General features: G+C 45.9%; 3 protein-coding genes across 5 annotated transcripts in view; 2 read left to right on the top strand and 1 right to left on the bottom strand.

Moving 5' to 3' along the window:
* Window positions 1–33,175: 33,175 nt before the first annotated feature.
* On the bottom strand, window positions 33,176–100,401 carry CHMP7 (charged multivesicular body protein 7). 2 transcript variants are annotated; one of them, XM_073588891.1, is made up of 12 exons: window positions 100,202–100,401; window positions 88,846–89,122; window positions 84,856–85,024; window positions 71,844–72,029; window positions 68,671–68,804; window positions 52,252–52,300; window positions 51,553–51,672; window positions 49,398–49,496; window positions 49,181–49,241; window positions 48,631–48,768; window positions 44,392–44,490; window positions 33,176–34,914 (listed from the first exon to the last, which is right to left on the bottom strand). In XM_073588891.1, exons 2-12 carry the CDS (start codon window positions 89,094–89,096, stop codon window positions 34,877–34,879), a joined length of 1,344 nt encoding a protein of 447 aa, XP_073444992.1. In that variant the 5' UTR covers window positions 89,097–89,122; window positions 100,202–100,401; the 3' UTR covers window positions 33,176–34,876. The 2 variants fall into 2 exon arrangements, with proteins under 2 accessions (XP_073444992.1, XP_073444993.1); XM_073588892.1 differs by lacking the exons at window positions 33,176–34,914; window positions 44,392–44,490 and adding an exon at window positions 47,178–47,927.
* Window positions 100,335–111,915, top strand: GINS4 (GINS complex subunit 4). Of its 2 annotated transcripts, XM_073588893.1 has the most exons (8): window positions 100,335–100,473; window positions 103,060–103,173; window positions 103,939–104,025; window positions 104,101–104,214; window positions 110,288–110,385; window positions 110,488–110,576; window positions 110,814–110,904; window positions 111,386–111,915. In XM_073588893.1, the coding sequence occupies exons 2-8, from the start codon at window positions 103,081–103,083 to the stop codon at window positions 111,480–111,482; spliced, it is 669 nt and encodes a 222-aa protein (XP_073444994.1). In that variant the 5' UTR covers window positions 100,335–100,473; window positions 103,060–103,080; the 3' UTR covers window positions 111,483–111,915. The 2 variants fall into 2 exon arrangements, with proteins under 2 accessions (XP_073444994.1, XP_073444995.1); XM_073588894.1 differs by lacking the exon at window positions 104,101–104,214.
* Window positions 111,916–143,917: 32,002 nt separating this feature from the next.
* The window catches only part of LOC141100406 (protein phosphatase 1 regulatory subunit 3C-like), a 2,388-nt gene continuing 2,126 nt past the window's right edge, over window positions 143,918–144,179 (top strand). Inside the window, exon 1 of the mRNA XM_073588890.1 lies at window positions 143,918–144,141. The gene's annotated coding sequence lies outside the window, so the exon portion shown is untranslated. The remainder of the gene's footprint in view (window positions 144,142–144,179) is intronic.

Below are 144,179 nucleotides of genomic sequence, written 5' to 3'. Positions count from 1 at the left end.
AGAGCCCGGCGTTGCCCGGGCATAGTAACCAACTGTGGTTAGTCACAACAAATTATAATGATTACATTGCACATAACATTTCACATCATATATTCAACACTACAGATTTGCAACACAAATTAACTAAATGTTTACCCAAGTATCCTCTCCTGTGTGATACTTTCTGCTGAGCTGTGTATCTAATCCTATTGTGTTACTGACTGCTCAGCCGTGTATCTAATCCTATCCTGTATGATACTGACTGCTCAGCTGTGTATCTAATCCTATCCTGTGTGATACTGACTGCTGAGCCATGTGTCTAATCCTATCGTGTGTTACTGACTGCTCAGCCATGCATCTAATCCTATCCTGTATGATACTGACTGCTCAGCCTTGTATCTAATCCTATCCTATATGATACTGACTGCTCAGCCGTGTATCTAATCCTATCCTGTGTGTTACTGACTGCTGAGCTGTGTATCTAATCCTATTCTGTGTGATACCGTCTGCTGAGCTGTGTATCTAACCCTATCCTGTGTGATACTGACAGCTGAGCTGTGTATTTAATCCTATCCTGTGTGATACTGACTGCTGAGCCATGTATCTAATCCTTGGTGTATGTGTGGTGCAATGTGTGCAGACTGAGGGAGGTATATGTGTTGAAGCACGTGGTAGTGTGTGGCGCATTTTGTGTGTGTGTTCATATCCCCGTGTGTGGTGAGTATCCCATGTCAGGGCCCCACCTTAGCAACTGTACGGTATATACTCTTTGGCGCCATCGCTCTCATTCTTTAAGTCCCCCTTATTCACATCTGGCAGCGGTCAATTTGCCTCCAACACTTTTCCTTTCACTTTTTCCCCATTATGTAGATAGGGGCAAAATTGTTTGGTGAATTGGAATGCGCGGGGTTAAAATTTTGCCTCACAACATAGCCTATGACGCTCTCGGGGTCCAGACGTTTGACTGTGCAAAATTTTGTGGCTGTAACTGCGACGGTGCGGATGCCAATCCCGGACATACACACATACATACATACACACATACATACACACACACTGTGAGAATCATGTGGGAATAGTGGATGAGGGCAGGTATATCTCGCCCAGATTCCTTTCCTATGTGGCCTAGTCTGGTCAGTATCGCACCTGCTTGCTAATGAATAATGGGAGGTGGATATAAAAGGATGCCAGGTGGTTGTGTGAGTGTCTCAGCCTGGGAACACAGAGAGCCTGTCTGTGTGAGAGACACACGTGAGTGAAAGCAGTGCCCACTGTAACTGTGGTTTGGCTGGATGGGAGAAGCCGGCCAGTTGGTAGTTAGGTTGTACCTTGTTTAGTTAGTGCCGGACAGGCAAGGATTTGTTTTATGTTTTATTTCCTTTATGCATTGCTTTCACCGTTAATAAACCTGACCCAGTGTCAGGTATACCCGAATCCCATCTCTGCGCTTGAGTTTCATGCTGAACGCACGTGACCTTTGACCCCAGCAAAGGTGATCCCGGAGTGTTTTATCACATTGTGGTGGAGAATGCGGGCATCACGTTGCAAGCATGAGCATGGAGAACGCGGGCATCACGTTGCAAGCATGAGCATGTAGGACGTGGTGAAAGCGCTGGTACAGTCCACCGCCGTCCAGCAAGAAGCTAATCGGGTGATGATGGCCCAGCTGAAGGAGTTGGTGGACATGACAGTTACCGATCGTTCGCTTCTCCAGCAGGTGGCGCAGCGCTTGGCAAGCTTACCTGAGGTTAACCTGGAAGCCGAGTCGAGAGTGATTCACGTGAGTCGGTACTGGCAGAAGATGACGACCGAAGATGACGTCGAGGCATACCTGACCATGTTTGAACGGACGGCGGTGCGAGAAAAATGGCCGAAGGCACGATGGGCCGGCCTGATTGCCCCGTTTCTTTCCGGTGAGGCCCAAAAGGCTTATTATGACTTAGAGCCTGAAGCTGCGCAGGACTATGACAAACTGAAAGCCGAGATCTTGGCCCGGCTGGGAGTGACGACCGCTGTCCGTGCATAGAGAGTGCATCAATGGACTTATCAGCCGGATAAACCACCGCGGTCACAGATGTTCGACCTGATCCACGTGACGAAGAAGTGGCTACAACCCGAGGTGTTGACAGCGCCAGAGATAATCCAGAGAGTCGTCATGGACAAGTACCTGAGAGCTCTACCGCCAGCCCTGAGGAAGTGGGTAAGCCATATAAATCCTACGACGGCAGATCAACTGGTGGACCTGGTTGAACGTTACTCCGTGGCGGAAGACTCCGAGACGACGCTACCCCACCTCGTTCTTCATCATCTCCACGTGGAACCGGTATGACTGTTCCAGGGAGTAGGGGAGAAGGAAAAATCCCTAAGACAGTGGGGGAGGAAAACGGGACTGTCTGCACTGCGAGGTCGAGAGTAACGAACTATGGTCTAAGCAAGGGGCCCGTTAGGTGTTTCCGCTGCCAAGAGATGGGACATATTGCTGCGAACTGTCCGGTCACTACTGAACCCATGCAGTGCGACGTCACAGACTCTAAAAACCGCATGTCTATGGTTGCACGGGTAGTGAGTGTGAATGCCGGTCAAAAAAAAATGTGGTGGCATTGTTAGACTCGGGAAGTGTGGTGACTCTGGTGAAGGCTAGTCTGGTGTCAGCCCCGACTGGACCATCAGACAAATTTTCTGTAACGTGTGTGCATGGAGACACCTGTTCGTACCTCACCATGGTCATATGCATTACTACTTCCTATGGGTCTGTGCAACATAAAGTGGGACTCGTCCCGGCGTGATTGCATGATGTTATCCTGGGCCGGGATTTTCCCCAGTTCTGGCAATCGTGGGAGAATCAGTTGATACCCCAGGGTAATAGTGTACATGATTCTTCTCCCAGGGCGCGTGTGGGTCCCGAACCCCTGGAAGAGGTCTCCCCGGAAGACTCAGGGGAAGAGTCTGCTGGAAATGACCTGCAGTTCCCGGTTTCAGTCATGGCGGGTGATACGGAGGAGATCAGGGTAGAGGAGGAGGCCGACAGCCGTCCACCTCCCCGTTTGCCGGATTTGGAAGTTCAGAAAGATGACTTCCAAAGCGAGCAAATAAAGGATCCTACCCTTTCTCAGGCTAGGACAAATGTAAAAGTGATAAATGGGGTACCCTTAGAACCTGGCTCTAGGCTGGCATATCCTTACATGGTCCTGGAGAATGAATTACTATATCAGATAGAGAACAAGGGGGAAGACAAGGTGCAACTATTAGTCGTGCCAAAACCCTACCGGCGGCAGGTGCTGGACCTGGCCCACGGACATGTGATGGGAGGTCACCTGGGAGTCCAGAAAACCACTGAAAGGATATTACACTGTTTTGTTTGGCCAGGCATGCACCACGATATTCGTGTATATTGTGAGTCTTGTCCTGACTGCCAAGCCTCTGCACCTAAGCCCCGGTTCTGTAGCCCTTTGGCACCCCTACCTATTATTGAAGTCCCGTTTGAGAGGATTGGGATGGATTTAGTTGGGCCCCTTCCACGGTCTGCACGTGGACACCAACATATCCTGGTCATCTTGGATTATGCCACTCGTTACCCGGAGGCCATCCCTTTGCGTAACACGGCCATCAAGACGATTGCCAAGGAACTGGTGCATGTGTTTAGTTGGGTCGGTATACCAAAACAGATACTCACCGCCCAGGGGACCCCCTTTATGTCCAGGGTAATGAAGGAGCTCTGCAGATTGTTACAAATCGAACCGTTACGCACCTCCGTGTATCACCCTCAAACAGACGGGTTGGTCGAACGGTTCAATAAACCTCTGAAGCAGATGCTGAGAAAGGTGATAGACAAGGATGGGAAGAACTGGGACTATTTACTTCCGTATTTGCTTTTTGCCATCAGGGAAGTACCCCAGTCTTCCACGGGATTCTCGCCTTTCGACTTATTGTACGCCCGACGTCCTCGCGGACTGTTAGACGTTGCAAAAGAAACCTGGGAGGGTCAGGTCACTCCGTTTAAAACCGTGATAGATCACGTCACACAAATGCAGGACCGTATTGCGGCTGTTAGGCCTATCGTCAAAGAACACATGATGCAGGCTCAAGGAGCCCAAAAAAGAATCTATGATAGGGGCGCCAAGATCCGTACGTTTGCACCCGGAGATAGGGTGTTGATCCTGGTCCCCACGGTGGACAGTAAGTTCCTGGCAAAGTGGCAGGGCCCCTTTGAGATTAAGGAAAGAGTTGGTGAAGTAAACTACAAAGTATACCAGGCAGGTAAACGGAAACCTGAACAGATTTATCATGTAAATCTGATAAAACCCTGGAAAGATCAGTCTGCCTTGTCAGCGGAGCTGGCCCGTCCCGTCTGCTCGCATACCGTACCGCAGGTACGGGTTGCAGAGACTCTCTCGGAGCGGCAAAAGAATGAGGTCAGGCAGATTCTACTTCATAACCAAAAGTTTTTCCTCAGAAAAACCGGGGCAGACTATGCTAATGAAACATGACATCGTAACGGAACCTGGTGTCACAGTTCACGTAAAGCCCTACCGAATCCCGGAAGCGCGCCGTGAAGCCGTTTCCCGAGAAGTGAAGGCAATGTTAGAGTTAGGTGTCATTGAGGAATCGCACAGTGCTTGGTCCAGCCCGATTGTGCTAATTCCTAAACCGGAAGGCACCATCCGGTTCTGCAATGACTTCAGAAAACTGAATGCGGTCTCAAAATTTGATGCCTACCCTATTCCCCGGGTCGACGAGTTAATAGATCGGTTAGGAAAAGCCCGGTATATTACGACCCTAGACCTAACAAAGGGGTATTGGCAGATCCCTCTGGCGGAGGCTGCCAGAGAAAAGACGGCATTTGCTACTCCGGAAGGTCTATTTCAGTATGTGTATATGCCGTATGGACTGCACGGAGCACCGGCGACCTTCCAGAGACTGATGGATCGAGTCCTGAGGCCACATAGGCAGTACGCTTCGGCCTATTTGGACGACATTGTCATTTACAGCTTGGACTGGGAGACTCACCTCCAGAAAGTACAAGCTGTGATTGACGACCTGTGGGAGGCAGGTCTAACCGCGAACCCCAAGAAATGTCACATCGGGCTAGAAGAAGCCCGGTATTTGGGGTATGTAATTGGGGGGGTGTTGTTAAACCCCAGGTTGATAAGATTCAGGCGGTTCAACAACCTGTCAACAAGAAGCAGGTGAGCGCCTTCCTGGGGATCGCCGGCTATTATCGCCGGTTCATACCCAATTTTGCAGCCATCGCTACCCCCTGACGGATCTTACAAAAGGGAAAGACTCCATCATGATTAAATGGAGTTTAGCGGCTGAAGAAGCCTTCCATAGCCCAAAACGGGCACTTTGCTCTCAGCCCGTACTGGTGACTCCGGACTTCCGCAGCGAGTTTGTGGTACAAACGGATGCCTCTGATACCGGTATCGGGGCCGTACTCACACAAGTGAGGGACGGAGTGGAACACCCAGTCCTCTATCTCAGCAGGAAGCTGAATAAACACGAGCAAAGGTATGCAGTCGTAGAAAAAGAGTGCCTAGCCATTAAGTGGGCTCTAGAGGCCCTCAAATATTACCTGGTGGGCCGAAAGTTCAGGCTGATCACTGACCATGCCCCTCTCAAGTGGATGCACTTAAACAAGGAACGGAATAGTCGGGTGACCCGGTGGTTCCTTGCCTTGCAGGCATACACTTTTACGTGGAGCACCGCCCAGGGGTACAGATGGGGAATGCAGATGCCCTGTCCCGAGTGCACTGTTTGGCGGGTGTCATTGCTCGATCGGAGTGGTCTGAGCAGAGGGGGGGGATATGTGAGAATCATGTGGGAATAGTGGATGAGGGCAGGTATATCTCGCCCAGATTCCTTTCCTATGTGGCCTAGTCTGGTCAGTATCACACCTGCTTGCTAATGAATAATGGGAGGTGGATATAAAAGGATGCCAGGTGGTTGTGTAAGTGTCTCAGCCTGGGAACACAGAGAGCCTGTCTGTGTGAGAGACACACGTGAGTGAAAGCAGTGCCCACTGCAACTGTGGTTTGGCTGGACGGGAGAAGCCCGCCAGTTGGTAGTTAGGTTGTACCTTGTTTAGTTAGTGCCGGACAGGCAAGGATTTGTTTTATGTTTTATTTCCTTTATGCATTGCTTTCACCATTAATAAACCTGACCCAGTGTCAGTTATACCCGAATCCCAGTTCTGCGCCTGAGTTTCATGCTGAACGCACGTGACCTTTGACCCCAGCAAAGGCGATCCCGGAGTGTTTTATCACAACACATACACACCCACATTGAGCTTTATATATTAGATACCTAAAATTTCCATCCTCCTATAAACGCTATACAACACCTTGTATACAGTCATGGCCAAAAGTTTTGAGAATGACACAAATATTATATTTTCACATGATCTGCTGCCCTCTGCTTTTTATGTGTGTTTGTCAGATGTTTTTATCACATACAGAAATATAATTGCAATCATATTATGAGTAACAAAAGGTTATATTCACAGTGAGAATGAGTTAATGCAGCAAGTCAATATTTGCAGTGTTGACCCTTCTTCTTCAGGACCTCAGCAATTCTCCCTGGCATGCTCTCAATCAACTTCTGGATCAAATCCTGACTGATAGCAGTCCATTCTTGCAAAATCAATGCTTTTATTTTGTCTGAATTTGAAAGTTTTTGTTTGTCCACCCGTCTCTTGATGATTGACCACAAGTTCTCAATGGGATTAAGATCTGGGGAGTTTCCAGGCCATGGTCCCAAAATCTCTATGTTTTGTTCCCTGAGCCATTTAGTTATTACCTTTGCTTTATGGCAAGGTGCTCCATCATGTTGCAAAAGGCATTGTTGATAGCCAAACTGCTCTTGGACGGTTGGGAGAAGTTGCTCTTGGAGGACATTCTGGTACCATTCTTTATTCATGGCTGTGTTTTTAGGCAAGACTGAGAGAGAGCCCATTCCCTTGGCTGAGAAGCCACCCCACACATGAATGGTTTCAGGATGCTTGACAGTTGGCATGAGACAAGACTGGTGGTAGCGCTCACCTGGTCTTCTCCGAATAAGCCGTTTTCCAGATGTCCCAATCGAAAAGGGGATTCATCAGAGAACATGACTTTACCCCAGTCTTCAGCAGTCCACTCCCTGTACCTCTTGCAGAATATCAGTCTGTCCATGATGTTTTTCCTGGAGAGAAGTGGCTTCTTTGCTGCCCTCCTTGAGACCAGGCCTTGCTCCAAGAGTCTCCGCCTCACAGTGCGTGCAGATGCACTCACAGCTGCCTGCTGCCATTCCTGAGCAAGCTCTGCACTGCTGGTAGCCCGATCCGCAGCTGAAACACTTTTAAGAGACGGTCCTGGTGCTTGCTGGTCTTTCTTGGACGCCCTGGAGCCTTTTTGGCAACAAGGGAACCTCTCTCCTTGAAGTTTTTGATGATGCGATAGATTGTTGACTGAGGTGCAATCTTTCTAGCTGCGATACTCTTCCCTGTTAGGCCATTTTTGTGCAGTGCAGTGATGACTGCACGTGTTTCTTTAGAGATAACCATGGTTAACAGAATAGAAACAATGATGCCAAGCACCAGCCTCCTTTTAAAGTGTCCAGTGGTGTCATTCTTACTTAATCATGACAGATTGATCTCCAGCCCTGTCCTCATCAACACCCACACCTGTGTTAATGGAGAAAACACTGAAACGATGTTAGCTGGTCCTTTTAAGGCAGGGCTGCAATGATGTTGAAATGTGTTTTGGGGGATAAAGTTAATTTTCTAGGCAAATATTGACTTTGCAAGTAATTGCTGTTAAGCTGATCACTCTTTATAACATTCTGGAGTATATGCAAATTGCCATTAGAAAAAATGAAGCAGTAGACTTTGTAAAAATTAATATTTGTGTCATTTTCAAAACTTTTGGCCATGACTGTAGTATAGCAGATTTTTTTTATATGTCTATATTCTAAAATACATAGTTGTTAAGTTTAAAAAAGCAATAGGTCCATCAAGCCATACCTTCAGGTGTGGGTGTGAGTTGTATGATATCTGTTTGGAGTCTGTAACTTCTCCCAGTGGTCGTGCAAGTATCTTCCTACACTCCATAAAATATACTAATAAGTAACGTGCAATTTACATTGTGAGCCTCAAATGGTGTTAGGACTAATGCAAGTGACGACTGTCTCTGTACAGCGCTTCTGAACATGTTAGCACTATAAAGAGAAATATATTGCACATATATTTTTGTATAGATATAAGCATTTTAGAGATATATGGAGATTAAATGTATAGGGTCTTAAAGGGAATCTGTCACCTATTTTTTCGTATACACTATGTTCCAAATTATTATGGAAATGATATTTTTCTCTGATTTTCCTAAGTGGCCGGTGCCAGTGACAGTCAGTCTAATAAAAGTCATCACCTGTTAGAGTATACATCGAATTTTATTGAAGAAACCTCCCAATGATAACAGTATAATCTCCAAAATGAATAAAAACTCAAATTGCACTGTTCCAAATTATTAGGCACAGTAGAATTACTAAACATTTGATATGTTTTAAAGAACTGAAAATGCTCATTTGTGGAATTTGCAGCATTAGGAGGTCAGATTCACTGAACAAAAAATTCTTGCATCCATTGAACTTTTGAGTTTTTGGAGAGTTTCTGCTTGTATTTCTTTGCATGAAGTCAGAATAGCCTCCCAGAGCTGCTGTTTTGATGTGAGCTGCCTCCCACCCTCATAGATCTTTTGCTTGGTGATACTCCAAAGGTTCTCTATAGGGTTGAGGTCAGGGGAAAATGGTGGCCACACCATGAGTTTATCTCCTTTTATGCCCATAGCAGTCAATGACTCAGAGGTAGTGTTGTGCATTCCGATACTGCAAATATCGGGTATCGGCCGATATTCGCTGTATCGGAATTCCGATACCGAGTACGGATATTTTTTCAATATCGGATATCGGAAGTTCTCATAATGCAAAGAGCCACTGCTGTGGCTCTGATTGGCTGCCGAAATGACGTCATCATGATGCGCAGTCTGTGCGCATCATGATGCGCCGTCAGTTCGAGCCTTCCGGGGGGGGTCTATGCCGACTTCCCGGGGTTCTGTACCGGCCTGCCGGGGGTCTGTGCCAACTGCCCGGGGGTTCGTACCGGCCTCCCGGTGGTCCGTGCCGGCCTCCCGGTGGTCCGTGCCGACTGCCCGGGGTTTGTGCGGACTGCCGTGGGTCTGTACTGGCCTGCCGGGGATCTGAGCGGCCTGCCGGGGGTCTGTACCGACTGCCGGGGGTCTGTGCAGGCTGCGGGGGTCTGTGCAGGATCGTCCAATGGGACTACAAGTCCCATCGGGCGATGCCTGCTACCATGACGGTGATTGACACATTAGCCAATGATGGGACAGTAGTAGTCCCATCAAACGGCCTATGTGTTGAATGTAAAAAAAAAATAAATACATACTACATACATGCTACATACATGCTACATACATACTACATGCATGCAACATACATACATACTACATATATACCACATGCATGCAACATGCATACTACATATATACCACATATATACTACATGCATGCAACATACATATATACTACATGCAACATGCATACTACATATATACTACATGCATGCAACATACATACTACATATATACCACATGCATGCAACATGCATACTATATATACTACTATATATACTACATACAATACATTCATACAATACATACATATAGACATACAGTACATATAACAGAGTACATGCTCACCATCACTTGTCACTTTGATCCCCGAAGCCATTGTCATCTATGGAATAAATATTAAAATAACAAAGCACGAATATACTCACCCCTGATCCGCAGAAGTCCACGGGTGTCCCACAACGATCTTGCGTGGAGAACAGCAGCATCAGCTGATGCTACCGTTCTCTACGGGCTCCAGGAAACCAGTGTCGGGAGGTAGGTATCCTTCCTCCCTGTATTCCTCCGCCACTGTAAAGAAAAAAAAAAGTCCCTAGTCTCATTTTATGGCATTGCTGTGTGAAAAATTTCCCATGCAGCTTTTGCCATAAAGTGAGACTAGGGACTTTTTTTTTTTTTTTTTTACACACTGGCGGAGGAATACAAGGCGGAAGGATACCTACCTCCGACACTGGTTTCCTGGGCCCCGAAGAGAACGGTAGCATCTGCTGATGCTGCAGTTCTCCACGCAAGATCGTCGTGGGACTCTCGTGGATTTCTGCGGATCAGGGAGTATATTGTTTGTTATTTTAATATTTATTCCAAAAATGACAATGGCTTCGGGGATCAAAGTGACAAGTGCTGGTGAGTATGTACTCTATGTTATATGTACTGTATGTCTATATGTATGTATTGTATGAATGTATTGTATGTAGTATATATGTATGTTGCATGCATGTAGTATATATGTAGTATGCATGTTGCATGTGGTATATATGTATGTTGCATGCATGTAGTATATATGTGGTATATATGTATGTTGCATGCATGTGGTATATATGTAGTATATATGTAGTATGCATGTTGCATGCATGTGGTATATATGTAGTATGTATGTTGCATGTAGTATATATGTATTATATATATGTTGCATGCATGTAGTATATATGTGGTATATATATAGTATGCATGTTGTATGCATGTGGTATATATATGTAGTATGTATGTATGTTGCATGCATGTAGTATATATGTGGTATATATATAGTATGCATGTTGTATGCATGTGGTATATATGTAGTATGTATGTTGCATGTAGTATATATGTATTATATATATGTTGCATGCATGTAGTATATATGTGGTATATATATAGTATGCATGTTGTATGCATGTGGTATATATATGTAGTATGTATGTATGTTGCATGCATGTAGTATATATGTGGTATATATATAGTATGCATGTTGCATGCATGTGGTATATATGTAGTATGTATGTTGCATGCATGTAGTATGCATGTTGCATGTAGTATATATGTATGTTGCATGCATGTAGTATATATGTGGTATATATGTAGTATGCATGTTGCATGCATGTAGTATATATGTATGTTGCATGCATGTAGTATATATGTGGTATATATGTAGTATGTATGTATATTGCATGCATGTAGTATATATGTGGTATATATGTAGAAAAAAGAGGGGGAGAAGCCAGCGCTGCTTGTGGTCAGAACGTAATACAAGAAGTGTGAAAACACACATAGGTTTCAATCTGTATTCAAAAATGAGACATTTAGCAAAAAATTGATCAATTGTTTGAGCTACCCCGCCACGTCAAGGCAGTCTCGTATGGGGAGTCCTACTCTACGTTTTTTATATTCGCTGTGCCATTACGGCCTCCTAAATGTATAAAAGCAAGACCTCATTACATGCACACTGTACCTCAAGCATTTCAGAATCGCTCCTATGGCACCAGAGAGGACAAGCGCAGATAAAGATTAGCCAGGTCCATGCAGACATTTCAGGTCCAACCTCCACACTGCCTGTCCAGCACCACATGATAAAGGACGATCCAGGCCCAGATACAGGTGCGTAATCAAATAAAGCCTAGGGCAGGGCAGGGCTGCCGTTTAATGTGAACAGCAGCCTAGATCAATCACTGAGAAAACAGAAAGAATGGCGTACATGACCCAGCGCGCACGGCTACAGTGGTGGTCAGCCACAAAACCAATATCAAGAAAAAAGAGGGGGAGAAGCCAGCGCTGCTTGTGGTCAGAACGTAATACAAGAAGTGTGAAAACACACATAGGTTTCAATCTGTATTCAAAAATGAGACATTTAGCAAAAAATTGATCAATTGTTTGAGCTACCCCGCCACGTCAAGGCAGTCTCGTATGGGGAGTCCTACTCTACGTTTTTTATATTCGCTGTGCCATTACGGCCTCCTAAATGTATAAAAGCAAGACCTCATTACATGCACACTGTACCTCAAGCATTTCAGAATCGCTCCTATGGCACCAGAGAGGACAAGCGCAGATAAAGATTAGCCAGGTCCATGCAGACATTTCAGGTCCAACCTCCACACTACCTGACCAGCACCACATGATAAAGGACGATCCAGGCCCAGATACAGGTGCGTAATCAAATAAAGCCTAGGGCAGGGCAGGGCTGCCGTTTAATGTGAACAGCAGCCTAGATCAATCACTGAGAAAACAGAAAGAATGGCGTACATGACCCAGCGCGCACGGCTACAGTGGTGGTCAGCCACAAAACCAATATCAAGAAAAAAAAGGCGGAGAAGCCAGCGCTGCTTGTGGTCAGAACGTAATACAAGAAGTGTGAAAACACACATAGGTTTCAATCTGTATTCAAAAATGAGACATTTAGCAAAAAATTGATCAATTGTTTGAGCTACCCCGCCACGTCAAGGCAGTCTCGTATGGGGAGTCCTACTCTACGTTTTTTATATTCGCTGTGCCATTACGGCCTCCTAAATGTATAAAAGCAAGACCTCATTACATGCACACTGTACCTCAAGCATTTCAGAATCGCTCCTATGGCACCAGAGAGGACAAGCGCAGATAAAGATTAGCCAGGTCCATGCAGACATTTCAGGTCCAACCTCCACACTGCCTGTCCAGCACCACATGATAAAGGACGATCCAGGCCCAGATACAGGTGCGTAATCAAATAAAGCCTAGGGCAGGGCAGGGCTGCCGTTTAATGTGAACAGCAGCCTAGATCAATCACTGAGAAAACAGAAAGAATGGCATACATGACCCAGCGCGCACGGCTACAGTGGTGGTCATGTAATGAGGTCTTGCTTTTATACATTTAGGAGGCCGCAATGGCACAGCGAACATAAAAAACGTAGAGTAGGACTCCCCATACGAGACTGCCTTGACGTGGCGGGGTAGCTCAAACAATTGATCAATTTTTTGCTAAATGTCTCATTTTTGAATACAGATAGAAACCAATGTGTGTTTTCACACTTTATGTATTACGTTCTGACCACAAGCAGCGCTGGCTTCTCCCCCTCTTTTTTCTTGATATTGGTTTTGTGGCTGACCACCACTGTAGCCGTGCGCGCTGGGTCATGTACGCTATTCTTTCTGTTTTCTTAGTGATTGATCTAGGCTGCTGTTCACATTAACAGCGGCCCTGCCCTGCCCTAGGCTTTATTTGATTACGCACCTGTATCTGGGCCTGGATCGTCCTTTATCATGTGGTGCTGGACAGGCAGTGTGGAGGTTGGACCTGAAATGTCTGCATGGACCTGGCTAACCTTTATCTGCGCTTGTCCTCTGGTGCCATAGGAACGATTTTGAAATGCTTGAGGTACAGTGTGCATGTAATGAGGTCTTGCTTTTATACATTTAGGAGGCCGCAATGGCACAGCGAACATAAAAAACGTAGAGTAGGACTCCCCATACGAGACTGCCTTGACGTGGCGGGGTAGCTCAAACAATTGATCAATTTTTTGCTAAATGTCTCATTTTTGAATACAGATAGAAACCAATGTGTGTTTTCACACTTTATGTATTACGTTCTGACCACAAGCAGCGCTGGCTTCTCCCCCTCTTTTTTCGTGGTATATATGTAGTATGCATGTTGTATGCATGTAGTATATATGTAGTATATATGTATGTTGCATGCATGTAGTATATATGTAGTATGCATGTTGCATGTAGTATATATGTATGTTGCATGTATGTAGTATATATGTGGTATATATGTAGTATGCATGTTGCATGCATGTAGTATATATGTATGTTGCATGTATGTAGTATATATGTGGTATATATGTAGTATGCATGTTGCATGCATGTAGTATATATGTATGTTGCATGTATGTAGTATATATGTGGTATATATGTATGTTGCATGCATGTAGTATATATGTGGTATATATGTAGTATGCATGTTGCATGCATGTAGTATATATGTATGTTGCATGTATGTAGTATATATGTGGTATATATGTATGTTGCATGCATGTAGTATATATGTGGTATATATGTAGTATGCATGTAGTATATATGTATGTTGCATGCATGTATATATGTAGTATGTATGTATGTTGCATGCATGTAGTATGCATGTTGCATGTAGTATATATGTATGTTGCATGCATGTAGTATATATGTAGTATTTATGTTGCATGTAGTATATATGTAGTATATTTGTATGTTGCATGCATGTAGTATATATGTGGTATATATGTAGTATGCATGTTGCATGCATATGGTATATATGTAGTATGTATGTAATATGTATGTAGCATGTATTTTTTTTTTTTTTTTTTGTACATTCAACACATTAGCCGGATGATGGGACTACTACTGTCCCATCATTGGCTAATGTGTCAATCACCGTCATGGTAGCAGGCATCGCCCGATGGGACTTGTAGTCCCATCGGACGATCCTGCACAGACCCCCGCAGCCTGCACAGACCCCCGGGCAGTCGGTACAGACCACCGGCAGGCCGGCACAACCCCCCGCAGCCTGCACAGACACCCGGGCAGTCGGTACAGACCACCGGTAGTCCGCACAGACCCCCGGAAGGTCCGTACACCCCCCCGAGAGGCTGTATTAGGAGAGAAAAGGGTTTTTCTTATTCCGATACCGGAAGTCCCATAGACTTGAATGGGACTTCCGGTATCGGAATCGGCGATACCCGATACTTTTTTCGTATCGGGCCGATACCATCCGATACGATATTTTAGGGTATCGGATGGTATCGCTCAACACTACTCAGAGGTATTCTTTGCAGCATGAGATGGTGCATTGTCATGCATGAAGAAGATTATTTTGCTCCTGAAGGCACGTTTCTGCTTTTTATACCATGGAAGAAATTTGTCAGTCAGAAACTCTATATACTTTGCAGAGGTCATTTTCACACCTTCAGGAACCTTAATGGGCCCTACCAGCTGTTTCCCCATGATTCTGGCCCAAAACATGACTGCTCCACCTCCTTGCTGACGTCGCAGCCTTGTTGTGACATGGTGACCATCCACTACTCCATCCAGGGTTGCTCGACCCTCATCAGTAAGCAAGACTGTTTGAAAATTAGTCTTCATGTATGTCTGGGCCCACTGCAACCATTTCTGCTTGTGAACACTATTTAGGGGAGGCCGAACAGTAGGTTTATGCACCACAGCAAGCCTTTGAAGGATCCTACACCTTGAGGTTTGAGGGACTCCAAAGGCACCAGCAGCTTCAAATATCTGTTTGCTGGTTTGTAATGACTTTTTAGCAGCTGCTCTCTTAATCCGATGAACTTGTCTGGCAGAAACCTTCCTCATTCTGCCTTTATCAGCACGAAGACGTCTGTGCTCAGAATCAGCCACAAATCTCTTAACAGTACGGTGATCACGCTTAAGTTTTTGGGAAATATCTAATGTTTTCATCCCTTGACCGAGGCATTGCACTATTTGATGCTTTTCGGCAGTAGAGAGATCCTTTTTCTTTCCCATGTTACTTGAAAACTGTTGCCTGCTCAATAGTGTGGAACATCGTTTTCCTTTTATTTGGCTTACATGGCAAACTAATTATCACAGGTATCTGAGATTGATTTCAGTGATCCAAAGAACCCTGAGACACAATACCATTAATGGGTTTCATTAAAAAAAACAAAAAAAATGCTACGACACTTAAAAACAATTTGCATAATAATTTGGAACATAGTGTATAAGATGCGGCCACCACCATCAGGGGCTTATTTACAGCATTCTGTGATGCTGTAGATAAGCCTCCGATGTAACCTGAAAGATAAGAAAAACGAGTTAGACTATACTTACCCGGGGGTTCGGGTCCGGAGGGTGTGGCGGTCCGGTCCGGCACCTCCCATCTTCTAGCGATGACGTCCTCTTCTTTACTTCCCGTCGCGGCTCCAGCGCAGAGGGAACTGCTCTGCCCTGTTGAGGGCAGAGTACTGCAGTGCGCAGGCGCCAGACCTCTTCCGGCGTCTGCGCACTGCAGTACTCTGCTCTGCCCTCAACAGGGCAGAGCAGTGCGCCTGCGCCGGAGCCGCTACGCAAAGCAAAGCAAAGACGAGGACGTCATCGCTAGAAGATGGGAGGTGCCGGACCGGACCGCGACACCCTCCGGACCCCCGGGTGAGTATAGTCTAACTAGTTTTTCATATCTTTCAGGTTACATCGGGGGCTTATCTACAGCATTACAGAATGCTGTAGATAAGCCCCTAATGGTGGTGGTCCGCATCTTAAATACGAAAAAATAGGCGACAGATTCCCTTTAAAGATTATGGCCACAGAGGGTGCGACCTGGCCTGAAGGAGGAGAGGGCCTGTCCGAATCTCTTGGACAGCACCACTTTCAATTGCAGTTGAAAATTATGGTGATTGACGCTCTGCCCCACCACTTACTCGGATAAGGCGTGGGCTGCTTTAACCTTGTGGCCTGGCAGAGGTTGTAATTAGAGCTGGGAGGTTTTGAAAAAAAAAAAAAAATTTTGATTATTATTTTTTTCTTTTTAAGTTCTTGACGATTTTGATTTTAGTCTCGCTTTATTTGAGCTACATTTAGTCCAAATAAGTTTAATTAAAAAAAAACCCTTCCTGCAGTGCTTCCTTATGATCTCTGTGTCCTGTCTGTCAGCAATTACATGCTATCACATCCGATTAAAAAGACTTGGAAGAAGTGCAAAAGTCTCAAACTAAAGGCAGCAATAACTGTAAAAAAAAAAAAAAAAAAAAAAAATACAATAAACCGACCATACAACAGTCAAAAATTAACGTAGAATAACTTCAGCATAACCTGCATTCTCCCGGCAGGGGATAGAAAACCGCAGTGTCACTTTATACAGAAGGTGACATAACACAGTACTGATTAAGGCCAGGACAGAGAGACCGGCAGGGGGACAAAAAAAACAAAAACACGCACACCAAAATCTGTCGACTTGGTGCTGATTTCCAAGGAGTTTTTTTTTTTTAATCTCTAGGACAGTGATGGCGAACCCTTTAGAGACCGAGTGTCCATACTGCAATCCAAAACCCACTTATTTTTCACAAAGTGCCCTGAATACTGAGGTTTTAGATTAGAAAGACAACTCGTACTTTTGCGCGCTATAGTCGATATCAAAGAGCTTGTAAGCGCTGCACTCCAAGCCTAAGATACTAGTCACCAATTGTAGCGAAGGTCTGTTCTTGAGAATAGAGAGGATTTTTAATCAAAAGTAAAATTACAAAGTTGTTTGTTTTTACAACCTCTTTGCAATTGTAACCCTTTATCATGATGAGAAAAAGAACCCTGTAAGGCAGGGATATCAAACGCAAATACACAGAGGGCCAAAGTTAAAAGCTTGCAGAAAGTCGCAGGCCAACCTTGATATTTACTAAAAAAAATTAAAAAAAATGTCTACAATTGAGGAAGTTTTTTCTTATCAAATAAAACGATTAACTTCTGAAATTATAGTGCAATAATATAATGTGCTATGTAACAGCAGTAAAAAGCATATTGCCCAATGGCCTAATTTACATGTGTAATAACAAAAATAAAATAACTTGAATTAAACAGATAAAATATGATACTAACAAAAGTGCTCCCAAACACAGCATGATACCCCCAGCATGAACTCCTCCACAGTACGACGACCCTACTGTAACCCCTCCTTCAGTTCCCCCAACAAAGAATGGTGACCCCATCACAGTAGGATTCTCCAACTGTAATCACCACACAGCCCTCCAGACAGTATAACGGGCACATAAAGTCCTCCATACAGTACAATGGCTCCACATAGATCTCCGTAACGCATAATGGCTCCACATAGCTCTGCATAAAGTGTAATGGCCCCCACATAGTGCTCCATACTGTATAATGGCCTCACACGATGCTCCATATTGTATAATGGCCCCACATAGTATTTCATACTGTATAATGTGCTCAGATAGTGCTCCATATAGTATAATGGCCTCACATATAAAAAAAAAAATGTAAAAAAAAACCATATATACTTGTGTATAAACTGACCCAAGTATAAGCTGAGGCACATAATTTTGACACGAAAAACTGTGAAAACTTATTGACTCAAGTATAAGCCGGGTATGCATTGTCCCCTAACCCTTACTCTGTTATGCATGGATCCTCATCCCCATCCTGATCTGCATGGCTTTTCATCCTTGTCCTGGTAAGCATGACTCCTCATCCCCATCCTTGTCTGCTTGGCTCCTCATCCTTATATGCATGGCACCTTATCCCCATCCTTATCTGCATGGCTTCTCATCCCCATCCTTGTCTGCATGGCTCCTCATCCCCATCCTTGTCTGCATGGCTCCTCATCCCCATCCTTGTCTGCATGGCTCCTCATCCCCATCCTTGTCTGCATGGCTCCTCATCCTCATCTGCATGGCTCCTCACCTCCATCCTTGCATGCATGGCTTCTCATCCCCATCCTTGCATGCATGGCTTCTCATCCCCATCCTTGCATGCATGGCTTCTCATCCCCATCCTTGCATGCATGGCTTCTCATCCCCATCCTTGCATGCATGGCTCTTCATCCCCATCCTTGCATGCATGGCTCGTCATCCCCTTCCCTGTCTGCATGGCTCCTCATTCCTGTCCTTGTATGCATGGCTCCTAATCCCCACCATCCTTTTATGCATGGTTCCTCTTCCCTATCCTTGTATGTATGGCCCTCATAAGAAAAGCATTAAAAAAAAACAAACATCCTACTTACCTTCCCTGCGCGCCATCGCAGCATCTTGTTCCTGTACCAGCAGCATCTGCAGCTGAGCGATCTAATGCAGCGTTATTATATTGATAGATGATAAGCATTTTCATTTTTCTATTTTCTCATAAATTGTAAGCTCTTGCGAGCAGGGCCCTCACTCCTCTAGGTCCTGAATTACGTGTGATCCTGTAATGTTTGATATTGTCTGTACAAGTGCCCTCTGACCTGTAAAGTGCTGTGGTATAAAGTATGTTGAGTTGGCGTATAGCAGTAATATTATTCAATCACTATGTGGCGGTAATCTGTTGCCATGGTGTGGCAGCATTATTTGACCCGAATATAATGGTATTAGTAGTAATATTACCCTTAATACATTGAGGATTTTGTTCATATCAGTGCCACAGGGACCTGCACATCTGAGTAACAAGCTGTTGGGGGTGGGCAGTCCCAAAATATTTCCCGGGGGCCCATGAGGCTTTGTTACGCCCCCATGTAAATGGTGTTGGCCCCAGTAACTACAGGACATCCTCAGAGTTGAGCTCCTAACTCAGTTGGTCAGAGAGGTTTTAGGGCACAAGAGTGGGCAGGTGGGGGTCTACACAATATTAGGCAGGTGGTTTTTAACAGGTGACAAAAGAGCCAAGACCCCAATATATCAGAAACAAGTAACTTTAATTACATACAGAAAAAAAAATCCAAGATTTCAGTCTGATTAATTATGGATAGTGTTGAGCATTCCGATACCGCAAGTATCGGGTATCGGCCGATATCAGCGGTATCGGAATTCCGATACTTAATTCCGATACTTTTTTCATATCGGATTCCGGGATCGGAATCGGAATAGGAAGTTCCCATCATGCTATGAGCCTGCTTGCTTTGATTAAGCCAATGGGAATCCTCCGAAGTGTGGGCACATCCTGTTAGGCATGTAGGCATGTTAACTATTGGCATGGCTGTGATTGGCTGCCGAAATGATGTCATGATGCACTATAAAAGCCACCGCAGCCGCCATTTCTGGTCACTCTGCTGTGAATTCAGTTAGGGACAGGCTGCTGTAGAAGACTGTGAGGGACAGTTAGAAATAGCGATTCTAAAAACAATATTGTGCTTTATCCAGGCTACATAAACCACCACTGTAGCCTTCTTTGCCCTAGCAGCAGTGTTCACAGCTGTCTGCAAGGGCTGTGTGAGTGCAGCTCACGCTGTGGAGTGGGTCCTGCAGCCACGTCAGGCTGTAGGCCACCCAGTGTGATCACTGCTGCCTCATACATCTTTTATTTTTTGAGCTGCATTTTTTAAATAATTTCAATCTAGTGTGCTTCCATCCGTATCCATATACGTTGGTTGCAAACACTAGTAGTAGACAGCGGAGCCTTTCTGCAGCCTTTCAGTGCTAGTGTCCACTTTGCTGCACTGTTCACGGCTGTCTGAGAGGTCTCTGACTGTGTGTGAGTGCAGCTCATGCTGAGTAGTGTGTCCTGCAGCTACGTCTGGCTGTAGGACGCTCAGCGTGCGTCACTGCCTCACACATATTTTTATTTGAGTGCAGCTCATTTTTTCTTCTATTAGTGTGCATCCATCCGTCTCCATCTACGGTGGTTGCAAACACTATATAGGAGTACACAGCGGAGCCTTTCTGCAGCCTGTCAGTGCCAGTGCCCACTTAGCTGCACTGTTGACGGCTGTCTGAGAGGTCTCTGACTGTGTGTGAGTGCAGCTCACGCTGAGTAGAGTGTCCTGCAGCTACGTCTGGTTGTAGGACGCTCAACGTGCGTCACTGCCTCACACATATTTGTCTCTGAGTGCAGCTCATTTTTTCTTCTCCTATTAGTGTGCATCCATCCGTATCCATCAACATTGGTTGGTTGCAAACACTATATAGGAGTAGATAGAGGAGCCTTTTTTTCTGGCTTGTGCCCTGCCGGCGCAGCCAGATTAGTATTACCCAATTTTTTTGGAGCCTCATCTTTTGCATTGTAGGTTACCTGCCTGCATTGTAATAGCTCCAAAAAGTTGGTGATACTATCAGTTTCAATTCTTTGTTCTCATACTTTGAGTTTGTTTCAAACAAAGAAACCACATAAAAAGTTCACCAAACACTACATTTTGAACTTGTGTAGGCCACATCAGCTCCTATTAAAGTCTAGTCCACACACACACACTTCATAAAATTAGTGTTTCTTGTACCTGTAACCAGCTGTTCAGGAATAAGCACACTAAGGCCCCCCTTTGTCCTTTTTTGCCTATCTTAAGCAGTCTTGCAAGATGAAGAAGGCAGGGAGTAAGGCGCGGGGGCGTGGGCGTGGGCGTGGAGTTTCAGCAGGGAGAGGACGTGGGGATTCTGCAGGGAGAGGACGTGGGGATTCTACAGGTAGAGGACGTGGGGATTCTGGGCCTGCTGCGGGCACCAGTGGATCAGCATCCCCCAGTTTTAGCAGGCAACAGTCCTTTATGCGCAGCTTTGTAGGACCTCAACGTACCCCACTGCTGCGGGAGGAACAAATTGAAGCCGTTGTCGGATGGATGGCAGCTAACGCATCGACTTCAATTACTTCCGCATCCTCTCAGGGTCAGAGCACCGAAGAGCAACCATCTGTCTCTTCACCACCTGCCAAAGTGCCCAGGCAGTCAGAGAGACATGGACAGGAGCCATCACAATCTCTACTTCTGTTCTCGGAATCTGTTGGCTTGGAAAGAGGGGGCCAGCCAAGCAGCATTCCTGAATGTGAAGAAGAGGGAGTATGCAGTGATGCGCAACTTCTTTGTCCCTCTGAATCTGAAGAGGCGAGTGGGCCAGTGCCTATGGTCAGCACACCTCAGTACGCATCAGATGATGACGAGACTCAGTTGCCACTTTCTGGTGCGTACGGTGCTGGCGAGACAACCCCGGAGAAGCAGCTGTTTGAAGAGGGGAGGGAAGATGATGAGGTCCTTGACCCATCATGGCGTGAGCAACAGGAAGGTGGTGGGAGCAGCTCGGAGGAAGAGATTCCCCTACCGGCCAAAACAGGAGGCAGAGGGAGGGGGAAGACTTGGTTGCCTGTACCCTCCACTTCGGCACCCGTTAGGAGCATTCCTCCTTCCAAAGGCAAACCGGGCGCTCACAAGAGTTGCAGTGCGTGGTCCTTTTTTGACACAGTTGCAGATGACATTTGCTTTGTCAAATGCAAGCTGTGTCATCAGAGAGTCAAAAGAGGGAGAAATGTCAGCAACCTCAATACCACAAATATGTGGAAACATGTGCGCACCAAGCACGAGTTGGAGTTGCATAGACACCCTCAAGACGTAGGCCAACGTACAGCACCACCTACCACCTCTTCAGTTCGTGTTGGGCCCTCTTCCTCCAGCTCACACACTGCTGGTTCGGCTTCCTCACAGGATCGCCAAGGAAGAACCTCTGCCACTGTTGTCCGGAGACCCTGTCAGATTCCACCCATAACAGCACGTTCCCATCCATCACAGCCATCGGTAGCACAGGCATGGGATAAAAGGCGCCCTTACTCGGCAAACCATCCCCGAGCACAGTCTCTGAATGCTGGCATTGCCAAACTTCTGGCAGTTGAAATGCTGTCATTCAGGCTGGTGGACACTGACACCTTCCGGGACTTAATGGCATTGGCAGTCCCCCAATACAACGTGCCCAGCCGCTTTTATTTCAGCAGGCGAGCCGTCCCTGCCCTGCAGAAACATGTTGAGGGCAAAATAAAACATGCGCTACTAAACGCCGTTAGTAGCAAGGTCCACCTGACCACCGATGCGTGGACCAGTAACCATGGACAGGGACGATACCTTTCCCTCACTGCCCACTGGGTCAATGTTGTGGAGCCGGGTACGGATCTGGAGAGTGGCGCTGTACGTGTTCTTCCAACGCCACGGATTGCAGGACTCCAGTCTGTACACATAGACTCCTCCTCCTACTCAAGTTCCTCAGAAACAGCAGAGCAGGAGCCTGTTACGACCGATATGAGCACAGCCGTGGCCAAACGTCAACAGGCTGTACTCAAATTAATTTCTTTGGGGAATCGAAGCCACACAGCGCAGGAGCTCTGGAATGCTATCAAGCTGGAGAGCGATGTGTGGTTTGGGCCAGCGAATCTCCAGCCGGGCTTGGTAGTGTGTGACAATGGCCGAAATCTGGTGGCAGCTCTTGGCCTAGGCAACCTCACACACATCCCATGTCTGGCACATGTTCTTAACTTGGTCGTGCAGAGCTTTCTGAGGGACTATCCGGATCTTGATGCACTGTTGCACAAGGTCCGCATAGAGTGCGCTCACTTGCGACGTTCCAGCACGGCAAGATCGCGCCTCGCTGCTCTGCAGCGACGATTTGGCCTTCCAGAACATCGCATCATATGTGACCTACCCACCCGGTGGAATTCAACGTTACATATGTTGGAGCGGTTGTGTGAGCAGCAGGCAGCAGTCATGGAGTACCAGCTGCATCAGGCGCAAACAAGTCGCACTGTGCGCCGTTCACACTTCAGCACCATTGAGTGGGCCTCTATGAAGGACATCTGCCTCGTTTTGCGTGCCTTCGATGAATCCACGCGGATGGCGAGTGCAGATGATGCACTAGTCAGCATGACTGTCCCCCTTATCTGCCTGCTTCAACAAACACTGCAAGCACTAAGGGATGAGGTTTCAGAAGAGGTGGAGGATGAGGAGTCCCAAATGCCATCTGCTTCTGGACAGTCTGCGCTACGTGTTTCCTCACAAAGGCCTAGGCAGGGGACACTTTGTGAGGAGGATGAGGAGGAGTCGATGGAGGAGGAAGACATCTCTCCAGAGGAGGGAGGTACACAAACCTCTACTCAGTATGTACAGCGAGGGTGGGGTGATGCAGAGCAGGTCGAGGTCACGCCTCAAACAGGGGACAGCGGTTCTTTGGCAGTTGGGAGTCTGCAGCACATGGTTGATTTCATGCTGCAGTGCCTGAGAAACGACCGCCGCATCGCCCACATTCTCGTCTCGGCTGATTATTGGGTGTACACCCTCCTAGATCCTCGCTACCGGGACAGCGTACAAAGGCTCATACCAACGTTGAACCGGGAGCGTAAAATGCGGGAGTACGAAGAGTCACTGGTGCAGTCCATAATGTTTTCCATTCCACCCGACAGCATTGTTGCAAGTGCTTTACAAAGCAGCTCTGTGCGTCGAGGCAGTGGAGGAAACTCTGCACAAAGAGGGAGCAGAGGCAGTGCCGCAGCACAAGGCAAGACCACTATGGCCCAAATGTGGCAAAGTTTTGTGTGTCCACCACAATTGTCTACACCATCAGCGACGCCTCGAGTCAGCAGGAGGCAACGCTTCCGTCAGATGGTGTCAGACTACATGTCTTGCCCTGTCGCTGTACTCCCAGATGGCTCTTCCCCCTTCAAGTTTTGGGTCTCTAAGCTGGATACATGGCCAGAGCTTAGCCAGTATGCATTGGAGGTGCTGGCTTGCCCTGCTGCCAGTGTATTATCGGAACGTGTCTTTAGTGCCGCAGGTGGTGTACTAACAGACCGTCGCACGCGACTATCTTCCGATAATGTTGACCGGCTGACTTTTCTGAAAATGAACAAGGCCTGGATCTCCAAAGACTTTGCCATTCCTCTTACAGACTAAATTAGTGGTTGGCAACTGTATCCAGGTCTGCTGGTGTGTTCATTTTTCTACCACCTGAACTATAATCCCTGTGCTTCAACACAGCCAGTTGTCGCTCAGATGTGTCGTCTGCACAGAGAAACACACTAGCTCCTGTGTTACTGGGGTTCAGTAATGCCAGCTGATCCCCTGCTGTGTGGACGGCAGAGTCACCAGCTCCATCAACATTCAAACCACTACTGATTTTTAACCGTGCCCAACTTAGGTCTCTGGCTCCACTGTCTCTACTATTTCCCCTGACCTCCAACCCCGCCATCTACATCTCTGAAGTGGCGTCAGCACAATCTACACTTGTTCCTGTGTTCCTGTGGCTCAGTCCCATCAGTTTATCCCCTGATGTGTGTCCGGCAAGGTCTCCTGCTCTGTCCACATTCCCATAACCAGTAGTGGGAATGAGGACAGAGCTGGCGAACTTGCCGGACAAACATCAGGGGATCAACTGATGGGACTGAGCACCAGTAACACAGGAACAAGTGTAGATTGTGCTGACGCCACTTCAGAGATGTAGCTGGCGGGGTTGGAGGCCAGGGTAAATAGTAGAGACAGTGGAGCCAGAGGCCTAAGTGGAGCATGGTTAGAATCAGTAGTAGTCCACAACCTCCATAAAAACCGCTGCCCATTGGCCTCTGCATGCGGCATGCGTAATCCTGGGCACCAACAGCGTCAGCTGGTGTTCAGAAGTGTCGTCTCCACAGAGCCAAACACATTCGTTCAAGTGTTAGTGGGGTTCAGCACTGCCAGCTGTTCCCCTGCTGTGGAGATGGCAAGTCTCCTGCTGCCTTCACCTGCCCAAATCCAGTAGGCCCCAGCCTGCTCCTCGCCTAATCCTGGGCTCCAACAGCGTCAGTTGGTGTTCAGAAGTGTCGTCTCCACAGAGCCAAACACATTCGTTCAAGTGTTAGTGGGGTTCAGCACTGCCAGCTGTTCCCCTGCTGTGGAGATGGCAAGTCTCCTGCTGCATTCACCTGCCAAAATCCAGTAGGCCCCAGCCTGCTCCTCGCCTAATCCTGGGCTCCAACAGCGTCAGTTGGTGTTCAGAAGTGTCGTCTCCACAGAGCCAAACACGTTCGTTCAAGTGTTAGTGGGGTTCAGCACTGCCAGCTGTTCCCCTGCTGTGGAGATGGCAAGTCTCCTGCTGCCTTCACCTGCCAAAATCCAGTAGGCCCCAGCCTGCTCCTCGCCTAATCCTGGGCTCCAACAGCGTCAGTTGGTGTTCAGAAGTGTCGTCTCCACAGAACCAAACACATTCGTTCAAGTGTTAGTGGGGTTCAGCACTGCCAGCTGTTCCCCTGCTGTGGAGATGGCAAGTCTCCTGCTGCCTTCACCTGCCAAAATCCAGTAGGCCCCAGCCTGCTCCTCGCCTAATCCTGGGCTCCAACAGCGTCAGTTGGTGTTCAGAAGTGTCGTCTCCACAGAGCCAAACACATTCGTTCAAGTGTTAGTGGGGTTCAGCACTGCCAGCTGTTCCCCTGCTGTGGAGATGGCAAGTCTCCTGCTGCCTTCACCTGCCAAAATCCAGTAGGCCCCAGCCTGCTCCTCGCCTAATCCTGGGCTCCAACAGCGTCAGTTGGTGTTCAGAAGTGTCGTCTCCACAGAGCCAAACACATTCGTTCAAGTGTTAGTGGGGTTCAGCACTGCCAGCTGTTCCCCTGCTGTGGAGATGGCAAGTCTCCTGCTGCCTTCACCTGCCAAAATCCAGTAGGCCCCAGCCTGCTCCTCGCCTAATCCTGGGCTCCAACAGCGTCAGTTGGTGTTCAGAAGTGTCGTCTCCACAGAGCCAAACACATTCGTTCAAGTGTTAGTGGGGTTCAGCACTGCCAGCTGTTCCCCTGCTGTGGAGATGGCAAGTCTCCTGCTGCCTTCACCTGCCAAAATCCAGTAGGCCCCAGCCTGCTCCTCGCCTAATCCTGGGCTCCAACAGCGTCAGTTGGTGTTCAGAAGTGTCGTCTCCACAGAGCCAAACACGTTCGTTCAAGTGTTAGTGGGGTTCAGCACTGCCAGCTGTTCCCCTGCTGTGGAGATGGCAAGTCTCCTGCTGCATTCACCTGCCAAAATCCAGTAGGCCCCAGCCTGCTCCTCGCCTAATCCTGGGCTCCAACAGCGTCAGTTGGTGTTCAGAAGTGTCGTCTCCACAGAGCCAAACACGTTCGTTCAAGTGTTAGTGGGGTTCAGCACTGCCAGCTGTTCCCCTGCTGTGGAGATGGCAAGTCTCCTGCTGCCTTCACCTGCCAAAATCCAGTAGGCCCCAGCCTGCTCCTCGCCTAATCCTGGGCTCCAACAGCGTCAGTTGGTGTTCAGAAGTGTCGTCTCCACAGAGCCAAACACATTCGTTCAAGTGTTAGTGGGGTTCAGCACTGCCAGCTGTTCCCCTGCTGTGGAGATGGCAGTCTCTCCTGCTGTCTCCGCATTACAAAGACAGTAGGCCTCTGCCTACACCCTCCTATTTCCTGGGCTTCAACACAGCCAGTTGTAGTTCGGAAGTGCCGTCCACACGGAAAGAGATACTTGCTCCCGTGTCTCAGTGGGGTTCAGTAACGTCAGCTGATCCCCTGCTGTGTGGATGGCAGTCTCTCCTGCTGTAAACTCATTCAAAATACAGTAGGCCTCTGCCTACACCCTCCTATTTCCTGGGCTTCAACACAGCCAGTTGTAGTTCGGAAGTGCCGTCCACACGGAAAGAGATACTTGCTCCCGTGTCTCAGTGGGGTTCAGTAACGTCAGCTGATCCCCTGCTGTGTGGATGGCAGTCTCTCCTGCTGTCACCTCATTCAAAATTCAGTAGGCCTCTGCCTACACCCTCCTATTTCCTGGGCTTCAACACAGCCAGTTGTAGTTCGGAAGTGCCGTCCACACGGAAAGAGATACTTGCTCCCGTGTCTCAGTGGGGTTCAGTAACGTCAGCTGATCCCCTGCTGTGTGGATGGCAGTCTCTCCTGCTGTAAACTCATTCAAAATACAGTAGGCCTCTGCCTACACCCTCCTATTTCCTGGGCTTCAACACAGCCAGTTGTAGTTCGGAAGTGCCGTCCACACGGAAAGAGATACTTGCTCCCGTGTCTCAGTGGGGTTCAGTAACGTCAGCTGATCCCCTGCTGTGTGGATGGCAGTCTCTCCTGCTGTCACCTCATTCAAAATTCAGTAGGCCTCTGCCTACACCCTCCTATTTCCTGGGCTTCAACACAGCCAGTTGTAGTTCGGAAGTGCCGTCCACACGGAAAGAGATACTTGCTCCCGTGTCTCAGTGGGGTTCAGTAACGTCAGCTGATCCCCTGCTGTGTGGATGGCAGTCTCTCCTGCTGTCACCTCATTCAAAATTCAGTAGGCCTCTGCCTACACCCTCCTATTTCCTGGGCTTCAACACAGCCAGTTGTAGTTCGGAAGTGCCGTCCACACGGAAAGAGATACTTGCTCCCGTGTCTCAGTGGGGTTCAGTAACGTCAGCTGATCCCCTGCTGTGTGGATGGCAGTCTCTCCTGCTGTAAACTCATTCAAAATACAGTAGGCCTCTGCCTACACCCTCCTATTTCCTGGGCTTCAACACAGCCAGTTGTAGTTCGGAAGTGCCGTCCACACGGAAAGAGACACTTGCTCCCGTGTCTCAGTGGGGTTCAGTAACGTCAGCTGATCCCCTGCTGTGTGGATGGCAGTCTCTCCTGCTGTAAACTCATTCAAAATACAGTAGGCCTCTGCCTACACCCTCCTATTTCCTGGGCTTCAACACAGCCAGTTGTAGTTCGGAAGTGCCGTCCACACGGAAAGAGATACTTGCTCCCGTGTCTCAGTGGGGTTCAGTAACGTCAGCTGATCCCCTGCTGTGTGGATGGCAGTCTCTCCTGCTGTCACCTCATTCAAAATTCAGTAGGCCTCTGCCTACACCCTCCTATTTCCTGGGCTTCAACACAGCCAGTTGTAGTTCGGAAGTGCCGTCCACACGGAAAGAGATACTTGCTCCCGTGTCTCAGTGGGGTTCAGTAACGTCAGCTGATCCCCTGCTGTGTGGATGGCAGTCTCTCCTGCTGTCACCTCATTCAAAATTCAGTAGGCCTCTGCCTACACCCTCCTATTTCCTGGGCTTCAACACAGCCAGTTGTAGTTCGGAAGTGCCGTCCACACGGAAAGAGACACTTGCTCCCGTGTCTCAGTGGGGTTCAGTAACGTCAGCTGATCCCCTGCTGTGTGGATGGCAGTCTCTCCTGCTGTCACCTCATTCAAAATTCAGTAGGCCTCTGCCTACACCCTCCTATTTCCTGGGCTTCAACACAGCCAGTTGTAGTTCGGAAGTGCCGTCCACACGGAAAGAGATACTTGCTCCCGTGTCTCAGTGGGGTTCAGTAACGTCAGCTGATCCCCTGCTGTGTGGATGGCAGTCTCTCCTGCTGTAAACTCATTCAAAATACAGTAGGCCTCTGCCTACACCCTCCTATTTCCTGGGCTTCAACACAGCCAGTTGTAGTTCGGAAGTGCCGTCCACACGGAAAGAGACACTTGCTCCCGTGTCTCAGTGGGGTTCAGTAACGTCAGCTGATCCCCTGCTGTGTGGATGGCAGTCTCTCCTGCTGTAAACTCATTCAAAATACAGTAGGCCTCTGCCTACACCCTCCTATTTCCTGGGCTTCAACACAGCCAGTTGTAGTTCGGAAGTGCCGTCCACACGGAAAGAGATACTTGCTCCCGTGTCTCAGTGGGGTTCAGTAACGTCAGCTGATCCCCTGCTGTGTGGATGGCAGTCTCTCCTGCTGTCACCTCATTCAAAATTCAGTAGGCCTCTGCCTACACCCTCCTATTTCCTGGGCTTCAACACAGCCAGTTGTAGTTCGGAAGTGCCGTCCACACGGAAAGAGATACTTGCTCCCGTGTCTCAGTGGGGTTCAGTAACGTCAGCTGATCCCCTGCTGTGTGGATGGCAGTCTCTCCTGCTGTCACCTCATTCAAAATTCAGTAGGCCTCTGCCTACACCCTCCTATTTCCTGGGCTTCAACACAGCCAGTTGTAGTTCGGAAGTGCCGTCCACACGGAAAGAGACACTTGCTCCCGTGTCTCAGTGGGGTTCAGTAACGTCAGCTGATCCCCTGCTGTGTGGATGGCAGTCTCTCCTGCTGTCACCTCATTCAAAATTCAGTAGGCCTCTGCCTACACCCTCCTATTTCCTGGGCTTCAACACAGCCAGTTGTAGTTCGGAAGTGCCGTCCACACGGAAAGAGATACTTGCTCCCGTGTCTCAGTGGGGTTCAGTAACGTCAGCTGATCCCCTGCTGTGTGGATGGCAGTCTCTCCTGCTGTAAACTCATTCAAAATACAGTAGGCCTCTGCCTACACCCTCCTATTTCCTGGGCTTCAACACAGCCAGTTGTAGTTCGGAAGTGCCGTCCACACGGAAAGAGATACTTGCTCCCGTGTCTCAGTGGGGTTCAGTAACGTCAGCTGATCCCCTGCTGTGTGGATGGCAGTCTCTCCTGCTGTAAACTCATTCAAAATACAGTAGGCCTCTGCCTACACCCTCCTATTTCCTGGGCTTCAACACAGCCAGTTGTAGTTCGGAAGTGCCGTCCACACGGAAAGAGATACTTGCTCCCGTGTCTCAGTGGGGTTCAGTAACGTCAGCTGATCCCCTGCTGTGTGGATGGCAGTCTCTCCTGCTGTAAACTCATTCAAAATACAGTAGGCCTCTGCCTACACCCTCCTATTTCCTGGGCTTCAACACAGCCAGTTGTAGTTCGGAAGTGCCGTCCACACGGAAAGAGATACTTGCTCCCGTGTCTCAGTGGGGTTCAGTAATGTCAGCTGATCCCCTGCTGTGTGGATGGCAAAGTCTCCTGCTGCCTACACAGTCGTACCACTACTGATTTTTAACCGTGCTCCAATTAGGCCTGTGGCTCCACTGTCTCTCGTATTTCCCCTGTCCTCCAACCCTGCCAGTTACAGCTCCGAAGTGGCGTCTGCACAATCCACACTTGTTCCTGTGTTACAGGTGTTCAGTCCGATCAGTTAATCCCCTGATGTGTGTCCGGCAATGTCGCCTGCTCTGTCCACATTCCCATTATCGGAATGTGGACAGAGCAGGCGACATTGCCGGACACACATCAGGGGATTAACTGACCGGACTGAACACCTGTAACACAGGAACAAGTGTGGATTGTGCAGACGCCACTTCGGAGCTGTAACTGGCGGGGTTGGAGGACAGGGGAAATACGAAAATCAGTGAATCCACAGGCCTAAGTGGAGCTTGGTTCAAATTAGTAGTCTACAACCGATCTTAAAATTTCTTCAATGCAGCCTAAGCCTGCTCCGTGCTTGTCCCTGGGCTTCAACACAGCCAGTTGTTGCTCGGAAGTGCCGTCTTCACAGAGTAAAACACTAGCTCCTGTGTTTGTGGGGTTCAGTAACGTCAGCTGTTCCCCTGCTGTTTTGATGGCAATCTGTCCTGCTGCCTCCCAATTGACAGCACATCAGGCCTCAGCCTGCTAAGTGCTTGTCCTGGGCTCCAACATCGCCAGTTGCTGCTCATAACTGACTTTGGCACGGGTACTCCCTCCTGCCCAGCTTGGTTCCAGCCCTGCCTGCTGTTTCCGGGAAGTGTCAATGTCAGTTTGCCACCCCAAGTTGCCATGTCGTGTTGCGGTTGGGTTAGCCGAGGCTAGGGTGCCAGCAGTTTAGGTGCTTCCTATGTGGACTGCGGGTTCTGGTAAGAAAGGTTTGTTCCATAGTGCCAGTAGGACAAGCACCCCCTGTAGGACTGTGTGATTCGGTAACTGCGGCCAGCTTGCGGCATGCCAACTTTGCTTTTCAGGGGTAACTTCTGATACCCCTCCGGGTTCCAGCACCGTCAGCTGGTTCTCATCAGAGCCTTTGGCCTAGGTGCCTCCATCTCGGTATCCGAGTTCCAGCAACGTCTGCTGGTCCTTGGTAGTGCTTTGTAGCACAGGTACCTCCTGCTTAGTAACCGGGTTCCAGCACCGTCAGCTGGTCCTCGGTTGTGCCATTGGCTCTTATTCCTTCTGCTGCCCCTCCGGGTGCCAGCACTGTCAGCTGGTCCTCGCTATTTCCATTTGCTCTTGCAGCTTATGCTACCCCTCCGGGTTCCAGCACCGTCAGCTGGTTCTCGTCAGAGCCTTTGGCCTAGGTGCCTCCATCTCGGTATCCGAGTTCCGGCAACGTCTGCTGGTCCTTGGTAGTGCTTTGTAGCACAGGTACCTCCTGCTTAGTAACCGGGTTCCAGCACCGTCAGCTGGTCCTCGGTTGTGCCATTGGCTCTTATTCCTTCTGCTGCCCCTCCGGGTGCCAGCACTGTCAGCTGGTCCTCGCTATTTCCATTTGCTCTTGCAGCTTATGCTACCCCTCCGGGTTCCAGCACCGTCAGCTGGTTCTCGTCAGAGCCTTTGGCCTAGGTGCCTCCATCTCGGTATCCGAGTTCCGGCAACGTCTGCTGGTCCTTGGTAGTGCTTTGTAGCACAGGTACCTCCTGCTTAGTAACCGGGTTCCAGCACCGTCAGCTGGTCCTCGGTAGTGCCATTGGCTCTTGTTCCTTCTGCTGCCCCTCCGGGTGCCAGTACCGTCAGCTGGTTCAAGAGGACAAAGAACAGGAAGACAACCACCAAGATGCAGAACAACAAGAGAGAGAAGACAAAGAAGCATAAAAAAAACAAAGCAGAAGAACATTAAGCATAAGACTAATACTCTGAGCAAATGATATTATCTTATTTATAAGCAGAAGAAGACTAAGCAGTGTATGGGGGTGAGTCCGTTCCTCCTCGTGGTGCCCCTGGAAAAGGCCTGCTTCTGCAGGCCAAACTGAACGCGGACAAATCCTGTTGTAAATCTTTTGTGACAGGCAGAACGGAAGGTGTAAACTTCTAACTTTTCTAGATAACAACTACAGGAATGCCTGACACAAACAAGAATATGATGAAGAAGAATAGGAAGAAGATGAAGAAGCTGAATATGTAGAATAATAATTGTTGAATAAGAAGAATATGAAGAATGTAAGAAAAGGAAGAAGAAGAAGAAGAAGAAGAAGAAGAAGAAGAAGAAGAAGAAGAAGAAGAAGAAGAATGTAAAAAAAGGAAGTAGAAGAAGAAGAAGAAGAATGTAAAAAAAGGAATAAGAAGAAGAATGTAAAAAAAGGAAGTAGAAGAAGAAGAAGAAGAATGTAAAAAAAGGAAGTAGAAGAAGAAGAATGTAAAAAAAGGAAGTTGAAGAAGAAGACATACATGTCTGGCAAAATATAAATGAGGCTAACATAGTCAATATCTTTGTAACTCCTAACATCTTTAAAAAAAAAAGTTTAATTCCTGCTATTCCATTTGATTGGGCTAAACCTCTATGGCTTTAATGTCTCCTCCACCTCCCACAATACATTCTACATTATTCTTAGTTGTTTTTCTTCATGTAGAATTAACCTACAAGGAAAGAAAGGTTTTTTTTTAATTCCGATATTTTGGCCCCATTGACTTGCATTGGTTCCCGGTATCGGAATCGGCGATACCGATACTTTTTTTTTAAGATCGGCCGATCCATTCCGATCCGATATTTTCAAGTATCGGCTGGTATCGCTCAACTCTAATTATGGATGGTTGATGAAGCGCTTTATCTGTATATTGTAGAATAGAAGATGATACGGATCTAGGTTACAGCAAAGAAAATGAGCAGAACGGGAACCAATCCTTTCACACATAACCGTGTCACTGCCACTTCTCCTCCAGTCCCATAAACAGCATTTAGGGTCTTGATAGCTTTTATATAATTTGTGCCGCCAATATATTTCAGCCACTGGAAGCCCCCATATATGATGTCATAAAATGCCGTCATTCAGGCGTCCATTAGATTTTCATCCATTTTTGATTTGTGTGTATATTTATCATCAGCGGGACAAGCTGCTCCTACCCATTCAGACGGAGCTCAGATGACCTCCGAGTGCTGTCCGTTTTTTTTTTTTGTCTTCATGGATTTAATGATTTGAACTAGCGAGCTTGAGTTGCGACTAGGATCAAAAACTGGCATGTTTCTGAACAAACCATCTACAAAAAAAATTTACAAGAAAAGTCGGCCCCGTAAGGTATAATGGATGAAAAACATGGAGACAAAAATGCACGTCTGAACGAGGGCTCAATAACGAGCTTATTTGGGTAATGGAACAACCTGTGAGCTACATATCGTCCATGTTCAGCTTCACGGCTGGGTTCACGCGTTACGACCATTGAGCGGCTTTGTCAAAATTGGAGCTTTACTTAGACTTCGGAAGAAAAAAAAAATCTCTGCAAAAAAAGGGTCATGGCCGAAACACGTGAAGCCAGCCACACTGCAGGCTATCACAAAGCCCATGACCAGGGTTCAAGAAAATCTTTCAAGCACTGGAGATCAACAGAAAAGCCATGTAGAAGTGTGAAAAGGTCACCCATTGGGGCCGTTACTGCACTTATGACCGGAGAATACACCGAAGCAATGCGTCATTACAACAACACAGGATAGAACAATTATGTCCACCTTTCCAAATCCAAAACTTTTCTGGGCCAATGCATCTAGAATGTGTCTTCATAATAACCGCCAACAAACAAAACCCTGGGAGGTCTAATTCTGCAGCCATATTTCCTTCCGCGATGTCTATAATTAAAGTACATTTGGTGGTTTATCAGGCTGTAAAGGACAGATAGAAGGCAGTATGACTACAAGGTTTGTTTGTAGTCTGTTACCATGGAGACAAATAGGTCTGTACAGGAGCTGCAGAAACAAAACGGCAGAGATTTTGTATTTACATTTCAAAGTTGCTTCATTTTTTTTTTTTTTTACTCTAGTTGCACCGGGACAAACAAAAATACTTAAGTTTGACTTCGGGACCGATAGTCACACTTACTTATTATACATACATACTTTTGTAAGGATCCATGTTGCTCTGCACATCTGCAGCTAACGGCTGAAATTACATTCCCTATAAAAAGTTCCCAGTCGGGGATAAAAATTCCCCATTCTGCCGCTGGGTGCATACCCCATTGTTAAGACCCCCATAAGTCATCACCTATCTTGTGGATAGAAGATAGAGGGGTTGTCCTTTGAAAACAAGTAAATTGTCACTGAGGCATGTTAAGTTTTGCTCAACAGAGTTGCCGGTGTTAAGACCACCACCAATGGCTTAGTCAAGCCAAGCTCTCCGCACATGACATGGCATGATGACAGACTCCATAATAAGTCTGAGCTTTGTTTCAGCAATAGTAGGAGGTTCTACAGCAGGAAACCCAACAATCACAACTTCTGCCATGTCTCTATGATACATCAGCAGTTTTTGGAAAGGGTGGCTACTTTTTAAATGACTCCATTTTAACTGGAATTGAGCAAAACCATTTGTACGACCCTGGTCCAGTGGCCACATGAGCACCGAGCAAACCTCCTTTTACCTGCTAAGAAAGGGGTCTGCATGGCCTTCGTCCGAATGTCACAAACTACTGATGCGACCACTGGACCAGGGTCGGGTGAACCTTTATCCTCTTTAATTTTTTAACAAATTATGACACTTTTCAAAACACTTCAGTAAGAAATACTAGCTCTTTGATCTTCATTGGCGCATAAACAGTCACATATCCCTTCAAATGACAAAGCCTTTGTTTTGCAAAACTTTCCCCGTGTTTCAAGATCATTGAAGAAGCGCATGATGGAACTGTGGATCAGCCTCTGGAGAGCAAAACAGGACAAAAAGATTTAGGATATTAATTTGACCAAGAACAGATTTTTAGCAAATTTTAACTTTCAAAGCTTGGTCCTCCTTTATTAAGCTTTCTATAATATAGCGCCAACATATTCCACAGCACAGTACATGTAGGATGTATTCAGTCATATTAGTCCTGACCTTACACCAAACTTTCCATCCGCAGGCAGAGATCTCTTCTGCATGGCAAGTTTGTGGTCGGCATCATAGGATGTCAATAATATCTATAATATGCGAAGGGATAGTTTATGGTGTAATGCAGGATGGGGTATAAGGATCCCTTTTCACCGATGAGGATACTATGTATACTGTAACAATGCTACTCACTTGGGAGTGAGAGGAGGTATCACAGGAACTTCTGCCAGTTTCTATTTAAAAGTTCACCTGGTTTATTTCAGTCCTCATAAATCGCATCACAGGAAACTCAAATAAAGCCCTTGGTCCAGCACAAAGTGGAACATAAAGTAAACACTCCATACAATAGCGCAGGTTCGCCGGCTGGAGCTAGAGTGCAGCTTCTTAGTCCTCTAGCAAAAGGCACTCAATCCTGGAGGTTTGCACACCTCCACACACAGACAGTTGTGAGACAAACTGGCTTCATTTTCCAACGCAAACCACATCCAGGGGTGGAGATATGGTGATCTTGCCCTAACTCTTCAGATGCTCACAATAAGACCTGACACTAACTTGGCCAATTAACCCCTCAGTACTATGTGTACTAGAGCATTATTCCAGGATTATTTCACAGAGGACATCCACCTCTGTGATACATATCTCCCATCCACTATGCGTCCCGCAGCCAGCTTAGAATACCTTACAAGTCGTCTTTCCTAATGTTATGTTATTTTAGTGGCAAAATTTGCACGCATGTGTTACAAATGATTAGGAAACAGACAAGACTTGGCAATCGGCTGATCTCTGCACCTCAGACTTAATAAATCCCTGGCAATCAGTTTTTATGGTCATTGCATGTGGCGATAAGTTTTCCCTATAGCAGCCACTACAGGGCACTAAAAGCATTTCATGCTTGTTGTTTAAATTAATAAGCAACCATTTAATATACAGTATGTATGGGCCCAGTCTGCAAAAGAACAAGCGCGTCTCATTAAGGGCGTAGTTAGACAGCCGTATAAAGAGACTGAAACGCAATGCTTGGTCTGGCTGTTTGGTCTCCTGACTCGAGCGTGACAGCTTCATATATTTTTCTGCAGCTGTCGCACTCTGTTTGGTGAGCCGCCTTCCAGTCCGCGCATTGTGGTCTGATTTATACGGCCATCTGACTACGCCCCAAAAGTAATTCTATGTCCTGCTTATCATACGTTCCCCTACAACTTCTATACGCCTCAAGTGGGAATAAAGATGGCGGCTGTCTTCATGAGGCAACGCCTTTAAAAAAAAAAATATGACAAGCATGTTAGGAACAACTAGTAAATGTAAGTGGTTTTCGAATGGGAGTCTGATGTAATATCTGTACCACACCAGGGGCCATTACAGATTTATTAAATATGTATAGCTCATTTTAGTTTTGATAATTATTTTATTATTTATAATTTCATTTTTTAAAATTCATTTAATTTCTTTCATTTTTTTTTAAATAATAATATTGATCCTAATGCATCTTTGGCCATCAGTAAAATAGTGTCAGTGTAATGCTAGGACTAACAGGAAGGTGTTGATGGAAATCTTGTGGTGTCTCAGTTAGGCTCTCATTTGCCATAAAAAAACAAAGGCAGAAACATAATAATTAAATACCCTGCAGTAAATAAATAGCATAGTGCATGAAAATAATATACGGTCCAAAGTTAACATGTTGTTTGAACAAAAAAAATGCGAAAGCCATTCCACCACTCCACGGTGACCGTAATTGGGACGTCCCCATTATGTTCACCGTAGAGTGGTGGAATGGCTTTCGCATTTTTTTGATCAAAAAACATTTTAAACTATGGACCGTATATTACTTTCATGTACTATGCTATTTATTTACTGCAGGGTATTTAATCATTATGTTTATGCCTTTGTTTTTTCTGTTTAGTGGCCAAGTGTCAACGTGTGCTTATACGCTGCATGCACACCAGTTTTTATCCCAGTTCATACCTTTGGGTTGATCTCATTTGCCATAGTAGAAAAAATACAAACCAATGGGACACTAGTGTCGAAATAGGTATGTATAGATAAACGGTTAAAGCGGATTGGTCACTAGATCTCAATGAGGCTTACTATGAAAATCCATATCAATGGCTATATAATCCAGAGCTTAAAACGAGTATTTTCTGAGTTTGGCTTGATCTGCTCTCATAAGCGGCTAATTACTCACAAGGAATATATAGCCATTCTGACAAGGATTATTAAAATAAAATATGCCAGTCTCATCAGGCCCAAGATCTATAGAATAATGTATGTACAGTGTGAAATCTGGGGACAACTCCACCTTTAACTCTTTACCGACAAAGGGCACACAATACGCCCTACATCGGGTGCGGCTGTATTTTATATAGCTGGCCATGGTCTCTAACGACCACGACCAGAGTGATGCTGTTGTCGATCTCTGTCCATCTTGGTGCTCCCATTAAACCAAGCCTGTGGCTGGGGAATGTTAATTTCATCATAAACTGAACATTACTGCAGTTTCATGAACCTTAGCAGAACAGAAATAAAAAAAAGTTATGGCTCTCTTGGAAAGAAGAAGAAAAAATAAAAGCATAAAATCTATAGAAACAAAAACAAAAAAAACTGTCCACGTCATCATTTAAATTTATCTCAGGGTTTTAAATATCTAGCTAATGATTTATAGCGTCTCTGATTCATATACTAAGGTGTTTATGAACACGTAACTGTGTTTATATAATTTTTTTAGGGGAAAACACATTTTGCATTACTGTTAATATGACTCACTTTGTTTTTCTTTGAGTCTGTTTTTATTTGCACACCTGTTTCGCTACGAGATTTAACTACAAATGTAATATTGCACGCTAGATCTGAAAGAAAAATGATATCTCGATTTTGAATCCACATTTTATTTAGTACACAATGTGTAACCTTCCAAAATCATTAATTTATACATTAATTTGCAAACGGTTTAGGCAGGTGTAGAACAAAATTATCAAAAGCAAAAATAAACGAAGTGATTACATTTTATTTATCGAGAAAAATAAGTTAAGTGAATGAACAAAAATAAAAGAAAATATAAAATCACATCGACATTTTTGGTGCGGCTGCCCTTTTGTTTTCAAAACAGCATCAACTCTTTAGTCACTTACACAAATTCAGGCCCTACATTTTGTGTATAAGCAACCCATTTTCCGAAATAGGTGTTCATGATCATCATTTTCATATGTAGGTTGAAACACAGTCATTTACTGAAACAGAAACAGCTGTGTAGGAGGCTTATAACTGGATGAGGAACAGCCAAACTCTGCTACACAGGTCATACACCATACATACAAGACTGAGCACAGGAATAAGACACCAGGTAGTTATACTGCATCAGAAAGGTGTCCTTCAGGCAAAGGTTTCAAAGCAGGCTGGAGTTTCAAGATATTTTGTTCAATCTCTTTTGAAGAAGCACGAAGAAATGGGCAACACTAAGGACCATAGACGTTGTGGTTGCAAAGGGAAATATAGTGCAGTAGATGAAAGACTCATCATACCTATATATTATTGTTATTTAACGGCTTTCAGCTCTATCTCAAACCATGGCAACTTGAAGATAGATGTTTTGCAAGCCTAGATAGGTCCACCAGGGTCTTCTCCACCATTATCTTCACTGTATCAAGCCACTGGGTGGCTGGTCTTCCTCTTCTCCTTGTTCCTTTTATTCTTCAGACCATGAGGTCCTTCTCCAGTGATTGCTCTTTTTGTATGTGTCTGTCCAAAGTAGGCAAGTCATAGCTTGATGATCCTTCCTTTGAGTGACATGTCTGGCTTGATTTTTTCTAAAATTGATTTGTTTGTTCTTCTTGCCAGCCATGGTATTGATAACATTCTTACGAAGCACCACGTTACGAAGGTGTTGAGTCTTCTTCTGTCTTGTTTCTTTATTGTCCAGGTTTAACATCCATATTACTACAGAAAATACCAGATTATGTAAGAGTTGTGTCATAATCGCCAGTGAAATGTTACTCGATTTGAAAACCTTGTCCAGTGAACTTCATTGTCTATTTGCCCATAGCTATTCTCCTATGGACATCTAGTGTCATCTCTGCATCTTGAGTGATCATTGATCAGAGTAGGTTGAAGTCCTTTCCAAGTTCCAGTTTGTCACATCCATCTCAAATGTGTTAATAACTGTTGATTATTTTGACATGTAGGGGTGTAGACACCTTTAGATATCATGCTATTGTAGTATGAGGTATCGTCTCTGTTAGCAGGGTATCTTGCCAAGGAACAATAGGGACCGTCTACCTTCTATTTAGATGTATAGATAATTATCTACCCTGATGCCGTGCTGGCAATTTATGTAGGGATTTGTTATTGAGTCCTTTTCTTTTTAAAATATTAGTAAAAGTTAATTTTTTAGGGTCCTACTTTGGTTCTCTAGTTGTAAAGTTGATGTTAAGATTCTTAATGAGGCAGGTCACATGGTTCAACATACTCATATCCTTCATGGTATTCCAAAGCTTCTAGTGATCTACACAGTCGAAAGCTTTGCTGTAGTCGATGAAGCAAAAATAGATCTCCTAGCTGTATTCTTTGGCCTTTTTCATTATCCATCTAATGTAAGCAATTGCATCTCTTGTTCCTCTGGTAGCTCTTTGTCAAAGTAAGGCTGTAGCCATCTTTGTAGGATCTTCAGTTGTATTTTTTTGGCATGAAATATGAGCACAATAGTCCGATAGTTTCCACAGTCGGCAGCATCTCCCTTCTTCAGAATAGGAACACCGATCGTGTCAAGTCCTTGGGCCATTTACCAGATGTAGTGTACCAGAAAGCACCAAGGGAAGAACCCCTAAAATATAACTTTTAACTCAATGATTAAAAAGACACATACATGTGAAATCACTAAATACCAGGGAGTCCAACATCAATCAAACATCGAACATAATCCTTTTTCAGAATCTGTATATATCAGAGGGGCAATAGGCTATAATTCCCTAATACACGCCAATACAGCCCTTCCTGACTGCGGAGGTTGGCACCCTAGTAGTAGACGACATGGTGCACCCGCTCAACGTCGGCGTCCCTAATAACGCCCTAGACCACCCTGCGTATACAAAAAAGGACACAAAAAAGAAACCACTCACACCTATGATACCGAAAAAACAATTAAAAAAGTGCTATAATGCTGTAAACTTATCTCGTAGCATGAGTACCCAAAAGGTAGAATCTTATCTCGGAGTCAATCAGGGGTATAAAAATGCAGCTTAATAAGACTTATCTCGTAGTCAAAAAATACTGACAGCTGCTAATATGAATATAAAGGGTAAATACCCTATCCAAAAAAACGTCTTACAGAGAAACATAGAGAAAGAACAATTAATTATCTCATAATATAAATACCCCCATAATAGAATCTTATCTTGAAGTCAAAATAAGGGTATATAACAAAATGCAGCTTAATGACACTTATCTCATAGTTAAAACAAATAGTGAAGGCTGCTACTCAGTAAGTCAATAGGTATATACCCCAAGAAAAATTGAATATAATAATCAGCACCTATAGACAGTGTCCAAAGATTCAGGACACCCTATAGAAACACAATGCACATAGATTGACGGACAGAAAAAATTCCACGTGGTATACAGTATATGACATAAAATGAAGATGAAGGAGCAATACTCGCGTAGCACGAGCCTATATCCACCTCGCCAGATGATGACTGGCACAAAAATTGCTCACAGAGGTTACATAAAATATACACTCCCCCATGTACCACATTTCTCAATAGAATGCCATCTGGTAGCGAGGGTTCATCAGGGGTCAAGAGATCGGCCGCATATTGCATTTTCCTCTTGGCCAGGGGGTAATTGGACCCCGATCTCTTGATTCCTGATGAACCCTCGCTACCTGAGAGGGGGAAACGCGTCGGGTTTTGCCGTCATCAATGGCTGATAAGTATTCTTCTTTTACACACTGCACGTGACAGACCACGATTGAGCCTGATTTGAGAAACTTGGGCAGCCTTATGAGATGGCATTCTATTGAAAATTAAACGTGGTAAATGGGGGAGTGTATATTTTATGTAACCTCTGTACACATCGGGTAACTAAGTGACGCGCGCCGCTTAGTAACCCGATATTTACCTTAGAGACCAGCGTCCTCGCTGGTGCTGATCGCTGGTGAAGCTGCCTGTTTATAGGAAGGAGAAACAGCAAAAGGATACAAATTCAATTATATAAAGAGTCAAAATTTAAAGAAAATAACTGCAGTATTCTGAATATTATAATATGCCCAACAATATGCTTAGTATTTATTGATTGGATACATTTTTAATAAAACTATAGAAAATTGCATGCAAAAAAACCTGCATAGGTGTGAAAAAAATTTACTACCTTAATGTGAATAGAATCTAACACATAATTCACACCATTGAATGACTATTCACTAATCAGCTGTTGCTGCTGCTACACCACCATAGCCTTACACATATGTGGATTCTAATTACCCACAATATGCAATATATGCAGCAATTGCTGCTACAGCACTACCACAGCCTCTCACCTCTCGTGTATGCAGGTTAAAATGACCCAAAGCATGAAAATAAATGTGAGGAATGCATCGCCAAATACATATTACCTAAGCAGTGTGCACAGTGGAGTTAGGTATAGAGTAGGATGCTGCTTCCCCGCACCCCAACGCACGTTTCGCCCCTGCTTCTTCCCCCAGAATATTGCATATTGTGGGTAATTAGAATCCACATATGTGTAAGGCTATGGTGGTGTAGCAGCAGCAACAGCTGATTAATGAATAGTTATTCAAAGGTGTGAATTATGTGTTAGATTCTATTCACATTAAGGTAGTACATTTTTTTCACACCTATGCAGGTTTTTTTGCATGCAATTTTCTATAGTTTTATTAAAAATGTATCCAATCAATAAATACTATGCATATTGTTGGGCATATTATAATATTCAGGATACTGCAGTCATTTTCTTTAAATTTTGACTCTTTATATAATTGAATTTGTATCCTTTTGCTGTTTCTCCTTCCTATAAGTGTTGGTTTGAGGCAATGGTTTTATGGTTGTATGTCAATTAATGTTTAATAAAATATGTATTTTATGAAATGAGTGACACTCTTGGTTATTGGGTCACCTTACAGTGACATAACCTTTGTGATATAGCCAATAAAAACTGCAAAAGTCATTATCTCAGTAAATTAGAATACTTTATAACACCAGCTTGAAAACAGATTTTAAAATCTGAAATGTTGGCCTACTGAAATGTATGTTCAGTAAATGCCCTCAATACTTGGTCAGGGCTCCTTTTGCATCAATTACTGCATCAATGCGGCGTGGCATGGAGGCGATCAGCCTGTGGCACTGCTAAGGGGTTATGGAAGCCCAGGTTGCTTTGATAGCAGCCTTCAGCTCGTCTGCATTGTTGGGTCTGGTGTCTCTCATCTTCCTCTTGACAATGCTCCATAGATTCTCTATAGGGTTAAGGTCAGGCGAGTTTGCTGCCAATCAAGCACAGTGATACTGTTGTGTGTAAACCAGGTATTGGTACTTTTGGCAGTGTGGACAGGCGCCAAGTCCTGCTGGAGAATGACATTTCCAACTTCAAAAAGCTTGTCAGAACAGGGAAGCATGAAGTGCTCTAAAATTTCCTTGTACATGGCTGTGCTGACTTTGGTCTTGATAAAACACAGTGGACCTACACCAGCAGATGACATGGCTCCCCAAACCATCACTGATTGTGGAAACTTCACCCTAGACCTCCAGCAGCTTGGATTGTGGCCTCTCCACTCTTCCTCCAGACTCTGGGACCTTGATTTCCAAGTTATCTACAATCAATCAATGACCCCGAGACGGCCATACATACATTGTATGTCCCGACTGCTGTATATACATAACATTAGGATACATTGAGACTCTGCTGCATTTGCCTGGGAATCTGCACAAGGGCAGAAGGAAATTACATTTATTGCCCACCATGAGCTGGAGATTCGGCATTTTGCCAAGCGACTCAACTACGCAAGAAAACATAGGAACTGTGGTGCAGAAAAATGGCAGCAGCTGATCTGGGCTAATCAGTAAAACTGTGAAATATTTGTTAAAAAAGGCAGTTGGTTCACCAAAGGTCTGGAGATTGGTACAATAATAAGTGTTTGCAGGAACAGTGATGCATGATGGAGAGTCCTGCAAGTTTAGAGCTGCATTTCAGCAAACTGAGTTCGGTATTTGGTAAATATAAATGGTGTCCTCCATGCGCAATGACCCCAAACATCCAGTCAAAATTAATAAGAACTTCAGGGTAAAGAACAACGAGTTCTGAAAGTGATGAATTGACCCCAAAGAGTCCTGATCTCAACATCACCAGTCTGTGTGTGATTACATGAAGAGACATAAGAATTTACACAAGCAACATCCACAAAAGATCTGTGGTTAGTTCTCCAAGATGTTGGGAGCAATCTCCCTGCCGAGTTCCTTCAAAACTGCGTACAAGTATACCTGGAAGAATTGATGCTTTGATACTGTTATGAAGGCTATGGGTGGTCACACCAAATATTTATAGGATTCAGATTTTTCTTTTGTTCCCTCACTTTATATTTTGTCAAATGATAAAAATAAAACTTTGAACACTTATTTTGTACCATCTTTTCACAGACTTACCAAACACTTTTGCACAGTACTGTATATTCCTGAGTTGCCAATATTGCAGAATCACTGATATTCAAGCACCTATTAAAGTGTATATACACGTTGGCAGTCTTTTTTATGCGATGTTCATTTTTTGTAATCTAAACACTAAAAAAAAAACTCAATGAAAACAATTATCGTTAAATATATAGATTAAACATCAAACTACTTTTTAAATGACGCTTCAATCAAGATCTATATGTGCCGAGCTGATGCAGCTGCTGTTCTGTGGTTAAAGCCTGCAAACATGGATCATAGGGAAGACCCACTGAGCTCCGAACCTGCAGCTCCACATACAGAAATGGCAGAGGACATAATGCACTTTGAACGTAGAGTTTCTTGAGGGTGTCATCTAGTTCTGCAAGTCTTATTAGGGCAGCAACAGTGGCCGGGTGGTCAACGGTAGCATCTGCATGGACACTGTATACTCTCGCCATGTGAAACTGGTCCTAGCGTGTGTCTGGGGTCAAGAACTAATGTAAATGGTGACAATCTTTGTACAGCTCTATGGAATACATTGGTGCTATATAAACAACATAAATAACGTAAGTAATCATTAGCTTATACTTCAGTCTAGTCTGCAATTTTAGGCATAATGCAGTTTTATTACTAAAGGATCACAGTCCTGTCTATAGAAAACCTCACCTCGAGTACTCAGTCCCACTGCGGGATGTGCTGAATGACCAGTGACGGGACCACTGGGGACATCTGGAAGGGCAGAAAGCATCCCACTCATGTCCAGAGCTAGAAGGAAAGGAGACGTTTAGGAGACAGTGCAGAGTAATGAAGTACAGAAATATCACGTGGCCGTGATAACGGGACCCAATCGCTTGACCTCTGTGGTCACCAGATTTTTTTCATTAAAAAAATATATTCAAAATGCACATTGGCACTGACCATTCAGTTACATAATATGCATTAAAATTATGTAAAAAAAATAAATAAAAAAATTGCACATAGTTGGAACACCTGCCATGACCTAGAACATTAAAAGACATGGACATTTTTTTTTTTATATACGGTACTTAATGAATTAGACATCTTCATTTCTTCATGTGGATTGAACATCGGATAAGTTACATGGAGTTGCACACTAAGTGAGTGGCTATTCTATATGCTATTAATTTATTAGCGATCTACATAGTAAATACTATACATTACTGAAAAATGAAACTTTCAGAAAAAAATCTGATAAAAATAATGAAGGGAAAAAAAAAAAGTAAAATGAAATATAATTTATAATAAATTAATTTGTTTAATATAGGAATGTAAAAATGATGATCTAATAAATGTTATCCACTTTGCAAATATTTTGTTCGTTCCCATCGAGAGAACCAGTGTACTTATGTGAAATGGGAAAATATATAAATTTGTAAATAATTTCTATATATTTTTGTTCAGATGGGGAACTGTAAATTGTATATGGTTACAGGTTTTGGACTGTAAGTTTTTTTTTATATGTTAATTCTGATGATGTTACTTCCTTGGTGTTACCCTATATAATACACCACTAAAATTTTGTTCCATTATTGACAAAATCCTGGGATGCGCTGAAATGCCTCCGACTGGATTTCTATGCAAGCACTGGATTAAATACCATTTCATTAAACACGTGAGTGCAAGGACCTCTTTATTTCGTGGTAACTTCCCTCTCCGAGCACCACAGCTAAACGGAGTGCCGACCTACCTTTCTCTATTCATTGGATCATTGAGGTAGGAGCACACGTCACACCGATGAGGAAGAATCCGTGAGGATTATTGCTCGACCCACCATATCGATGGGTTTCTTTAGAATTCCTACAGGTGACTCTGACAAAACGGGATTCCGAGAAGGAATCTATGAGATTGATCTCGTAATGAGCTACATGCCGTGACTTTTACTGAAAATTATCGGGAGAAAAAAAAATACAGACCGGATTGAGAGCGAGTTTACATCCCTCCCTTTTTTCTGATGACTCGGGTCTTTTGTGTTGATTTTGAACATTATTTTAAATAAGTTTTCGTTAGATCCAATTTTATTGACAATCGATTGTTTACAAAAAGCTATTTTAGATCTTACAAACGCAAGTTAACAACACTGAATAATAACTGAATTCCTGTTTGAAACCAGAGGAATTCACTGCTTTTCAAAGAATCTACTAATGTCCTTCTGTGAAACCATGGTATAGAGTTGCAAGAAAGAAAGCGACAGCCCTCCAATGAGACAGACTACCCCCCCTTTGTCAAAAGGTTTTGGATAGAATAGCCGACATCCGCAGGATTCAGCACGTCAGCCTTATTGAATGCGAGTTTGGACAGATTTGAGACCATCTGGGCTCCCTGGGACTATTTTAGGGCCCAAAATAACAGTTTGGAGCATTTTGGTTTCTGAACAAGTTTCTTCTTCTCTTTCCTTTGTGTATGTTTCGTCTTATTTATATTATGGCTTTATAAGAATTGTAATACGAGTATGGGTATGCTGTTGGACTTTCTGTCTTTTTCTGGTCTATTGCACAATATCTTTTGATGCTGTTAGGTGGAAACGTCTTCCAAGAGTTCATTCTAACTGTACGCCATTCTTTCTGATCCTGTAATTAGTAAGCCAAGTTGTGATTGTTTTGTCTCAGTTCTGATTGTAAAAGGTTATAAAATTTAATAAAAATTACAGTTCTTTAATTAAAAAAAAGAAAAAAAAAGCGAAAGAAATATACTTGTGATTCGACTTTCGGGCGTGGGACTGGCTCTAGACAATATTTTGGGAGTGGCTTTCATTTCTCAGATTCCAGCAGTGACCTTTACAGGCTCATGGAGCAATGAGGATCCTTTTTCCCGGAGAGGAAGAGGACTTCTCCCCGCAAAGAAGACGAGGTGAGCCGGCCGCCACCAATGACGTAACAGTACCTTCGATGCTCACGAGGTCACGGGTATAGAGGATTCTCTTGGCATCAATATTTCCTCTAGGACGCCAACATCAGTACAAATACAAGTGTTACAGAAAGCACTTTCATTTCAGCATTAGGTCTACATTAGACACTTTTTAACTTGATATGGCCATGCAAAGATTTAAAACCACATTTTTCGACTGTGACTGCGTCTCCACCTATCATATCTAAAAGTGGAACCTGATTGTTTAAAATTAACATATTTGGGTTTAAAGCAAAAAGGTTCTTCTGTTCCCCCCATAACATCTACCACCCAGTAGAGACATACACCAGTTTTGTGTTGAAGGAAATAGAAGATCTAATCAACAGTACACGACGTAGTAATTTTATCCCAAGAAGCAATTTAACTCCTGAGGAAAAGAAAACATCAACGTCATTATTTAATGATGATTCCATCGAAATAAAACCTCCAGATAAAAGGTGGTTTGATTGTCATTATGGACCAATGTAAAAATGAAATATTGAAACAATCGTCAGATTGGATAAATTACATGGAGTTGCACACTTAGCGAGGGGATATTCATTAGAATATAAATTTATTAGCGATCTACATAGTAATTACAAAATTTCGATACATTATTGAGATACAATAATAAATTATATTGTGATACCGTGTTAGCCAGAAAAATCGATGTGAATACTTTTGTCATCATTGGGCGGAAAAGTATTCACATCGATATACATTATTGAAAAATGAAACTTTCAGAAAAAAAAATGTGATAAAAATAATGAAGGAAAAATGTAAAAAAGTAAAATGAAATATAGTTTATAATAAGTCTATTTGATCATTATAATAATGTAAAAATCATCTAATAAATTGTATTCACTTTGCAAATATTTTGTTCGTTCCCATCGAGAGAACTAGTGTACTTTTGTGTAATGGGACATATATAATTTGTCTTAGCCACCTCAATCAAGGCAGGAGGGTCGGCGTATGCTGGGTCAGAGGAAGCGATGAGAACAGACCAGCGACACCCATCGGACCGAACCGATCAGCATACAGCAATCGAGGATTATAAAAGGTACTTCACAGATATGGAGGGGAGCTGGCACTTATGAACAGGCTGATATTCAAGGTGACTTAAAAGGTAGTGGACTTTATATAGGAAAAACCTGGTTCCCTTTAAGTAACAAAAAAAATTGAAAATTGCCCCCGAAAGGGATCCAAATCCAAATCCATTGATATGTCATTCACCAATCAGTGGATGATATTTATCTCAAGATGTTCTGTTTTTTGTTTTTTTTTGGTCATCCAACCGCCTAAAAAATGGAATGAAAAGAGATCAAAAACATAGTATGTATCCTAAAACGACATTGATAAAAAAATTAAACTCATTCACCAATACCCTGACCCCAAAAAACCACTTTACTGAAACAATTCTGGCAAAAGAAAAGTTTGTATATTGGCTAACAAATCATCTTTTATATAGGTAATTAAATCATCGTTGTTGGCAGCACATTTACCTCCTTTGTAAACAGGGGGATGCGTTTCTGACAACATGCACACAGAATAATCATATAATGCAAGTCGATCAATACTGGTTTATGTCCAGTCTAAATGATCCCCTCAAGCCGCATTGACACTGCAAGATAATCATGAACGTGTGTCAAAAAACTCTCGTTTCACGATTACCTTTCTGTGTAAACAGGCTGCTGATCACTCGATAATGAGCAAAACGCTCTTTTTATTTGGCAAAACGCTCTTTTGTACAGAACACGCATCGTTCTCGGCAACTAATTGTCCCGTGTAAACAGGACTCAGGCTGCCATAGCTCTCGCCAGCACAAGTGAACTGATCTAGTATAGATCGCTCAGCTCCCATCGTTTACTTGGTCTTCCTGTGTAAAAGGGCTATGGAATGGCTGCCGGTTGGTAGAACTTTACCGATTGGTCGTTGTATCGTGCCACCAGTAGCGCTATATATACAGACCCTTAGTCTATAGAAATGGTAACATTTGCTCACCTCTGTCATCAGCAAGAGGATTAAGAGGAGGGCGCTGTGGAGAAGTGATAAATGGGCCGGTGGGAACATCAGGAAGGTCCACTACTTCCTTCTGAAGAATCTCATCCAGCTCTCTCTCCAACTCATCTGTGTCCACATCTGGGGTGTAAGAAGAAGTACAATTATATCGCAGGATCATTGCCGCTATGACCGGCGGCACAACCATACCGCATGTACAAATATACACTAGGTGCCATTATCCTGCGTGCAGCCCCCCCCAAAAAAAATCAGTAGTTATGGGAGCTAAAGGGGCAGAAATGTCCGGGTACGTGTTCTGGCAGGCACCTGTCTATGTAAAGTAATCAGTGCCGCTCACCTCCTGATGCAGAAGTGTGCGACACCAAAGAAACCCTTTAAGAGTGTCTGAAAAAAAATCAATATATCAACTAAGCTCACCTGGGGGGGGGGAGCGTCTACAGGCAGAAAATATTTTAATCCCCAAAATATAAGAAAAACACCAAAAACCAATCACAGTACCAATGCAATTTTGCTAAGACATGCCCGTACTTACCGATATCGCTGGGCGCTGCTCCTGCCAGGGTCTGGTTGATGTCGTCCTGTAGGTCACAGAACTGCAAGACAATGAATGATAGCCTCATGTATCCAGGAAGGACTCACAGCTTAAGTTATACATCATCAAAAATAAAAAGTGAAAACCTCAGACATCAAGGATCTCAAGTAACTTCTATACGGGTGGATCCCATTACCAGGACCCATAAACATATTACCTCCTGGATCTGTTCTACTAAGCTTTCCGTCTTCTCCAGATTGACATCCTTCAGTGCTGATCGCAGAGCAGAGACCCCCATCTGGTACGCGGACACCACCTAAAAGGCAGAAATGGTGACAATGGTGTACAAATAAAGTATAGTTTGGATAATTTGCATAGGGAACAAAAAAAATGCAAATCCTCCTTTTCCCGGCTGCCCAGACTGAACAGTCCTATAAAGACAGAGGTTGGTGACGACAGCGCTCGGTGCAGAGGACAGCTAGGAGGGCTAGAAAGAAGACGTCGCACCCAACCGGACCTCTCAGCAATCATGACATGTCCAGTCTAGTATATATTTGTATTTTCCATGAAATAACAATGCTGCACATCCTTTATTATTACTGCTACTACTCCTGAAATTATATGAATAAATTGACAACTGGGTGTTACCATTCCTCTAGAAAATGGACCACAGTCTCCAATTAAACCTAGACCGTATCAGACTACTTAGGTAGAAACCCTATTCCCAAAAGATTGGTGTCACCCAGACATTAATTTTGACAAATCAAATTTTCAAAAGGAACAACAGAGAAAAAAAAAATACAATTATTTAAATATAAAATGCAACTATTTCCGTAATCCGTCAGCAGAGCTAAGTGATTGTATTTTCAGCCTTCCATGTGTTACTTGTAGCAGTTGTGAGGCAGTGACCACTGTTAAAGCTAGGGGGCGCTGTTTGTGCTCCTCAGGATATGCGTGGAGGCGCAACTGTGATGGTGAGACAGGGACCGGCATTATTGTAAGGCTGTGTGCCCACGTTGCATTTTTTTAAGCGTTTCCGCAGCGTTTGAGCCAGATCAGACGCTGCAGAAACGCTTAAAAGAAGCTTCCCATTAAATTTAATGCATTTTTGGCTTTGTGTGTCAATGCATGTGTTTTTTTCCGCTCAGGAAATGCTTAGCGGCTAAAAACGTAGCATGCTCATTAATTTCTGCATTGCTCTGTGTTTTTAGCTGTTTCCAATGTTCCCAGAAAGCGCGTGGAAAAAAACGCATCAAAAACGCATGCTTTTTGTGCAAAAATTGCGCAAAAACCGAGCGGAAATAAACCGCGCGTTTTCTGGGAAGAAGTCCGGTTTCCTGAGCATTTAAAAACGCTAACGTAGCCACATAGCCTTAATGGCCGGTATGTGTTGCAGAGGAAGTCTGCGCTATAAGCCCGAAATGCTGTGCTCTGGGACTTGTAGTTCCACAAGTGTTGGTTTAGTTTATAAGGGGAGCTTACAGGGTTAGTCGGAGAGCAGGGCGGGACTGACTAACCCACACATACACCGCCTACCTATGGGGTGGTTACAGCTACATAATGTGACCATGGTTTGGGTCACATGTTCAGAGGGTATGGACCTGAATGGTCAGAGTGTAAGGTCCTGAATGGCCTGCGTTGGAAGATCCAGGGAGTAGGATTGGATTCCTGAAAAGCACATGATGAGGCCATGGACCTGAAGGCCTGTGTGTTGGAAGGTCCAAGGAGTGGATTTCCTGAAGAGCACATGGAGAGGCCGTATGTGCAGAGTCTGTGACGGCACTGCGTCGGGAAGCTACCATTCTTCTGAGGGTCTGGACTGTCGGGAGTGCCCTGGTCACAAGGACAGTGATCCCAATAAGACAGCTTCCCCAGGAGAGAGGACTGACAAGGAGTCAGCGTGTGGAGCAGGAGCTCCTGTAAGGTAACTCCAGATAAGGGGGTTATGGGCAGACAAGTAACTGCATTTGGATCAGTCTGTTGGTGCTTGTTATGTTCCATGGATGACAATGAACTGTGCGGTCACCCACGGTAACTGGACGAAGTGAAGTCCGGCGAGTTTAGAGACTGCGTATTAAAGTCGTGTACTAAGAAGTGTTATGGACTATGTGTTAAGCCTGTGATATATAACATGACATCAAGTTGTTTATGATGTCTAAATAAACCAAATAGATTGTTTTTGCGAGGAAACCGTGCCTGTGTGCCTTCATCCTGTTGCCAAGCGAGTGTCCCCCAACACACGCAGTAAGCGCTGTCTTACACAGTATTACTACTTGAGGTATAACCATGCGTGTGGACCCCCATTTTTGGTTTATCATTTTTGTTGCAGTAGCAGTGCCATCTCCCCCAGTGTGTCATCATTAATCTGTCACCTTGCGATCAGTCTCGGCCATTGATATCCTCTCCAGGATGCTCTGTATTGTGTCCAACTTGCCCTGCAGCGTACATATCCGTTTTTCGGCAAGTTTCCTACGACGAAGACATCGCAGTGCCTATTAAGTAAAAAAAATATGACGAGGAAGGGGCAAAACCAGTAAATAGAAGCCAGTGACTCAGCTATCACATTTCTGCACAGCTGGGGGATAAAATTTGGTCGCCATTGCTCTTCCCATAGGATTACATAACCATTTCCCTGCGTAAATAGGAAAAGGATACTATTCTTAAACCTTTCCCGCCACAGCAAATTTTAGATTTTAAAATTTCAGTCTTTTCTCCCCTTCTTCCAAAAACTTGTTTTTTCCCGCTGACATAGCCATGCGAGGGCTTGGCTTCTGTTGGAGTTGTAGCTTTGAATGACACTATTCATATTATCATATACTGTAATGTAAAAAAAATCCAAATCCTCACATATACATGCGTGTGTGGGATATAGCTTTTAACCTTTGTTGAAAGCTATCACAATCTGAGACCGATTCCACACGTCCAACATTCACTGTCCAGAGTACGGACTGCGATGTCTGGACCCGAACTCTACAGCCCTCGTATTTGCCTTGTAGATAGCTGATTTTGGGTCTGTACTCGCACTAACTAAAGTTTTGTTGACGTGCGACAGAGAAATAATAAGGACTCACTTGAGGCTTATTCCCGGCCGCATTAAAGCTTTTTGCCTCTTCCGTCAGCCTGCAAGAAAAAAAGAATATGGCAATGTTTAATATAGAAGGAAACCATCAGCCTAGTGCCAAGTACAGGTAGCTACTCTGTATATCTGAACGAAAAGGTGTACTATTAGTTTAGAAAACTTCTGGCATCTCATAAGTTTGGATTGTTGGGGGTCCAGGAGCAGAAGCCCTTATTGATCACTAAAGCAAAGTCGCAGAAGCACTCCAGTAACAGTGTGTCCAGGCAAAACAAAAAGGGGTACGGTGCCCAGCATCAGGCTTCTGCCATTCAGTTTAGTGGTTGGTGGGGTCTCAATCCTTGGAGAATCAGCTCTCAATACTTCCGACAAGTCTCTGACACATCAGAACTTTTCTAAAATGATAACTTTTAAACCATTCCTAAGAAACAGTGCATCATCATACAGTGACAGATCAGAAAGAGGGATTTTTGGGGTTCTTACCGTAAAATCTCTTTCTCTGAGCCTTCATTGGGGGACATAGATTACCATGGGTGTATGCTGCTGCTGCTGCTAGGAGGCTGACACTATGCAAAAAAAGGAAAATTAGCTCCTCCCCGGCAGTATACACACACCGACAGTAACAAAGTACCTCAGTTGGTGAGAAAGCGGTAGGAGAAGCAACCGAAAAACTCTTAACATATGTACCAACCCAACAAGGGACTCGAAGACCCAACACGGTACAACTTAAACAGGGAGGGTGCTGTGTCCCCCAATGAAGGCTCCAAGAAAGAGATTTTACGGTAAGAACCCAAAAAATCCCTCTTTCTTTATCGCTTCATTGGGGGACACAGATTACCATGGGACGTTTCAAAGCAGTCCCGAGGGTGGGAACAGCAATAAAGGAACGAGAAGGAAGGATTTAGGTCGGCCGATGTGCTACCGCCGCCTGCAGAACCTTCCTACCAAAAGCTGCATCAGACGAGGCCTGGGTATGAACCCTGTAGAACCTCGCAAACGTGTACAAAGATGACCAGGTCGCAGCCCTGCAAAGTTGTAAAGCCGAAGCCTGGTGTCGAACAGCCCAAGAAGCCCCTACCGCCCGGGTGGAGTGGGCTCTCACTCCCGGAGGGGGCCGTTTCCCTGTGAAGGCGGTAAGCTTCCAGAATGGTAGAACGAATCCAGCGAGCGATTGTGGATTTGGATGCCGGAAGCCCTTTACGACGACCTTCAGGGATGACAAGCAGGGAATCGGATTGACGAAGAGAAGCGGTCGTGGCAAGACAGACACGCAAGGCTCTCACTACATCCAGATTGTGGAGCGACTTTTCCAGAGGGTGAGCAGGCGCAGGGCAAAAAGAGGGAAGGACGATATCCTCATTAATGTGGAACGGGGATACCACTTTTGGAAGGAAGGAGGGAACTGGCCTGAGAACGACCTTATCCTGATGGAGTATTAGGTACGAGGAACGACAGGATAAGGCTGCCAGCTCAGAAACTCTCCTAATGGATGTGAAGGCGATCAGGAAAGTTACCTTCCATGAGAGAAGGGAAAGAGGAATGTCCTGGATAGGCTTGAACGGCGCCTTTTGGAGAGCGCCAAGAACGAGATTGAGATCCCACGGATCTATTGGATAATGATGAGGAGGCGCCACGTGGGCGACCCCCTGGAGAAAGGTCTTAACTTGCGGTAAGGGAGCCAGATCCCTCTGGAAAAGACTCGACAGAGCCGAGACCTGGCCTTTGAGGGTACTGAGGGAAAGGCCCGCATCTAAGCCGGACTGGAGGAAGCCAAGTATGGATGGAATGAAGAACGACAAAGGAAAAACCTCGTTATCGCTGCACCAACGGAAAAAAGCCTTTCAGTACCTATGGTAAATGCGGGAGGAGGCTGGTTTTCTAGCTCTGACCATGGTCTGAATGACCTGGTTGGAAAAACCTGATTCTCTCAGAATCGTGGCCTCAACGGCCATGCCGTTAAACTCAGAGACTGAGAATTCTGGTGGTAAAGGGGGCATTGTGGGAGAAGATCTGGATGTTCTGGAAGCCTCCAGGGGACATCCGCGAGCATGTTCACCAGCTCCGCATACCAAGGACGTCGGGAGCCACCAGAATTACTGGGTTGCCTTCTGATTTTATTTTCTTGACCACCCTTGGGATCAGGGCAAGAGGAGGAAACAGGTAAAGACATTGGAACTGGGACCACGGAATTACCAGGGCGTCGCAACCGACGGCTAGAGGGTCCCTGGACCTGGTTACGAAGCGAGGAACTTTGTGATTCATCCGAGATGCCATGAGATCGACGTCCGGGGTGCCCCAACGCTGGCATATCTGATTGAAGACTGCGGGGTGAAGGGACCATTCGCCTGACGCTAGGCCCTGGCGACTTAGGAAGTCGGCTGCCCAATTTTCTACTCCTGGAATGTGAACGGCGGAGATCGCCGGAACATAACGCTCTGCCCAACGCAGAATCTTTGACACTTCTGTCATTACCTGCCTCCTGTGAGTACCGCCCTGGTGGTTTATGTACGCCACGGCTGTGGCGTTGTCCGAATGAATACGGACTGGCTTTCCTTCAAGGAGAGGCTGCCAGCAGAGGAAGGCAAGGAAGATAGCTCTTATTTCCAGAAGGTTGAAAGGCAGAAGAGTCTTCTGAGCGTTCCAGCGCGGCCGTTTTCCGATGGAAAACCGCCCCCCATCCAAGAAGGCTGGCATTGGTGGTGATGACTTGCCACTGAGGCGGAAGAAAGGACCTTCCCTGTAGAACTGACGCCGGTATTGTCCACCAAGTCAGAGATTGACTTACTCTGAGAGGAAGGAGTATGGGACGGTCCAGAGAAACCGAGGTCTTGTCCCAGGCTGAAAGGAGGGACAGCTGGAGAGGACGAGTGTGAAATTGTGCGAAAGGCACTGCCTCCATGGAAGCTATCATCTTCCCCAGGACCCTCATGCAGGACCGAAGGGGAATGAGCCTCGACCGTTTTAGGGATCAGATACCCTTACAAAGGGCTGAGAATTTGTCCCTTGGAAGAAACACCCAGGCTAGACTCGTGTCGAATTCCATGCCCAAAAAGGTCAGACGCTGAGTAGGGTACAGGATGGACTTCTCTTTGTTGTCTATCCAACCGAGGCGAGTGAGAGTGTCCAGAGTTATCTGAAGACTTTGAAGACAGTCTTGGCGGGACGAGCCCTTGATCAACAGATCGTCCAGATAAGGTATAATGAGAATCCCCCTGGAGCGAAGAATTGCCATGACTGTTGCCATCACATTCGTAAAGACACGGGGAGCGGAGGCTAGGCCGAAGGGGAGGGCCGTGAACTGATAGTGATTTTCCTGAATCGCAAAGCGGAGATATCTCTGATGTTGCACACAAACAGGGATGTGAAGATAGGCATTGTGTATGTCCACAGAGCAAAGGAACTCTCCGGGTTCCATCGAGGCTATCACCGAGCGCAGGGACACCATCTTGAAGTGGAGGATCCTCACGTGGCGATTGAACAACTTGAGGTCCAAGATTGGGCGAAGGGAACCGTCTTTTTTCGGGACTACGAAAAGATTCGAGTAAAACCCTGAAAACTGTTCGTTTGAAGGAACGGGAACGATCACTCCGGCGGAAAGAAGGGAGGAGACGGCCCGAAGGAACCCTGGAGTCTGGGACTGCTGTCTTGGAGGTCGAGACAGGAAAAAACGTCTCTTTGGGGGGGAAGAAAATTCGATTTTGTAGCGTCGTCGACAACAGACAGCCATGCGTCTATGAAAGAAGAAAGTCTGCCTCCCACCCTGGAAGAACTTCCAGGTGGGGGTGACCCGTCACTTGGAGGAAAATCTACCGGAGCGGGATCCTGACGACCTGGAGGGTTGGCCTCTTGATTTCCAGCGGGGAGCGGGTTTATAAGATGGTTTTCTCCGCTCCCTGGAGGTAGAGAGCCGGTCCTGCTGAGATGATCCTTCCGCGGCAAAGAAGGGGCGAAAGGACCTAAACGGCCGAGAAGCTTTTCTGTTGAGGAAGCGTTTAGGCCGAGACTGGGGAAGGGAAGTACTTTTACCTCCATTGGCATCAGAAATTATCTGATCCAGTTTGGTGCCAAAGAGCCTAGAACCGTGAAATGCTAGGTTGGTGAGCAACTTTTTAGAGGTAGCATCCGCACTACATGCCTTCAACCAAAGGATACGGCGTATGGCTACTATGTTGCTGTTAGCTCTTGCTGCGCACCCCGCTGCATCCAAGGAGGCGGCCAAGAGGTATTTACCCGCATGATTAATCTGGTCTGCTAAATCTGCCAACTCATCTTGAGGAGCTGACGCTAAGATGCCTTTGCGAAGCATTTTTGCCCAAGCTGAAATGACTTTCGCCACCCAGGAGGAGGCGAAAATAGGGCAGAGAGAGGCGCTGGATGCCTCAAAAATCGATTTAGCCAGTGATTCTGCCTGTCTGTTAGATCTTTAAGAGATGCCCCGTCCCAACCGTCTTAGAGGAAAGACGGGAAACAGGCGGATCCACCTCGGGAGCTTTAGTCCATTTTGTGAGAAGGTCCACATCAAAGGGATATAGGACGTATAAATACCTGCAGCCTAAGAAACGTTTCTCCGGGTGTTCCCAATGTTTGGTTAAAGTCGTCTCGAACTCTTTGTGATTAGGAAAGGTTCGGGAGGCAGGTTTCGCTCGTTTAAAGGGGACGGAGCAGTCCTGGAGGGGCGCCTTGTCTTCCTTTATTTTGAGCGTATGAAAAATAACCGATATGAGACTATCTATCATGTCCTGTGCTTTAGACATGTTGTCTGCCTCTGAGTCAGATCCCGATTGGGAATCATCGTCTGACCTCAAGTCGTCTTCTGAGGAACGAGAAGAAGAAAGTCACCTGGGTGGAGCGGGAGGACCTTGCGAGCTGGAAGAAGAGCCAGACAGAACCCGATTCCTAGAAATCCTACCCGGTCTGTTCCTCTGGAGGTCACAGTCAGGTGCAGACGACTCACCGTGAGGCGGTCGGCGCACAGGTAGCTGTAGATAGCTGAGGTAATCGTTCTAAGACCTGGACCAGGGACTGAGACACTTTAGTCAGGTCAGAGACCGACTGAGATATTGCAATGGCCCACTGTGGAGGAGGGGGATTGCTCTCATCCCGGGACTCGGGGTGGTCCAGTGGGGCAGTCATAGTGGAAGGCCTGCAGGAAGGGCAGAAGGGAGACGACTGACCTGACGCCCACTTCTTTTTACAGTGCGCGCAGGCATAGTGAGTAACGGAGGGTCTAGGATAAATAGCCCTTGCAGGGTTGGGCATATGAACAGACTGCAGAATTATAGAAGCAAATATGTGAGAGAATACTGCAGGGCGTGAGGGAGTACTGCCGAGGTGGGCTAATTAGGGCTCAGGAATATGAGAAGCGCCTACCGTATCCAGCTCGTTAATATAATGCGCAGCAGACAGCCGATGTGTCCCCCAAGCTGAGATCCGAGGCGAGTCTCACACGAGGTCCCAGGGAGTCGCAGGACCTTAGCGATGGGCGGTGCTGGACGGCAGAGTAGCGCGATTGGCTGTAGGATGCAGGGGGGGCGCGGATAAGGAGGAGAGGAGGGGAGCTACTAAAAGAAAGTAGCTCTATGATAGGCTAGTAAAAGGCGCCAATAGAGCGCGCACAAGGCAGGGTGTTATGAATTGGAAACCGAGGAGGAAAAACAAGACAACAAGCTAAGTCTCAGAAAACCAGAGAAGTTGGTAACTATGCAGATTCCTGATCTTAACCGCACAACTAGAAGCAGTCGTGGAGCGTTCCTACATTGGTCCTAGACGCCTCGTCACAACCGGAGAACTGCATAAGCCTAAAGCAGGAAAAGAGGAAAACTAACTGCTCCAGAGCAGACCCCAGAGGAAAGTCAGCCCCCCACATATATTGACGGTGAAGCAAGATGAAAATACAGACAAAGGCAGGAAAATAGGCCGAGCAAACGATGGGGCCCGGCTAACTAAAAAGGACAGAAAAGGAAAGACACTGTCTGCAATCTGCCAAAAACAACCTACAAAAATATTGTCCAACACTTCTGATAGCAAAATTAACCCTGAAGTCACTAGACTTCTAAACCTATATCAGCACTCTGAAATATTCTGAGACAGAGCAAAAAAAGAGGCCAATCTAATAAGGAACAAAAAGCAGATTGGCAAATACTGATTAATAGGAGTGGAAATTCAGCATAGCCCCAGCAGGGGCAAGCTGATTACACAAAAAACTGAATTGACCAACAAGCGCAAGTGTGAACATTAGCAAAGAACAAACTTAACTTGAGAAGACTGGAAGAGAGCTGAAGTCCAGGACCTGAGAAGCAGACTGAATCACCAGCACCCGGATAGGGCGTCGGCTGTCTTATATCCAGTCTGATACACCAGAGATCCAATCGTTACCTTCCTCATCAGGTGGCAGATCACTACCACTTAAACCAACAGCACTACCTCCTGTCACCACCAGAGGGAGAACGGAAGGGGAACTCTCAACTGGTGGAGCAGAAAAGGAGTTCATGACAGCAGGGGGGCGTGAACCGGCGAAGGACGCTGAAGCGAAAGTGAAAATAAAAAACGCGCTGCCAGTTTCGCCCCCCCCCCCCCCGGAACTCTCACTCAGAACCGATGCCCCCGGCGCCCGAGGCACTGCTGAAATGAGCGAGTTAAGGGGATGTGGGACCCGCTGTCTGCGGCTTCAATACCGAACCCCCCTGCAGGCGGAGAGCTGAGAGGCGCGCGCCTGCCAAAAAAGGGCGGGAATTTCAAAAGTGGAATGGACCAAGTCGGCTATGAACGGCGCCGACCTCAGTGACTTCCATGTGAAGCGAGCCTGGGGCTGGAGGGAGCATTAGACCGCTTACCTGACGTCCACATGCTTCCCTGAGGAGGATGACCGCAGGGGCCCACGTTGAGGGGAGGCCGCTGGGAATGAGGATCCTCTGACCCCGCACCATGTCCAAATAGTGCAGAAGGCGGCGCCAAACCTTTTGCCAGAAGGGATAGTCACTGCCGGTGACCGCCGTCTTCCTCTCAGCCCTGTCCCGGGAGAGGGGTCAGGAAGGGAAATCGGCTAGGACCGGCCACCTGTCGTCAGCCCGTAGCACCCGAAGGTGATAGGGAATAGGTCCTGCCTGCGGTCCTGTGAGTTGCGATGTGGGTAACACCACACTGCTCGCTCAGCCGCCTGATATGGGAAAGCAGGGTGAACATTTACCCGGTTTCCCGAAGCTAAATCTGAAAAATAAATGGGAAAACATTAATACACTCCTAAAAACCTAGAAAGGAAAAAGGAATTGTTAACTGCGGATCTGGGGAGATCCCGGTCCGCCTCCTACAGACACTAAGCACAAACTGAGGTACTTTGTGCCTGTCTGTGGGTGTATACTGCCAGGGAGGAGCTAATTTTCCTTTTTTTGCATATTGTCAGCCTCTTAGCAACAGCAGCATACACCCATGGTAATCTGTGTCCCCCAATGAAGCGATAAAGAAAACACTAACTCTGCTACTTTGACTTAATCCTAATTACAGTTGCATCACTTAAGGCCCCGTTACACATAACGATGTCCCAGTGATCTCACCAACGATCCGACATGGATGGGATCGCTGGGCCATAGTTAGCTGATCGCTAGTGAGCTGTCACATAGACAGCCCCTCCAGCGATCAGGACCAGCGAGTAAGCTGGTATCCAACGTAAACAGCGGGTTTCTAAGCGCCGCGCGGCTCTTAGATACCCGCCGTTTACGTTGGATACCAGCTTCCAGCGTCGCTGAACGTTGGTCTCTCGCTGTCACACGCAGTGATGCGCGCTGGCCAGCGGGAGACCAGCAATCAAAAAACGGCCAGGACGTTCGAGCACGATCAGCGATACCCGGCTGGGGGGGGGGCGGTCGCTGATGTGTGTCACACACAGCGATTTTGCTGGCGAGATCGCTGTGGTGTCACAAAATCAGCAATCTCGCTGTGTGTAACGGAGCCTTTACTTTTATAATTGCTCTCTGTGTAAGGTATACAGTTTTAGGATTTTTTAGCTTAGTTTCTTAGCATATTGACACATTTCTATATGTTTTTTTCACATATGCCTCGTTCTTGCATTAACAAAGTGGATAGTTTTTCCTACATAAGTAGAGAGGTAGAGAGGTCACATTTGCATCACAAAAGCGAAACTTGACGACCATGATAAGGAAAGCCTACAACCTGTACTTTGGTTGCAGAATAGGAGATCAGGACAAGAGTTGGGCTCCACACATATGCTGCAATAGATGTGCATCACATCTTACCCAGTGGTTGCATGGGAAGAGGCAATCTATGCCTTTTGAAGTCCCAATGATCTGGAGAGAGCCAACCCATCATACTACCAATTGCTATTTCTGCATGGTGCCCCCCCATTAGGAAAGGAATTTCAAGAAAGACGTTGACAGTATCCAAACCTTCCATCTGCAATACGCCCAGTACCCCCATACAGAAGAACTGCCAGTTCCTAAAGCACCAGAAACATTTTCAGTCGAGTCAATTGAGGAAGAAGAGGGCAATTGGTGTCCTGAAACATCTTCCTCTCACAAACCAGACTTTCTGTCAGCAACCGTAACTGAACCACACCTTATAACACAAAGTGACCTGAACGATCTTGGAGATTTGGATCTGCCAGAGTAAGGCTGAGCTCTTAGGTTCCAGGCTACAGCAGTAGAATCTCCTAGCAGGCAATGTTCAGACTTCTTTGTTTTGCAACTGTGATAAAGAATAAATATCTTGTCCAATCCTACTTCATGGAGAGCGATCTTGTGGCATGCAACACCAACAGTTTAATGGAAGCTCTGAAGATAAGTCCTAATCCAGAGGAATGGAGACTCCAGGGCTGTGGAGTCGGTAAGCCAAACCTGCGACTCCGACTCCTCAATTTCCCTTACACCGACTCCAACTCTGACTCCGACTTCACGACTCCGACTCCCACATATATTGCTTATATTTAAGTGAAAAATTTATTCTAGCACAATGTGAACATCAGACATTAACCCCTTCATGACCCAGCCTATTTTGACCTTAATGACCTGGCCATTTTTTGCAATTCTGACCAGTGTCACTTTATGAGGTAATAACTCTGGAACGCTTCAACGCATCCTAGCGATTCTGAGACTGTTTTTTCGTAACATATTGGGCTTCATGTTAGTGGTAAATTTAGGTCGATAATTTTTGCGTTTATTTGTGGAAAAAATCAGAAATTTAGCGAAAATTTCGCAATTTTCAAATTTTGAATTTTTATTCTGTTAAACTAGAGAGTTATGTGACACAAAATAGTTACTAAATAACATTTCCCACATGTCTACTTTACATCAGCACAAATTTGGAAGCAAAATATTTTTTGTTAGGAAGTTATAAGGGTTAAAAGTTGACCAGTGATTTCTCATTTTTACAACAAAATTTACAAAACCATTTTTTTTAGGGACCACCTCACATTTGAAGTCACTCTGAGGGGTCTATATGGCAGAAAATACCCAAAAGTGACACCATTCTAAAAACTGAACCCCTCAAGCTACTCAAAACCACATTCGAGAAGATTATTAACCCTTCAGGTGTTTCACAGCAGGTAAAGCAATGTGGAAGGAAAAAATGGACATTTTAATTTTTCCAACACAAATTTTCTTTCAGCATCAATTTTTTCATTTTCACATGGGCAACAGGATAAAATGGATCCTAAAATTTGTTGGGCAATTTCCCCTGAGTACACCGATACCTCATATGTGGTCATAAACCACTGTTTGGGCGCACGGCAGGGCTCAGAAGGGAAGGAGCGCCATTTGACTTTTTGAATGGAAAATATGATGGAATATTTAGCGCTTGCCATGTCGCGTTTGGAGAGTCGCTGTGTGCCTAAACACTGGAGCTCTCCCACAAGTGACCCCATTTTGGAAACTAGACCCCCCCAAGGAACTTATCTAGATGCATAGTGATCACTTCGAACCCCCAGGTGCTTCTCAAATTGATCCGTAGAAAAAAAAAAAAAAAAAGTACTTTTTTTTCACAAAAATTATCTTTTAGCCTCAGTTTTTTCATTTTCACATGGGCAACAGGATAAAATGGATCCTAAAATTTGTTGGGCAATTTCTCCTGAGCACACCAATACCTCATATGTGGTCATAAACCACTGTTTGGGTGCACAGCAGGGCCCGGAAGGGAAGGAGCGCCATTTGACTTTTTGAATGGAAAATTAGCTCCAATCGTTATCGGACACCATGTCACGTTTGGAGAGCCCCTGTGTGCTTAAACATTGGAGCTCCCCCACAAGTGACACCATTTTGGAAACTAGACCCCTTAAGGAACTTATCTAGATGTGTAGTGAGCACTTTGAACCCCCAAGTGCTTCACAAAAGTTTATAACATAGAGCAGTGAAAATAAAAAATCATTTTTTTTCCTCAAAAATGATTTTTTAGCACGCCATTTTTTATTTTCACAAGGGTAACAGGAGAAATTGGACCCCAAAAGTTGTTGTCCAGATTGTCCTGAGTACGCTGGTACCCCATATGTGGGGGGGGGGGCACTGTTTGGGTGCACGGCAGGGCGCAGAAGGGAATGAGCGTCATTTGACTTTTTGAAATGAAAATTAGCTCCAATCGTTAGCGGACACCATGTCGTGTTTGGAGAGCCCCTGTGTGCCTAAACTTTGGAGCTCCCCCACAAATGACCCCATTTTGGAAATTAGACCCCCTAAGTAACTTATCTAGATGCATAGTGAGCACTTTGAACCCCCAGGTGATTCACAGAAGTTTATAATGCAGAGCAGTGAAAATAAAAAAAAATTTTTTCCTAAAAAAAAATTTTTTAGTTGGCAATTTTTTATTTTCACAAGGGTACGAGGATAAATTGGACCCCAAATGTTGTTGTCCAGTTTGTCCTGAGTATGCTGGTACCCCATATGTGGGGGGGAACCACTGTTTGGGCACACGTTGGGGCTCAGCAGGGAAGTAGTGACATTTTGAAATGCTGACTTTGATGGAATGGTCTGCGGGCGTCATGTTACATTTGCTGAGCCCCTGTGTGCCTAAACAGTAGAAACCCCCCACAAGTGACCCCATTTTAGAAACTAGACCCCCCCAAGGAACTTATCTAGATGTGTGATGAGCACCTTGAACCCCAAAGTGCTTCACAGAAGTTTATAACGCAGAGCCGTGAAAATAAAAAAATCATTTTTTTCCCTCAAAAAAAATGATTTTTAGCACGCAATTTTTTTTTTCACAAGGGTAACAGGATAAATTGGACCCCAAAAGTTGTTGTCCAGTTTGTCCTGAGTACGCTGATACCCCATATGTGGGGGATGACCACTGTATGGGCACACGTCAGGGCTCGGAAGGGAAGTAGTGACTTTTTGGTATGCAGACTTTGATGGAATGGTCTGAGGGCATCATGTTACATTTGCAGAGCCCTTGATGCACCTAAACTGTGGAAACCCCCACAAGTGACCCCAGTTTGGAAACTAGACATTCCAAGGAACTTATGTAGATGTATGGTGAGCACTTTCAACCCCCAAGTGCTTCACAGAAGTTTATAATGCAGAGACGTGAAAATGAAAAAAACATTTTTTTTCCACAAAAATAATTTTTAGCCCCCAATTTTTTTATTTTCCCAAGGGTAACAGGAGAAATTAGTCCCCAAAAGTTGTTGTGCAATTTTTCCTGAGTACGCTGATACCCCATATGTGGGGGTAAACCACTGTTTGGGCACACGTCGGGGCTTGGAAGGGAGGGAGCACCGTTTGACTTTTTGAACGCAAAATTGGCTGGAATCAATGGTTGCACCATATCGCGTTTGGAGACCCCCTGATGTGCCTAAACAGTGGAAACCCCTCAATTCTAACTACAACCCTAACCCCAACACACCCCTAACCACAACCCTAACCCCAACACATCCCTAACCCTAATCCCAACCCTATCCATAACCCTAACCCCAACACACCCCTAACCCCAACACTAACCATAACACTAACCACAAGCCTAACCCTAATTCTAACCCTAACCCTAATTCCACCCTAACCCTAATTCCAACCCTAACCCTAATTCCAACCCTAACCCTAATTCCAACCCTAACCTTAATTCCAACCCTAACCATCTTTCAAACCCTAACACTCTTTCCAACCCTAACCCTCTTTCCAACCCTAACCCTAATGGAAACATAAAAATAAAAATATTTTCTTTATTTTATTAGTTATGCCTACCTATGGGGGTGATAATCGGGGGGTTCATTTACTTTTTATTTCATTTTGATCACTGTGAGAGTGATCAAAATGAAATAATGGAATCTGCAGCCGGCAGATTCGGGCGGGCGCACTGCGCATGCGCCCGCCATTTTCCAAGATGGCGGCGCCCATGAACCGGACCCGCCGGACACCGGGAGCGACGGGGGGGCTTGGAAGGTGCCGGGGGCATTGAGAGTGGGTGAGGGGGTTATCGGAAGCTGGCGGGGAGCGGAGGGAATGGGAGAGGGGGCAGATGATGACAGCGGCGGCAGATCGCCGCTGTCATTCAGTTGCGGGAGGGGCGATCGCTGGTGGGGGGGCTACTGCAGCATCGGCCATGGCTGGATTGTAATATTTCATCAATTTTCATTGATGAAATATTACTATCGCTCGGATTGGCTGTTTCACTTTTAACAGCCAATCAGAGCGATCGTAGCCACGTGGGGACGAAGCGACGCCCCCTGTGGTGAATTACAAAGCCCCCTGTATCTGTGGGTCAGGTGACCTTTCATTGACCCCGGTCACCCGACCCGCAGGGGGCTTTGAATTCATGACACAGGGTATGCGTCATAGGTCGGATTGGCACCGACTTTCATGACGCATACGCTGTGTCACAGGTCGGGAACCGGTTAAATAATTTTTATGATACAATAATCAAGATATTTAGATAGAACATAATATTTATTGGAATACAACTTTAGAACACAAAACACTGTAATAAATTGTAAACATGTAATACACTATGTAATATCGATTACATATATATATAACACTATGTAATAAACTATAAGTGGCAAAAAACAGTTTTCAACAAAAACATACTAAATAACAGTTGTGCAGTCTATGAATTTGTTCTAAGAAATAAAATTGCCTCCATCAGATCCTCCTTCATAGGTGACCTCAAATCTGACCTAATAATTTTAAGGACAGAGAACAACCTCTCTACAGTAACTTGGGTTGGAGGCAAAGCCGTAACCACATGGAAAACATCTCTGACAAGGAATTGCCTCATGCAGAGTCAGTTTTGATGAACGGTTGAATTTTTCTATTTCTTTGAGAACAAATGAAACATTTTGCTGAAATATGGTCAATCTGCTTGCTATAGGAGACTGAGTGAAGTCTTTTTCCTTGCAGCAACGCTTTGCCTGCTCCATGTCATACAAATACTTGTCAAAGTCAAACTCCTCATCTGATGAACACAAAAAAACTTGTGTCAAGATATTTATTTAGTGACATTATTATGATGTAGAATGCTAGAACATCTTTTCCCATATGTATATTTGTATATTTGTTAACTGATTTTTCATATGCTCTTTCCATGTATTACTATTGATTGGGGTTTTGTCATCATAGGGTTAAAGTATAGGAGGACTTACTCTTGATTTTAATTCCTTTTTTCATCCCTTCCCCCCCTCTTCCTTATATATTGGTAGCTTAATCTTCAGTTGGACAGACCATGTAGAAGGCGTTAATTCGCCGAAACTCGTAGTCTGAGAGGCTAACCCCCCCTTCCCCTAATCTATTTATCTATTGTCCAGAAGTGTGGATTTATTTTATGATGAACTTTAATAATAAAAATCTTTGCTAATGCAAGAAAAAACTTTTTAAATTTTGCATCCTGGATTTTGTCCGCTGGAGTTTAAAGGTGCATTTTTTCATTAGATCAGGAATAGAACAGCCATTTATAGGACATTTCATAACTTTCCCAAATTCCTATGAAAAAAATATTCAGCACACTCTGCATTGAACTACTGTACCCAATTTATTATATATTTTAGGAGTCGGTCAATTTTATACCGACTCCAACTCAGACTCCACCAAAATGAGCACCGACTCCAACTCCACAGCCCTGGGAGACTCTTCATCGATTCGTCCAACACAAGCCTAAAAGCCGTCTTGCTGCATAACGGCAATGTGCTACCTTCAATTCTAGTTGGTTATGCAGTCTACATGAAAGAAACCTATGACAACATGAAACAGGTGTTGAGGTACCTGAACTATGACCAACATTTGTGGTGACTTAGAGGTGGTTGTCCTCTTACTTGGTCTCCAGGATGGATACACAAAGTACTGCTGCTTTCTGTGTGAGTGGGATAGTCGTGCAAGAGAAGATCACTACAGTACAAGAGACTGGCCTCTCCGACATTCACGTCAGCCAGGGAGTAAAAACGTCCTGCATCTAGCACTTGTTGACCACATAGGATTTTGTTACCACCATTGCATATAAAGTTGGGCCTAATGAAGAACTTTGTAAAGGCAATGGATAAAAACGCATCAAGTATCTCATTGATAAATTTCCAAGGTTGAGTGAAGCAAAGGCAAAGGAAGGAGTCATTATTGGACCTCAGATTTGTAAGCTTCTTCAAGGTGAGGAGTTTCTCCGTTTGTTGCAGGGCAAGGAAAAGGCTGGACGGGTAGCATTCGCATTAGTGGTAAATCTTTTTTGGAGGAAACTCAAAAGCAGATAACTATGAAGAGTTGGTGGAAAATCTCATCAAAACATATTACGATCTTGGCAATAACATGTCTGAAAGATTAATTTCTTACATTTGCATCTAGACTTTTTTTTCCACCAAACTGTGGAGTAGTGAGCAACTATGGAGAAGATATCAAGGAAAATGGAATTCATCAATGCTTGCAGATTACTGTTGGACAATTGTAAGAGATGATCGGATGCAGGAGTACAAGAGACAAGCAAAAACGAGTCATCACTGAATGAGGAGCAAATGTTGCAGTGTGATTTCTGTAAATGTTAGAATTCACAATAGTGATTAGACATGTTTTAGATAATTGAATTGTTGCCAGGTTTCCTCTAAATAAATATCAGAAAATGGGCATCGCAAAATATTCTGCATCTTTATTTTTGTAAAAATAATAATGTTTCAAAGGACTGAAGGTTGTATGCATTAATTATATGTAGCAGTAAAATAAAAACTATTTGATATCATAGAAGAGCCAATGGCTAATTCCATAACTGAACCTGAGAACATGTAGAAGAATGTAATTGCTGACAGTATTAGACTGAAAAAACACAAAAAATGAGTTTGGTTTGAGTTGGTACACATGCAGCATATAAATTCATGTTCACATGGCCAAAAAGCATACAAAACCTACAAAAGACAAAATGAAAAGGCTTCCCCTGACTGGTGTCCGGTGGTTGGGACCCGGTCCGTGTCTGCCCTTATTCACACAGACGTCAACTTTGACACATGATAAGGTTATTAATACTAGACAGTGTAGGACCGCCCCGACCACAGAGTCACCTTGTCGATGGTGGGACGGCTTTTATGCTATGTTTGATCAAATACAGTATTACTAAGAACTCTGTATGATTTAAATGCACTTTTGCTTTTTACTTATTTAATTCTAGCAGTATTAGACTGAGTAGTAGTAACATCCAGTTGTCAATCTAGTCGTATATTTCCCAGAAGAATAAAAGAGGAACGGAAAAATGCAGAGTACCAGGAGAAGATGCTCCAGCTCATGAGTAATATACAAGTATAAAACAGATATGGATGGAGCTCCAACGCTAATGCACGGACAGTCCGCGGCTCCCCCGACCCATGTATGACAGCCTCATACACATACATGAAGGGGTCATGCTCCTGTAGGGTGAGCAGAGGCCAGTCCATGCACTGCAGTTCGATCTCGGACATCCTAATGAGCCCTTATATTTTTTAATGGTATTTCATGTAATGTAATGAGAACTGGGGAACATACGTTAAATCCTTATTGGGTGGAATTAAAAACTGCAATTCTGACACCTATTTTTTTTGGTTTTGATTTTATGGAGCTCAATATGCAGTAAAAAGTTGCCTCCTAAATGTATTTTGCAGGCCAGTAGGATTACATTACCAAATTTATATTGTCTTTATTACTTAAAAATAAAAGTTGTAAAAACAGAAAAACAAACAATGAAAACTTGGTTTGTGTGCCATTTTCTGAAGGGATTACCACCTTTGGTACATTAGAGACTTTAGTGGTCCCCACGTGCCATGACATCACTTTTGGCTTTGAAGGAGATGGATGCGGTCGTGGACACGAGGGGATCGCTCTCCAGGTCTGTAATCACTTAGATGATGCGATTTATAATAATGCATAATCTTACAAGTTAAACCTTTGCAACAAGCCCAGACAGCTGTAGCAAGGCAGGCGATAGCTGTGTAGCACAGCCGGCACCCGTCCCGTCGTATATGGAGCAGATTGGCGCTACTCACTTTGTGGATTCGTCACATGCCCTTTGCAGCCTCTCCAATAGCAGTTTTTCACTTTTCTGTAATTCATAGATTCCCAGGTCGGAGTCTCCTATGGGGGTGACATGACTGTTTCCTCCCTGGATAAACTTGACAAGCTGCGAGGGAGAAAGAGTGACCCGCACAGGATGAGCAGCAGGAAATACGTTCACAATCACACATAGAAGCCATTTAGAATGCGGGATATGGGGGAGTCTCTGCTTACAATGATTGGATTGTATATCAAGAGAAGGGAACATGGGGGAGATAAGCATCAGGGTTCCTCAGGTCCATCCTCCACCTATACAGAACATCTGCATTTAATTACTTTGTGATCCCTATAGAAGTCATCAATGATCAGCAGGTCCTAGCAGTAAGTGATGGGACCCTTCTTCCAGAATCTCTAGCACCAATTACACTATCTGACACTTTAGTATTTGTGGCCCAGTCTGACCCGTTATAGGGATCAGGGTGCCGTTAATCATGATTAAAGGGGATGTATGCAATCACAAAAACATTATTACAGCTCCCACTAAGTATATCCCTGGTCAGACAGTAATTGGCTCCAGAGATCGGCAGTCGAGTCAGGCAGTGTCGGCATGAAGCAGCAGGGGGTAATAAGGAGGGGATTTATCCTTTTGTTATTTTATAGCATTTTAATTAATCTGTTTGTAAAAATTAATATTATGGGTTTGGACAGCCTCTCTAAAAAGGTAATCAAATGACCAGATATGGACATGTCAGATAACCCTAACTTTTGAGAGGGGGGGGTCAGTGGTCCTAACTCTAGGGAGATACATGACTGAGCGCTACGCTTACACCAAATGATTGCACCGATCAGAGCACTCATAAGTAGGTGCAGTCCATATGATAGTAGAGATATTTACAAGCTCTGCAATTGTGGACTCTGCTGCAAATCCAGCTGTGCTACATCGACGAGTCAACTCTGCCATATAAATGTGGCAGAAATGAATCTGGGGACTCTGTTGCAAACCCAGCTCGATTATAATGCTGGAACATCTTTGCCTTTGAACCTCCTTTGCAATTCAGCTCAACTACATCAGTTCCTCCCTTTTGGGTCTATCAAACTCCCTGGTAAATACAATGCTACTACACCTGCTATCGTTCTACCACAACAGTTGCCCTGTTCATACTGGGTCTCCCTGCTGCACCAGCTCCATTTGTCCATGTTACTGATTAGCTGCTCAACTGAACCCAGTACTGCCGGTGAGACATTACATCATGTATCTAATGCTGATGTGAAGCCGCTTTTAGTGCGCCAATTCGTAGTCGAACGGAGCACGTTTGACCGCCAGAGCTAGACACACGAAGTGGATCTCTTGAGAGGAAATCACAAGAACAGCAGGGAACACCATAACATGTATGTAACAAAGATATGAAGACAAATAATTTTTCAGTGATTTTCCTTGATTACCACTCAATGGATGCCATGGTGATCTGTACTATAATCATGGAAGTAAACATTACCGTATATACAGTGGGGCAAAAAAGTATTTAGTCAGTCAGCAATAGTGCAAGTTCCACCACTTAAAAAGATGAGAGGCGTCTGTAATTTACATCATAGGTAGACCTCAACTATGGGAGACAAACTGAGAAAAAAAAAATCCAGAAAATCACATTGTCTGTTTTTTTTTCATTTTATTTGCATATTATGGTGGAAAATAAGTATTTGGTCAGAAACAAGCAATCAAGATTTCTGGCTCTCACAGACCTGTAACTTCTTCTTTAAGAGTCTCCTCTTTCCTCCACTCATTACCTGTAGTAATGGCACCTGTTTAAACTTGTTATCAGTATAAAAAGACACCTGTGCACACCCTCAAACAGTCTGACTCCAAACTCCACTATGGTGAAGACCAAAGAGCTGTCAAAGGACACCAGAAACAAAATTGTAGCCCTGCACCAGGCTGGGAAGACTGAATCTGCAATAGCCAACCAGCTTGGAGTGAAGAAATCAACTGTGGGAGCAATAATTAGAAAATGGAAGACATACAAGACCACCGATAATCTCCCTCGATCTGGTGCTCCATGCAAAATCCCACCCCGTGGGGTCAGAATGATCACAAGAACGGTGAGCAAAAATACCAGAACCACGCGGGGGGACCTAGTGAATGAACTGCAGAGAGCTGGGACCAATGTAACAAGGCCTACCATAAGTAACACACTACGCCACCATGGACTCAGATCCTGCAGTGCCAGACGTGTCCCACTGCTTAAGCCTGTACATGTCCGGGCCCGTCTGAAGTTTGCTAGAGAGCATTTGGATGATCCAGAGGAGTTTTGGGAGAATGTCCTATGGTCTGATGAAACCAAACTGGAACTGTTTGGTAGAAACACAACTTGTCGTGTTTGGAGGAAAAAGAATACTGAGTTGCATCCATCAAACACCATACCTACTGTAAAGCATGGTGGTGGAAACATCATGCTTTGGGGCTGTTTCTCTGCAAAGGGGCCAGGACGACTGATCCGGGTACATGAAAGAATGAATGGGGCCATGTATCGTGAGATTTTGAGTGCAAACCTCCTTCCATCAGCAAGGGCATTGATGATGAAACGTGGCTGGGTCTTTCAACATGACAATGATCCAAAGCACACCGCCAGGGCAACGAAGGAGTGGCTTCGTAAGAAGCATTTCAAGGTCCTGGAGTGGCCTAGCCAGTCTCCAGATCTCAACCCTATAGAAAACCTTTGGAGGGAGTTGAAAGTCCGTGTTGCCAAGCGAAAAGCCAAAAACATCACTGCTCTAGAGGAGATCTGCATGGAGGAATGGGCCAACATACCAACAACAGTGTGTGGCAACCTTGTGAAGACTTACAGAAAACGTTTGACCTCTGTCATTGCCAACAAAGGATATATCACAAAGTATTGAGATGAAATTTTGTTTCTGACCAAATACTTATTTTCCACCATAATATGCAAATAAAATGAAAAAAAAACAGACAATGTGATTTTCTGGATTTTTTTTTCTCAGTTTGTCTCCCATAGTTGAGGTCTACCTATGATGTAAATTACAGACGCCTCTCATCTTTTTAAGTGGTGGAACTTGCACTATTGCTGACTGACTAAATACTTTTTTGCCCCACTGTATATATTTTAGCACAGGTTAATTACATATAGATCTGCTCTCTGTGACCACCTACCCTCTCGCCGTCCCTCTGTAGAAGGCAGATCTTCTTGTCTTTCAGCAACTGCAGCAGAACCAGCTGAAATGTGGACCGACCTGGAATCAGGTCTCTGCAGAGGCCATGGACATCATCCTCACACAACAAGGGGACGGTGCTCAGAGATGACGACTGATACTTCTGTAACACCAGATCCGCCTGAACCTAGGGGGGACACAATGCATTGTATTACCACAGCGGCACCATCAACACTCTGCAGAGTATTTCAGCTTGACATGAAAAGAAAACTTCTATAGTGGAAAATCAGCGGTCACCAATCTATTCCACAAATACTGCTCCCATCATAAGCATGTCCAGCCTGTGGCTGGAAGTTGTGGATAAAGTTTAAATGGGTATTCTTAAGTTTGGACTTTACCCCCTATCCAATAGAAGGGGAATAACTTCCCAATAGCTGGAGGTCTGACTGCTGGGACCCCAAGAAGCAAGAGAAACTGCGCACTTCTAAATGGAGAGGAGAAGACTTTGAATAGTGAAAACATGGATTTTTGTGATAAACTCACCATAAAATCCTTTTCTCCGAGACGCTCATTGGGGGACACAGATACTGTGGGTGTATGCTTCTGCCGCTTGGAGGCTGACACTAAGTGAAAAAAGAGGTTAGCTCCTCCTCCGCCGTATACACCCTCGCTCCGATTGCGGGCGGAAATCAGTTTGGTGCCAAAGCAGTAGGAGGACAACAAATCAGCCTTACTACAGGTACAACATGTCCAGAAAAAAAAACACCCTAATATCCAAAAAAATGCGTATTAATTAAACAAACAAGAGCCAACTTGGCTAACAGGGTGGGTGCTGCGTCCCCCAATGAGCGTCTCGGAGAAAAGGATTTTACGGTGAGTTTATCAGAAAAATCCCTGTTTCTCCTTCGCCTCATTGGGGGACACAGATACTGTGGGACATCCTAAAGCAGTCCCTGGGTGGAAGATTGACTCACCGATCGAAGCTACATGCACCTCTTGTTTAAAGGTGCGCCACCACTGCTTGGAGAAGCCTTCTACCCAGGCTCGCATCCGCTGAGGCCTGAGTATGGATATTATGTTTGGCAAATGTGTGCAGGCTGGACCAGGTTGCTGCCTTGCAAACCTGTTCCTTCGAAGCCTGGTGCCGAAGCGCCCAAGAGGCGCCCACTGCCCGAGTAGAGAGTGCTCTGATCCCTGCTGGAATCGGCGTGCGTCTAATGTGGTAGGACTCCTGAATAGTCAGACGGATCCATCTGGCTATGGCCCATTTTGAGGCAGCGAGTCCCTTCCTGCGCCCTTCGGGGAGCACGAACAGCGTGTCCGTCTGACGAAAGGGCGCCGTCCTCGACATGCACCTCCGGAGGGCTCTTACCAGGTCTAACGTGTGATGAGCCTTTTCCACACGGTGCACCGGTGCTGGACAAAATGAAGGCAAGACAACATCCTCATTAATGTGAAATGAGGAAACGACCTTCGGCAGAAAAGGAGGGGCTGGTCTGAGCACCACCTTATCCTTATGGAAAGTGAGAAACAGGGCTCGGCAGGATAGGGCCGCCAGCTCCGAGACCCGCCTGATGGAAGTTATGGCCACTAGGAACACCACTTTCCAGGAAAGGTACCGCAAAGAGACATGCTGTAGTGGTTCAAATGGAGGTTCCTGCAGAACACTTAGGACCAGGTTAAGGTCCCAGGCGTCCATAGGCGCCTTATAGGGAGGTACCAAGTGGGTGACTCCCTGGATGAAAGTCTTCACCTGCAAATTGGTAGCAATTCTGCACTGGAACGGGACGGACAAAGACGATATTTGTCTCTTGAGAAAGCTTGGGGCTAACCCTGAGTCTATGCCAGACTGGAGAAAGGCCAAGATATTGGGGATCGAGAATCTCAGTGGAGAACAACCACGGCCCCGACACCAAGCAAAGAACACCTTCCAGGTGTGATGGTAAATACGTGCCGAGGCTGGCTTCTGGGCGCTAACCTTTGTAGCGACCGCCTTGCGCCCAAACTCCGCCTGGGATAGAATCCAAGATTCAACGGCCATACCGTCAAACACAGGGCCCCTGAGTTCGGGTGGCAAATCGGCCCTTGAGAAAGTAGATCTGGGCACTCTGGCAGTCGCCAAGGAACGTCGGCGAGCAGCTGCATTAGATCTGCGTACCACGCTCGACGGGGCCAGTCTGGGGCCAGCAGAATCGCCGGAACCCCTTCTGTCTTGATCTTTTTGATGACTTTCGGGAGTAATGGCAGCGGGGGAAACAGATATGGGAGGCGAAACTGGTTCCACGGTAGAACCAACGCATGCACAGCAATTGCCTGCGGGTCCCTGGCCCAAGCGACATATGTGGGCACCTTTTGGCGTTCACCCTGGAAGCCATCAAGTCCACATCCGGAGTCCCCCACAGTTAGCAAATCTGCTGGAAGACCTCGGGATGTAGTGACCACTCTCCGGACGCAAGACCCTGCCGGCTGAGGAAGTCTGCCGCCCAGTTTTCCACGCCCGGGATGTGGACTGCCGAAATCACCGAGTGGTTTGCTTCAGTCCAATGAAGAACGTGCCCCACCTCGCGCATGGTTGCTCTGCTGCGGGTGCCTCCTTGATGATTTATGTAAGCCACCACCGTGGCGTTGTCCGATTGAATCCGGACGGGGCGGCCTGCTAGAAAGTGATGAAACTGTTGCAGAGCCAGCCGGATTGCTCGTATCTCCAATAAGTTGATCGGGAGGCGTGCCTCCTGCTTGGGACCACAATCCTTGGGTCGTGTGGTGGTGAAACACTGCTCCCCAGCCTTGGAGACTGGCGTCGGTTGTCATCACCAACCAATGGTCTGGGGGGAAGGTTTTTCCCGGGTCAGAGAGGAACTGGTTATCCACCACCCGAGCGACTGCCTGACTTGAGAGGACAGTCGGCACCGCCGATCGAGCGTGAAAGGATTCTTGTCCCAGGCTGAAAAGAGGGCGTGCTGCAGGGGGCGAAGATCGAACTGGGCAAACGGTATCACTTCCATTGCTGCCACCATTTTCCCTAGAATCCTCATCCCGAAACGGATGGTATGAGGGACTGGTTGGCGAAGTGTCCGGACTCCCTATTGGAGAGCTAGCGCCTTGTCCTGAGGGAGAATTACCAACCCTCGGTAAGTGTCGAAGATCATTCCTAAGAAGGAAATCCTCTGAGCTGGCGCCAGGGATGACTTCTTTGAACTGACCAACCACCCTAAGCGGGCAAGAGTATCTAGCGTGATGTTGACATTTTCCTCGCATGCCCGTATTGAAGGGCCCTTGACCAAGACGTCGTCCAAGTAAGGCAAGATGACTATGCCTCGAGAATGCAGTATGGCCATGACGACTGCCATAACCTTTGTGAACACTCTGGGGACCGTGGCTAGCCTGAAGGGTAGCGCTACAAACTGGAAATGTCGACCGTTAATGGCTAAGCGTAGAAACCTTTGATGAGGAGGAAAAATGTGAATATGTAGATATGCGTCCTGGATGTCGATCGAGGCCAAGTATTCTCCCTGCTCCATGGCCGATATGACTGAACGGAGAGACTCCATCCGGAAATGTCTGATCCTGATGAATTTGTTCAGGAGCTTCAGGTCCAAAACAGGTCTGACAGACCCGTGCTTTATGGGAACCGCGAACAGGTTAGAATAGAAGCCCTGAGCTCTTTCGTGTTCTGGCATGGGAATAATGACCCCGCTGCGCTGGAGCGATTTGATGGCTCCTAATAGAGCCCCTGCCTGGGTGTCCACCCTGGGAAGACAGGAAAGAAAAAACCATCTTGGAGAGTATCTGAGAAATTCTATTTTGTAACCTGAGGCCACCAACTCTTTTACCCATGCGTCGTGTGCGACATTGAGCCAGACGAGGCAAAACCAGAGTAGGCAGCCGCCTACCTTACTGGTGTCGTCTGGCAAACGCCACGAGTCATTTGGCTGACGATCTTTGGGATCTGGATCCCTTCGACCTGGGTCGTTGAGCACGCATTCTCCCCAATGGGTTGGCTCTATATGAGACCTGCCGCTCCCTATCCTGGTTGGCATGGCCTGAAGTGGCGGAATTGGCCGCTGTGGTCCACCCGGGATTGCGAAAGGCCCGAAAACGTGCCTGAAACGCGTGGCGAAAAAGCGGCTTGATTTTTTGCTGAGGGAGAAAACCGCTCTTCCCTCCTGTGGAGTCAGAGATGAGTTGATCTAACTTCTCTCCGAATAGGCGGCGGCACTGATAAGGCAGGGAAGTCAAGGACTTCTTGGAGGTAGAATCGGCCCGCCATGTCCTTAACCATAGAGCTCTTCTAATAGAAATTGCGTTAGCGGCAGCAAGTGACGTGCAATTGGCCGCATCCAAAGAGGCATTGATTAAGTAGTCCCTGGCCATCGCGATCTCCGATATCTCTACAGGTAGGTCTCGCTCCTGGAAGACTTCAATGATTCTGACCACAAAATCATGGCCTTGGCTACCCATGTTGCTGCGAACGAGGGAGAGAGGGCTGACCCTGATGCCTCAAATACCGAGCGAGCCAAGCTCTCTATGAGGCGATCCGTGGGGTCCTTAATAGAAGAACCACTAGGTATGGATAACAGGGTTTTAGAGGCTAAGCGCGACACCGGAGGATCCTCAGTCACGTCCATTTTTTACGAAGGTCCGGAGCAAATAGATACCTTGCTTCGAGCGCCTTCTGATCCGAGAAACGCCTATCCGGCCGTTCCCTGTGTCGCTGCACAATGTCCTCAAATTCTGGATGAGCGAAAAAAACTCTATGTGGCCGCTTCACCTGCTTAAACGCCACCTTATGCCCTGTAGCCGAGGCGGGATCATCCTCAATCCCCAAGGTCTGGTTGACGACTTCGATGAGGCTGTCCAGTCTCACGAGACCCTGGAGCATCCAGGTCAAGGGGTTCGTCTGAGTCGAAATCTGAGGTCTGCTCACTATCAACCACTGGTGACGGGGAGCGAGAAGCGGAACTTACGGATGCCAAGGCACTGGATGGACTGGGCGACACCGTGTGGATTCGTTTCCCCGGGTGTGCCTGGAGTGAGAGCGGCCCCTGCAGGCCGGAGGCTCTTGTGAGGTGGAAGACCCCTCCCAGACAGGCGAGCCACTGTCCCTGCCCCTATCTGGGGCACGAAGGGTCTCGACTGCCCTCGTAAGCGACACCATGGACTGTGACAGTGATAGGGCCCACTCCGGGGGGGCTTGGCACATTGGTCTCGGTCACAGAGGAGGGCTCCTGGGCGCGTTCGGACTTGCAGGCTTCGCATAATCGCTTGGCTCTCCGCCCGCGGAAAGGCGGCCCGACAAGAGATGCATGTAGAGTATAAAAACGTGTGCGTCTTCACTTCAAACTCCTGGGGAGTTTATCCCTGTAGCGTGGCCTCTCAGGCAGCACTTACCCCAGTACTGTGCCCCCACGTGTCTTGTCGATTCGCCCGCTGGTTTCTTCAAGCTGCTTAGTGGCTGGCACCTGACGGGAGCAGCCACCCTGGACGCCTGGTGCTTGCTCCATACAAGCAAATGCGCGCCACAGCTGCGGGGTGGGCAGTTGACAGAAGAACCGCTCCGGGGGCGGTACTTCCGGTTTGCGGCCTAGCCGTGATCCGAAACCGGGGGATAAATTTCTTCCCCGCCGCTCAGGCACGAGGGGCGGGCCGCCGGAAGTGACGCGCGGCAAGGGGAGCGGGACTTCCGGCTCGCGGCCAAGCTCCAGCTGAAACCGCGGGCTCAATTAATCACATGCCCGCGACGGGGGGGGGGGGGGGAGGGGTGGACCCACCTCCCACGGCGCCGAAAATGGCGCAAATTCACTGCCCTTCTGCTGCTGCCAAGGCTCTGCTGCCGACTAAGGGCTTCAGCCCTGTGGATTTTTTGCTGCCAGAGACCTCCCAGGCCCCCCTCCTCTGATGATCCTCTTCAGCTTCCCAGCTCAGGTATGTGAGGGGGGGGGCCTCAAAATAGGACGGTGCAGACACCCAATGTTAGGCGTCGGATTCCTGGCACTGCACAGCGGGAATCCAGAGCCAGACATCCTGCGGTCTCCCATTCTCCTCCGACCGCTCGGACTCCTGCTCAGCAATCTCGGCGAACCAGGCATTCCCCGCAGACTCGTTCTGTGAGCCTGGATGTTGCTGCCACCTCTGGTGCAGCAATGATAACGCAACCTGCTTTGCAGGGAACTGCTCTAGAGGCTAAGTCCTCGCGCCGTGCGACTGGGCATGCCCACAACTTGTCCTCTCAGTGGAGAGCAGGGGTCACATGTGAAGGTCCTATGTCGGATCTGATTGGTCCTTCCTATAGTACTGGAAGGTCCCGGAAGCGCATGGCTATAAAAAGCCTGCATGGCGGCTCGGCCATGCGCTAGTGTAGCATATTATGCTGTGTGTGTATGGTGATGGATGCATGGACTGGTGTCTGACTTATTATGAAACCCCTTCCCTCGGATATTACGAATGGTGACAGTATGTTGGGTTAGTCAGCTCCAGATTGTGGCAGGCTACACGCCACTGAGCCTTCCTCACCTACACTAGCGTCCGTCGGTGCCCGGCTCCTCCGGCATCGTCGCTTAGCGGCTTCAGTTACGGCCGCGCTGCAGTAGTAGCAGCTTTTGGTGTTCGCGGCTGCGACGCCACACGCCGGCTGACCTGTGCAGCTAACAGGTTCAGCCTTTACGTCTAGTTCATACTTTGGCGTCTCTGTGACTAAACAGAGTCCGCTCTCAGGCTCTCGGGTGACGTTAACCCGAGCGCTGTATCGCACTTCTAGCGTATCTGCCATTGTCCAGCAGCGGTGTTGTCATCTACCGAACGGTGGACCCCGGGCGGCGAACGCGCCTTCCATTATTTATATCTGGTGCGTTCCGCCGACCCTAACATTACACTAGCGCCAGGGTCTGGCTGGCAATGGCAGACGTGCAGCAGCTGCAGCGCTACATTCGGCAGCTGGAGAGCAGGTTGGCGGCTATTGAGAGCACCAACTCAGCTGCGAATGCTGCGCTAGCTGCTGCTCAGACAGTCGCTGAGGCTGTCTCACGTGCGCCCACACTTTTGCCCCTGCCGACAATGTCTCGCCTCCCGCTCCCCGATAAGTTTTCGGGTGATAGTGCCTCCTGTAGGGGATTCGTTAGTCAGTGCTCCATCCAGCTGGAGTTGCTGGCTGCACGGTTCCCTACGGAGCGGGCTAAGGTGGGATTTATTGTCTCTCTGTTGTCTGGCCGGGCATTACAGTGGGCCACGCCATTGTGGGAACGTGGTGATCCCGTGGTACAGGGGGCTGCTCAGTTCCTCGTGGCTCTGAAGCAAGTCTTCTTGGGACCACGGGTCACCCACGATACGGCTCTCCAACTGTTATCTTTAACACAAGGGTCACTTTCGGTTAGCCATCATGCTGTCCAGTTTCGGACACTGGCTTCCGAGTTAGAGTGGCCGGACAAAGTGTTGGTCCCGGTGTTTTGGAGAGGCCTGGCTGAGCACGTAAAAGATGCTCTAGCTACTAGGGAGATTCCCACCAGTTTGGAGGAGTTGATCGCCGTTTCCACCCGCATTGATCTCCGCTACACGGAGCGCGGGTTGGAACGGGCGCAATCCAAACGTAGGGTTAATTTGGCTCCCACCTTAACTGAGCCGCTGAAATTTCCCGCACAGGAGCACCTCTCCTCTGAGCCTATGGAGGTGTCTCGCACCGGCACTAAGTTGTGTCCGACGCGAACCTCTGTGCGCTGTTATCAGTGCCGACAGTTGGGCCACTCGGCTGGCACATGCCCTCAGCGGCCGAAAAGACGACCACGTTCAGTGGCCGTAGGTGGTGGTCAATCCAAGGTGGGACCCTTTACACCCAAACCGGTGTTCCAGGGTACATTAGATAGTGGGTCCTCCTCCTGGGAGGCAGAGGTCACCCTGGATTCCGGGGCCGAGGGGAACTTTATGTCCTCGACTTTTGCCCAGAGACACGCTATCCCTCTGGTGATACTCCCCCAACCTCTGACCATCAGGGTGGTAAATGGGGCACCGTTACCATCTCAGGTGACCCATCAGACAGCCCCACTCGGACTCTCTATTTCACCCTCACATCGGGAGACTCTGTCCCTGCTAATTATGCCCAATGGCATCGATCAGGTGCTCCTCGGAGTTCCCTGGCTTCGTTGCCACTCCCCGCATATTGACTGGGCTTCAGGGAGGATACTGGGCTGGGGCAAGGACTGTGAGGGAAGGTGCCTGAGGGGCAGCGTTCAGGTGGCTTCCACAGAAGTGCCTGCGGATCTCTCCTCGCTCCCCAAACCCTACCACCATTACGCGGACGTCTTCTCTAAGAAGTCTGCGGAGACGCTCCCACCGCACCGTTCCTATGATTGCCCGATTGATCTCCTGCCAGGCACAGAGCCTCCCCGAGGCTGTGTTTACCCTTTATCACTCCCTGAGACGGAGGCTATGTCCCAGTATATCCGGGAGAACCTGGCTAGGGGTTTCATCAGAAAATCGGTGTCACCGGCTGGTGCCGGATTCTTCTTCGTACAGAAGAAGAACGGAGAGCTACGCCCCTGCATCGACTACCGAGGTCTCAATGCTATCACGGTTAAAAACAAATACCCCCTACCGTTGATCTCGGAGTTATTTGACAGGTTGCGGGGGGCCCGGATCTTTACTAAACTAGATCTGCGGGGTGCATACAACCTGATCCGCATTCGCGAAGGAGACGAATGGAAGACAGCTTTTAATACCAGGGATGGCCATTACGAATACCTGGTTATGCCCTTTGGCCTTTGTAATGCCCCAGCTGTCTTCCAAGATTTTGTCAACGACGTCTTCCGCGACATGCTCTCTACCTCGGTGGTGGTCTATCTGGATGACATACTCATCTTTTCGCCAGATTTGACCACCCACCGGAGAGACGTCTGCAGGGTCTTTGACCGTCTGCGGGCGAACTCGTTATTTGCCAAGCTGGAGAAGTGCCAGTTTGAGCAGGAGTCCTTGCCGTTCCTGGGCTATATCATCTCGGCCCAGGGGCTGGCCATGGATCCGGCCAAACTACAAGCGGTAATGGACTGGCAGGAACCCCATTCCCTCAAAGCGGTGCAGCGCTTTTTGGGGTTCGTGAATTACTACCGCCAGTTCATACCACACTTTTCCACACTGGTGGCTCCTTTGGTTGCTCTCACCAAGAAAGGAGCTAACCCCAATGCTTGGTCAGAACATGTCTCCAAGGCCTTCTCGGCTATAAAATCACATTTTGCTGGCACTCCCATATTACATCGTCCCGATGTGGATAAGCCGTTTATCCTTGAGGTAGACGCTTCTTCCGTCGGTGCAGGAGCAGTCCTTTATCAAAAGGATGCTCAAGGTCGGAAGCACCCCTGCTTCTTCTATTCCAAGACCTTCTCACCGGCGGAGAAAAATTACTCCATCGGCGACAGGGAGCTGCTAGCCATGAAGTTGGCTTTTTCTGAATGGAGACATCTCCTGGAGGGAGCCCGGTTTCCCTTTCTGGTATATACGGACCATAAAAACCTGGTCTATCTACAGACGGCCCAACGCCTGAATTCCCGTCAGGCCAGGTGGTCGCTCTTCTTCTCACGATTCCGCTTCACCCTCCACTACCTCTCTGGAGAGAAGAACGTCCGTGCGGATGCTCTCTCACGTTCAGTGGTCTCAGCGGAGGAGGGAGAAGCTGAGCCTCGGTTAATTCTCCCGCCGGAGAGTTTTACGACCGTGGCTCCAGTTGCGCTCGAGTCGGTACCACCGGGCAAGACCTTGGTGCCTCCTCAGCTACGGCCGGAGGTCCTCGCCTGGGCACATGCCTCCAGAGTGGGTGGCCATTTTGGTAAAAAACGGACCGCCGAACTCCTGGCAAGGTCATATTGGTGGCCACATATGGCTCGAGATGTCAAGGAGTACGTGCAGGCATGTGTTTCGTGTGCTCGGAACAGACCCTCTAGACAGAGGCCGGCGGGGCTGTTGTTTCCCCTGCCAGTGGCGGATAGACCATGGGAGATGGTTGGCATGGACTTCATAGTTGGCCTGCCCAAGTCTGGTGGCAGTACGGTCATCTGGGTGGTCACCGACCATTTTTCCAAAATGGTGCATCTGGTGCCACTCGCACGCCTGCCTTCCGCTCGAGGTCTGGCCACCTTGTTCATTAAACACGTATTCCGTCTACATGGCATGCCGGACAAAATCGTGAGTGACCGTGGTCCCCAGTTTGCGTCTCGGTTTTGGAGGGAGCTCTGCAGTTTACTCAGCATCGAGCTAAATCTATCCTCCGCTTACCATCCCGAGACGAATGGCTTGGTCGAGAGAGCCAATCAGACCTTGGTCACCTATTTACGACATTTTGTCTCTGCCAGGCAGGATGACTGGGCATCCTTGCTACCTTGGGCAGAATTTGCCCTAAACAATGCGGTGGCTGATTCCACTGGTCAGACGCCCTTTCTCCTAAACTATGGCCAACATCCACGTGTCCCTGTCCCGATGCCAGTGTCCTCCACTGACTCCAGGGTGGCAGACTGGGCAGTGGAGGCCCGGGACATTTGGGATCGCACTCAGGATGCTATCCGGGCATCTAAAGAAAGGATGAGGGCGTCCGCCGACATGCATCGGCGGCCTGCGCCAAGCTTCTCCCCTGGCGACATGGTATGGCTCTCCACCCGAAACATTAAACTGCGGGTTGAGTCTCCCAAGTTCGCACCGCGATACATTGGACCATTCAAGGTCCTCGAGCGACTTAGCTCGGTGGTCTACCGCCTGGCTCTACCTCCACATTTGGCCATTTCGGACGTGTTCCATGTGTCCCTCCTCAAACCAGTTCACATGGTTCGGTTTTCTGAGTCATCTGCCGGGTCATCAGACTTATCGTCTGATGAGTTTGAGGTTAACGCCATCGTGGGGCGCAGGTTTGTCCGTGGCAAAAAATTTTATTTGGTGGACTGGAAGGGTCATGGGCCCGAGGCTCGGACCTGGGAGCCGGTGGAAAATATTCACGCACCGCTCCTGATCGCGGCCTTTGAGCGCAGTGAGGCTCAGAGAGGGGGGGGCCCTAGGAGGGGGGGTAATGTTAGGCGTCGGATTCCTGGCACTGCACAGCGGGAATCCAGAGCCAGACATCCTGCGGTCTCCCATTCTCCTCCGACCGCTCGGACTCCTGCTCAGCAATCTCGGCGAACCAGGCATTCCCCGCAGACTCGTTCTGTGAGCCTGGATGTTGCTGCCACCTCTGGTGCAGCAATGATAACGCAACCTGCTTTGCAGGGAACTGCTCTAGAGGCTAAGTCCTCGCGCCGTGCGACTGGGCATGCCCGCAACTTGTCCTCTCAGTGGAGAGCAGGGGTCACATGTGAAGGTCCTATGTCGGATCTGATTGGTCCTTCCTATAGTACTGGAAGGTCCCGGAAGCGCATGGCTATAAAAAGCCTGCATGGCGGCTCGGCCATGCGCTAGTGTAGCATATTATGCTGTGTGTGTATGGTGATGGATGCATGGACTGGTGTCTGACTTATTATGAAACCCCTTCCCTCGGATATTACGAATGGTGACAGTATGTTGGGTTAGTCAGCTCCAGATTGTGGCAGGCTACACGCCACTGAGCCTTCCTCACCTACACTAGCGTCCGTCGGTGCCCGGCTCCTCCGGCATCGTCGCTTAGTGGCTTCAGTTACGGCCGCGCTGCAGTAGTAGCAGCTTTTGGTGTTCGCGGCTGCGACGCCACACGCCGGCTGACCTGTGCAGCTAACAGGTTCAGCCTTTACGTCTAGTTCATACTTTGGCGTCTCTGTGACTAAACAGAGTCCGCTCTCAGGCTCTCGGGTGACGTTAACCCGAGCGCTGTATCGCACTTCTAGCGTATCTGCCATTGTCCAGCAGCGGTCTTGTCATCTACCGCACGGTGGACCCCGGGCGGCGAACGCGCCTTCCATTATTTATATCTGGTGCGTTCCGCCGACCCTAACACCCTAGCTCCATCTAACTCCTTCAGGGGGTGAGGAGAGGGACCGTCCGTCACCTTGCAGCACCGCAGTCTATGCATTGGTGGAGCAGTGGGGGCCGCACGGAATATTCTTGTGCCTCTGTACAGCCCATGGTTTCCATACCTAGGGGTGGTCAGGGCTAAGTCCGGCACTGTGTCCCACGTTGCGGGAGAGGATACGTGGAGGCGACACTCGCACGTGCACGCCCGTTGTTGGTTTGGAGAAATCGGACCCTTTCAATAGGATCCGTTGCCCCTGTCTAATCTTCATGGAAAAAAGGAAAAAGTCTGGAGAAAAAAAGCCAGATGTGTGCCTCCAATGGACACTAAGCAAAAAACTGATTACCGCCCGCAATCGGGGCGAGGGTGTATACGGCGGAGGAGGAGCTAACCTCTTTTTTTCACCTAGTGTCAGCCTCCAAGCGGCAGAAGCATACACCCATAGTATCTGTGTCCCCCAATGAGGCGAAGGAGAACGATAATCCAGGATTATTAAACCATGACCACATTCAGAAGTGCGTTCCTGTCGAGAGTTTTGACCGGTATTGCAGCTCAGCTCCCCTGATGTGACAGTGGATGCCCTGCAGTACCGTGACATCTTGTGTCTTCAGCTCTTACGCAGATCTATGTGTCTCCATGATCATAGACCTGATCCTGCAGTCAGGCTCTGTTCCTTTGCCAATTGCATTCTTGAGCAGAAGTAGAGGACAGAAGGAAGTGTTTAACTACAGTGTCAGACTACAGAAAGTTTGTTTGTAGTCTGTTACCATGGAGACAGTCTTTATAGAAAACCATGAAGTGTTCACGGCTTCTATGCAGACTTATATATGTCCTCCATAACCATCAGACTACAATCAAGCCATGTCCTAGTCTGATCTGGCAGTCATTCCCCCATTTGTACCTTAATGTATTTAGGAAGAAGTCAGATCAGACTACACAAGATTTGTGTGCAGTCTGTTACCATGGAATCACAAAGATCAATAAAGGTTCTTGTAGCTGTTTCTCCATACAGTTCCTATACAAACCTATGTGTGTCTATAGTTACCCTTTGTTCCAGATCACTGACCTTTATTACTCCAGGAACGACAAATGGCTCGTCCAGATTAACCTGCCCACCTAGAATCGAGCCAAGAGTCCAGCGTAGAGGATTGATGAAGAGCTGTCGCATGCCCCACGAGACCCAGCCACTGGTGATACCTGCCACAAAATCAGGCTCTCTCTGCAGGGAACCTTGCCTGTCCAAAAAATAAAGAAGAGAAAATAGTTTTATTACATAGAACTGGAACCACCGATCCTTTCTGTACTTTTATATCTTAAAAATTCATCAGTTTGCCATCAGCCATCAAAGAAAATCACAGGCAGAAAGGGAGCACAATATGGGATGTTTCAATGTAATAGTCAATAAAACATTTCAAGGGGGATATGCACAAACCAGGAACGTTAGGAAAACTAAAAGTCAATTAAAGGGAAGAATTTAGTCTTATATACGGGGACCATGTTCTAGAAAGACCAAATGCACATGAATGGTGTTCAAAGATATTCTACTGGAATACTGTAGAATGTTTATACCCTCTGGTAATGAAATGTCCAGAACTGATAAGAAATAGTTTGGGATAAGACAAAAGCAAATGGCATTTAAAACCTTGAAAGAGGAGACGTCAGAGAAATAGCATCCAAGACAAAATCGCCAATGACACTAAAATAAATTTAAAAAAAAAAGTCCATTACTGGCAAAAAAATAAATAAAAATCAGACTGCATCGCCTCCTTAAAAAAATGATCATAGCAAGGTAATTATATAGGACAAAGAAGGCTGATATACTAACCCTGCACTTTTCACCAATGAACTTCCTGAGCCATAGATCATTCAGTAAGGAGTAAATCAAAGTTCACCACCTAATATAACTACATTAACAGAAGTAGAAGTAAGCCTGCGTCTGAGCGTTCGGTCCGGTCCAATGGGTGTCGCCGTCCGGTCCGGCGCCTCCCATCTTAATACGATGCCGTCCTCTTCTTTCCTTCCTGTCTTGGTCCGATGGGTGTTGCGATCCGGCGCCTCCCTTCTAACGGAGACGGCTTCTTCTTTGCTGCCTGTCGTGGCTCCTGCGCAGGCGCACTGCTCTGCCCTATTGAGGGCAGAGCAGTCTCCTGCAGTGCTCTCAACAGGGCAGAGCAGTGCGCCTGCGCAGGAGCCACGACAGGCAGCAAAGAAGAAGCCGTCTCCGTTAGAAGGGAGGCGCCGGACCGCAACACCCATCGGACCAAGACTCCACCGCCCCCCGGTGAGTATAATCTAACTCCTTTTTCTTCTCTTTCAGGTTACATCGGGGGATTATCTACAGTATTATAGAATGCTGTAGATAAGGCTGGTTTCACATTAGCGCATTTTCAGCGCGCGCACGGCCGGGGGTAGCTCCGCCCCCGAGCCGGCTCTCTGCCCGGCGTGCCCGCCCCTTCCTTGTAGCGCCGCCTCCTAGCGGACAGCGGCGCCTGCAATCGGCGCACCCTATCTTTAGCATAGGGTGCGCCGATCGTGCGCAGGCCGTGCGCTAGTTGCGCTTTGACCTGCGCTGCGCACTTTTGACGGTGCGCCGTGCGCGCCAAAATCCGAAAAGTTTGATTTTGGCGCGCACGGCGCACCGTCAAAAGTGCGCAGCGCAGGTCAAAGCGCAACTAGCGCACGGCCTGCGCACGATCGGCGCACCCTATGCTAAAGATAGGGTGCGCCGATCGCAGGCGCCGCTGTCCGCTAGGAGGCGGCGCTACAAGGAAGGGGCGGGCACGCCGGGCAGAGAGCCGGATCGGGGGCGGAGCTACCCCCGGCCGTGCGCGCGCTGAAAAAGCGCTAGTGTGAAACCGGCCTAAGCCCCTGATGGCGGGGACTGGCAGCTCATTCGGAAAAAGGGGTGACAGATTCCCTTTAAGGATTTGTCAGGGCTGAAATTAAAAGTCTGCAGTCACTATGTCATCGTATACTGCTGGCTTGTGACAGTGTGCGATGTGCACGATGTCACAATTACCCTGTATTGCCCTGGCGGGTGGGCAACCATGTGAGCACATCTATGAGATTTGCATCCTAGCGATCACATGTTGTCTAGACTCATGCACTTCTCTCAGATCTTTTCCATTGAGAGAAGCTGGATGAGACTGTAAAGTTTCAAACTGCATAGATGTAATCATATACAGTTGTGGCCAAAAGTATTGACACCCCTGCAATTCTGTCAGATAATACTCAGTTTCTTCCTGAAAATGATTGCAAACACAAATTCTTTGGTATTATTATCTTCATTTAATTTGTCTTAAATGGAAAAAAAACACAAAAGAGAATGAAGCAAAAAGCAAAACATTGATCATTTCACACAAAACTCCAAAAATGGGCCAGACAAAAGTATTGGTACCTTCAGCCTAATAATTGGTTGCACAACCTTTAGCCAAAATAACTGCGACCAACCGCTTCCGGTAACCATCAATGAGTTTCTTACAATGCTCTGCTGGAATTTTAGACCATTCTTCTTTGGCAAACTGCTCCAGGTCCCTGATATTTGAAGGGTGCCTTCTCCAAACTGCCATTTTTAGATCTCTCCACAGGTGTTCTATGGGATTCAGGTCTGGACTCATTGCTGGCCACCTTAGAAGTCTCCAGTGCTTTCTCTCAAACCATTTTCTAGTGCTTTTTGAAGTGTGTTTTGGGTCATTGTCCTGCTGGAAGACCCATGACCTCTGAGGGAGACCCAGCTTTCTCACACTAGGCCCTACATTATGCTGCAAAATTTGTTGCTAGTCTTCTGACTTCATAATGCCATGCACACGGTCAAGCAGTCCAGTGCCAGAGGCAGCAAAGCAACCCCAAAACATCAGGGAACCTCCACCATGTTTGACTGTAGGGACCGTGTTCTTTTCTTTGAATGCCTCTTTTTTCTCCTGTAAACTCTATGTTGATGCTTTTGCCCTAAAAGCTCTACTTTTGTCTCATCTGACCAGTGAACATTCTTTCAAAACGTTTTAGGCTTTTTCAGGTAAGTTTTGGCAAACTCCAGCCTGGCTTTTTTATGTCTCGGGGTAAGAAGTGGGGTCTTCCTGGGTCTCCTACCATACAGTCCCTTTTCATTCAGACGCCGACGGATAGTACGGGTTGACACTGTTGTACCCTCGGACTGCAGGGCAGCTTGAACTTGTTTGGATGTTAGTCGAGGTTCTTTATCCAACACCCGCACAATCTTGCGTTGAAATCTCTTGTCAAATTTTCTTTTCCGTCCACATCTAGGAAGGTTAGCCACAGTGCCATGGGCTTTAAACTTCTTGATGACACTGCGCACGGTAGACACAGGAACATTCAGGTCTTTGGAGATGGACTTGTAGCTTTGAGATTGCTCATGCTTCCTCACAATTTGGTTTCTCAAGTCCTCAGACAGTTCTTTGGTCTTCTTTCTTTTCTCCATGCTCAATGTGGTACACACAAGGACACAGGACAGAGGTTGAGTCAACTTTAATCCATGTCAACTGGCTGCAAGTGTGATTTAGTTATTGCCAACACCTGTTAGGTGCCACAGGTAAGTTACAGGTGCTGTTAATTACACAAATTAGAGAAGCATCACATGATTTTTTGAACAGTGCCACTACTTTTGTCCACCCTCTTTTTTATGTTTGGTGTGGAATTATATCCAATTTGGCTTTAGGACAATTCTTTTTGTGTTTTTTCATTTAAGACAAATTAAATGAAGATAATAATATCAAAGAATTTGTGTTTTCAATCATTTTCAAGAAGAAACTGAGTATTATCTGACAGAATTGCAGGGGTGTCAATACTTTTGGCCACAACTGTAGCTGTCCACCCACATAGGGAATACAGGGTAATCGTGACAACGTGCACACTGTCACGACTCATCAGTCTGCCATCACATAAAGTGAGTGCACAGTTCTAATTTCAGCCTGGACAATAGTGATAGATAGAAACCAAAGGGTCCTTGGATGATGAGTATTTGTTTTCTCCTCTGATGAATGTGACTGGTACAGAAACATACCTTCTCCCAGGTGAAGTATCATCACCCCGTTCTCACCTGAGCATTTGGTGGACGACATTTCCCAGACCTAAAGGAATGCTGCCCTTTCGTGTAAAGTCTGTCTGCAGCTGTCGTAATGTGATGCTGAGGAGCCCTCGAGCCTTGGCGTGTTTTACTATTAGGGATGACCAGAAGGCCATTTTACTGTCCCAATCTGCACTGTCCACGTCACGAGATTGCTTGAAGGTAGAAAACAAGAAGGACATCCGCTCATCATTGTCCCACTCTGGGAGTAAAGACGACTCCATGATGATCCAGCATCAAGGGGCAAGACCTGAAATAAAGAGTGACATGATTGAAATAAATACGTTCTTACGTGAGAAAAAAAAACCAACACTTACCTCCTGGGCTTCAACAGCTCTTCCACCCTCCGTCCTGTGTCATTGCTCCATCAGAGTGGACTTCCATTCTGAAAGATCAGCGACATGACTGCTGGGAGAGGAGGTCAGAGGGTCTGCACCAGCACAGGACATAAATATATATATTTTTTTAACACCAAATAAAGATCATACAAAAGATCAGATACATTATGGATACAGCAAATCAACAAGTTCTGATCTCTAATAAATCATTATCAGGAACAAATATAACATAGAATATCTCAGAACGTATCTCAGTGGGTTCTGCACACAGAGATCATCCCAAATAATATAAGTTACACAATAGTCATTGCTACTTGTCTATTACTATCTAGTTTAGAGAGGTCCATAATGTGTGGGTCCGAAGACCACACAGAAGAAAGTGCAGCTCCATAAGTCCTTTACTGCAGAGTTCCAGTGCGAGATGGTTGGCGCTCCTGATGACATCCAATGTCTGGCCTCTTATTTTCGGGCAATAAGTTGGACCTCAGTCAGAAATGATCTGTATACAGTCCTGTGGTTTTACTCAGGGTCAACAAAGAGTAGACAAGTCTTGGGGGTCCTCTGACGGGGATTCCCATGCGGGCGTGATGGAACTAAATCACTTGGGGACAGTGTTCCCTATTATCTGGGGAATCTCATTCTTAGGCACCGGTGAAATTTGGGGCACTAATCGGGGAACTCAGGTAGTACCCTGTGCACTTTGGATGAGGTGTGAGACATATGGTGGAGAATATATAATTGTGTGGCTCTTTCAGTGTGGGAAACATGGTTAGCGGCTTCAAATGTCGAGATTTCAGTGCTCATCGCTTAGCAGTCCCTCATCCGCGCTCCCTGCCAGTAAAGGGACATGTAAATGGGATATAAGCCCAGATCCAGGTGGATCCTGTAGCACCTGGGATAAGGGGGAAGTCTCGCAGGACAGGGGGTTGGACCGGGAACAAGGTCTGAAGGGCAGGTCATAATTGTAGGAAGCGGACGAGGGAATTGTTTGGAAGGTTCAGCTCTTATTTTAGTGTCTGAAAAAGCTTAAAGGACCCAGACATAAAAATCTGACCGAGGTCGATCAATCCCGCTCGTTCCCACATAGGACCCCATTCCAGATTTGACATTTCAGTGAGGGTTTTGTTATGTAAAAGTGGGGCGTGGCTGTCATAGAAAGGGGTCCAAAGCAACGTCCATGCCGCAGAACAGATGGGACTGCCTGAGGATCGGTATCAAGCAGAGACTCATGGGGCCCTCCTAGAGAAGTAAAGGAGCATATGCAGTGGAGGTTTCTGGTTTGTAGGAAAGGATGCTTTCCACAAGGGCTCAATGAATAATCACACCTCAACAACACAGATGAGAGTGTAAATGGAGACCAGGTCACTGGCGAAGGGAAGCTCTGTGCGGCCACCTAGTCTCCAACCATTCATGCACTTCTCGACGATCGTCCAAGAAGAGCGACTGGTTATCAGCAATCACTTTCAGACGAGAGGGTAAATCATCTCATATTTGAAGTTATAATAATAATCTTTATTTTTTATATAGCACAAACATATTCTGCAGCGCTTTACAGTTTTGCACACATTATCATCACTGTCCCCGATGGGGCTCACAATCTAAATTCCCTATCAGAATGTCTTTGGAATGTGGGAGGAAACCCACGCAAACACGGGGAGAACATACAAACTCCTTGCAGATGTTTCCTTGGTGGGATTCGAATCCAGGACTCCAGCGCTACAAGGCTGCAGTGCTATCCACTGAGCCACCGTACTGCTTTGAGCTTGAGTTGAGCTTTTAGAGACGCTTTTTTTTTTTTCTTACAGAAGCAAACTGGGCACTTCTGTGTTGTACCTCAAATGAGAAGTCTGGGCATTCTCTGATGAAATCGATTAGCAGTTTCTCCAGAAAGTGCTGAGGATCACACCTCTCACCAGCTAAGCCCTAAGTCTGGGGGGGTACATGGACCAAGGATGTGGCAAACACAGGAGCAGCAGAGCTGATGAAGCGAAGTCAGCAGGATAAACATGGTGTGAACAGGAGGCGGCATACACAAAACTAGAGTCTAGAACTAGAAAACAAAAGGTGTGTGACCCAATGGGCCTTAACCCCCTTAAGGACCGAGCCACTTTGTAGGTTAATGACCGGGTCTCATTTTTTAAAGCTGACCACAGTCACTTTATAGGGTAATAACTCTGGAACGCTTCAATGGATCCACCGATTCTGAGACTGACTTTTAATAATGTACTGCATGATATATATATATATATATATATATATATATATATATATATTACAAATTTTCACACTTAAGTCTTATGCCCTTAAGACAGAGAACGGTGTCACACAAAACAGTTGATAACATTTCCCACATGTCTACTTTACATCAGCACAATTTTTTTTCGTTAGGAAGTTATAAGGGTTAAAAGTTGACCAGCGATTTTTCATTTTTACAAAAAATTATTTTATTTTTTTTTAGGGACCACATCACATTTGATGTGTCTTTGGGGAGCCCTTATGACAGAAAATACCCAAAAGTGACACCTTTCTAAAAACTGCACCCTCTCAAGGTGCACATAACCACATTCAAAAAGTTTGTTAACCCTTCGAGCTTCACAGGAATTAACCCCTTCACTACCAAGGGTGGTTTGCACGTTAACTCCCGAGCCAATTTTTACAATTCTGACCACTGTCCCTTTATGAGGTAATAACTCTGGAACGCTTCCATGGATCCCGGTGATTCTGACATTGTTTTCTCGTGACATATTGTACTTCATGATAGTGGTAAAATTTCATTCATATAATTTGCGTTTATTTGTGAGAAAAACGGAAATTTGGCGAAAATTTTGAAAATTTTGCAATTTTCCAACTTTGAATTTTTATGCCCTTAAATCACAGAGATACGGCACACAAAAAACTTGATAACTAACATTTCCCACATGTTTACTTTACATCAGCACAATTTTGGAACCAAAATTATTTTTTGTTAGGAAGTTATAAGGGTTAAAAGTTGACCAGCGATTTCTCATTTTTACAACACCATTTTATTTTTACGGACCACATCACATTTGAAGCCACTTTGAGGGGTCTATATGATAGAAAATACCCAAAAGTGACACCATTCTAAAAACTGCACCCCTTAAGGTGCTCAAAACCACATTCAAGAAGTTTATTAACCCTTTAGGTGCGTCACAGGAATTTTTTTGAATATTTAAAAAAAAAAATGAACATCTAACTTTTTTTCACAAAAAAAATACTTCAGGTTCAATTTTTTTTATTTTACCAAGGGTAACAGGAGAAATTGGACTGCAAAAGTTATTGTGCAATTTGTCCTGAGTACGCTGATACCTGATATGTGGGGGGGGAACGACTGTTTCGGCGCATGGCAGAGCTCAGAATGGAAGGAGCGCCGTTTGACTTTTTCAATGCAAAATTGCCTGGAATTCAGATCGGACGCCATGTCACGTTTGGAGAGTCCCTGATGTACCTAAACAGTGGAAACCCCCTACAAGTGACCCCATTTTGGAAACTAGACCCCCCAAGGAACTTATCTAGATATGTGGTGAGAACTTTGAACCCACAAGGGCTTTACAGAAGTTTATAACGTACAGCGGTACAATTAAAAAATCATATTTTTTCCACAAAAATGATCTTTTCACCCCAATTTTTATTTTCCCAAGGGTAACAGGACCCCAAAAGTTATTGTGCAATTTGTCCTGAGTACGCTGATACCCCACATGTGGGGGTAAACCACTATTTGGGCGCATGGCAGAGCTCGGAAGGGAAGCAGCGCCATTTGACGTTTTTGGCTGGAATTGAGATCGGACATCATGTCGCGATTGGAAAACCCCTGATGTACCAAAACAGTGGAAACCCCCCACAAATCACACCATTTTGGAAACTAGACCCCCTAAGGAACTTATCTAGATGTGTGGTGAGAACTTTGAACCCCCAAGTGCTTCACAGAAGTTTATAACGCCCAGGCGTGAAAATAAAAAAATATTTTTTTTCCACAAAAATGATATTTTTGCCCCCAATTTTTAATTTTTCTAAGGGTAACAGGAGAAATTGGACCCCAAAAGTTGTTTTGCAAATTGTCCTGAGTAGGCTGATACCTCATATGAGGGGGTAAAACACTGTTTGGGTGCATGGCAGAGCTTGGAAGGGAAGGAGCACCATTTGACTTTTTCAATGCAGAATTGGCTGGAATTGAGATCAGACGTCATGTTGCGTTTGGAGAGCCCCTGATGTGCCCAAACAGTGGAAACCCCCAATTCTCCTAACCCTAACCCTCACCCTAGCCCTAACCCTAGCCCTAACCCTAATGGGAAAATGGAAATAAATACATTTTTTTTTAATTTTATTATTTTTCCCTAACTAAGGGGGTGATAAAGGGGGGTTTGATTTACTATTTATGGCGGTTTTTATGTTTGGCAGCTGTCGCACGCTAAAAGACGCTTTTTATTGTAAAAATAGTTTTTGCATCACCACATATTGAGAGCTATAATTTTTCCATATTTTGACCCACCGAGTCATGTGAGGTCTTATTTTTTGCGGGACGATTTGACGCTTTTATTGGTATCATGTTCGGGCATGTGACATTTTTTGATCGCTTTTTATTTCGTTTTTTGGGACGCAGAATTTACAAAAACCAGCGTTTCATGAATTTCTTTTGGGTGGTGCGTTTACGCCGTTCCGGGTGCGGTAAAATTTATAAGGCTGTTTTACTCTTCGGGTCAGTACGGTTACAGCGATACCTCATTTAGGTCTTTTTTTATGTTTTGGCGCTTTTATGCAATGAAAACAATTTTATATAAAAAAAAATTATTTTTGCATCACTTTATTCTGCGAGCTATAACTTTTATATTTTTTCGCATATGATGCTGTATAGCGGCTCGTTTTTTGCGGGACAAGATGACGTTTTCAGCGGTACCATGGATATTTATATGCGTCTTTTTGATCGCGCGTTATTGCACTTTTTGTTCGGCGGTATGATAATAAATCATTATTTTTTGCTTCGTTTTTTATTTTTATTTTTTAAGGGGTTCACTTAAGGGGTTAACTATTGGGACAGTTTTATAGGGCGGGTCGTTACGGACGCGGCGATACCAAATATGTGTACTTTTAAATACATAAAGGATATCCTTAAAGACAAAAATGTCCAGGAAGGATGGGAAATTTTGAAAAATGAAATTCTCAAAGCACAGTTGTTAACAATTCCGAAAAGAGGGAAGAATAGGAAGCATTTAAGGAAACCAGGATGGATGAACACAGAACTTAAGCACATGCTAAAAAGGAAGAAAAAAAATGTTTATATAATGGAAAGAGGGAGGCATATCTAAAGAAGAATATAATGCTGTCTGCAGAACCTGCAGGGCACAAATCAGATTATCTAAAGCTGAAAATGAACTGAGGCTTGCAAGAGATGTCAAAAGCAATAATAAAGGATTTTGGGGATATGTCAAAAGTAAAAGAAAAGTCAAAGATGCTATAGGATTTTTACAGGATGAAAATGATGAAATGGTAAGACAGGATGTTGAGAAGGCTGAACTTTTAAATTCCTATTTTGCATCTGTTTTCTCTCAGAAAGGAAATGCAACATCAACTGTTATTCACTGTCCTATTAAGGGAATAGAAGAATCCAGGATATCTATAAACAGAAAGATAGTGAGGAAACACTTAGCTAACCTAAATGAATTCAAGTCTCCAGGTCCAGATGAATTACACCCCAGAGTACTGAAGGAGATAGCAGAAGAAATTTTTGAACCCCTCTCCATAATCTTTGAAAATTCTTGGAGAACAGGAGAAGTGCCAGAAGACTGGAGAAGAGCAAATGTTGTTCCTATCTTCAAAAAGGGGAAGAAGGTGGACCCAGGCAACTATAGGCCGGTGAGTCTGACTTCTATACCAGGAAAGATCTTTGAACAAATTATTAAACAACATGTATGTCAATACCTGGATAAGAATGAAGTGATTAAACAGAGTCAGCATGGGTTTCTAACTAATAAGTCATGTCAGACTAACTTAATTTCCTTCTATGACGGTATCACTGATTGGGTGGATCAAGGAAATGCTGTAGATATAGTATATCTTGACTTCAGCAAAGCATTTGACAAAGTCTCTCATACAATCCTTATTGAAAAAATGACTAAGTATGGAATGGACAAGACAACTGTTAGGTGGATTCATAACTGGCTTAGTGATCGGACCCAAAGAGTGGTCGTAAATGGCTGCACATCCAGTTGGAAGAATGTCTCAAGTGGGGTACCACAGGGCTCTGTCCTGGGCCCTGTATTGTTCAACATCTTTATCAACGATTTAGATGAAGGAATTGAGGGTAAACTGATTAAATTTGCTGATGACACAAAGCTAGGAGGGATAGCTAATACTAGAGAAGAGAGAGAGAGGATTCAAAAAGATTTAAATAAACTGGAGAAGTGGGCAGCAACTAACAGAATGGTTTTTAACAGGGAGAAATGCAAAGTACTACATCTGGGCAATAAAAATGAAAAAAGCATATATAGAATGGGAGGAATAGGGCTAAGTGACAGCACATGTGAAAAAGACTTGGGTATACTAATAGATCACAGACTGAATATGAGTCAACAGTGTGATGCAGCAGCAAAAAAGGCAAATGCAATTCTAGGATGTATTAACAGAAGCATACAGTCTAGATCACGTGAAGTCATTATTTCCCTCTACTCCTCTTTGGTCAGACCTCATCTGGAATATTGTGTCCAGTTTTGGGCACCACATTTTAAAAAAGACATCAACAAACTGGAGCAAGTTCAGAAAAGAGCGACCAGAATGGTGACCGGTCTGCAAACCCTGTCTTATGAGGAAAGGTTGCAGGATTTGGGAATGTTTAGTTTGCAAAAGAGAAGACTGAGAGGAGACTTAATAGCTGTCTACAAATATCTAAAGGGCTGTCACATTGTAGAAGGATCAACTTTATTCTCATTTGCACAAGGAAAGACTAGAAGCAATGGGATGAAACTGAATGGGAAGAGACACAGATTAGATATTAGAAAAAACTTTTTGACAGTTAGAGTGATCAATGAGTGGAACAGGCTGCCACGAGAAGTGGTGAGTTCTCCTTCAATGGAAGTCTTCAAACAGAGGCTGGACAGACATCTGACTGGGATGATTTAGAGAATCCTGCTTTGAGCAGGGGGTTGGACCAGATGGCCCAGGAGGTCCCTTCCGATTCTATGATTCTAATGTGCTTTTTTTTTTTATTTCCAAAAAATGAATTTATTGGGGAATATTTTTTTTTTTTAATTTATTTAGCGATTTTTTTAAAATTATTTTTACACTTTTTTTTTTTAACTTTATTACAATGTCCCAGGTGGGACATAACTCATGTGACAGATTGCTGATCTGTCACATCACAGATCGCTGTGACTGATCAGCGATCTGACACAGGCACTGCACAGGCTTCCTCATGCCTGCGATTTGCAGGCACTGAGGAAGCCAGCTTCCTGCAGGCCCCCGGAGGTCCCCGTCGCCATATTGGATCCGGGGACCTGCAGGAAAGGAGCCCCCCGCAGCAGCGCTGCACATTGCTCCCTGCCGATGCTTCCCTTTAACCCCCGGTACACCGCGATCGTGTTTGATCACAGTGTGCAAGGGGTTAACGTGTCGGGGGCGGTCCGTGACCACCCCTGACACATTGTGCCGGGTGTCAGCTATGATAATTAGCTGACACTCGGCCGCGATCAGCGGCGCTCACCACGTGGGCGCCGCCGCTGATCGCGGTGAAGTAATATTCCGTCCATGGTAATTAGGTCCAGGGTCACATGGACGGATTATTACGTCAATTGTAGGTAAGGGGTTAATGGAATGTGGGCAATATAAACTTATTTTACAATATTTTTACTTTAGCCCCAGTTTTTCTATTTTCACAAAGGTAAAAGGAGAAATTGGACCCCAAATTATGTTGTGTAATTTCTCTTGAGTACACCAATACCCCATATGTGGGGGAAAACTACTGTTTGGGCGCAAGGCAGGGCTCACAAGGGAAGGAGCACTGTTTGAATTTTTGAACCCAAATATGGCTAAAATAGAGAGCGGAGGCCATGTCGTGATTGGAGAGCCCCTGATGTGTGTGTGTGTGTGTGGTGGGGGGTTCCACTGTTTACCCACAAACGACCACATTTTGGAAACTAGACTCTTCAAGGAATGTATCTAGAGGTGTGGTTAGCACCAATGTAGAGCCATAAAAAAAATAACATTTTTCCCCACAAACACTTTCTTTTAGTCCCAATTTTTTTTTATTTTTACTAGGGTCATAGGAGAAAATAGACCCCAATAATTTGCTGTGAAATTTCTCCTGAGTGCGCCAATACCCCATATGTGATTAAAAACTATTTTTGTGGCACATTGCAAACCTCAAAAAGGAAGAAGCGACATATTGGAGTTAAAATTTTGCTGGAATGGTTTGAGGGTGCCATGACAAGAGCCCCTGAGGTGCCAGAACAGCAGAAACCCACAATAAGTGATGTCATTTTACAAACTACACCTCTCTATGAATTCATCTAGGGGTGCAGTGATCATATTGATACCACATGTGCCTCAGAAATATATACCATTGGACGGTGAAGAAAGAATAATTACATTTTTAACGCTAAAATGTTGTTTCAGATCCAAATTTTTGTAATGGCTAATAGGAAAAAATGAACCTCTTAACTTGTGCAATTTCTCCTGAGTGCGCCAATACCCTACATGTAAATTGGGAAATACTTTTCAAGCACACTGCAAAGCTCAAAAGGGAAGGAGCGCCATATTATTGTGCAGATTTCACTGTTATGGTTAGTGGGTGCCATGACTGACTGGCAGAGCCCCTGAGGTGCCGGAACAGCAGAACCCCCCATAAGTGACCCCATTTTACAAACGACACCTCTCAATGAATTCATCTAGGGGTGCAGTGATCATATTGACACCACGGGTGTGTCACAGATTGTTCTCCAATTGGGCAGTGAAGAAAAAAAATAAATTACATTTTTACCACCAAAATGTTCTTTTAGCCCCAGATTTTACATGGAGAAATGGGTAAAATGGAACCAAAATTTGTCCCACAATTTCTGTTGATCGTGGAAATGCCCCATATGTGGCTGTACAGTAATGCTTAGCCATACCGAGAAACCCGGGAGGGACGGAGCGCTATTTGACTTCTGGAGCGCAGATTTTCCTAGCATAGTTTTCGGACTCCATATATAGAGCACCCAAGTGTTAGAAGAGCAGAATTCCCCCTCAAGTGACCCCAGTCTGGAAATATACCCCTGCCAAACATGAGGACGCTATATGTGGTTTAGGTACACTGTGGAGCTCAGAAGGGAGGGGGCATTTGGGAGCGCATAATTCGCTGGATTTCTTTTGGCGGGTGAGGAGCCATTTCGCTTTTCCAGAGCCTTTGTACTAACATTAACATGGAAGCCCCCTATATTTCCGATAACAGACCTGAGTGGGGACTTGCTTTTTTTTTGTTGAGATGAAGCTTTTATTGGGAACATTTTACATAACTTTTGGGATCACATTTAGCCAGCTCTCTACGCTGAGCATTTACTTTGTGGTCTCCATCTAAATCTCACTATAATGAAGCAGCAGAGTTACTCTGGACTCCATCTGGCCTCTGTTCAGCAGTGACCATCTTTTCAGAAGTGCACAAAATTATGGCAGGCGACACTTTTATGCAATCCTAAAAAGATGGACACCGCTGGATCACAGGTCAGACAGCGTCCACAGTGCCTCATTCTACTGGAATCTTCTGCCAGGGATTCAGTCTGAATTACATATTTCAGAGATTTACACGGAAACCCCGGTGGAAGCGCTCATCGCAGAGCGCAGGATAAATGTGTGCCGAGCTGAGTGATGTTCCTGGCAGCGCACGTCAGCAGTCCCCAACATGATGCACACCACCCTTCATCCTTTGAAATTCCAATACAAGGCAGAGATCTCTCCCAGCTCAGGAACACACAGAGATAATGCAGGAGAGGGGCAGCTTATGGGTCACACCGTGCTGGCAAATGACAAAGTCTCTATTACACAGGCCCTGCAGGAGGGGAGAGGACAGCTGCTCTCAATGCCTTTTGCTCTCTCAGTGTCCCCAGCTTTCCCTAAGGGGATGTGCACACGTTCAGTAATCGGCAGCGCTTTGGACGCAGCACATGTCCGCTACGTCCAAAGTGCTGCCGGCGACTCTGCATGTGTTCACTGAACCGTGCGGATTCACGCTGTCCAGTACATTATACGGGTGACATTTATCTTGCAGATGCTTGCGTCTCCGCAGGGAAGCCATGTGTATGGGATTTTTTTAAATCCCTTCCACTATGCTGTAACATCTGGACAATGCAGGTTGGACGCTGTGCACGTATGCGGTGTCCAACACGTATCGTTTACGGACCGTGTGCACCTACCCTTACTGGTTTCTCCTTCCACTGTCTCCTGATATCAGGCGGTCCGGTTGCAGGAGTTAGTCTGTGTTCACACTGTGTCCGTGGGGCTGACATCTGAGATTCGGCCGTGTGCGCTCATGGGGCCGTTGACCGATGCTGCAGACGGCCGTCATTTTGGGTGGTGTATGCCTACCGGAGGCGGGCAGCAATATGTACTCATCTATTTCGATCTGTAGCCTTATCTGGATGAAAAGGACGGAGCAACGGCCAGAAATGTTACCGAGCCACTAAAATAACACATTATTGGTATCGCCGAAATCGCAGCGAGCTGGAGAATCGCGTTACCGGGGGCAATTACTGCACGGCGAACGCCGGAAAGACAAGGCTTAAAAACAATGGCTGAGTTACGTTTCTTCACCCTTCTCCACACTTTTTACATTAGATTATTAAGTGAACGGTGTCCCACAAAAGTACGAGTCAACACAGAGAACGCCCCTCTATAATACAGGAGGCCCCCAATACAGCGATAACCGGTTGCCATATGTGATGTACAGAGAGTCAGGTGGCACACTGTAACAGCACAGCAGCGCTACACACACACAACCCAACACAACCTACCGCAACCTGCTGTCATACGCGGTCTGACCCTCCGCGGACACCGTCCAGCCAGTCCATGGAGAACAAAAAGCCGTAAAGCGTTTCCGTGTTGATTTCCTCAACGCCTAGCACGACTCTCATTCGCCACCTGCTGGTAGTTACTTGGTATTACGGCTGAATAAAAAAAACCAAAACAAAACCCGGAACTTTACACATAGTGACGTCATGTCATAGTTGGCGGGAAAAAAAGCGGAGCTGAAGGCAATGGGTGTGCAGCCTGCGTATCTGTGAGGGTAAGTGCGGCGAGTGCAAGAGGCTGGAGCCGCACAGACAGTGTGTGCAGGAGGCTGGAGCCGCACAGACAGTGTGTGCAAGAGGCTGGCGCCGCACAGACAGTGTGTGCAGGAGGCTGGAGCCGCACAGGCAGTGTGTGCAGGAGGCTGGAGCCGCACAGGCAGTGTGTGCAGGAGGCTGGAGCCGCACAGGCAGTGTGTGCAGGAGGCTGGAGCCGTACAGGCAGTGTGTGCAGGAGGCTGGCGCCGCACAGGCAGTGTGTGCAGGAGGCTGGAGCCGCACAGCCAGTGTGTGCAGGAGGCTGGAGCCGCACAGGCAGTGTGTGCAGGAGGCTGGAGCCGCACAGCCAGTGTGTGCAGGAGGCTGGAGCCGCACAGGCAGTGTGTGCAGGAGGCTGGAGCCGCACAGCCAGTGTGTGCAGGAGGCTGGAGCCGTACAGGCAGTGTGTGCAGGAGGCTGGCGCCGCACAGGCAGTGTGTGCAGGAGGCTGGAGCCGCACAGACAGTGTGTGCAGGAGGCTGGAGCCGCACAGGCAGTGTGTGCAGGAGGCTGGAGCCGCACAGGCAGTGTGTGCAGGAGGCTGGCGCCGCACAGGCAGTGTGTGCAGGAGGCTGGCGCCGCACAGGCAGTGTGTGCAGGAGGCTGGCGCCGCACAGGCAGTGTGTGCAGGAGGCTGGCGCCGCACAGGCAGTGTGTGCAGGAGGCTGGCGCCGCACAGGCAGTGTGTGCAGGAGGCTGGCGCCGCACAGGCAGTGTGTGCAGGAGGCTGGCGCCGCACAGGCAGTGTGTGCAGGAGGCTGGCGCCGCACAGGCAGTGTGTGCAGGAGGCTGGCGCCGCACAGGCAGTGTGTGCAGGAGGCTGGAGCCGCACAGGCAGTGTGTGCAGGAGGCTGGCGCCGCACAGGCAGTGTGTGCAGGAGGCTGGCGCCGCACAGGCAGTGTGTGCAGGAGGCTGGCGCCGCACAGGCAGTGTGTGCAGGAGGCTGGCGCCGCACAGGCAGTGTGTGCAGGAGGCTGGCGCCAGGGCTGTGGAGTCGGTGCTCATTTTGGTGGAGTCGGAGTTGGAGTTGGAGTCGGTATAAAATGGACCGACTCCGACTCCTAAAATATATAATAAATTGGGTACAGTAATTCAATGCAGGATGTGCTGAATATTTTTTCATAGGAGTTTGGGAAAGTTATGAAATGTCCTATAAATGGCTGTTCTATTCCTGATCTAAGGCTACATTCACACACAGCGTTTTTCCTGTGTTTTTTGAGGATACGTTTTTCAGCTGCAAAAGCTGATCATCTTTTTAAAAAACTGCATCACCTGAAAGGTTTTTGAGCTAATAGATAATGTTTTCAATAGAGCAGATTTCTAATCTGCTTTTGCTATCTATCCATTTATCCATATCTGTCTATCCATATCGTATCTGTACCAAAAAGAATGAAAACCGGATAGTACACCAATATATATTCTGTTCTATGTAAATATCTTGATTATTGGATCATAAAAATGATTAAATGTCTGATGTTCACATTGTACTACAATAAATTTTTCACTTAAATATAAGCAATATGTGTGGGAGTCGGAGTCAGAGTTGGAGTCGGAGTCGGTGTAAGGGAAATTGAGGAGTCGGAGTCGCAGGTTTGGCTTACCGACTCCACAGCCCTGGCTGGCGCCGCACAGTGTGTGCAGGAGGCTGGCGCCGCACAGACAGTGTGTGCAGGAGGCTGGCGCCGCACAGACAGTGTGTGCAGGAGGCTGGCGCCGCACAGACAGTGTGTGCAGGAGGCTGGCGCCGCACAGACAGTGTGTGCAGGAGGCTGGCGCCGCACAGACAGTGTGTGCAGGAGGCTGGCGCCGCACAGACAGTGTGTGCAGGAGGCTGGCGCCGCACAGACAGTGTGTGCAGGAGGCTGGCGCCGCACAGACAGTGTGTGCAATGTGCATGTATGACGTGTGTATGGTGCTTGTTATAGAGGAAAAGTGCAGCAAAAAAAAGCTGTGTGTGAACATTCCCCTATTGTTGCATATTTTCCTGAGGATTACCCACAGATGCCAAAAGCGAACCCTTCGCCACCTTGGGTTTTTCAGTGTTTTGCTCCCCTTCTTCCCAGAGCCATAACTTTTTTATTTTTCCACCAATATGGCCGTGTGAGGGCTTGTTTTTTGTGGGACGAGTTGTACTTTTGAACGACACCATTGATCTTGGCATATAGTGTACTGGAAAGCAATGCCTGTGCTACACATAGTGCTCCAGCCCTGCTATGTGTTATAGAATTGATCATGTGCTATAAGGGTGGCACTCATAGCAGGTGGGCAATGACAACGACGGGGTCTCCTGTAGATTGCCAGGTTGTCATGCCTGCCCATCGGCACCTTACAGTCATGTGATGGGCGCCGATGGACGGAGATAATGATACACATCTGCTTTGCGCGAATTAAATTCCGCTGTCAGAGATTGACGTTGGCATTTGACATGGTTAACAGCCGCGGGTGGATCACGATTTCACCCGCGGCTGTTAGGGGAACATGTCAATTGATCTGATCAGGTGTCATGCGCTTTTGTTAATGTTACTTTATTTGCTCTTGTCCTCAGGTGACGGCCGTGCTGTGTATCATGGAGGACGAGCCCGGACTATCGGATCAGGACTCGGATGCCGGCAGTGAGGAGGTGCTGACCCCCGCGGAGCTCATTAGTAAGCTGGAGGAGGTGAGACCGCAGGAGGTTACCGAGGACCAGACGCTCCGTCCATTATTGTCAAGTCTCCCTTCTGTATGTACATAACCTGCAAAAAAAAAAAGTTGCGCTAATCAGATCCCCTGGTGGTCCGAGGGCAAACCCATCAGGGTTTTTTTTTTTTTTTTGTTGCAGCATCTTCTCAAAAACAAAATGATAGCAATGAAAATTGCCGCTCCCCTAGCAAAAGTAAACCCACACATGGTGCCATTGGTGGAAAAGTAAAAAAAAAGTTACAGGTCTCAGAAAATGGTGACACAAAGCACCTTTGTTTCTACAAAGTTCTACATTTTTATCAACCACTAAAGTAATAATAAAAATAAACAATTTTGCCATTACCATAACTAATGACCTGGAGAATCAGGTTGTCGCACGGTCAGTCCGTGCATTGTGATCCGAGATGGGACCGATAATCACGGACGCCTGAAAGAGCCCTAAGGGTGAAACCGGTTAATAATGTAAAGGTCCTGATGATGGTGCAGCGAGCAAAGTGCTGCAGTAAATACCACCACATATGGACCCTCTGGGTTTGCATATATAAAAGGTATCTGTTGCTGCAACCTTCTAATATATCTATCCCTCATCACGGATATTTACACTACGTTCGTTTAACCCTTCCGTCACTATCATGCAATAATTTTGACACAGGTTTTGCAGTTTGCAAAGCATAAATTCAGATGAAAATCCACATGTAAAGCACACAGTTTTACAGGTTTGGTTTTTTTCCTTCTATCACAGGCCTGGCTGAATGAGAAGTTTGCCCCCGAACTCCTGGAGAGTAAATCTGAGATTGTGGAGTGTGTGATGGAGCAGCTGAATCATATGGTAAGTATACTGGACCGCGGTTATTACTGACGCTTTCCTGCTGTCACATTTACAGCTGCCCGTCTACCTTCTCAGGAGCAAAATTTGCAACGAGCTCGACAAGGTGACCTGAAGATAAGTTTCCATCACATGGAGATAGAGAGGATCAGGTTCATGCTCAGCAGCTACCTGCGCAGCCGCTTAGTTAAGGTACCAGAAAAATTCTAAGTATGGGCATCCACCATCCATGATCCACCTACCATCTCCCAAACTTTTTTTTTTTTTTTTTGCAGCCTGCCTGCATGCATGCTCAGGTCCTGGCTATCGGTTTTCATGACCTGACCACTTATAGTGTAGGATGTAACGGTGTCTGCCTTGGTCCTGGGCTTGTATAAATGGTCGTTTAGTAATATGACTCCTGTAGTTAAACGGGTTGGCCCAAATCCCACCTTACAATGCTGGGAGCCTCACACATCATAAGATTTTGGGTCCTGTGTTCGCCGTTTAGGTTACACACATGTGCTGTTGCGCTATTCATGGTCTATGGGACTTTCAGAGGCAAGTACATCACCTGAAGCGCGTTTCGCGTGTAACTTTCTCAAGGGGAGAACCCTTGAGAAAGCTACATGCGAAACGCTTCTCGGAGCAGTGTTGGTGGGCTCATTCGACCCTCCCTCATTATGGTTAAGCAGTACTGTTTATAACCTTCCTCTGTCTCATTCTTTGCCTATGGATACTTTGTCCTTTACTTCTTATGGTGTTATGAGACTGGTTGTATAGGTACATTGTATGCTGTATGACTTGTTAGACCTATTTGTTGCTCTCCATCATTATTCTTCCTTATTTTTACATATTATTGATGGCAACTACTTTAAGTGAATTTTTTCAATAAATGCTTTTTTAGTATTGTTGGTGATTTGTGGCTACTCCATTTTCCTCTCTCCGCTGTACATTTTTAATATGGCTGCAACTGTAAAAGTCCGATCTATCAAAATATAAAATCTGATCGGTAAACGGCATAACGAAAAAAAAAAATCAAAATGGCAATTGTTTTTGGCTGCCGCAACATTGCAATAAGAGGCAATCAAATCATTGTATCAGTAAAAATGTCAGCTCAGAGTGAAAAGAATAAGCCGTCACGCAGCCCCATATCCCAAAAAATGGAAGTGTTTCGGGAAGCGGCGACAAATGCAAGTTTTTCTTTATCACTTCATTGGGGGACACAGGAGACCATGGGTGTATGCTGCCGACACTAGGCAAAAAAAAGAGTTGGCTCCTCCTCAGCATGGTACACCCACCAACTGTCATGAAGCTAATCAACTAACCATTTTTAGGTTGTTGTTAGTAGAAGGCAGATATGGGTCATCTTCTAAGACCTGTCTCTACCTTTTTTAAGTTAGTCTCGTGAGAGAAACAGAGTGGAATATTTCACTTTCTTATCCCACCCATGACCAAGAGAACCATGTGGAGTATGTCACACGGTCCCCCTCTCAGGTCTTCATGGCAATATACTAACTAGTGATGAACGAACATTGCGAATAACGTGTTATCTCTGGTGTTATCTGAGTATCTCAGGCGTGCTCTAATAATATATTCAAGTCCCTGTGGCTGCATGATTCGCGGCTGTTAGACAGCTGCAACACATGCAGGGATTGTTAGGCTGTCTATCAGCCTCGAAATATGCAGTCACGGGGACTCAAACATATTATTCAAGTATGCCCGAGATGCTAGAATAACACGTTATCCGAACACAATTGCTCATCACTAACTCTAACCCCTTAACACATCAAGAGCCAGACTTGGATCTATATGCCGACCAGGCTTCCAAACTTAGGGATATGATCTACTACCTAATTTTGGCCATTAATCAGTGTTTGAATGTTAAGGACAACCATTCTCCTCCATCTGACCAGTCTGTCTCCTTTAAGAAAATCAAACGAGTTCTCCAATTCTTTGCCAGTCATATAGAGTTTAATGGGGTTCTATCTAAATAGTGTGAACACCCGGATAAGAGGTAACAATAAAACTTTTGGATGTACTGTATCAAATTCTCCCCAGATTCCAGGTGGTCCACCTCCCACTGCTGTGGACCCTCCAGTTTCCAGATTATCTTCCAGGATTAATCTGCCTTTATCAAGACTCTGGCCAAATATTCTTTTGAATTCACGGATTCTGTTCTGTCTTCAACCTTTGCCGCCACTTGGGTGTCAAAACCGCTGTCTACCTGGGCTAAGCAATTACGACAGGACATTCTTGTTTGTTATCCTCCTGAGGATCTGGCGGACTTTAACGATTAGATTGCCCACGCTGGGAAATGCCTCCTCTCGGCTTCCCTAGATAGTGCCAGAGAGCGTCTTGAGCCTCCCAACAATCTAGTAGCCATTAGCATGGTCATATGGCTAAAAGCGTGTCATGCGGAACCGGCTTCCAAAAGGTCTTTCACAGCACCCCCTTTCAGGGATCTCGACTATTCGGAACCAAGCTGGACCAGGTTATTTTGGAAGTTGCCTGCGGGATAAGCACCCTGTTTCCTCAACCTGAGACCCAGACGCCCTTCTTCTAGACGAGAGGCTTTCCCTTTTTGCTCCTCTCCCAACTTTCCCTTTGAAGTGTTGAGTTGTCAGAACTAGCCATCCAACCCACAGGAAAATAGGATATCTTCCTTCAAGCCATCCCCCTAATGGCGTCCGCGGAACAGATCGTTCAGAAACAGATCCAACAAGTACTGTTCCGCATGTTGGGAGCTCGAGTCCCGCCTTCCAACAGACCCTTCTCTGATCCCAAGATTTTTCAAAGCCATTTTATCTTATCGCTTCTTTATTTACACGTCATAGTCTCTGTTCCTCAACAAGAATGTGTTATAGGGTTTTATTCAAATCTTTTTTTGATTCCTTGAAAGATCGTTCTGTTCATCCCATCCTGGATCTCAAACTTCTTAACAATCGAGTAAGTTTGTGTCAATTCAAAATGGAGTCCCTTCACTCAGTGATGGTCTCCATGGAACCTGAGGAATTCTTTTGCTCAGTGGATATCCAGGATGCACATCTCAACATTCCCATTGGTCCGGGTCACCAGAGGTTTCTTTGCTTTCCAGTACAGCAGGATCGCTTTCAGTTCGTGGCCCTTCTCTTTGGGCTGGTCATTTCTCCCAGAGTCTTCATGAAGATCATGGCAGCTGTCATGGCTAATCTACATACTAGGGGGATCCTAGTCATCTGCTACCTGAACAATATCCTCGTCAAGGCTCCAATCTTGAAGAGTCTACAGATCACTCTCTATATCCTCTCCCGACTAAGGTGGATCATGAATACACCAAAGTCATCGCGGCCCAACGCTTGATCTTCTGGGCTTGCTCTTCGACACCAGGCTCTCCAAAGTCTTTCTTCCAGAGGACAAGATCTCTGCCCTCCATCAAGGCAACTTTGTTATAAGGCACTCTCCTCCATGCTCTCTCTACACTTTTGCATGAGTGTCCTAGGCTGGACGGTGTTCACCTTAGGCGATTCCTGTTGCAGACTCTCATTCAAGACCCCTGCAGCTTGCTCTCCTGTCTGTGGGACAGGACTGTCCACTCCCAGAACTGACAGATCTCCCTTCCAAATGAGGTCAAGCAGTCTCTAGCCTAGCCTGGTGACTTGTCCCCTCTCATTCACCGTGGACTATCATTTCTATCGATTCATTGGGAGGTTGTGACAACAGATGCCAGTGTCCTCGGTTGGTGGTGCAGTTTTTCGGAACCTCGGTGTTCAAGGTTGTTGGAACAAACAGGAATCCTCCCTTCCCATCAATATCCACACTACCAGAGCCATCCGTATGGCCCTCCTCCAGTGGCAGGACCTCCTCACGGGCCTACCTGTCCATATCCAGTAAGACTACATGACACAGCTGTACCATATATAAACCATCATGGAGGAACAGGGAGCTGATAGGCTCTGTTGCAAGTCTCTCTGATCCTCCCTTGGGCAGAACAGAGTCCCAGCCATATCAGCGGTTCAAATACCCGTTGTAGACCATTAGGACGCTGACTTTACAAGTCACGAGGGTCTGGCGGCGGGAGAGTGGTCCCTTCACCCATCCATATTCACTCAGATCTAATGTCAAATTCAGATTGAACAACAAGGTTCCCCTATTTCCAGAGCTCAGCTCTGATGCCCTAGTGACTCCCTGGTCCAAGTTTGTTTTTCCTTTTTATCTTTTCTCCTTCTTCCCAAACTGATCAAAAAGATCAAGGTGGATGGTGTTCTAGTCATCTTTTGTAGCTCCGGTTTGACCTCGAAGATCCTTGTAAGCAGAGATAGTCAATCTGATCCCGGACGCTCCGTGACAGTTTCCAGGCTACTATCCCAGTGTCACTTCTTCCACCACAATTCTCAGTCTCTCAATTTATTGTTATTGCTGTTGAGATCCTTTTAGGTTTTTTAGATCAGGTCATACAAACGATGATCCAGGCCCGCAAACCTTCCTCCTCCCGTATCTATCATTGTACATGGAAGGCTTTTTTCCTTTGGTGTGAATCCAATCACACCACCCCCATGACCTTCTCCCTCCCGTCCCTCTTTGCCTTCTTGCAGCCGGGCCTTGAGTCCGGTCTTGTTCTCAGCTCTCTTAAGGGTCAGGTCTCTGCTGTCCTTTTTGTTCCAAAAAATCTTGGCATCTCACTCTCAGCTGAAGACATTTCTACAGGGCCCCCCACTATCCCTCTGTGGAGTCATGGGACCTCAACCTGGTCCTGTAAGTTCTTCAGGGTTCTCCCTTTGAGCCTCTTAAGGAGATCTCTCTACTTCTCTCCTAGAAGGTGTCCCTTCCAGTGGTCATCACATCCATCAGACGAGTGTCTGAATTGGCAGCCCTCTGCTGCTGCTTTCCCTTCCTCATTTTCCTTCAAGACAAAGTAGTCATGCAGCCAGTCCCCTCCTTTCTTCCAAAGGTGTTACTGGCTTTTCATTTCAACAAGGAAATTCGCAGCTCCCTTTAGGCGATCTGATCCCATCTTCTTCATTCCTGAAGGTGCCCGTAAGGGCCTGCCGGCATCCAGAGCAACTCGCTCGTTGGGTCTGGTCAGCAATTTTGGAAGCGTATTGGACAAAGAACAGTGCCTACCCCCAGGGTTACAGCTCAATCCACTCGGTCAGTGGGGGCTTCATGGGCCGTGAGTCACCACTCCTCCACTCTGCAGGTTTGTAAGGCTACCTAGTTTTCTGTTCACACTTTGTCAAAGTTCTATAGAGTTCTTACCTATTCCTCAGCAGATGCCAACCTAGGCAGGAGGGTTCTTCTGGTGGCAGTTGCTAGTCTCCTGACCTGAAGGAAATATGCATACTTTGTGGTTTACTAGTTATTGTTTTTCCCAAACATTGTTTTTGGGACATTTCCTGTGTCCTCTAATAAAGTGATAGGATTTTTGGGTACGCTCCATAGTATTTTTCTGTCTTCATTGGGAGACACAACATCCTCCCTTTCTATACATTGTCTTGTTCTTTTATGTGTTTTTCCTACTGCTTTCTCACTAACTGATTAGCAATGTGCTAGTCCTTGGGTGTACCCTGCTGAGGAGGAGCCTACCTTTTTTTTTGGCCTAGTGTCAGTCTCCTACTGGCAGCAGCATACATTGATGGGTATCCTTTGGCCCCCCCAATGAAAGCTCAGAGAGATTTTTATGGTGAGTACTGAAAATCCTTTAAATAAACTAATACGTTTGGTATCTGCATACTTATACTGACCTGCAGAATTATATTGCCATCCAAAAAACAATTGTGGAATTGCATATTATATTTTTTTTTTTTTTTTTTTTTTTTTTTTTTACAATTTTGACGCTCTAGAAATTTTTTTTCCCTGCTTTCCAGTGAATCACATGGTGAATTGAATGGTGTCATTCAAAAGTACAACTCATCCCGTGAAAAGACAAGCCCTAATGCGGCCATATTGGTGGAAAAATAAAAAATTATGGCTCTTGGAGAGGAAAAAAAAACAATTTGGCCGTGGCATGAAGGGTTTAATTCCCCCTATCTGTCATCTTGCTCCTGTGAAGCCCAGCAACCAGTAATTTCTCTATACACAGTAGTACTCTTGTATTTTAGGATTTAATAACTCTTTTCAGTGCATTTTTTATAGTAAAGTGGTGTCATTCAACACTAAAACTCATCCACTATATGGCTATGAGGCTGGAAAAATAATTAAAAAAAAAAAAAATTATGTTTCTTGGAAGAAGTGGAGGAAAACAAAAGTTAAAATAATATTTAAGAGTTCAGCAGAATGTGATGTATTATTCTCGTCTTATTCTCAGATTGAGACGTTTTTCCCGCATGTTCTGGAGAAGGAGAAGTCTCGAGGAGAGGATGAGCCGCCACATCTGTCTCCAGAGGAATTCGCCTTCGCCAAGGAGTGAGTGCTGCTCGTCCAAGTGCAATACCAAAAACTAGAATTGAGGCTGAATCTGTGGGTAATGAATCAATATGGCAAACTGAGAAAATCTCCCCATTGCAGGTATATGACAAACACAGAGACTTTACTGAAGAATGTGGCCCTCCGTCACATGCCCCCAAATCTGCAGTCGGTGGACCTGCTGAAATGTGGTAAGTGGCGCCATCTGCATTTATGGAAAAGATGAACATGATCTGACGGGAGCATGCTGATGACATTGCGACCCCCACATACCTGCCTAGAGGTATGCTTGACCGGCAGCTGTCATATACGCGTCTTGACAGGTCCATGGGATTGTAAAATCGTCCGCACCACTTGCCACTGATGCAGAAGTGAGCGTCATCGGACGGCCTCTTTTTAAAATATGTAATGTGGCATTTTTCTTTCAGTCCCCAAACCAAATCTGGACTCGTTTGTGTTCCTGAAGGTGAAGCAAGCCCAGGAGAGCATCCTGGTGGAACCAGAGACAGATGAGCAGAGGTGAGGGAGATTTCTGTAATTCAATGTGACATTTGTCACTGTAAAAGTCGGATAGGTAAACTTCAAAGATGTTGTTTTCCTCTTGCTTGATGGGTCATCTGAAGGGGAATAATCTGCGACACATACTGATGTGTGTAACATGCGTGTGTTCTTTCTGCATTTATTTCACACGCATTTTTGTTGCATATTTTTCCACACTCCTTAGTATTGATGAAATGGGCTGCAAAAATGCTAATTGCTTATTATTTTAGGGATTTTTCACTGCATAATCCAGCACCAGATAAGTAAAAGAAATGTCGTCTTTACGTCGTTGAAACTTTCTGTTCATAAATTGACGCGAGGTATAATATCTGCTTGTCGCTTCTTTGCAATGCGGCTGATGAAATATTAAGTCTGGACATAGCCACAGTAAAGCTGCTAAGGTTTGGGCATTTCCTAAGCTTTTCTAATTCTCCATTTTAAAACTTTTGTCTTCTTACAGTGAATACACCATAGATATGGAGGTGGGATCTCAGCACCTTATTCGATATCGCACAATAGCCCCTCTTGTGGCCTCCGGAGCTGTGAATCTCATCTGAGTCATCGTCAATGCAGCGTTGTGGTGCTGAGGAAATCTTCAAAAAGTCCTTCATGTTGCATAGTGCAGTACTCTGTGTGACCAGTAGGGGGCAGGTGTAGTATACCGGATGATGCCGCCATTGTGTGCTGCGTCCCTCACATAATGGTGCCGGTTATATTGTGGGATATTCCTACAGTTTTTCTATGGACGTTGGAATTTTTTTTTTTTTTGTTACAACCTCCTTTAAATCTGAAGTTTGTGAGAAGTTACTTGTGTTTAATGATGACTTTAGAGACTGAAGAGGGCATAAGTGGCAGCAACGACTGATGTGATAGCTGGGATCCCAACATGTCTAACCAGGCAGACAATGCTTGCTGATTTATTATACAGGACTGTTATGACCAATTATCTGTAAAAGATGAAGAAATAAAATATATTTTTATGTTTTTGTACATCTGCCAGTCGCATGGTTTGATTTCTCTTGAGGCCAAGAATTAATTTGTTCTCTCTCCTCTTCTCCGATCCCCAGGACCTCCTCTCAATCTGCAGACTGATATCTTAAGAAGGATCCAAGATAAAGTGCAGATCTGGAAGGAGAAATATAAAGAAGGGAGTTTCTTTCCCTTCCACGCATCGTTAATGGCGATATCTGGGACTTTAATTTTTTTTTTTTTCCGGTAGGGCTAATAACTTAGGCTACTTTCACACTTGCGTTTTTTTTGCTGCGCGTTTTTTTGCGCACACAACTGCATGAAAAAAACGCATCATGCGTTTGTGTGCGGTTTTTTTGCGGGTTTTGGTGTGGTTTTTTGCGCATTACAATGCGCACTCATAGACTATAATGGGCGTTTTGCTGTTAAAAAAACCCGCATTGCGTGCGCATGTGTTTTTTTTAGGGCAAGTCGGATGCACAAAAAATGCAACGGGATGCATTTTGTGCGCCCAAGCACACACTACAAAAAAACGCATGCGCATACAAACGCACGTGTATGCGTACCCATGTTAAAGTATAGGGGAAAAAAAACGCATGCGTTTTTTTGGTGCTAAAAAATAGCGCAAAAAAACGCAAGTGTGAAACCAGCCTTAGACAGTTGTTGCCTCCCTCCCTATTCTGCCCGGCGCCAATCTGTTAACAGAGCAGCTTCTTCTCTCTTGCTCTGTTGATGTGGTGTCGCTGCTGACGTCATGCTGTTTGACAGCCGGCTCATCATTGCCTTTAAAAAATGGGGTGAAAACAGGCTCAAAGGGCCATGGTGAGTCGGGGTCTTTACTGTTTTTTGTGAACAGCTCTTCCACAGACCTGTCTTTCTCGGTAACTACAAGCATGTGTTTTCCTCTGCCACCTTTTCTTGCTTTCATATGCATTGACTCAATGAAAATGGTTGCAAAAGTGTTCATAGCATTTAAAGGGAATGTGTCAGAAAATGACATTGCTTAAATCAGGATTTTTCATGCTAAATTGTATACATATAATAATCTCTCTCTATATCACTATTTAAGAAAAAAAAAGCTAAATCTTTCAGAAGACTTTTCAGCAGTCTCGTTATCACAGGCAGGATTACCTCTTAGTCAGACTAGGAAAATTGGGACTGGCCGCACGTGTCATTTTATGTAGTAAAAACTCTGGAACATTTCAACATATCCCACTGATTCTGAGATTTGTTTTTTTGTGTGACACATTGACCTAAATTTACCACTAACATGAAGTACACTGTTTTGCGTTTAGTTATAAAAAATATCAGAAATTTGGCAAAAAAAATTCTAAAAATTTGAAATTTTCAAACTTTGATTATCCCTTTAATCCAGATAGTCCTACCACAAAACGGTTGATAAATAACAACATTTCCCTGATGTCTGCTTTACATCAGCACAATATGTAAAATGTTCTTTGGCTTCATTAGAGCGTATAAAATTGCAGCAGTAATTTTTCATTTTTTTTTTTTCAAAGAAATTTACAAAAAATTTTTTTTTTTTTTTTTTGAAATTCAGTTTTGAATTGACTTTGGGGGACCTATGCATAAGGACCCCCCCCCCCAAAAGTGATACCATTTTAAAATCAGCACTTGGCTGTGATTTGCCATTGCAATCATGATCTCGGGGTGCATATGGGGGTAAAGTGGAAGCTCCCCCTCCTTTATTAACCATCTAGATGCTGTAGCCACTATTGACGGCAGCATCTAAGGGGTTAAATGGCCAGAGTCGGTGCCAACACCGATTGTGGCTGATGCAGCATGGTGTCCGGCTATAGTGGACAGCTGCGGCATTGTCTCCCTAGGGATGCTATTTACCTGTATCTCGGGTCAATAAAAAGGCATATTGGTGGTCACTAGTGAAGAGCCAACGTGCTGGGATAAGGTGTTATCTGAGCATGCTCATGTGCTATCCGAGTGACTTCGGCGTGCTCGAAAGATATATAAGTTCCTGTGGCTGTTGGACGGCCACAACACATGCAGGCATTTCCTGTTTGGTAGGTAATCCCTGCATGTGTTGTGGCTGTTGAACAGCTGCCGGACATGCAGCCGCATGGACTCGAACATATTATTCAAGCACGCTGAAGTTGCTCAGATAACGCCTTATCTGAGCATGTTCGGTCATCACTAATGGTCACTAGGGGGCTAAAATGAAAGGTAACACCTCTATAGAACGCAGATGACAGGATCCATCATTTATAAAAAAGGATGTCACAGCTCACCTCCCCTTTGCTTCTCAATAACCTGTGCCCAGATTAAAGCATGCTCAGTTTATACTACTGTACAAACCAATAGGATCTGAGTTTATTGCTACTTGTGTCCATGTGAAAAAGCAGAAAAAAGGAGTCTAGTATTAGGCCTAGTGGTCAGTGTGACCATTTCAGATTTTTATATATTTTTTTATTATTAAAGATTGATTTAATATACCATAATAACCCGACCTAAACAGGTCATTCCTTATAATTAATGGCCAGCGTTAGCGGTATTCCCATCTCCATGATCCTATCCCAATATGTAATAGGTGTAATGATGGTAATATTAGCAAATACCGCCAATCAGAAATGTGATCTAGTTCTTCTGATAAGCTGTGGTGCTTACCCTATGTACAGGGCAATGCCGTATATTGGGCGTCCATGGTTGTGACAACGGATACCTAAGCTAATGTCATGCCCTGCACATAGGGCAAGTAACATAGTGAATCAGAAGTACTGTACTACATTTCTACACGGAGATATTTGCTAATATTTTTATTACACCTACTACATATTGGGATAGGATGTTGGAGATGGGAATGTTAGACTTTGCCCCGTGGTGGCAGCTGCCAGTATGCTGATACAGTGCTGGTTTTCCTGTTTGACCAAGTTTTGTCCGGACAGTAGAAGACAGGTTTGTCTTTTTCTTTGCGACAGTTTTATTATGGCACAGACCGCTGGGTGCGCCCCAGGCCGGAATATTTCTTACTCAGCACATTTTTTTAAATAGCTTTACAAAAATAAACTTTTTTTTTTTTCTTTCAAGGTCTTCATTATAAGTGGTGTCATATTTTATAGGGGGCAACAAAAGACTGTAAATTACTGTCCGCAGCAAGCTATGTAGAGGCAAATGGGGTCGGGGCAGTAACGTGGCACTCAGCAGTGGGTAGGCGAGTGCATGGACCTGAGGAATGTGATACCTGAATGTCATGGAGTTCACAGGCGTGTAATATGTCGCGGAGCCTTGCATCAGCTGCACCCTGTGACCTCCACATACAGAGACCGCCAACTGCAAGTGTCTCATTCCTTCCATTTACCCCCCTGGGTCTTAAATGATTTGGTGGCATCAGATAGACCTGTCGGCACTGTGCGTTTGCTCGCTATCGTTATTCGGGAGGCTTATCTCAGCCTTATAAAGAAATGAACATGCCAAGTTAGGATCCTTCTTTAATAGCTTACCCCCATCGTGCTTATTTTTATTTCTCCTTGCAGTAGCCATACTCCGATATATGGTAGCCCATTCTGCATCCGTCATGTCACCCTAACCCTCCGCAGTAGAAGTGTAAGAAAAAATACTGCAGACCCCCTCAAGAGAAGTAGTATGTGATTTGGGGTGTCCAACCTCCACTACCGTCAGTCCTCAGCTGTTACTAAAACTGAGGAGCCTGCAAGATCTTTCAGGGGGTCAGATCCTCCCTACAGGTCACACATTGGAGGGGGTGGAAGAACTTGTGATAGCTTCCCAGTTTGCTCCTTAAAGCACTTCTGTTGTTTCGAAGACTCCTTAATGGACTGAAGTTTGTTTAAAAAAAAAAAATGCTTTACTTGCTCTCCCCGGCTTTAGCAGTAGATTCTGTCTTTAGAAGGAGAAGCGGCCATGTTTTTCCTATACTAGACAACCCATTTAATACACCCTGGATGGCAGTAGTTTGGCTATAACCCACATCTGACCCCCTTGTGGTCCATAGAGGTGTATGAAAAACTAATATAGAGTCCACTTCCATTGGACACCACATTATGTGACAATTGAGGACCATGTGGGAGTATCTGCTGCTCTGTGGTATGGAAGTGTAGGACCTGGAAATGTCAGTCTCGTCTTCTTAGGAGTAGACAAATTGCCTCGTCCTTACGCTGGCATGCCAGAGCTGGTGTGTCACTCTCCACAAGGAGACACCTTATACACAATCTTCATATGAGCTAATCCATCCTAGGTTCAGCCTCAGAATTCTTCCATGGATTCTATGGCCAATTCATCGTGTCCATTGTTTTCCAGTGTGGGCTGACTAGATCCATAGCTCAGACGCCTCCTGATCACTGCAGTGTAAAGAGCTGATTGTTCTGTTGCTTTTAGTCTATTTACAAATAGCAGTAGAAACATCCGCCGGCTTTATTCTGCTAGAAGACCAGGTTTATAGTGATACTGATTCCGAATATCAAGAAAAACACCATGCAGATTAGGGAATGTAGCTGGAGGGTGTTATAGATTGGAGACGCCAGTTTTTTTTTTTCAACCACCCAAACTTTTCCCAAAGGACGACTGTATCAAACTTTCAGGGACTATCAACACTTCCCATATGTAACATGGCCAAGTGCTTTCAAATGTTTTTTCAGATAGCATTCAACCCAATATTATAGTATGGGGCAGTGCAGATATGCATTTTTTTCTCGTGCCTATTCGGATCATGCGCACCCATACAGGTCTATGGGTGCGTGTGAAACATTGGACTGCGCTCGGATGTCACCTGTGGGCAGTTTGATTTCTGAAGACAATGGAGAAATTAAGTTCTCTGTCTTCTCTGCACCTGTGATACAGTTCTCTCGCATGATAAAATAGTATCACACCATGCTGACACTCATAGTAACATAGTAAGGCCGAAAAAAGACATTAGTCCATCCAGTTCAGCCTATAAAATTCTGTCAGAATAAATCCCCAGTTCTACGTCCTTCTAAAGAACCTAACTGGGACTCGTAGTAGAATGTCATTAACATAATCGATCCAATTCTCTAGTGTGAGTCCGGCCTAAGGTTCCCATCTGCATACCCCTGTGAGCACTAGCTGACCCCCCCTATACCTGATAGACCTGGACAGAAGGCCCAGAGCTTTGTTTACACTGCCTCTTTCAAATCTAGAAAAAAAAGTGACAATCTTTGGGTTGGTTTCTCTTTATGAGGGGGTTCTGGCTAGGTTCGTTGGTTAGGACCAATCTGAGCTTGACACATTGACAACTATACAGGTACCTCTGAGATAGGTCTTAAGACCCCCATACATTTTATATGGCTATTGGCCGAATGATGGTTCTGCGAGCAGTTACCTCACCCATCTCTTCCATACACGGGAGCGCTCACTCCGCCGGTCTCATGTGGTTTTTATGAGTGGCTTGCTGTAAGACATCCGTTCCGGTGATGGCGGCTTATTTTCGGGAGAACAGAAGGATCGGAGGTCTGAAATCCGACGTGTCGTCATTTAGACGCCAGCAGAGCCACTGAGTCTTCCCAGGTGAAACCTCTTCAGGAGAACACGCCGGTGGTTGATTTCCTGAGGCTACTCTGCCGTCGGCATCTTTCACTATATACTCTCAGAATATAATGTGGGCGACTGGATCGGAAGCCGCCAGAAGAATTAACTTGTTACTTCTAGTTCTAACCGCTTCAGTTTCCGAACCCTAAAGCATAAGAAGTGACATAAGGCAAAACGTGCACAATGTCGATCCAATTTTGTGCACCATGATTATTTTAGGGGCGCTACTTATGGAGCTTTTATTTTTGCTTTTTGGATCAGAATTTGCCTGAAAAAAAAATGCTGTGTGCACATACTATGTTCATTATGAGTTTGTTTTTTACAAGTTTTTTTTCTTTTTTTTTTCTTTTAGAGCCGATTCTCTCCAAAATCCTCAAATAAAACTCTTGGAAAACTCTTTTAAATTAATTTCTATGAACAAAATTCACTTTGCTTTTCACATGAGTTTCTTTAGCTTTTTTTTTTTAATTCTCCTGTATAGATTTTGAAAAAATGCCTGGTGGGGGAAGGGAAATAAAATCATGTTCCAATCACTACTGAAAGAATCTGCTCCCAACTAGGCACCATCCAATCAAGAAAACAAAAATCTTCCAAAGCTACTTCAGGAAAATAAAAACTCTTCCAAAAAAAAGCGTTTCTTGAAAAATTTGTGAGTTTTAAAAGCTTTGAAAACTCTTGTGTGAACATAGCCTAACATCTTTTCTAGAAATCTTTCCCGTGGGGGCAGCGTTAGTAATTTGGTCCTTATCCCCTGCCATTATTTATTGCTATGTCATCAGGGTGTAACAATGGCCGCCTGGTATTGACACAGCTGTTTTTGGAAGCCTGTGGAGCTCGGGCTTTAACACATACTCTGTGTAAATGAGGGCCTATCAGAGAGTGGCCAAATGGGGCCTGATCTTCACACAGTGTCAAGTCTACTGGAGAAATGTCCCCTAGCACCATGATGGTTTCCATTACTGAGTCACATACGGCGTGTTAAGCTAGTCAGCCCGGACCACTGGCGTTGGGAGGGTCTATTGTGCTCCATATGGCGATGGTCATTGTCCACTTTGTAGGTGCTTTGCACATGATTGACCGCTGGGCCACACAACTAATCCCATGAACCTTGCTCCCCTAAGGCTGTGTGCACACGCTGCGGATTTTGCTGCGGTTCCGGCCGCTGCGGACCCGCAGCAGTTTCTGCTGCGGTGTACAGTACCATGATTCCCTATGGGAATCAAAAACCGCAGTGCAGACGGTGCGGAATTTTCCGCGCGGATTATCTGCGGTTTTCAATCCGCAGAAAGAATTGACATGTCAATTCTTTCTGCGGATTCTCCTGCGGTTTGCCATCTCCTCCATTGAGGAGATGAAAAACCGCAGGGCAAAACCGCAGAGCAATCCGCAGGTAAAACCGCAGGTCTTTTGACCTGCGGTTTCACCTGCGGATTGTACAAAATCCGCGCGGATGAATCCGCACCTTTTCCGCAGCGTGTGCACACAGCCTAATAGCCGCTGATCCTTGTTAATCACTATTGTGCCAGGCTTTAACACATAGATTAATGGCTACAAGCTGAATAAGCCGCCTATAAGCGTGCAGATACCAGGATACTCCAGCCGCGACTCACTACCAGAGGATTGTACCAGGGTTCATCATTGTATCTAGTCCCTTCCTCCAAAATAGTCGCCATTGCAGGCTCATTGATTGCATATTTTTGGTGAAAATTCTGCCTGTTAATGTTCCACGCATTTTAGGGCATTCTGACACCTGACAGAAAATCTGCAGCGGAAACATGAATGAGATTTTAGTATTTTCGCAAATCTCGTCCTCCATCACCGAAAATTTTTAAAAAAATGTTGTAGAGACTGTCTTGTAGTGTGGATTTTACATCTGAAGCTAGTCAGTTTATACTGCAGCTGATTTCTCCTCTTTGCAACACATAGGGTGAAATCTGCTGCAAAGTCAGCGCCAAATCCACGTGTAACGCATTCAGATTTGCCACAGAAAATGTGAGTCTCTAGATTAAAAGTGAACTTTAAAGTAAATCAGCCACAAAATACACATCAAAAAGCTTCATGTGAAAACACCTAAACCGTGTACTCCATCTGACCATGCTCTTACCACACTCTCCATGTGAACATACCCTTATCACGCTCTCCATCTGAACATGCTCTTACCACGTACTCCATGTGAGCATACCCTAACCACGTTCAACTCTATGCAGAAAATCCTGCTGAATATAGCAACATGACTGTGCTGATGCCAGTAATTTGATGTCGGCACTTCCCAAGTGCATGGGTTGGACTGGCACAGCTGATGAATTCGCTCCATACATAGCTCCGACTGGCACAGCTGGTGAAGTCGCTCCACGCATGGGTCAGATGGACACAGCTGGCGAAGTCACTCTATGCATGGGTCGGACAGGCACAGCTGGTGAGGTTACTCCATGCGTGGGTCATATGGGCACAGCTGATGAAGTTGCTCCATGCATGGGTCGGACAGGCACAGCTGGTGAGGTTACTCCATGCATGGGTCGGACGGGCACAACTGGTGAGGTTACTCCATGCGTGGGTCATATGGGCACAGTTGGTGAAGTCGCTCCATGCATGGGTCGGACAGGCACAGCTGGTGAGGTTCCTCATGCATGGGTCGGACAGGCACAGCTGGTGAGGTTACTCCATGCATGGGTCGGACGGGCACAACTGGTGAGGTTACTCCATGCGTGGGTCATATGGGCACAGTTGGTGAAGTCGTCCATGCATGGGTCGGACAGGCACAGCTGGTGAGGTTACTCCATGCATGGGTCGGACGGGCACAGCTGGTGAGGTCACATCATGCATGGGTCGGACGGGCACAGCTGGTGAGGTCACTCCATGCATGGGTCAGAGGGGCACAGCTGGAGAAGTCACTCCATTCTTAACCAGAATGGAGGCTTTGAGAGTATTTAAATGGCATTTTCTTCTAACCCCCAGTAGTAGCGCACTGCATATACAGCATGATATCAGATCTCCCTTGTTCAGGATTGCAGACATCAGTGTCAGTGGATGGAGTGGGTGGGCACAGCTTGTAACCAGTGTTTGGCCATCAAGATTATGGGGGCAACAAAGTGATGGTCTACTTAGGTATCTGTGCTTCTTAGTCAATAAATTGCTCCAGTAATGGTAAGATGTTCCCTAGATCCCTATATTTTCATGATGTGGGGCTGAGATATTAGATTGTAAGCTCCTGTGGTTCAGAGCAGGCCGCATTGTTTCTAAAGTTTATTCGGCTCACATAAGTCCATCCACCCTTGTGCTGTCAGTGGGAAGGAGATAGATTACATGACAGCTGCGGCTCTGCCAGCGAGGTCACCCTGTATAACAATGGGGGGTATTTTTTCCTAGTGCTGATCCTTCCATTGCACGCCGGGTCTTATATAATGACTAGAGATGGGCGAACCCAACACCTACTGTTCGGGCACGGACACCGAACACGGACTTCACCAGGAAGTCCATGTTACGGTTTGGTTTCGGCTCCCTGAACACTGGGTGTTTGTCGCGCTGTTATGTGCATGGCAGCTTGGCAAACACCAATTCTGATCGGCACTGAAATCATCCCCTCCAGTCAGAGAACCGTAGTTCCCATGCTGTCGAAAGACAGCGTGAGCCCTCAGTGATCAGAGGTATAAAGATTACCTCCAGTCACTGGTGTCAGCGGATGGGACTGCTGATCCCATCATCCGACACCTGCTGCCGCTAATATGTGAGAGCTGGAGCAGCGGATGGGAATATTCATCAACAGCTCCTGTGCTGTAAATAAATAATTTAAAAAATACGGCGTGGGTTCCCCATATGTTTGCCAACCAGCCAGACAAAACTCACAGCTGGGGGCTGCAACCCTCAGCTTCAGCAAGTCTAGTTATCAAGAATAGAGTGGTCTCCACACAGTTTTTTGAATATTTAAATACATTTTTAAAAAAAGGCGTGGAGTCCCCTCCATTTTTGACAACCAGCCTTGCTAAAGCAGACAGCTAGGGGCTGGTATTCTTGGGCTGGTAAGGGGCCATGGATATTGGCCCCCAGCCTAAAAATAGCAGCCTGCAGCTTCCCAGAAAAGACATCTACTAGATGCGCCAATTCTGGCGCTTTGCCTGGCTCTTCCCACTTGCCCTGCAGCTGTGGCAAGTGGGGTTCATATTTTTGGGGTTGATGTCACCTTTGAGTTGTCAGGTGACATCAAGCTCACGGCTTGGTAATGAAGAGGCGTCTATGAGACTCCTATCCATACTAATCCTATAGTATGGTAAATAAAGACACAGCCAGAATAAAGTCTATTAGAAATACGACTAAACACAGTTTTCCATTTTTATTTAAACGCCTAATTCCAGTGAAGCCCTCGTTCTCCTGTAATAAAAGTTAAAAAATACCAATAATATACCCTACCTGTCCGTCGTTCTGTCCCACGCCATAATCCATGTCTGGGGGACAAACAGTTTTCAACCTGGACGGTGCCAAGATGCTTCCATCCAGGCTGAAAACCACTGATGACTAAACTGCTGCGAGCACAGCCTAAGATGTCCACAGATTATTGTAAATCCATATACTACCTGGTGGGGAGGTACCGCCTTTCGCGTCTGCTTCTGAGCTGTTTTTAAAAATCCTTTTTAAAGTTTACTCTTCAGTAAAGAATATATTTTACTTTTCGATATTTGTACGCTCTTTGTTTCCGTTCTTTGCTCGGATTTATGTACTATAGGAAGTGCGTATCATAGTGGACAGATTATATTGGGTTACTGGCAGAACTCAAGTAGCAGCAGCGTGTTCAACAATGGCTTTGCTTTATTGTATGTATATACCACACTGTACAGAGCTGTTACAGATCATAGGGTACCCTGTTCTAGGAGTCTTCCATATGGGGGCACTCTAACTCTGTTTATAGATACACTATATGGGGGCACTCTAGTGCTGTTTATAGTACACTATATTGGGGCACTCTAACGCTGTTTGTTGGTACACTATATTGGGGCACTCTAGTGGGGTTTATAGTACACTCTATATGGAGGCACTCCAGTGCTGTTTATAGTACATTCTATATGGGGGCACTCGTACTGTTTACAGTACACTATATAGGGGCACTCTAGTGTTGTTTATAGTACACTATATGGGGGCACTCTAGTGCTGTTTATAGTACACTATATGGGGGCACTCTAGTGCTGTTTATAGAACACTATATGGGGGCACACTAGCGCTGTTTGTTGGTACACTATATTGGGGCACTCTAGTGCTGTTTATAGTACACTCTATATGGAGGCACTCCAGTGCTGTTTATAGTACACTCTATATGGAGGCACTCCAGTGCTGTTTATAGTACATTCTATATGGGGGCACTCGTACTGTTTATAGTACACTATATGGGGGCACTCTAGTGCTGTTTATAGTACACTATATGGGGGGCACTCTAGCGCTGTTTAAAGTACACTGCATATGGTGGCACTCTAGTGCTTGTTACGCTCCAAGAGTGGACCCTCGGGATCGAGATACCCAAATCCACCTGAGCGAGCTGACCTAGTGAAACCACAGGGAGCGTTAGGGGCAGACCCAGGGAGCCGGAATACCACGACAGCCAGTACCAAGGGGCGGCTCAGAGGAGGCAGGGAAGAGAATAAGGGCTCTGCGAGGTGACAGAGGGAACAACAGGAAACAGGGTGCTGGGGAGGTGCGGAGAGGAACACAGAGCACACGGCAGGAAGATGGAAATGCAGGAGAGGGATCCGTGGGCCAAGAACTGGGGACGCTGCCCAGGATTCAGACACAAACAGGATTCCTGGGAACCAGGCATTCCAAGGCAAAAAGGGACAAGACAGAATAAGGCTAAACGAAGACAAGGGGGCCTGAGTGAGACAGCGATAGAACGGAACCTAAAGCAGGAACATAGTATGCAACAAACAATAATCGGGCGCTTCCTCTACAGGAAGCGGCCTGATATACCCGGTAGCTGCTGCCCAGATTGGGCAGTGCTTCCGGGACCAAAACAACCCAACAGTGTTAAACTGCCGGGGAAGCGCGCGGGCGTGCATGCGTGGAGCCCTAGATCACCAGCGCGGCTGATGACCCGGAAGTGCCGGCAAGACGCGGCAGGGGACGCAGCGAGGGACCCAGACAGCGGGAGAAGCGAGGTAACAGTACCCCCTCCCTTACATACCTCCTTCTTAAGGCTGGCAAGAAACCTCTTCAGGATATGGGGTTAACAAAAGACTGTGGTTGTTCCTTCCCGGGGAAAGACCTGGCTAGTCATTGCTTGCGTTGAGAAACGTGATGGCTTGTGTTTTGCATGTTTTTGCATATTTCCCATAAGAGATGGGGGCATTGCTCTAGAATCACTGCGTTGATAAACATGTGATGGTGTCTCTGCAGTGTTGGATGTTGATCTCCATGAGTTCATTCATCCTCATTTTTCACAGTCTTCTACTAGGCATTGCTCCTACTGGCCAGTTTCCTACTCCACACTGATGAGGGGCAATACCCCGAAACAGCTGTCTGTGGAAGGATACCATGTTTTGGCATAGGTGGTTTCCTTCATTGGAGACTGCCCTTCCCGTGGTTGTTCCCTTCCAGGGAAAGACCTGGCTAGTCATTGCTTGCCTTGAGAAACATGTGATGGTGTCTCCGTGGCTTGTGTTTTGCATGTTTTTGCATATTTCCCATAAGGGATGGGGGCATTGCTCTAGAATCACTGCGTTGAGAAACATGTGATGGTGTCATCCTCATTTTTCACATTTACTTCTCCAACGTTGGCACCGTCAGCAGCGGCACATGCAGTCTCTCCAGTTTCTGTCCACGATGACAAAATGGCCACCGGGGAAAACAACAGGATGCTGGTTGGTGAGAGGGGATCCTGCTCTCACCACTCTTAGTCACAAGTTCACACTCAGTACGTGTCACCGCAGAAACGTTTTCGTGCTCCCCAGTCAGTCCGGTTACTTCTCTCAGGGGCTCAGGTCTGTCACTGCGCACTCTGGGCATGCACACACTAGCGACTATCTGACTTGTCAGGGGAGTCTCCTCCGGTCACGGAGGCTGGCGGATTCATGTTCACACAAAGGGTGCTCACCGAGTACTGTCTCTCTGTCTCCGTCCTCAGCCGGAGGGCTCTCTCCGGGAGCGCTGTGCAGCTGTCTGCTCTCTCTCCTGCGCACTCTGCTTTCCCGCCCTGACACTGCTCAGTTTCCTGTCCGCAGCCCCTTCTAACCGGTCACCGCCCCCCACGGTCACATGGAACGGTCGGTCCAGGTCTACTAATCTTCCCCCAGTAAACGCTGCTGCCTGGCCAGGTGGTTCCGAGCACAGAACAGGGGATGTACCATTTAAATTCCTCCTTCTCTTCACCTCCTTACATTCTCCCTCTCTTTTCGCTTGCCATTCCATGGGCGAGATCTTCCGCAGCTGCCGTTGACAATCTTCCAGTCCCTGAACAATTTGTTGCCAAATGAATTGATCTTGATCATAGCGGACGGAGGGTACACTGGCAGTTGAACGCTCGGAGCGTCGTAAGCCAGAAGGATCAATGGTCTCAGGCTGCATGAGAAGAATGGGGGATTGAGTTCCTCATGCTGGGCCGTCAGTCTCAGGCGCCAGCCTCCCTTCGGTGTCCCTCGGGAGAGATTGGGAGTCTCCCTCATCTTCGGAATCAACGACAGCTGATGGAGTTGTCTGTGGGACATCAATTACTTCCTGTTCGGGATCAGGATCCTGTGACAGACAAGGTCATAACATATTCCGATGTAGCGTGCAAGTGGTGGCACCCTCCTCTTCTGGGTGGACTTCATAAACAGGCTTATTTGTGTTTTATTAGGAGAGATCTGAGGTTGAGGAGCAGGTCAGCGGAGGAGGTCAGGTGGGGAGGCAAGAAGGATTTGGTTAGAGGGTGCTGGGGTTTGGGGATAGCGAAGGAGAGTGAGGAGTAATGGAGTCAAAACTGTTAGAGTGTATGTCAGCTTGGTGAGAGTAAGTGTGGAGGTAAGAGAAATTTAGTACATTTAAACACAGTGGTTAGTTGTACCTTCTGTTCACTTCTGGCATATTTCTGCTGTTATCCTTAAACAGACATCCTTACAGAGACAGACCGAGGTCCAGACAGACCTATGACTCTGAATTTATAAAAAGCTCACTGCACATGAAACAGGCCAGGTGTGATCAGGAGGGAGGGGCAGCAGGGAGACTGGTTACAGACACAGGAGGGGATTAATTAGAATTCAGAAGAGAAAATACAAAGGAAATAGATCTCAAAGGACAGATAAAGCCATCTGAGTGTTAGCATCAAGGAATTAAAGTGAGAAAACATGCAGGGGAAGAAAAAAAAAACCATTTATAGCAGACAGATACAGGGTGAGTGGGGTCAGGAAAGATGGGTGATGATGGTATTGCAGCCAGTGGACATACCGGAGGATGAAGCAGATCGATTGTCAGATTGATAGTAAATGATGAAGCATAATAATAATAATAATGAAGCTTCTATAGCAGGGAGTTATATATACTCGGTAAAAACTGATATACCCGGTAGCTGCTGCCCAGATTGGGCAGTGCTTCTGGGACCAAAACAACCCGACAGTGTTAAACTGCCGGGGGAGCGCGCGCCTGCGACCTAAGCGGGCAGGCACACATGCGTGGAGCCCGAGATCCCCAGCGCGGCTGAGGACCCGGAAGTGCCGGCGAGACATGGCGGGGGACGCTGCGAGGGACCCGAACAGTGAGGTGAGTAACAGTGCTGTTTATAGTACACTATACAGGGGCACTCTAGTGTTGTTTATAGTACACTATATGGGGGCACTCTAGAGCTGTTTATAGTACACTGTATATGGGGGCACTCTTGTGCAGTTACAGTTGTGGCCAAAAGTATTGACACCCCTGCAATTCTGTCAGATAATTCTCAGTTTCTTCCTGAAAATGATTGCAAACACAAATTCTTTGGTATTATTATCTTCATTTAATTTGTCTTAAATGAAAAAAACACAAAAAGAATTGTCCTAAAGCCAAATTGGATATAATTCCACACCAAACATTAAAAAAAGAGGGTGGACAAAAGTATTGGCACTGTTCGAAAAATCATGTGATGCTTCTCCAATTTGTGTAATTAACAGCACCTGTAACTTACCTGTGGCACCTAACAGGTGTTGGCAATAACTAAATCACACTTGCAGCCAGTTGACATGGATTAAACTGGACTCAACCTCTGTCCTGTGTCCTTGTGTGTACCACATTGAGCATGAAGAAAAGAAAGAAGACCAAAGAACTGTCTGAGGACTTGAGAAACCAAATTGTGAGGAAGCATGAGCAATCTCAAGGCTACAAGTCCATCTCCAAAGACCTGAATGTTCCTGTGTCTACCGTGCACAGTGTCATCAAGAAGTTTAAAGCCCATGGCACTGTGGCTAACTTCCCTAGATGTGGACGGAAAAGAAAAATTGACAAGAGATTTCAACGCAAGATTGTGCGGATGTTGGATAAAGAACCTCGACTAACATCCAAACAAGTTCAAGCTGCCCTGCAGTCCGAGGGTACAACAGTGTCAACCCGTACTATCCGTCGGCGTCTGAATGAAAAGGGACTGTATGGTAGGAGACCCAGGAAGACCCTACTTCTTACCCCGAGACATAAAAAAGCCAGGCTGGAGTTTGCCAAAACTTACCTGAAAAAGCCTAAAACGTTTTGGAAGAATGTTCTCTGGTCAGATGAGACAAAAGTAGAGCTTTTTGGGCAAAGGCATCAACATAGAGTTTACAGGAGAAAAAAAGAGGCATTCAAAGAAAAGAACACGGTCCCTACAGTCAAACATGGCGGAGGTTCCCTGATGTTTTGGGGTTGCTTTGCTGCCTCTGGCACTGGACTGCTTGACCGTGTGCATGGCATTATGAAGTCTGAAGACTACCAACAAATTTTGTCGCATAATGTAGGGCCCAGTGTGAGAAAGCTGGGTCTCCCTCAGAGGTCATGGGTCTTCCAGCAGGACAATGACCCAAAACACACTTCAAAAAGCACTAGAAAATGGTTTGAGAGAAAGCACTGGAGACTTCTAAGGTGGCCTGCAATGAGTCCAGACCTGAATCCCATAGAACACATGTGGAGAGATCTAAAAATGGCAGTTTGGAGAAGGCACCCTTCAAATATCAGGGACCTGGAGCAGTTTGCCAAAGAAGAATGGTCTAAAATTCCAGCAGAGCATTGTAAGAAACTCATTGATGGTTACCGAAAGCGGTTGGTCGTAATTATTTTGGCTAAAGGTTGTGCAACAAATTATTAGGCTGAGGGTGCCAATACTTTTGTCTGGCCCATTTTTGGAGTTTTGTGTGAAATGATCAATGTTTTGCTTTTTGCTTCATTCTCTTTTGTGTTTTTTCATTTAAGACAAATTAAATGAAGATAATACCAAAGAATTTGTGCTTGCAATCATTTTCAGGAAGAAACTGAGTATTATCTGACAGAATTGCAGGGGTATCAATACTTTTGGCCACAACTGTATAGTACACTGTATATGGGGGCATTCTAGTGTTGTTTATAGTACACTATATGGGGGCACTCTAGTTCTGTTTATAGTACACTCTATATGGGGGCACTCTAGTTTTGTTATAGTACACTCTATATGGGGGCACTCCAGTTTTGTTATAGTACACTCTATATGGGGGCACTCTAGTTCTGTTTATAGTACACACTATAGGGGGCACTCTAGTGCTGTTAATAGTACACTGTATATAGGGCCACTCTAGTGCTATAGTACACTATAAGGGGCACTCTAGTGATGTTTATATTACACTCTATATGGGGGCACTCTAGTGCTGTTTATAGTACACGCTATATGGGGGCACTCTAGTGCTGTTTATAGTACACGCTATATGGGGGCACTCTAGTGCTGTTTATAGTACACGCTATATGGGGGCACTCTAGTGCTGTTTATAAAACACGCTATATGGGGGCACTCTAGTGCTGTTTATAGTATTATTTATTTATATAGCGCCATTAATTCCATGGTGCTGTACATGAAAAGGGGGTTACATACAAAGTTATAGATATCGTTAACAGGAAACAAATTTACAATGACAGACTGGTGCAGAGGGGAGCGGACCCTGTCCTTGTGGACTTACATTCTACGGGATAGTGGGGGAAGAGACAAAAGGTCGGGGGTGCAGCATCTCTGGTGGTGATGCAGCAGCTCGGGCGGTGGTGAGGAGTACACTCTATATGGGGCACTCTAGTGCTGTTTATAGTACACTCTATATGGGAGCACTCTAGTGCTGTTTAAAGTACACGCTATATGGGGGCACTCTAGTGCTGTTTATAGTACACTTTGTATGGGGGCACTCTAGTGCTGTATATAGTACACTCTATATGGGGGGCACTCTAGTGCTGTACATAGTACACTCTATATGGGGCACTCTAGTGCTGTTTATAGTACACTGTATATGGGGCACTCTAGTGCAGTTTATAGCACACTGTATATGGGGCACGCTAGTGCTGTTTATAGTACACTGTATACGGGGGGCACTCTATATAGTACACTATATGGGGCACTCTAGTGCTGTTTATAGTACACTGTATATAGGGCACTCTAGTGCTGTTTATAGTACACTGTATATGGGGGCACTCTGTTTACAGTACACTCTACAAGGGGGCACTCTAGTGCTGTTTATAGTACACTCTATATGGGAGCACTCTAGTGCTGTTATAGTATGCTCTCTATCAGGCACTCTAGTGCTGTATATAGTACACTCTATATGGGGGCACTCTAGTGCTGTTTATAGTACACTCTATATGGGAGAACTCTAGTTCTGGTTATAGTACACTGTATACGGAGGCACTCTTTATATATTACACTCTATATGGGAGCACTCTAGACCTGTATATAGTACACTATATGGGGTCACTCTAGTTATGTTATAGTACACTCTATATGGGGACACTCTAGTGCTGTTTATAGTACACTCTATATGGGAGCACTCTAGTGCTATTTATAGTACACTGTATACGGGGGCACGCTTTATATATTACTCTCTATATGGGAGCACTCTGGTGCTGTTTAGAGTACACGCTATGTGGAAGCACTCTAGTGCTGTTTATAGTACACTCTACTGTTCTGTATAGTACACTCTATATGGGGGACAATCGTGTTCTTTATAGTACACTATATGGGGGAACTCTAGTGCTGTTTATTGTACACTATATGGAGGCACTCTAGTTCGGTGTATAGTACACTCTATATGGGGGACTCTAGTGCTGTTTATATTACACTCTATATGAGGGCACACTAGTGCTGCTTATAGTACACTCTATAGGGGGGCACTCTAGTGCTGTTTATAGTACACGTTATATGGGGGCACTCTAGTGCTGTTTATAGTACACTTTGTATGGGGGCACTCTAGTGCTGTTTATATTACACTCTATATGGGGGCACTCTAGTGCTGTTTATATTACACTCTATATGGGGGCACTCTAGTGCTGGTTATATTACACTCTATATGGGGGAACTCTAGTGTTGCTTATATTACACTCTATATGGGGGCACTCTAGTGCTGTTTATATTACACTCTATATTGGGCACTCTAGTGCTGTTTATATTACACTCTAGTGCTGTTTATATTACACTGTATACGGGGCACTCTAGTGCTGTTTATAGTACACTATATATGGGGGCACGCTAGTGCTGTTTATAGTACACTATATATGGGGGGCACACTGTATATAGTACACTGTATATGGAGCACTTTAGTGCTGTTTACAGTACACTGTATATGGGGCACGCTAGTGCTGTTTATAGTACACTGTATACGGGGGGCACTCTGTATATAGTACACTGTATATGGGGCACTCTAGTGCTGTTTATAGCACACTGTATATGAGGCACTCTAGTGCTGTTATAGTACGCTCTACATGGGGGCACTCTAGTGCTGTTTATAGTACACTCTATATGGGGGCACTCTAGTTCTGGTTATAGTACACTCTATATGGGGGCACGAGTGCTGATTATAGTACACTCTATATGGGAGAACTCTAGTGCTTGTTATAGTACACTCTATATGGAGGTGCTCTAGTGCTGTATATAGTACACTATATGGGGTCACTCTAGCTATGTTATAGTACACTCTATATGGGGGCACTCTAGTGCTGTTTATAGTACACTCTATATGGGAGCACTCTAGTGCTGTTTATAGTACACTGTATACGGGGACACTCTTTATATATTACACTCTATATGGGAGCACTCTAGTGCAGTTTATAGTACACTATATGGAGGCACTCTAGAGCTGTATATAGTACACTATATGGGGTCACTCTAGTTATGTTATAGTACACTCTATATGGGGGCACTCTATTGCTGTATATAGTACACTATATGGGGGCACTCTAGTGCTGGTTATAGTACACTCTATATGGGGGCACTCTAGTGCTGTAAAAGTACGCTCTATATGGGGGAACTCTAGTGCTGGTTATAGTACACTCTATATGGGGGCACTCTAGTGCTGTAATAGTACGTTCTATATGGGTCACTGTTATAGTACACTCTATATGGGGGCACTCTAGTGCTGTAATAGTACGCTGTATATGGGGGCACTCTAGCGCTGTCATAGTACACTCTATATAGGGGGGCACTCTAGTGCTGTATATAGTACACTATATGGGGGCACTCTAGTGCTGTATATAGTACACTCTATATGGGGGAAATTCTAGTGCTGTAATAGTACGTTCTATATGGGGCACTCTAGCACTGTTATAGTACACTCTATGTGGGGGCACTCTAGTGCTGTATATAGTACACTCTATATGGGGGCACTCTAGAGCTGTAATAGTACGCTCTATATGGGGACACTCTAGCGCTGTTATAGTACACTCTATATGGGGGCACTCTAGCGCTATATTTAGTACACTCTATATGGGGGCACTCTAGTGCTGTATATAGTACACTCTATATGGGAGCACTCTAGCGCTGTATATAGTACACTCTATATGGGGGCACTCTAGTGCTGTAATAGTACGCTCTATATGGGGGCACTCTAGCGCTGTTATAGTACACTATATGGGGGCACTCTAGCGCTATATTTAGTACACTCTACATGGGGCACTCTAGTGCTGTAATAGTACGCTCTATATGGGGGCACTCTAGCGCTGTTATGGTACACTCTATATGGGGGCTCTCTAGTGCTGTATATAGTACACTCTATTTGGGGGCACTCTATATGGGGGCACTCTAGTGCTGTAATAGTACGCTGTATATGGGGGCACTCTAGCGCTGTCATAGTACACTCTATATGGGGGGCACTCTAGTGCTGTATATAGTACACTCTATATGGGGGCACTCTAGTGCTGTATATAGTACACTCTATATGGGGGCACTCTAGTGCTGTAATAGTACGCTCTAAATGGGGGCACACTAGCGCTGTTATAGTACACTCTATATGGGGGCACACTAGCGCTGTTATAGTACACTCTATATGGGGGCACTCTAGTGCTGTAATAGTACGCTCTATATGGGGGCACTCTAGCACTGTTATAGTACACTCTATATGGGGGCACTCTGGCGCTATATTTAGTACACTCTATATGGGGGCACGCTAGTGCTGTAATAGTACGCTCTATATGGGGGCACTCTAGCACTGTTATAGTGCACTCTATATGGAAGCACTCTAGCCCTGTATATAGTACACTCTATATGGGGGCACTCTAGTGCTGTATATAGTACACTCTATATGGGGGCACTCTAGTGCTGTATATAGTACACTCTATATGGGGGCACTCTAGCGCTGTTATAGTACACTCTATATGGGGCACTCTAGTGCTGTATATAGTACACTCTATATGGGGGCACTCTAGTGCTGTAATAGTACGCTCTAAATGGGGGCACACTAGCGCTGTTATAGTACACTCTATATGGGGGCACACTAGCGCTGTTATAGTACACTCTATATGGGGGCACTCTGGCGCTATATTTAGTACACTCTATATGGGGGCACGCTAGTGCTGTAATAGTACGCTCTATATGGGGGCACTCTAGCGCTGTTATAGTACACTCTATATGGGGGCACTCTAGTGCTGTAATAGTACGCTCTATATGGGGGCGCTCTAGTGCTGTAATAGTACGCGCTATATGGGGGCACTCTAGCGCTGTATATGGTACACTCTATATGGGGGCACTCTAGTGCTGTATATAGTACACTCTATATGGGAGCACTCTAGTGCTGTATATAGTACACTCTATATGGGGCACTCTAGCGCTATATTTAGTACACTCTATATGGGGCACTCTAGTGGTGTATATAGTACACTCTATATGGGGGCACTCTAGTGCTGTAATAGTACACTATATATGGGGGCATTCTAGTGCTGTAATAGTACGCTCTATATGGGGGCACTCTAGTGCTGTATATGGTACACTCTATATGGGGGCACTCTAGTGCTGTTTATAGAACACTATATGGGGGCACTCTAGTGCTGTATATAGTACACTCTATATGGGGGCACTCTAGCGTTATATTTAGTACACTCTATGTGGGGGCACTCTAGTGCTGTATATAGTACACTCTATATGGGAGCACTTTAGTGCTGTATATAGTACACTCTATACAGGGCACTCTAGCGCTATATTTAGTACACTCTATATGGGGGCACTCTAGTGGTGTATATAGTACACTATATAGGGGTACTCTAGTGCTGTAATAGTACACTCTATATGGGGGCACTCTAGCGCTATATTTAGTACACTCTATATGGGGGCACTCTAGTGCTGTATATAGTACACTCTATATGGGAGCACTCTAGCGCTGTATATAGTACACTCTATATTGGGGCACTCTAGTGCTGTAATAGTACGCTCTATATGGGGGCACTCTAGCGCTGTTATAGTACACTATATGGGGGCACTCTAGCGCTATATTTAGTACACTCTACATGGGGCACTCTAGTGCTGTAATAGTACGCTCTATATGGGGGCACTCTAGCGCTGTTATGGTACACTCTATATGGGGGCTCTCTAGTGCTGTATATAGTACACTCTATTTGGGGGCACTCTATATGGGGGCACTCTAGTGCTGTAATAGTACGCTGTATATGGGGGCACTCTAGCGCTGTCATAGTACACTCTATATGGGGGGCACTCTAGTGCTGTATATAGTACACTCTATATGGGGGCACTCTAGTGCTGTATATAGTACACTCTATATGGGGGCACTCTAGTGCTGTAATAGTACGCTCTAAATGGGGGCACACTAGCGCTGTTATAGTACACTCTATATGGGGGCACACTAGCGCTGTTATAGTACACTCTATATGGGGGCACTCTAGTGCTGTAATAGTACGCTCTATATGGGGGCACTCTAGCACTGTTATAGTACACTCTATATGGGGGCACTCTGGCGCTATATTTAGTACACTCTATATGGGGGCACGCTAGTGCTGTAATAGTACGCTCTATATGGGGGCACTCTAGCACTGTTATAGTGCACTCTATATGGAGGCACTCTAGCCCTGTATATAGTACACTCTATATGGGGGCACTCTAGTGCTGTATATAGTACACTCTATATGGGGGCACTCTAGTGCTGTATATAGTACACTCTATATGGGGGCACTCTAGCGCTGTTATAGTACACTCTATATGGGGGCACTCTAGTGCTGTATATAGTACACTCTATATGGGGGCACTCTAGTGCTGTAATAGTACGCTCTAAATGGGGGCACACTAGCGCTGTTATAGTACACTCTATATGGGGGCACACTAGCGCTGTTATAGTACACTCTATATGGGGGCACTCTGGCGCTATATTTAGTACACTCTATATGGGGGCACGCTAGTGCTGTAATAGTACGCTCTATATGGGGGCACTCTAGCGCTGTTATAGTACACTCTATATGGGGGCACTCTAGTGCTGTAATAGTACGCTCTATATGGGGGCGCTCTAGTGCTGTAATAGTACGCGCTATATGGGGGCACTCTAGCGCTGTATATGGTACACTCTATATGGGGGCACTCTAGTGCTGTATATAGTACACTCTATATGGGAGCACTCTAGTGCTGTATATAGTACACTCTATATGGGGCACTCTAGCGCTATATTTAGTACACTCTATATGGGGCACTCTAGTGGTGTATATAGTACACTCTATATGGGGGCACTCTAGTGCTGTAATAGTACACTATATATGGGGGCATTCTAGTGCTGTAATAGTACGCTCTATATGGGGGCACTCTAGTGCTGTATATGGTACACTCTATATGGGGGCACTCTAGTGCTGTTTATAGAACACTATATGGGGGCACTCTAGTGCTGTATATAGTACACTCTATATGGGGGCACTCTAGCGTTATATTTAGTACACTCTATGTGGGGGCACTCTAGTGCTGTATATAGTACACTCTATATGGGAGCACTTTAGTGCTGTATATAGTACACTCTATACAGGGCACTCTAGCGCTATATTTAGTACACTCTATATGGGGGCACTCTAGTGGTGTATATAGTACACTATATAGGGGTACTCTAGTGCTGTAATAGTACACTCTATATGGGGGCATTCTAGTGCTGTAATAGTACGCTCAATATGGGGGCACTCTAGTGCTGTATATGGTACACTCTATATGGGGGCACTCTAGCGCTATATTCAGTACACTCTATATGGGGGCACTCTAGTGCTGTATATAGTACACTCTATATGGGAGCACTCTAGTGCTGTATATAGTACACTCTATACGGGGCACTCTAGCGCTATATTTAGTACACTCTATATGGGTGCACTCTAGTGGTGTATATAGTACACTCTATATGGGGGCACTCTAGTGCTGTTTATAGTACGCTCTATCTGGGGGCACTCTAGTGCTGTATACAGTACACTCTATATGGGGGCACTCTAGTGGTGTATATAGTACACTCTATATGGGGGCACTCTAGTGCTGTTATAGTACGCTCTATATGGGGGCACTCTAGTGCTGTTATCGTACGCTCTATATGGGGGCACTCTAGTGCTGTATATAGTACACTCTATATGGGAGCACTCTAGTGCTGTATATAGTACACTCTATATGGGGGCACTCTAGTGCTGTTTATAGTACACTCTATATGGGGGCACTCTAGTGCTGTTTATAGTACACTCTATATGGGGGCACTCTAGTACTGTTTATAGTACACTCTATATGGGGGCACTCTAGTGCTGTATATAGTACACTCTATATGGGGGCACTCTAGTGCTGTTTATAGTACACTCTATATGGGAGCACTCTAGTGGTGTATATAGTACACTCTATATGGGGGCACTCTAGTGCTGTATATAGTACACTCTATATGGGGGGCACTCGAGTGCTGTATATAGTACACTCTATATGGGGCACTCGAGTGCTGTATATAGTACACTCTATATGGGGGCACTCTAGTGCTGTATATAGTACACTATATGGGGGCACTCTAGTGCTGGTTATAGTACACTCTATATGGGGGCACTCTAGTGCTGTAATAGTACGCTCTATATGGGGGCGCTCTAGTGCTGGTTATAGTACACTCTATATGGGGGCACTCTAGTGCTGTAATAGTACGTTCTATATGGGTCACTGTTATAGTACACTCTATATGGGGGCACTCTAGTGCTGTAATAGTACGCTGTATATGGGGGCACTCTAGCGCTGTCATAGTACACTCTATATAGGGGGCACTCTAGTGCTGTATATAGTACACTATATGGGGGCACTCTAGTGCTGTATATAGTACACTCTATATGGGGGAATTCTAGTGCTGTAATAGTACGTTCTATATGGGGCACTCTAGCACTGTTATAGTACACTCTATGTGGGGGAACTCTAGTGCTGTATATAGTACACTCTATATGGGGGCACTCTAGAGCTGTAATAGTACGCTCTATATGGGGGCACTCTAGCGCTGTTATAGTACACTCTATATGGGGGCACTCTAGCGCTATATTTAGTACACTCTATATGGGGGCACTCTAGTGCTGTATATAGTACACTCTATATGGGAGCACTCTAGCGCTGTATATAGTACACTCTATATGGGGGCACTCTAGTGCTGTAATAGTACGCTCTATATGGGGGCACTCTAGCGCTGTTATAGTACACTATATGGGGGCACTCTAGCACTATATTTAGTACACTCTACATGGGGCACTCTAGTGCTGTAATAGTATGCTCTATATGGGGGCACTCTAGCGCTGTTATGGTACACTCTATATGGGGGCTCTCTAGTGCTGTATATAGTACACTCTATATGGGGGCACTTTATATGGGGGCACTCTAGTGCTGTAATAGTACGCTGTATATGGGGGCACTCTAGCGCTGTCATAGTACACTCTATATGGGGGGCACTCTAGTGCTGTATATAGTACACTCTATATGGGGGCACTCTAGTGCTGTAATAGTACGCTCTAAATGGGGGCACACTAGTGCTGTTATAGTACACTCTATATGGGGGCACACTAGCGCTGTTATAGTACACTCTATATGGGGGCACTCTAGTGCTGTAATAGTACGCTCTATATGGGGGCACTCTAGCACTGTTATAGTACACTCTATATGGGGGCACTCTAGTGCTGTATATAGTACACTCTATATGGGGGCACTCTAGTGCTGTATATAGTACACTCTATATGGGGCACTCTAGCGCTGTTATAGTACACTCTATATGGGGGCACTCTAGTGCTGTATATAGTACACTCTATATGGGGGCACTCTAGTGCCTTATATAGTGCACTCTATATGGGGGCACTCTAGTGCTGTAATAGTACGCTCTATATGGGTGCACTCTAGCGCTGTTATAGTACACCCTATATGGGGGCACTCTAGTGCTGTAATAGTACGCTCTATATGGGGGCGCTCTAGTGCTGTAATAGTATGCGCTATATATGGGGGCACTCTAGCGCTGTATATGGTACACTCTATATGGGGGCACTCTAGCGCTATATTTAGTACACTCTATATGGGGGCACTCTAGTGCTGTATATAGTACACTCTATATGGGAGCACTCTAGTGCTGTATATAGTACACTCTATATGGGGGCACTCTAGTGCTGTTTATAGTACACTCTATATGGGGGCACTCTAGTGCTGTTTATAGTACACTCTATATGGGGGCACTCTAGTGCTGTTTATAGTACACTCTATATGGGGGCACTCTAGTGCTGTATATAGTACACTCTATATGGGGGCACTCTAGTGCTGTTTATAGCACACTCTATATGGGAGCACTCTAGTGGTGTATATAGTATGCTCTATTTGGGGGCACTCTAGTGCTGTATATAGTACACTCTATATGGGGGCACTCGAGTGCTGTATATAGTACACGCTATATGGGGGCACTCTAGTGCTGTATACAGTACACTCTATATGGGAGCACTCTAGTGGTGTATATAGTACGCTCTATATGGGGGCTCTCGAGTGCTGTATATAGTACACTCTATATGGGGGCACTCTAGTGCTGTTTATAGTACACTGTATACGGGGGGCACTCTGTATATAGTACACTGTATATGGGGCACTCTAGTGCTGTTTATAGCACACTGTATATGGGGCACTCTAGTGCTGTTATACTACGCTCTACATGGGGGCACTCTAGTGCTGTTTATAGTACACTCTATATGGGGGCACGAGTGCTGATTATAGTACACTCTATATGGGAGAACTCTAGTGCTTGTTATAGTACACTCTATATGGAGGTGCTCTAGTGCTGTATATAGTACACTATATGGGGTGACTCTAGCTATGTTATAGTACACTCTATATGGGGGCACTCTAGTGCTGTTTATAGTACACTCTATATGGGAGCACTCTAGTGCTGTTTATAGTACACTGTATACGGGGACACTCTTTATATATTACACTCTATATGGGAGCACTCTAGTGGTGTATATAGTATGCTCTATATGGGGGCACTCTAGTGCTGTATATAGTACACTCTATATGGGGGCACTCTAGTGCTGTATATAGTACACACTATATGGGGGCACTCTAGTGCTGGTTATAGTACACTCTATATGGGGGCACTCTAGTGCTGTAATAGTACGCTCTATATGGGGGCACTCTAGTGCTGGCTATAGTACACTCTATATAGGAGCACTCTAGTGCTGTATATAGTACACTCTATATGGGGGCACTCTAGTGCTGTTTATAGTACACTCTATATGGGGGCACTCTAGTGCTGTTTATAGTACACTCTATATGGGGGCACTCTAGTACTGTTTATAGTACACTCTATATGGGGGCACTCTAGTGCTGTATATAGTACACTCTATATGGGGGCACTCTAGTGCTGTTTATAGTACACTCTATATGGGGGCACTCTAGTGCTGTTTATAGTACACTCTATATGGGGGCACTCTAGTACTGTTTATAGTACACTCTATATGGGGGCACTCTAGTGCTGTATATAGTACACTCTATATGGGGGCACTCTAGTGCTGTATATAGTACACTCTATATGGGGGCACTCGAGTGCTGTATATAGTACACACTATATGGGGGCACTCTAGTGCTGTATATAGTACACTATATGGGGGCACTCGAGTGCTGGTTATAGTACACTCTATATGGGGGCACTCTAGTGCTGTAATAGTACGCTCTATATGGGGGCACTCTAGTGCTGGTTATAGTACACTCTATATGGGGGCACTCTAGTGCTGTAATAGTACGTTCTATACGGGTCACTGTTATAGTACACTCTATATGGGGGCACTCTAGTGCTGTAATAGTACGCTGTATATGGGGGCACTCTAGCGCTGTCATAGTACACTCTATATAGGGGGCACTCTAGTGCTGTATATAGTACACTATATGGGGGCACTCTAGTGCTGTATATAGTACACTCTATATGGGGGAATTCTAGTGCTGTAATAGTACGTTCTATATGGGGCACTCTAGCACTGTTATAGTACACTCTATGTGGGGGCACTCTAGTGCTGTATATAGTACACTCTATATGGGGGCACTCTAGAGCTGTAATAGTACGCTCTATATGGGGGTACTCTAGCGCTGTTATAGTACACTCTATATGGGGGCACTCTAGCGCTATATTTAGTACACTCTATATGGGGGCACTCTAGTGCTGTATATATTACACTCTATATGGGAGCACTCTAGCGCTGTATATAGTACACTCTATATAGGGGCACTCTAGTGCTGTAATAGTACGCTCTATATGGGGGCACTCTAGCGCTGTTATAGTACACTATATGGGGGCACTCTAGCGCTATATTTAGTACACTCTACATGGGGCACTCTAGTGCTGTAATAGTACGCTCTATATGGGGGCACTCTAGTGCTGTTATGGTACACTCTATATGGGGGCTCTCTAGTGCTGTATATAGTACACTCTATATGGGGGCACTCTATATGGGGGCACTCTAGTGCTGTAATAGTACGCTGTATATGGGGGCACTCTAGCGCTGTCATAGTACACTCTATATGGGGGGCACTCTAGTGCTGTATATAGTACACTCTATATGGGGACACTCTAGTGCTGTATATAGTACACTCTATATGGGGGCACTCTAGTGCTGTAATAGTACGCTCTAAATGGGGGCACACTAGCGCTGTTATAGTACACTCTATATGGGGGCACACTAGCGCTGTTATAGTACACTCTATATGGGGGCACTCTAGTGCTGTAATAGTACGCTCTATATGGGGGCACTCTAGCACTGTTATAGTACACTCTATATGGGGGCACTCTGGCGCTATATTTAGTACACTCTATATGGGGGCACGCTAGTGCTGTAATAGTACGCTCTATATGGGGGCACTCTAGCGCTGTTATAGTGCACTCTATATGGAGGCACTCTAGCCCTGTATATAGTACACTCTATATGGGGGCACTCTAGTGCTGTATATAGTACACTCTATATGGGGGCACTCTAGTGCTGTATATAGTACACTCTATATGGGGGCACTCTAGGGCTGTTATAGTACACTCTATATGGGGGCACTCTAGTGCTGTATATAGTACACTCTACATGGGGGCACTCTAGTGCCTTATATAGTGCACTCTATATGGGGGCACTCTAGTGCTGTAATAGTACGCTCTATATGGGTGCACTCTAGCGCTGTTATAGTACACTCTATATGGGGGCACTCTAGTGCTATAATAGTACGCTCTATATGGGGGCGCTCTAGTGCTGTAATAGTACGCGCTATATATGGGGGCACTCTAGCGCTGTATATGGTACACTCTATATGGGGGCACTCTAGCGCTATATTTAGTACACTCTATATGGGGGCACTCTAGTGCTGTATATAGTACACTCTATATGGGAGCACTCTAGTGCTGTATATAGTACACTCTATATGGGGGCACTCTAGTGCTGTTTATAGTACACTCTATATGGGGGCACTCTAGTGCTGTTTATAGTACACTCTATATGGGGGCACTCTAGTGCTGTTTATAGTACACTCTATATGGGGGCACTCTAGTGCTGTTTATAGTACACTCTATATGGGGGCACTCTAGTGCTGTATATAGTACACTCTATATGGGGGCACTCTAGTGCTGTTTATAGTACACTCTATATGGGAGCACTCTAGTGGTGTATATAGTACGCTCTATATGGGGGCACTCTAGTGCTGTATATAGTACACTCTATATGTGGGCACTCTAGTGCTGTATATAGTACACTCTATATGGGGGCACTCTAGTGCTGTATATAGTACACTCTATATGGGGGCACTCTAGTGCTGTTTATAGTACACTCTATATGGGAGCACTCTAGTGGTGTATATAGTACACTCTATATGGGGGCACTCTAGTGCTGTATATAGTACACTCTATATGGGGGCACTCTAGTGCTGTATATAGTACACTCTATATGGGGGCACTCTAGCGCTGTTATAGTACACTCTATATGGGGGCACTCTAGTGCTGTATATAGTACACTCTACATGGGGGCACTCTAGTGCCTTATATAGTGCACTCTATATGGGGGCACTCTAGTGCTGTAATAGTACGCTCTATATGGGTGCACTCTAGCGCTGTTATAGTACACTCTATATGGGGGCACTCTAGTGCTATAATAGTACGCTCTATATGGGGGCGCTCTAGTGCTGTAATAGTACGCGCTATATATGGGGGCACTCTAGCGCTGTATATGGTACACTCTATATGGGGGCACTCTAGTGCTGTTTATAGTACACTCTATATGGGGGCACTCTAGTGCTGTTTATAGTACACTCTATATGGGGGCACTCTAGTGCTGTTTATAGTACACTCTATATGGGGGCACTCTAGTGCTGTTTATAGTACACTCTACATGGGGGCACTCTAGTGCTGTATATAGTACACTCTATATGGGGGCACTCTAGTGCTGTTTATAGTACACTCTATATGGGAGCACTCTAGTGGTGTATATAGTACGCTCTATATGGGGGCACTCTAGTGCTGTATATAGTACACTCTATATGGGGGCACTCTAGTGCTGTATATAGTACACTCTATATGGGGCCACTCTAGTGCTGTTTATAGTACACTCTATATGGGAGCACTCTAGTGGTGTATATAGTACACTCTATATGGGGGCACTCTAGTGCTGTATATAGTACACTCTATATGGGGGCACTCTAGTGCTGTATATAGTACACTCTATATGGGGGCACTCTAGCGCTGTTATAGTAAACTCTATATGGGGGCACTCTAGTGCTGTATATAGTACACTCTACATGGGGGCACTCTAGTGCCTTATATAGTGCACTCTATATGGGGGCACTCTAGTGCTGTAATAGTACGCTCTATATGGGTGCACTCTAGCGCTGTTATAGTACACTCTATATGGGGGCACTCTAGTGCTATAATAGTACGCTCTATATGGGGGCGCTCTAGTGCTGTAATAGTACGCGCTATATATGGGGGCACTCTAGCGCTGTATATGGTACACTCTATATGGGGGCACTCTAGCGCTATATTTAGTACACTCTATATGGGGGCACTCTAGTGCTGTATATAGTACACTCTATATGGGAGCACTCTAGTGCTGTATATAGTACACTCTATATGGGGGCACTCTAGTGCTGTTTATAGTACACTCTATATGGGGGCACTCTAGTGCTGTTTATAGTACACTCTATATGGGGGCACTCTAGTGCTGTATATAGTACACTCTATATGGGGGCACTCTAGTGCTGTTTATAGTACACTCTATATGGGGGCACTCTAGTGCTGTAATAGTATGCTCTATATGGGGGCACTCTAGCGCTGTTATGGTACACTCTATATGGGGGCTCTCTAGTGCTGTATATAGTACACTCTATATGGGGGCACTTTATATGGGGGCACTCTAGTGCTGTAATAGTACGCTGTATATGGGGGCACTCTAGCGCTGTCATAGTACACTCTATATGGGGGGCACTCTAGTGCTGTATATAGTACACTCTATATGGGGGCACTCTAGTGCTGTATATAGTACACTCTATATGGGGGCACTCTAGCGCTGTTATAGTACACCCTATATGGGGGCACTCTAGTGCTGTAATAGTACGCTCTATATGGGGGCGCTCTAGTGCTGTAATAGTACGCGCTATATATGGGGGCACTCTAGCGCTGTATATGGTACACTCTATATGGGGGCACTCTAGCGCTATATTTAGTACACTCTATATGGGGGCACTCTAGTGCTGTATATAGTACACTCTATATGGGAGCACTCTAGTGCTGTATATAGTACACTCTATATGGGGGCACTCTAGTGCTGTTTATAGTACACTCTATATGGGAGCACTTTAGTGGTGTATATAGTACGCTCTATATGGGGGCACTCTAGTGCTGTATACAGTACACGCTATATGGGGGCACTCTAGTGCTGTATACAGTACACGCTATATGGGGGCACTCTAGTGCTGTTTATAGTACACTCTATATGGGAGCACTTTAGTGGTGTATATAGTACGCTCTATATGGGGGCACTCTAGTGCTGTATACAGTACACGCTATATGGGGGCACTCTAGTGCTGTATACAGTACACGCTATATGGGGGCACTCTAGTGCTGTTTATAGTACACTCTATATGGGAGCACTTTAGTGGTGTATATAGTACGCTCTATATGGGGGCACTCTAGTGCTGTTTATAGTACACTCTATATGGGGGCACTCTAGCGCTATATTTAGTACACTCTATATGGGGGCACTCTAGTGCTGTATACAGTACACTCTATATGGGGGCACTCGAGTGCTATTTATAGTACACTGTATACGGGGGCACTCTTTATATAGTACACTCTATATGGGAGCACTCTAGTCTCTAGTGCTGCCGGTATGCACATGCTGGGACTTGCAGTCCGCTCCCCTGTCGCTGGCATTACCGCCCGGCAGCAGAGAACACATCAGTCGGACACGTGCTGATCTTGCTGATGACGCATGACCACAGCGTGCTGTAAGCTCTGGGCTCACAGACAGGTCACTGCCCATGACTCCGCCCCTTATACCCGCCTATCCGAGTTTTCATTGGTTACGGGAAATACGAGCCCGTTGTGATTGGTCAGAATTCTATAGATCATACGATACAAGAGGGTCTTGAGCCGGCGTTCAGCGGTGCTGCAGCTTTGGCGCAGGTCGCCGGTGGGAGCGGAGAGTGGGCGGCTGCGCTGGTTCTCATTGACCTCGTGCTTTTCTCAGTGGCGGCCGCTGGTTTCTCCCCAGGATCACTTGTCCCCTGCACCCCCGTCCACAGCAAGCGGAGCCTCCCGGGGTCTGATCTGTGCAGCCCCTCAGCGCTGGTAACAAAGTGTTCTCCATCCACAGGTGAGTTACTGTGTGTCCCGTGGGGTCTTCCTCCTGTA

This window comes from Dendrobates tinctorius, unplaced genomic scaffold (genome assembly GCF_039654945.1).
Source record: "Dendrobates tinctorius isolate UK_male_01 unplaced genomic scaffold, ASM3965494v1 ptg000104l, whole genome shotgun sequence".
NCBI classification, from domain to species: domain Eukaryota; kingdom Metazoa; phylum Chordata; class Amphibia; order Anura; family Dendrobatidae; genus Dendrobates; species Dendrobates tinctorius.
The sequence above is the reverse complement of the archived record's forward strand: the minus strand, read 5'-3'. Positions and strand labels throughout refer to the sequence as shown.

What these genes read in the sequence shown, in the direction of transcription:
- CHMP7 (XM_073588891.1), bottom strand. Translation starts at nt 89,096, where the DNA reads ATGGAGTCGTCTTTACTCCCAGAGTGGGACAATGATGAGCGGATGTCC. An exon ending in CGGCCGGGAATAAGCCTCAA is followed by an intron (nt 51,673 to 52,251) that starts GTGAGTCCTTAT and finishes TTTACTTAATAG; the next exon opens with GCACTGCGATGTCTTCGTCG. An exon ending in TCCTCTTGCTGATGACAGAG is followed by an intron (nt 44,491 to 48,630) that starts GTGAGCAAATGT and finishes CTTTCCTTCTAG; the next exon opens with CTCTGGACATGAGTGGGATG.
- GINS4 (XM_073588893.1), top strand. Translation starts at nt 103,081, where the DNA reads ATGGAGGACGAGCCCGGACTATCGGATCAGGACTCGGATGCCGGCAGT. An exon ending in TCATTAGTAAGCTGGAGGAG is followed by an intron (nt 103,174 to 103,938) that starts GTGAGACCGCAG and finishes CTTCTATCACAG; the next exon opens with GCCTGGCTGAATGAGAAGTT. An exon ending in GGTGGACCTGCTGAAATGTG is followed by an intron (nt 110,577 to 110,813) that starts GTAAGTGGCGCC and finishes TTTTTCTTTCAG; the next exon opens with TCCCCAAACCAAATCTGGAC.